The sequence below is a fragment of the Carcharodon carcharias genome, chromosome 10 (assembly GCF_017639515.1).
Source record: "Carcharodon carcharias isolate sCarCar2 chromosome 10, sCarCar2.pri, whole genome shotgun sequence".
In the NCBI taxonomy this organism is placed as follows: domain Eukaryota; kingdom Metazoa; phylum Chordata; class Chondrichthyes; order Lamniformes; family Lamnidae; genus Carcharodon; species Carcharodon carcharias.
In genome coordinates this window covers 28,202,388-28,310,364 of record NC_054476.1, presented here as the reverse complement: position 1 = coordinate 28,310,364, position 107,977 = coordinate 28,202,388, and the positions used below count along the sequence as shown (strand labels likewise).

Sequence of the window (107,977 nt, the reverse complement as noted above, 5' to 3'; positions counted from 1 at the left end):
CGACTCTCACGAGCACTGCGCAACATTACTGAGCGTTCACCTTGAGTTCCCCTCCAAGTGTAGCTCACCAGGTGCACGCCTTATATATGCTGTTGTGAAACACGTTGGTGTGCAATCACCCTGACGTGCTCATATGATCCAGCGTGGTGGGGTTGTTCCAGTGAGCTGGGCTTATAATGATATGCAGATATATTACAATGAAGTTCCCGATGTCCGATGGTGGGAGACATAGCCCACCAATGACGGACAGAGCAGATGATTGCAAACTTGTTTCACAATGTCATGGAACTGATTTTTGGCCTTCCCTGCCATATTGTCCACCATGATGCCCAATGCCAGTGGGCACAGAAAATTCCACCCACTGAATGGGTTCCCTCTCTCTCGCTCTTCCTCTGTCTCCATCCAACTGAGTTTTGAACCCAGTCTGCTGATTTTGATTACCCAGGTGCCACAGGGATTTTGCAAAGAAATAACCAAGCGCTGTTGTCTTCAGAAGAACAGATAAATTGTCCATCTGTAGCTTTAGTCCACTTCAAAGTCGAAAGCAGCAGAACCACTAGGTTCAGCCTAAGTCACCAACTACCCCTTTAATTCTACTGGACTCTAAATTACTTAATCTATCCTCTCTGCTCTGTAAGCTAAATTTAAGTTTTACATTGTTCAATCAGTTTTTAATATTCTACTTAGACTGGGTTAAGTACAATGAAAAGTATTCTCTCTTCCTGTTAAAAAACTCAAGATAACCTGTCTCTTCATCTCTTTTATGGTCATAGTAAACAGTTAAATACCCATGGAATTGGCAAGCAGATCTATTTTTTAAAAAAATGCCTATTGTGGTCAAGTGACGAGAGAGAAAAGAGGGGAGCCATTTGACCCCTCCTCACCTGATCATAACATAATATTTTAGAACAAGTGATTAACAGGTAGATTTTTAAAAGGATCTTAAAGGAGGAGAAAGGTGGAGAGATTTAGAGAGAGAATTACAGAGCTTAAGGTTTGTATGGCTGAAGGAAAATACCTCTAACGGTGTAGTGAAGGAAGTGGGAGTTGTACAAGAGGTGTGATTGGAGGAACATAGAGTTCTAAATGTTGTAGAGCTTGAGGTTACACGTAGGAAGGAGTGAGATCATGGAAAAATTCACTAATGAAGATGAGAAATATAAAATTGATGTGTTGGGTACACTGGAACTATTTGAAACTTCCAAAATGACATAACTTGGTGAGCAGTTAGCTGGCAGAATTTTCCCAGAATTGCGCTAAGTGCGGTAGCAGACAGGTAAAATGGAGTCCTACCGGCTGACAAAAATGGCAGGTTTTCACGCTGTATCGTCCCAAGCCCGCCTCATTATTTGTTCACTCCTGCGAAACACTCCATTTCCACGGCGGGCAGGCTCTCATTCACCCACCTGCCATCACCCCGCTGTTACATCATGCCAGCCGCCATCTTTCAAAGGCAGCTGCCAGCAAAGCGCTCATTGCCACCAGCGCACCACCTCTGCCCAGGAGACATGGCCAGCAAAGGAAAAAAGACTGCAGCCCACCGCTTCAACGATGGGTGCCTTGAGTAACTGTTGGATACCCTGGAGGTCCGCCGGGATGTGCCCTACCCCCGCTCCGGCCGCAGGATGGGCAGCAAAGTCACCAACCCAGCTTGGGAGGCTGTGGCAGCGGTGGTCAGCGTAAATGCCCTGCAGAGGAGGACAGCCACCTGGTGTTGCAAAAGGATGAATGATCTCCTCCCTTCCGCGAGGGTAAGTCACTCTTTTCATCACTCCCAACTCACACACTCACAAACCCTTCACACAGCCACAGAGTACCTCACTCACTGCCAATGCAAGGGACATCACCATTCACTCTTTCGCACACACCATCATTGACCTCATCCTATCCATTGGACCACTCACCACCCACACAGGTCAGGCATACTTATCATCTGGCCCGGCAGGTGTCCTGATACACTCTCCCCATCTCTATCCACATAGGACAAACTGGCTAACAACAGGAGGTAAAGGTCGCAAACAGGTGGAGGGATGCCAGAGATCAAAGTTCTGACAGAATTTGAAAACAGCCATCCAGCTGGTCGGTGATGACTGGGACCGGTTTTGTGTTGATGGTGAGGTTGGCGCTGCTCTACCAAGTGAGGACCCAGCAGTGCAACATCCATCAGACTACCATGTCATGAGTATTGTGTCCTTTCACAAGCCACTGCCATGCACTAATTATCTCCCCTTGCTGTCGCAGGCACAACTGCCAAACAGCTGACAGAGTCCATGACCCAGGGCCTCCAATCAAGCCCTGAAGAAGCCTTGGAAGAGGAATCTGAAGGCACTCTCCCTGAAGTCCCATCACAGCGCTCATCCACATCCCCCACCAGCACAGAGACACACCTCAGTGGGACCTAGCTTTACAGAAGCCTTGGGATCACAATTTAGTGAGCACTCCGCACTTTCTGATCCACAGCAGGCAGAGGCAGGGACTTCCCAGGTCCCCGGCACTCGGAGGAATGCTGGAGGCCAGAACGCTGCTGAGTCCAAGTCAGATGACAAACCCCTGGACTTGGTCTTGTCACAGTTACTGGAGCTGCAAAGGCAAGCTCGGGAACATCAGGAAGGGTTGTCCGCCGATTGCAAGGCACGATGGAGGAGTCTTCAGGCTGAGGTGATAGCACCAGCATTGCAATGTACTGAGGTCAACACAGCAGGATGGCAGCTGCCATGGAGACCTTGGTCCAGGACATCACTCCTGCATTGTTGCACAGGCTTAAATCCATCACTGATGCCATAGTTGGCCTTCAACAGTGTGCACATGAGAGGGGTGCTGGGCAGCTCGATCTCACTCTAGCTACCCCTTCCACTCACGAAGTCAGCCAGGGGTCCTTGGGCACCCATAGGGAGGAGACTCAGTAGGTGCAGGCTCCGGAGCCATCCGCCCAGGCGACTCTGGGAGTGACCAGCCCATCCAAAACCCATCTTCTTGTAACCTCCGCAGATTCAGCTTCACAGGCTGAGGATGGTGCCACTACCACACAGCAGGACCCCTAAAGCAAGGCCGGGGCCCTCCAAGTCTCAGCCCTCCAGAGGATGCCCGCCAAAGTCATCTCAGACAGGGTGTCACAGTCAGCAGGCTGCCTCCGCCTCTGCTGCAGATGTCCGGGGAGCACAAAGACATAGCAGAAGGGTTAGGAAAGTTAGGTAAAAGTAGTTGCAAAGCCTGGGTATGGGTGTTGATCACTTGTACATACTGTTCACAATTGTCAATAAACTCCTAAGAATGTCTCCCTGCCTGTGGCTCCTTGTTCTGATGAGCAATGTTCTTATCACTCAGATGTGAAACCTTTCTGCACAAGATAAAAGGCAGGTGTCTCAGCCCAAGGCCTCTTCCTTGTGCTCTGTGCAGCCTTCAGACCACAGTGATGGTTCAGCCTCACACTCCCTGGAAACATTACTGTTGTCTGCATCTCGGCAGTGCCAGCCATTGCTGCCAGGATGTAGTGGGCAGGTGCCACAGAGTTCTCTCATTCTGTGTGCTCTCAGCACCTTTAAGATGGGTCTGGCCTCCATCACACCAGCATCTGTGACCAGTGACGTTATGCACCAGCTCCTGAAAGGCTGAGGTGCTGAAGGCGGACACAGCATCAGATGTGTCAAAAGTTTAACGGCTGAGTCTCTGAGATGATCCTGATCATAGAGCTGCCCTCATTCAGACAGGAGTCACGCATGCTCAGAGGTTTTGTGAAGATCTATGGAGTATCCTCACTGCATGTTGTCATCATCCTCCTGCAATTGAGCGACTATTGGGCCTCCACTGCATCTCCATGACAGGGGCATTCTCACAAAGGGTATTGGTGCTGCGATAAGCCAGACTGGAGTCAAAGGTTCACAACTGCGATGTGAGGATCTGTGGGGACGTGTCGTCATCATCCTCCACAAACTTGGCAGCTTTGAGGGTCTCCTGAGCGTGCCTGCCTCATCTAGCCAGTGCGAAAGCCTCATCCCCGTCATTAACACCACCGAGGACCCCCTCACCCTCATCCTCATCAGCGTCCTCCTCATCAGAGGAGACGTGCAGTTCCTCCACCTCCTCCTCAGCCAGCTCCTCGTCCCGTTGCAGTGCCAGATTGTAAAGGGCGCAGCAGACGACGACGATGCGTGACACCCTCTGTGGACTGTATTGCAGGGCTCCACCAGACCGGTCCAGGCACCGGAACCTCATCTTCAGCAGCCCGATGGTCTGCTCCACCAAGTTGTGAGCTGCTGCATGAGTCTCATTATAGCATCGTTCTGCTGCAGTCTGAGTCCGCTGCATGGGTATCATCAGCCACAGCCTCTGCTGGCAGCTCTTGTCCTCAAGGAACCAACCCTGCAGCATCTGTGGACCCTTGAAGACTGCAGGGATCTGCGAGCGACCCAGGATGTAGGCATCGTGCACACTTCCTGGAAACTATGCGCATACCTGCAAGATGTGTTTCTGGTAATCGCATACCAGCTGCAAGTTCAGTTATTGGAAGCCCTTGCAGTTGATGAAATCCACCGAGTGTAGTGATGGAGGTCTGAATGCCACATGAGTGCAGTCAGTTGCACCCTACACCTGTGGGGATCCCGAGATCAGGGCAAATCCAATGGCCCTGGCATCCTGGCTGCCCCGGTCCTGGGTGAAATGCACTAAGTTGTGTGTCGTGGAGAAGATGGCATCCGTGACCTCATGGATGCTTTTGTGGGTGGTGGATTGTGAATTTCCACAAAGGTCACCTGTGGAGCCCTGAAAGGAGCCACTGGCATAGAAATTGAGCGCCGCAGTCACTTTCACAGCCACTGGCAATAGATGCCCTCCATGTCCCCTTGGCACCAATTCCTACAGTAAGTGGCAGATGTGAGCCGCCAAGTCCCTAGGCATGCGCAGTCATCAGTGACACTGGTTCTCGGTCATCTGCAGGAATGGCAGGCGGCGTCTATAGAACCCAGGTGCCGCTAGGTGCCGACCAGCCATGGCTCTCTGTCACTCCTGGGCAGCATGTGCAGGGGACCCCTGCTGCCCCATTCTTCATGAGGTTGCTGCTCCACTTGCCCCCAGACACTCAGCAGTCGCCTCTGAGGCTGCCCAGCACGCCCCCAGACAACCATCAACCCCCAGTAGTCACCTCCGGGGCCAGGCATCAGTTGCCCCCACCCCTCCAGCGCTCCTGAGGCGCTGCTGCTCACTCACCTCGGTTCACCAAAGTGAAGGCCGCCAAGTACACAATGCCTGCGTGCTGTTGTGAAACATGTTGGTGTGCTTTCCTGCCAACGTAGACGGACAATACGGCGGGGGTTCCAAGAGCCTGGCGGGATGGCCTTTCAATTATATGCTAATGTATTACAATTAGCTCCCCACCGATTGATGGCGGCAAACATGGCCCGCTGTTGGCAGGCTGAGCGGACGATCGCGACCTGCCCTCATGCCGCTTTGAAGCAGGTCTCACCATATTTTCTGCGCATTTCACCTATCATGCCCACCGCCAGCGGGCTCGGAAAATTCCACCTATAAACCATATAGCATAATCAAATATGTGAGGGTAGGGTGTTGTTGTTTCAGTTTGCTGGTAAATGTGGTTTTGTATAAACAGGCTATTTCCAAACTTAGTGAAGAAACTTTAAGTAATACATTTTGAAACTTTAAGTAATTATACAATTTTTAAAATATGGGCAAAGGAAATTCACCTTGAATGGTAACATTTAGAGTAGAGGGACCTTGCTGTTCATTGTCATGTGTGCTCTGCTTGAAGGCAGGTCTTTGGCACGTTATCTGCTGATGCTCCATCCTGAGCTGTTTTCTTGGCAGTTCTTTGTGATGGGTGGTTTGCCATTGCCTTTCACTCTCAGGGGCAGGGCAAGGAGGCAGGTCCCAAGTCTACCTCAGCCAGAATGAGAATCAAACCCATGCTAGCTACCTAGCCAACTGAACTAACCAGCCCCCATATCTTGATATTCACCAACATGGAAAGAAACAAACTTTGATTTTTCATCACCTGAAATGTTAATTTAGTTTCTGCCACCTGACTTGCTGTGTCTTTTCAACATTTTCTGTTCCTGTTTTATTTTTCCAGCCCCTTTCATAATATCTCAAAATGCTTCATGGTCAATGAAGTACTTTGTGAAGTGTAGTTACTGTTATTAGAAATTTGGCTGCTGCAATTCCTTATAACAAGATCTGACAGTTTTATATTTAAAATAAAGCAAAATAATTTTCAGTATTAGCTTGCACTGCCCCTCAAATCAAGTTACTGAAACCACAATCAATTGGGGTTGTGTTACTGATGGCTCTGCAACATCATTAATGGTAACTGGACCTCATTTGATTGTGGTGTGAGTAACTGACACTTTATGAGGTCATATATAATTTAGTGCTAATATAAATAATTGACAGGTGTATGTCCAACTGGACAGTGTAAAACGTAAATATAGAAAATCACCTTGATGTTATTTTAAGAAAAAAATGCTTTGATAGGTACCTGAAAGGCTTGAGAGTTTTGTGAAAAACTTGCAGCATTGGTGAGCTCTGTAAAAATTGTAATCATATAGGATTAAAATGGGTGGAATTTATTGAGCTTATTAAGTTTAGGATCCAGGGAGAAAGAAAAGCACAATAGTCCCTTCAACTATTAAATGATTCCCAAAGTTTTTGCTTCATTCACTAATGTGAAACAAACCATCCTCTCTATCACTGTTATTCGGAACTCTGCCATGGCAGGACACTCCCTGGAGAATAACAAAAATACTTTACAGTTGTCCTCAAAGCATCTATGAAGAGGTCAAACGTCCCCACCGACTCCTGGGAGGCCCTGACCAAAATGGAGGAGATTCATTTGAGAAGGCACTGAACACATCGAGAGACTTCATTGGAAGCATGCAGAGGCAAAGTTGAAGCATCAGAGAGAGCATAGAAACCTCCAAATAACTCATCTACCCAATTCTTCGAGAACCACCTGCCCTGCATTTGGCAGAGTATGCAGATCCTGCACTGGACTTATCAGTCATTGCAGAACCAATCAAACTGAACTGGAAGCAATTTGTCCTCATCCTGAGGGACTGCTTAAGCGAGTAGGATGCTACCACTGTTTAAAGAAAGAACTTGTACTTATTATCATTTCTCAAAAAAACCTTCCTAACTGCTTCACTTATAATGAAGGAGTTTGTAACTCTTTCAAGTACAAACATATTTCCATCTGTTCCTATTCAGATGAAGTTATGTTGTTTGCCATTGTGAGATTTGAACTCTTAGTCTTGGGGTTATAAACACAGTACCATAACCACTTAGCTATTTAGGCAACACAATAGCAAGATCCTGCAATTAGCAAATTAGATGATTGACCAGTTAATTAACATTTCAGGTTGATGACTGAGGACTGAACAAAATAATGCAAAAGCTTTTTCTAGTTCTGAATAGGTTTCTCTCTCTGTTGATGGTCTCAGGCCTGCTGAGTATTTCCAGCAATTTCTGTTTTCATTTCAGATTTCCAGCACTTTGTATTAATTTTTGATGGTGTTGGGTTGAAGAATATTGACCCTAATATAACCAAAGTCGGGTCTTTGTTTAACATCTCACTTGAAGAATATATCTCTGACATGGTACAGCTTTCTCTATATTATATTCCCATTTTACAACAGTGTTTACACTTCAAAACTACCTAATTGACTGTAGAGTCCTTTGGGACATCATGAGGTCTTGAAAGATGCTTCATAAATGCAAGTGTTTCAGTACTACCTTGACAGGTCACTGAGATTGTGTAAAAACAAAAAACTGCAGATGCTGGAAATCCAAAACAAAAACAAAAATACCTGGAAAACAGAACTAAGGAAAAATAGAAAAGGGGTGAAATATAAACTGGTTTAAGAGGGAGCGGGGTGGGACAAGAAGAGATGGATAGAGGGCCCTCTGTTGAAGAGTCATGCGGACTTGAAACGTTAACTGTGCTCCTCTCCACAGATGCTGCCAGACCTGCTTAGTTTTTCCAGGTATTTTTGCTTTTGTTCACTGAGATTGTGTACTCAATTTCCCATTTCAGTTGAAGTAGTATTTATCTCTTCTATACTGTTTCCTATCTCCTCAACAAAAACTCACCTTTGACCTCTATCCTTGTCAGCTTCAGCCCCATCTCCAACATTTCCTTTTCCCTCAAGTTCTTGAATGTGTTATTGCTTTCCAAATTGTGCTTACCTTTCCTGCAACTCCAATGTTTGAACCTGCTCAATCAGGTTTCAACCCAAACAGGACTGAAATGGCCCTAATCAAAGTCACAAATAAGAACATAAGAAATAGGAGCAGGAGTAGACCATCTGGCCCCTCCTGCCTGCTCTGGCAATCAGGACGATCATGGCTGATCTGCTACCTTAACTCCATTTTCCTGTCCACTTTCCATATCCCTTGATTTCCTGAGAGATCAAAAATCTATCAATCTCTGTCTTGATAAGAACATATCTTATCATAATATTGTGACTGTTACCATGCAATATCCCTCCTCATAGTTCTTGACTTTTTTGCAGCCTTTGACATAGTTGACCATGCCACCATCTTATGATGTTTCTTCTCCATTGCCAGATAATTGGGTTTGCCTAGCCTTGTTCTACTCTTTCTTATCAAGTCTCAGCCAGACAATCTCCTGCACTGATTTCTCTTCCCACTCTTGCAACATTCCCCCCTCAATGATCTATCCGTGGGACCCTCCTATTTCTCATCGACATTCTACTCTTCAATAACATCATCTGCAAATGTCAGGTTTCGCATGTATGTTGATTAAATCCAGCTTACCTCACCATCCCTTACAGCTTCTATGCTGTCAGGTTGCTTGTTTGATATCCATGTCCTGGATGAGCTGAAACTTCCTTCAATTAAATTTAGTCTTCGATCCTCACAACAACCATTCTCCCAGCTACCGATTCCCTCCCTATCGCTGGCCTCTGTCTAAGGCTGAACCAAACTGTCCACAACCTCCCCATCCTATTAGATCCTGAGCCAAGCATCTGACACCATAAATACCCTCTTTGTTACAAAGGCTGTGTGCCTCAGCCCATCTGCTGAAACTCTCAAGCATTTTGTTATCCCTAGACTTGATCGTTCAACGCTCTCCAGGCCAACCTCCACAATCCACAAACTTTGGCTCATATAAAGCTCTGTTGCCTCTATCCTAACTCACACCAAGTTCCCATCACCCTGTGCTTGTTGACCTACATGGTTTCTGGTCCAGCAACACTTTGGGCGGGATTTTTCACAGCCACCCGCCGCTGCGATCTTCCGGTCCCACCGCAAGTCAATGGACTTCTGGCTGTGGTGTCACCTCGCCCACGACCGGACTGCAAAATCCCGGCCTTTGATTTTAAAACCAAAATTACATCCTGTCCTCCATCCCTGACCTGTTGTACATTCTAACATCCTTATCCCATGATTGAAATCCAAAATTTCAGGCATCTTGGCCCTAAGCTGTCCAATTCCCTCCTTAAACTTTGCCACTGTCCTCCTCTAAGATGCTCCTTGTAAACTACCTCTTTGACCAATCTTTTGGTCACCTGTCTTAGCTCGGTGTCGTTTTTTTTGACTGATTATATTCCTATTTCTTATGTGAGGAACCTTGGGATATTTTTGTATGTTAAAGATGCTACATAAATGCAAGCTGTCACCTCTAAAGTTCTACTCTTATTAACATTATTCCTAGCATGTGGATCTCAAGTTTCTCTAGTCTTTCCTGTTAATGGTCAGGTTGGTCACAGTCCTTTTTTTCTCATAAACATTGTTCTGAACTCATGGGAGACCATGATCTTTTAAAAAGAAATTTGGACTCGTAGTTTTAATTGAAAGAAGCACGTCACAAGATTTCATATTTTAAACAAAAAGTTTTACTGTACAAGAATTAAACAAAGCTTGTAGGTAACACTATATGAAACAATATATTTGGAATCCCTTATTAGGATACCCAATAGGACACTCAATGTTCTATTTTTATTTCCACCCAGGAGTTCCCCTATACTTTACAGGATTTTAAGGGTTCCTTCACTTCTCCTGGAGCCAAAGGAAGATGTGCCACAGCTCTTTGGAACTCGCTTTGATTTCTTCGGTGTTCCTGCTATTCTCCGAATTATGAGATTTCTTGGGGTCCTTACACTAGTATTCGGCCAGGTGACCCTCCAATTCTCTTTTATCATCTCACGATTGTGGACACCTCAGCTCAAGCATGAGCTACACCGCTTTCTTACTCAATAACTCTAAAATCAGAATATCATTGTTTCTGATAGCCCTTTGCCACTTGACTCAGCTGCTTCCAAGCACCCCCTGCTGGCAGCTTTCTTGCTTTAAACATACTCAATGACTGAGCTTCCACAGGCCTCTGGGGTAAATAATTCCAAAGATTCATAAGCCTCTGAGTAAAAAAAATTCTCATCATCTCAGTCCTAAGTGGCTTCCCCCTTATTTTGAATTTGTGTTGCCTGGTTCTAGACTCCCCAACCAGGCAACATCTTACCTGCATCTACCATAAGACCATAAGACGTAGGGCCCATCGAGTCTGCCCTGCTATTCAATGAGATCATGGCTGATTTGATAATCCTCAATTCCACTTTCCTGCCTTTTCCCCATAACCCTTGATTCCCTTACTGATTAAAAATATGTCTATCTCAGCCTTGAATGTACTTAACAACCCAGCCTTTACAGCCCTCTGTGGTAAAGAATTCCACAAGTTAACTATTCTCTGAGATAAGAAATTCCTCCTCATCTCTGTCTTAAATGGGTGACCCTTTACTCTGAGATTATGCCCTCTGGTCCTAGACTCTCCCACAAGGGGAAACAACCTCTCAGCATCTACCCTGTCAAGCCGCTAAGAATCTTAAGTGTTTCAACAAGGTCGCCTCTCATTCTTCTAAACTCCAATGAGTACAGGCCCAACCTACTCAACCTCTCCTCATAAGAAAATCACTCCTTACCCAGTATCAACCAAGTGAACATTCTCTAGACCGCCTCCAATGCTTTCCTTAGATAAGGGGACCAAAACTGTTCAGAGTATTCTAGGTGTGGTCTAATTAGTGCCTTGTGTAGCTTTAGCAAGACTTCCTTATTTTTATATTCCATTCTCTTTGAAATAAAGCCAACATTCCATTTGCCTTCCTTATTACCTATTGAACTTGCATGCTAGCTTTTGTGATTCATGCACGAGGACCCCCAAATCCCTCTGTGCTGCAGCTTTCTGCAGTCTTTCCTCATTTAAATAATATTCAGCTCTTCTATTCTTCCTGCCAAAGTGCATAACCTCACAGTTTTCTCACATTATTTTCCATCTGCCAAGTTCGTGCTCGCTCATTTATCCTGTCTATATCCCTCTGCAGGCTTGTTATGTCATCCTCACCACTTGCCTTCCCATCAGTTTTAGTGTCATCCGCAAACTTGGCGATAGTACACTCATTTCCCTCATCCAAGTCATTAATATATATTGTAAATAATTGTGGATCCAGCACTAACTCCAGTGGCACACCACTCGTTACAGGTTGCCATCTTAAAAATGCCCCCCTTATCCCAACTCTCTGGCTACTGTTAGTTAGCTAATCCTCTATCCTTACCTACCCTATCCTCTACTCTGTCTACCCCTTTAAGTATTTTGTAGGTTTCAATGAGATCACCTCTCATTCTTCGAAAATCTAGAGAATACAGGCCCAGTTTCCCAAATCCCTCTTCATAGGACAGTCCTACCATCCCGGGAACAAGTCTGGTGAACTTTTGTTATATATTCCATCCATGGCAATAATATCCTTCCTAAGGTAAGGGGACCAAAACTGCACACACTACTCCAGTTGTAGTCTAACCAAGGTCTATACAATTGAAGCAAGACTTTGCTACTCCTGAACTCAAACCCTCTTGTGATAAAGGCTAACATTCCATTAGCCTTCCTAATTGCTTGCTGCCCCTGCATGTTAGCTTTCAGTGACTTATGGACAAGGCCACCCAGGTCCCTTGTATATCTACACTTTCTAATCTCTCACCATTTAAGAAATACTCTGCACATCTGTTTCTCCTTCCAAAGTGCATAACCTCGCATTTTCCACATTATATTCCATCTGCCATGTTCTTGCCCACTTACTGGCCGGGACTTTCCTACCCACCTTGGCAGTGCCCGCCACAGGGGATGCCGCGGGCCAGCCAAAAGTCCATTGATTTTGATGGGACCAGGTGATCTCAGTGGCAGGCGGGGCTGGCAAATCTTGGCCACTAAATCTCTTCAAATTCCCTTGAAACCACTCACAACACACAATCCCACCTAGCTGTGTTTCATCCACGCACTTGGAAATATTACATTTGATCCATACATCCAAATCATTGATATATATTGTGAGTAGCTGGGACCCAAGTATTGATCCTTTTAGCCTATTTCGATCCCTTCCCTTCACCCCACCCCACCCCCACTAGGGCTATCTGTACCTTGCTTGTCCTGCTTTCTACCCTTAATTAGCACATTCCTTAGATAATATCACCACCTTCAACACCTCTTTGTCCTTTTGTCTGTGACATATTTTGGCTATCTCCACCTCTATCCAACTCTACCTGTCCCACCCCCACCCCTTAAACCAGCTTATATTTCACCACTTTTCTATTTTTACTTAGTTCTGTTGAAGAGTCATATGGACTCAAAACGTTAACTGTGTTCCTCACCGCAGATGCTGCCAGACCTGCTGAGCTTTTTCAGGTATTTTTATTTTTATTATTGATCCTTGTGCTTTCTCAGCGTGCCAATGTGAGAACAACCCATTTATTCCTACTCTCTGTTTTCTGCCTGTTAACCAATCCTTAATCCATGCCAGTATATTACCTCCTATCCTATATGCTTTGCTAACCAACCTCCTGTGGGACCTCCTTAAAGTACAACTACATTACGTCCACCAACTTCCCTTTATCAATTCTGTCAGTAACATGCTCAAAAAACTCCAACATGTTCATCAAACATGAGTTCCCATTTAGAAACCCATGCTGACTATGCTCAATCAGATCATTATTATCTAAGCGTCCATTTGTCACATCCTTTATAACAAATTCCAGCCTTTTTCCTACGAATGATGTAAGGCTAACAGGCCTGTAGTTCCCCATTTTTGCTCTCTCTTCCTTCTTAAATAGTGGGGTGACAGTTGCTGCCATCCAATCTACTGGAACCATTCCAGAATCTATAGAATTTTGATGATCACCAGTGCATCCACTATCTCCATAGCTACAGCTTTCAACACTCTGGGATGTAGAATATCAGGTCCCTGAGACTTATCAACCTTCAATTGTATTAATTTCTCCAATACAACCTGCTTACTAATAGTAATTTCCATCATTTCCCCATTCACCCTAGTCCCTTGGTTCTTTAATTTTGGGAGATTTCTTATTTGCCTCAGTGAATACAGACACAAAGTAATAATTTAGCTTCCTTTTTACATACCTATAGAAGCTTTTATGGTCCATTTTTATGGGTTTTTTAGTTTACATTCATATTCTATTTTCCCTTTATCATTTTCTTAGTCCTCCCAGCTAGGACTGAGTGTGTTCAGTTGTTGGGCTCAAAATAGTATATTTTGAGCATGAGGTGAGTGGGAGAGGATAAAAGGCACGGATCGAGAGGCCTACCTGCAGTGAGACCAGCGGCAGAGTGATATCACGAACCACAACATGATGTGAGTGCAGGGAAAGCAGCTGATTGGTGAGTAGGATTGGTGAGTATATCTTTTTCTTAAAAATAGTATAAAATCAATACTGGTGTAAAAAAATTAATTACAATAAAACGTAAAGAGCAGGGGATTCTTCAAGTGTAAAGAGCGGGGATACTAGAGTAATTAATTAATGAATTAAATAAAATACAATAGTGATGACTGGATGGGTGATGTGTTGCTGCTGCAGCATGTGGGAGCTGCTGGATAGCAAGATGATCCAGAGCAAACACATCTGTGGTAAGTGTTTGCATCTCGAGGAACTTCAGATCCATCAGTAAGGAGCTGGAGTGCGAGCTGCAGACATTGCGCCACATCAGGGAGGGGGAAAAGTTACCTGGGCACTTTGCTTCAGGAGGTGGTCACACCCCTCGGATTAGGTAATTCAAATTTGGTCTGTGATCAGGACAGGAGGGTATGACTGCAGGTGAGGTAGGTATGGGAACTCAGGGGCTAGCATTTGAGGATCCTCGGCCCCTGCAATTGTCCAACAGTCATGAGGCTCTTGCAAGCTATGTGGATGAGAGTGGGAACCCCAGGGAAGATGAATGAACTGACCATGGCACCGTGGTACAGGGAGCCATTCAGGTGTGGGGAGGAAATAGGATTGTAGTAGTGGTAGGGGTCGGTATAATTAGGGGGACAGATACTGTTCTCTGCAGCCATGAGTGTGAGTTCTGAAGACTGTTGCCTGCAGCGTGCCAAGGTTAAGGACATCTCCTTAGAGCTGGAGAGGAACTTGGAGTGGGAGAGGAGGGATCCAGTTGTCGTCGCACACATTGGTACCAACAACATTTATAGGACTAAAATGGAGGTTCTGCTGGAAGAATTTGTATAGTTAGGAGCTAAATTAAAAAGCAGAACCTCCAAGGATCTTGTGATTACTACCTGAACCACGGGCAAACTGGCATAGGGTAAATAAACAAGGAGTTAAATGCGTGGCTCAAAGATTGGTGTGGGATGTAGATTGGGAAAATCAAATTGGCAGAGATAGCCACCTGCAAGAACTCAGAGTATATTCGGTAAAGTTTTCTAGAGCAATATGTTGTGGATCCATCCAGGGATCAGGCTATTTTCGATCTGGTAATGTGTAAGGATACAGGTTTAATAAGTGATCTCCGAGTAAATGATCCCCTAGGAAACAGTGACCATAACATGGGGCAGGATTTTCCTGTCGTCAGGCGGATGGAGCAGGCAGGCCTGAGAGTGGCCGGGAAACTCTCCACCGCCCACAATCAGCCCCCAACCGCGATTTCACGCTGGCTGGCTAATTAACAACCAGCCTGCGTGAAACATGCGCTGAGAACCTCAGTGCTGCCGGGGTGAGGGCAGGAGGAATACAAGTGCAGAAGTCTGCACATGCGTGGGATAGTGCACACTGAAAGCTCCCTGAAGGCAGGGAGCTGCCACAGGGAACTGAAGACTTGTAGAAACAGAAATAAAGATTTTAAAAATGAGAGAAACATGTCCCCCTCATATGACTCAGTTACATGAACAGGGGCATATTAAAAATGATGTTTAAAAATCTTAAAATTTTAAAAAATTACTGTTGGAAACCTCATCCTGCCTATGGATGAGGTTTCATAATAAAATCTAAAGACCGCCTGTCCGATTCGCCAGAAAAAATTATTTTATTTAATTGATTAAGGACCTTAATGGGCCTTTTAATTGTTGGCAGGCGTGTTGCCATCTCTCGAGCGTGCCCTTTGACCAAAATATCATGTGTGCGATCATTGCGCACTATTTCACACCCAATTGGGTCGGGTGTGCATTTAAGGAAATACTTCATGCCTCAATGCAAAGACTCCAATGAGGAAGAAGGATTCTAGGAAGGAGAAAAACCAACCATGGTTAACCAAGGAAGTTAAGGATAGTATCGAATTGAAAGCAAAACATACAGGCCAACATTTTCCCCTATCGGGAAGGGGTTGGTAGAGTGGGACCGGACGCGGGCCTCCGATCAGTGCCCCCGCTTGGGGGCATGCTGCCATTTTACAGCGTGACGACAGTGCCAGGAAGCGCTATGCGCTCCCTGTACGGGCAAGGGGGGATTCCCTCAGCCAGGAGTGCTGCCTCAGGGAGATCGTCTCCGATTTAAAACTTTAAATAAAGAGGGTTAAAAAATTTCCCTGCCATGTCCCCTCATGTGACATTGTTACATGAGTTGGGACATGTCCATAACTTTTATTGAAACCTTTTGTAAAAATTTAAAGACACTCATGAAACCTCAACCCGCCAGTGGATGAGGATTCATGCTTTTTCCGAGGACCGCCCTGGGCTCCCGGCCTGCCCACCGACCTTAAGGTTGAGCGGGCAGGTCCATCATTGAGGTTAATTAGTTTTTTAATGGCCTTAATAGGCTGATGACAGTTCGGCGGGCACGCAGCCGATTTGGCCGCACGCCCGCTGACCTGAAAATCTAAATGACGCGGGGTGACATCTGGACGCACGCCTGAAGTATACCTGCGTCATTTTACGCATCAGCGAGCGGGCCCCGCCCCCGCTGCCGACTGGAAAAACCTGCCCACAATGTGGCAAAGATTAGTGGTAAGCCAGAGGCTTGGGAAAGTTTTAAAAACCAACAAAGGATGGCCAAAAAAGTAATAAAGTGGTAGAAAATAAGCCCTGAGGGTAAACTAGCAAGTTGATATAAGGGGGTCATTTTCAGGATGGCAACCTGTAACAGGGATCAATGCCGGGGCCACAATTATTTACAATATATCTTAATGACTTGGATGAGGGAAATGAATGTACTATTGCCAAGTTTGTGGATGGCACAAAAATTGATGGGAAGGCAAGTGGTGAGGATGACCCACAGAATCTACAGAGGGATATAAACAGGTTAAGTGAGTGGGCAAAAACTTGGCAGATGCAAAATAATGTGGGAAAATGTGAGGTTATGCACTTTGGCAGGAAGATTAGAAGAGCTGAATATTATTTAAATAGAGAAGGACTGCAGGAAGCTGCAGCACAGAGGGATTTGGGAACCCTCATTTATGAATCACAAAAAGCTAGCATACAAGTTCAGCAGGTAATGGGGAAGGCAAATGGAATGTTGGTATTTATTTCAAAGAGAATGGAGTACACAAATTGGGAAGTCTAGCTAAAACTATACAAGGCACCAGTTAGACCACACCTAGAATACTCTGAACAGTTTTGGTCCCCTTAATTAAAGAAAGACATATTGGCATTGGAGGAAGTCCAGAGAATATTTGCTAGGTTGACCCTGGCTATGGAGTGATTTTCTTATGAGGAGAGGTTGAGTAGGTACTCATTGGAGTTGGGAAGAATGAGAGGCGACCTTATTGAAACATATAAGATTCTTAGGGGGAGCTTCACAGTGTAGATGCTGAGAGGTTGTTCCCCCTTATGGGAAAGTCTAGGACCAGAGGGCATAATCTCAGAGTAAGGGGTCACCCATTTAAGACAGAAATGTGGAGGAATTTCTTCCCTCAGAGGGTAGTGAATCTGTGGAATTCTTTACCGCAGAGGGCTGTTGAGGCTGGGTGGTTAAGTATATTCAAGGCTGAGATAGACAGATTTTTAATCAGTAAGGGAATCAAGGGTTACAGAGAAAAGGCAGCAACGTGGAATTGAGGATTATCAGGTCAGCCATGATCTCACTGAATGGCAGAGCAGACGCGATGGCCGAATGGCCTACTTCTGCTCCTTTGTCTTATGGCCTTATGGTCTTTGCAGTATTCTAAAATGCTCCCAATCCTCAAGTTTACTACTATTTCTGGCAACTTCATTTTAATCTTAAATAACTCTTAACTTCCTTTGTTAGCCACAGTTGACTGACTTTTCTTTTTGGGATTTTGTGCCTTGAAAGAATGTATAATTGCTGTAAACTATATCACAATTCTTTAAAGACTATCCATTGCCTGTGTACTGTCATACCTTTTAATGTATTTTCCCAATCCACCTCAACCAATTTGCCCCTCATACTTTCATAATTTCTTTTGTTCAAATCTAACAACCTGACTTCAGATTGAACTACCTCACTTTCAAAGATAATGTAAGTTTCTATCATATTATGGTCACTCATCCCTAAAGGTTCTTTTACAAGAAGATTATTAATTAGCCCTTTCTTGTTACATAAAACTAGATCCAAAATAGCCCGTTCTCTAGTCGGTTCCTCAATATACTGCTCCAGAAAACCATCCTTAACACACTCCAGAAACTTATCCTCCACAGCATTTGTGCTCAATAGATTTATCCAGTCTGCATGCAGATTGAAGTCACCCATGATTATTGTGACATGCTTCTCTAATCTCCTGATTAAACCATGCCCCAAACTACACTATTGTTTAGTGGTCTATAAACAAGACCTACCAATATTTGCTGCTCCATGCTGTTTCTTAGCTCCATCCAAACTGATTCTGCAATTTGTTCATTCAGTAGGCATAAACGGCTCATTTTCTGGTTGGTAGGATGTGACGAGTGGAGTGCAGATTTCCCTAAAGGACACTAGTGAACCAGATGGGTTTCTATAACAATCATTAGGCTTTTAATTCCAATTTTCTTTTCACTGAGTTTAAATTCTACAATGGCAGGATTTGAACTCAGTTCCCCAGAGCATTACTGGGTTTCTGGATTACTCATCCAGCAGCAATATCACTACGCTATCGCCTCCCCCAAAGAATGGGGGAGTTATCTTATGAGGAAAGGCTGGACAGGCTAGGCTTGTATCTGTTGGAGTTCAGAAGAGTAAGAGATGACTTGATTGAAACATATAAGATTCTGAGGGGACTTGACAGGGTGAATGTGGAAAGGATATTTTCTCTTGTGGGAGAATCGGGGTCACTGTTTCAAAATAGGAGGTCGCCCATTTAGGACAGAGATGAGGAAAAAAATTTTCTTCCAGATGGCTGAGTGATTTTGGAATTCTCTTCCTCAAAAGGTGTTTGAGGCAGAGTCTTTGAGTGTCTTTAAGGCAGAGGTAGATAGATTCTTGATACGCAAGGTGGTGAATGGTTATCAGGTAGGCAGGAATATGAGGTTAAAATCAGATCTTATTGAATGGTGAAGCAGGCTTGAGGGGCCGAATGGCCTACTCTTGCTCCTAATTCGTATGTTCATATATTCTTCTGATCTGAGATCCTTTAATGTAGTGATCCCAGCCCTTATTATCATCCTGTAGCCATGTTTCCTCTATTTGTGCCTTTAAATCATCTATTTTGTTGTAAATGCTGCGAACATTCAGGTAGAGCACCCTTCTTTGTCTTTTTAACATTATTCCACATTCTCAGCCCAGTTGATGCTTGCCTTCATTTTGCCTGCTTCTAATTTCACTTGCTATTTTTCTACTTCATGTTCCCAGCTTTACTTCCTTCCAATCTGAGCGAACCCTCAGGTTCCCAAACCCCTGACAAGCTAATTTAAACCCTTCCCAACAGCACTAACAAGTCTTCCTGCAAGGATATTATCCTGGTCCTGTTAAGACTTGGAACTGTATCGCTGTTCCTTCATTGTCACTGGGTCCAAATCCTGGAATTCCCTCCCAAACAGCACTGTGGGTGTACCTACACCACATGGACTGCAGCAGTTCAAGAAGGTGGTTCACCATCACCTACTCAAGGGCAACTAGGGATGGGCAATAAAAATGCTGGCCTAGCCAGTGACATCCATGTTCCATGAAAGAATGAAATAAGTTTATATGTGTGTACATATATATACGTTAATTACATATATATACGTTAATTATATATACGTCATCTTTATATTCGGTTTTTCACTGCCAAATTGGACGTTTTGATTGTTACTTTGATTTTGGAAAGGTTCGTCAATCTGATTCTCAATCCAGCAACAATATCCCGCTTCTGGTCTGTTTTACCAATGCACTGCTTGAATATTAAAACTCAAACAGAATGTGCTATATGTAATGCTGTTCTCACTGACAATTCCAAGAATTATATAGCTTGGCCTACCGGATTCACTGGATAAATAAATCCCAGTTTTAAACGTGAATCCTGGAATAGAGGCATTGGAAAACCCTCGAAACATATGTTGTTTCAAGGATGCTTGATTCTAAAGCCCTATTTACAATGCAATTCACATTCTAAAGCCAATCAAAAAGTTAAAATAAATTTGATTTATGTGGAGATGGCCTGTGGCATCATAGCAGTTACCCCACCCCATATCAGAACTGCGCCCATTCTTTCACAATTTAGAATTATTCCTTTTTAACTCCGTTTCCGCAGGAGATGAACACAACTTTCAAAATGTACTTGCATTCCACATGCTGACACATAAAGGTATCATATTTTAAATCGGTTAGCGTTTAAAGAGCATAACTAATTTGGGGAAGTGCAATGCAGTTTGCACAATGCCAACAGCTAAACACAAAGTGCCCACGAGCCGGCCGGCTCAAAGTTCCAATTGTAACGGGCCGACTTCCGGTTCCTTCGGCACGTACCACAGCCTCACCTGAAGGGGGGTAAAATGAGATTAAGATGTAACAAATGTGTATGAAGAAGGCACTGACTGAACGATTACAACAACCGAATAATATTTAAAGTTAATAATTATTTTGGCGGTTCGCATGAATGAGTTTTGTTTGTTTTGCTGCGGTTTTCAGTGGGACTTGGTCTGTGACACACCCCCCCTCCTTTCCTGAGCTGTGGGGTGGTAGACACGGCGTCGGCGCGGCGCGGGTCGGTCAGGCTGTTAGTCACAGTGAGAGGCGAGTGGCGGAGGGAGCGCATCTGGAGGCGAGTCCGGTAGGAGGGAGTGGAGTCAGCGGCCGAGCGGGGAGTCTGGCAGGAGGGAGCGGAGCCGGCGGAAGGGAGCGGCCAAGCGGAGCCGGGCTTGGGGTGTGTGTGTGTATCCGTCCTGGGCCGGATGGGAGCGGCAGCTCCATGGCGCAGCCGGGCTACGTGAAGTCGAGAGGTCGAATGTCGGTGGACAGGCTGCGCTCCTGGTGGGAGGTGCCGGCCATCGCTCACTTCTGCTCTCTGTTCCGGGCCGCCTTCGCGCTGCCCGACTTCGAGATCGAGGTGAGTGAGTCTTTCAACCGGGGCGGTGGAGGAAGAGAGAGTGTGTGGCCCCCCCTCTTCCATCTCACGATCCCTCACCCCCCTCGTCTCCCCCTCACCCCCCCCGTCTCCCTCCCCCTGTCTCCCCCTCACCTCCCCCCGCACCCCCCCGTCTCCCCCCTCAACCCCCCCGTCTCCCCCCTCAACGCCCCCGTCTCCCCCCTCAACGCCCCCGTCTCCCCCCTCAACGCCCCCGTCTCCCCCCTCAACGCCCCCGTCTCCCCCCTCAACGCCCCCGTCTCCCCCCTCAACGCCCCCGTCTCCCCCCTCAACGCCCCCGTCTCCCCCCTCAACGCCCCCGTCTCCCCCCTCAACGCCCCCGTCTCCCCCCTCAACCCCCCCTCGTCTCCCCCCTCAACCCCCCCTCGTCTCCCCCTCTCACCCCCCCGTCTCCCCCTCACCCCCCTCGTCTCCCCCTCACCCCCCTCGTCTCCCCCTCACCCCCCTCGTCTCCCCCCTCACCCCCTCACCCCCCCTCGTCTCCCCCCTCACCCCCCCTCGTCTCCCCCCTCACCCCCCTCGTCACCCCCCACACCCCCCCTCGTCTCCCCCCTACCCCCCCCTCTCCCCCCTCACCTCCCCCTCGTCTCTCCCCCTCACTCCCCCTCGTCGCTCTCACCCCTCACCCCCCCCTCGTCTCCCCCCTCTCGCCCCCTCGTCTCCCCCCTCACCCCCCCTCGTCTCCCCCCTCGCCCCCCCTCGTCTCCCCCCTCGCCCCCCCTCGTCTCCCCCCTCGCCCCCCTCGTCTCCCCCCTCGCCCCCCCTCGTCTCCCCCCTCCCCCCCTCCCCCCCTCGCCCCCCCTCGTCTCCCCCCTCGCCCCCCCTCGTCCCCCCCCCCCCCTCGCTCCCCCCTCACCCCCCTCACCACCCCTCGTCTCCCCCCTCACCCCCCCTCGTCTCCCCCCTCGCACCCCCCCCGTCTCCCCCCTCAACCCCCCCCCCCGTCTCCCCCTCAACCCCCCCCGTCTCCCCCTCAACCCCCCCTCACCCCCCCCTCGTCTCCCCCCTCACCCCCCCCTCGTCTCCCCCCTCACCCCCCCCCTCGTCTCCCCCCTCACCCCCCCCTCGTCTCCCCCCTCACCCCCCCTCGTCTCCCCCCTCACCCCCCCCTCGTCTCCCCCCTCACCCCCCCTCGTCTCCCCCCTCACCCCCCCCCTCGTCTCCCCCCTCAACCCCCCCCCTCGTCTCCCCCTCAACCCCCCCCCCCCCCCCCCCCCCGTCTCCCCCCTCAACACCCCTGGTCTCCCCTCTCGCCCCCCGACCCCCAGGTCTCCCCCTTCAACCCTCCCCTTGTCCCCTACCCCCAACCGCCCCCCCCAGGGTCGGGGGTCCTGTGTGTACTCGGTGACGGGTCGGTTAATGAGAAGGATTTGACGCCACTTTCACTTTCGCTCTTTCGAAGTCGGGAGAACCGGCCTTTCCTCGACGGTGCTGCCACCCGAGTCTCCGGGGTCCAGTCTGGGGTTAGGCGGGATCCCCGGCCTCGGCAATACTGGCTTCTACTCTGGGGATTTGGATGGGGGATTTTGCCCCGTGTGGCCTTAGGCTCGTGTTTCATTGTTTTCCTGGTAAAACTTAATTGTTGCCCCTCACCTTGGCTTTATTAAAACTTGCACTATTCGCCCCCTGGTTTGACTTTGTTTTCCACTTCAGCCTTCGGGTTTAGTTATTGTTTTCCCAGCCTTGTCTTCCCTATGGGTTTCGGTTTAATTGTTTTCTCCTTCTTACATTTAGGCCTATTTATCGTACTGTTCACACTTTAGGTTTGGGTTGGATTGTTGCCCCTCTCCCTCGAGTGTGTGGGGTTTCATTGTTGTCCCAACTTCTCATTGCTGGATTTACTGTTCCTCAAGCTTAATTTTGGTGCCAGTTTTAGTAGGTTACTATGAAACCCACTTAGTTTCATTAACTTAAATGGGCCAAACCATACCCAAGAGGATTGAAGTCACTAAACTGCTCCTTTTCGAGCCTATTTATATTTCTGTTTAAAGCTTCAGTATTGATCTAGACAAAAAGAAACTTGCATTTATAGCGCACTTTACATAACTGTCAGATGTCTCAAAATTGCTTTACAACCAATACTTTTTGAAGTGTAGCCTCTCTTGTAATGCAGGAAATGCATTTGCATGTAGCAAGATCCCACAAACAAGTGATAATGACCAGATTATTTGTTTTTGTGATGTTGATTGAAGGATAAATATTAGCCCAGACATCACACATAGCTCAGTTCTGTCGAAGGGTCATGAGGACTCGAAACGTCAACTCTTTTCTTCTCCGCCGATGCTGCCAGACCTGCTGAGTTTTTCCAGGTAATTCTGTTTTTGTTTTTATCACACATAGCTCCCCTGCTCTTCGTTGAAATAGTGGTATGGGATCTTTTACATTCACCTGAGGGCATACAGATCTCGGTTTAACATCTCATCTGAAAGATGTCAACTCTAACAGTGCAGCACTTAGTACTGCACTGGAGTGTTAGCCTTGATTATTTTTTGTGCTGAAACACAGGACCTTGTAGCTCAGAGGTGAGTGTACTACCAGCTGAGCCATGGTTGGCACTGGTTTTATTTACAATAGTTAGTGTCATGTTTAGATCATGCATGTTCGAGCTTAGGGATGGTATAGCTAATGTGAAAAATACACTTCATACAATTTGTTACGATTATTCCTTTTAGTTATCTTTGTTGACTATTGAGGCTCAGTGACTCATCTTTTAATCTAAAGCATGACGTTATTTGTTTCATAATGCTGTGTAGGCGAGCTGTGGGAAATGGTGAAAACTACCTTGAACCAGCAGAGGCAGTGACGCAGTAATCTTTCCTTTTAAGCAAGGTGTTGATGCGGAGTCTTATAGACATATCTGGCTATGAAAATTACTATTTCTTGGGCCTTGACCTAGAACCTGCTTCACTTTCTATTTTCAATGTGTTGCATTCAGCGTGACAGTGGATTCGAAAATTAGAAAAGGAAACTGAATAATTAAACTGGAAAGAGGAAGCAATTATTTAACTAAAAAAGTTATACTTTTGAGGTGCAAGAATTATAGAGTAATCATAACTGGAGACTTCAATTATCCAAATATAGACTGGGATAGGAATAGTACAAAGGGATGAGGGGCGAGAATTCCTGGAATGCGTTCAAGAACATTTTCTGCAGCAGTATGTTTCCAGTCCAATGAGAAGACTTGCACTTTTGGATCTGGTTCTGGGGAATGAATTGGCCCAAGTGGATCAAATATCAGTGTAAGAGCTTCTAGGGGACAGTTATCATTGTGTCGTGAAGTTTAGGTTGATCATGGAAAATGCCTTCCCCCAGGAGCTAATTGCATCTGGGCAACCTGGAAGTGCCTTAACAGACTTAGGACTGGTGTAGGTCATTCAAAGGTGTCACTAAGCAAATGGGGATATACAACCAGCCCGACAACTTGTGAATTTGGAACTGAGCCACAGACTATGCAACATCTCCTGCAGTGCCTATTGCTAGAGGAACCCTGCACTGTTGCAGATCTTGCCAAAATCAACAACAAGGTGCAAAAATGTGTCCAGTTCTGGCTGGGCCATGTATAGACTGACCATGGACACGATAAGAAGATGGAAAAGGACAGGGCACAATCCAGAGCAGGGGTAATTAATTGGGGGAAAGCCAACTTCGATGGGATGAGAATGCATCTGAGTCAAGTGAGTTGTAATCAAATGTTTGCAGAAAAGACAGTGGCCGAACAGTGGGCCACCAGAAAGAATATTGCAGAAAATGTCAAGGGGAAAGGTGGGACAAATAAATCCAGAGAGCCCTAGATGATGAGAGAGATAGGGGTAAAGATGAAAAGGAAGAAGTACATGTATGATAGATGTCAGGTAGAAAATACAGTGGAGAATCAGGCTGTATATAGAAGGACCAGAGGGGAAGTGAAGAAATTAATAAAAGCAAAGAGAGAGCATGAAAAGAGGCTGGCAGCAAACGTAAAGGGGAAACCCAAGGTCTTCTATAAGCATGTAAATAATAAAAGGGTGGTAAGAGTAGGGCCGATTAAGGACAAAAAAGGGGATTTGCATGTGGAGGCTGGAGAAATAGCACAGGTGTTGAACGAGTGCTTTGTATCTGTCTTTACAAAAGAAGAGGAGCCTACCCAGGCCAAGGTGGGAGAGGAGGTAACTGGTACACTGGTAGGACTTACAATTGAGTGGAAGGAGGTGTTGGAAAGGCTATCTTTACTTAAAATAAATAAGGTACCAGGACTGGATGAGATGCATCTGAAGGAAGTGAGAGTGGAAATTGCAGAGGCAATAGTGATAATCTTTGTCTTCCTTAGACACAGGGAGGTGCCAGGGGACTGGAGAATTGTGAATGTTACACCCTTGTTCAAAAAGGGGTGCAAGGATAAAGCTGGCAACAGCAGGCCAAAGATATAAAAACAAAAAAACTGCGGATGCTGGAAATCCAAAACAAAAACAAAAAAAGAATTACCTGGAAAAACTCAGCAGGTCTGGCAGCATCGGCGGAGAAGAAAAGAGTTGACGTTTTGAGTCCTCATGACCCTTCGACAGAACTTGAGTTCGAGTCCAAGAAAGAGTTGAAATATAAGCTGGTTTAAGGTGTGTGTGGGGGGGGGCGGAGAGAGAGAGAGAAGTGGAGTGGGGGTGTGGTTGTAGGGACAAACAAGCAGTGATAGAAGCAGATCATCAAAAGATGTCGACAACAATAGTATCAAAGAACACATAGGTATTAAAGTTGGTGATATTATCTAAACGAATGTGCTAATTAAGAATGGATGGTAGGGCACTCAAGGTATAGCTCTAGTGGGGGTGGGGAGAGCATAAAAGATTTTAAGATATTTAAAAATAATGGAAATAGGTGGGAAAAGAAAAATCTATATAATTTATTGGAAAAAAACAAAAGGAAGGGGGAAACAGAAAGGGGGTGGGGATGGGGGAGGGAGTTCACGACCTAAAGTTGTTGAATTCAATATTCAGTCCGGAAGGCTGTAAAGTGCCTAGTCGGAAGATGAGGTGTTGTTCCTCCAGTTTGCGTTGGGCTTCACTGGAACAATGCAGCAAGCCAAGGACAAACATGTGGGCAAGAGAGCAGGGTGGAGTGTTAAAATGGCAAGCGACAGGGAGGTTTGGGTCATTCTTGCGGACAGACCGTAGGTGTTCTGCAAAGCGGTCGCCCAGTTTACGTTTGGTCTCTCCAATGTAGAGGAGACCACATTGAGAGCAACGAATGCAATAGACTAAGTTGGGGGAAATGCAAGTGAAATGCTGCTTCACTTGAAAGGAGTGTTTGGGTCCTTGGGACGGTGAGGAGAGAGGAAGTGAAGGGGCAGGTGTTGCATCTTTTGCGTGGGCATGGTGTGGTGCCATAGGAGGGGGTTGAGGAGTAGGGGGTGATGGAGGAGTGGACCAGGGTGTCCCGGAGGGAGCGATCCCGACGGAATGCCGATAGGGGGGGTGAAGGGAAGATGTGTTTGGTGGTGGCATCATGCTGGAGTTGGCGGAAATGGCGGAGGATGATCCTTTGAATGCAGAGGCTGGTGGGGTGATAAGTGAGGACAAGGGGGACCCTATCATGTTTCTGGGAGGGAGGAGAAGGCGTGAGGGCGGATGCGCGGGAGATGGGCCGGACACGGTTGAGGGCCCTGTCAACGACCGTGGGTGGAAAACCTCGGTTAAGGAAGAAGGAGGACATGTCAGAGGAACTGTTTTTGAAGGTAGCATCATCGGAACAGATGCGACGGAGGCGAAGGAACTGAGAGAATGGGGTGGAGTCCTTACAGGAAGCGGGGTGTGAGGAGCTGTAGTCGAGATAGCTGTGGGAGTCGGTGGGTTTGTAATGGATATTGGTGGACAGTCTATCACCAGAGATTGAGACAGAGAGGTCAAGGAAGGGAAGGGAAGTGTCAGAGGTGGACCACGTGAAAATGATGAAGGGGTGGAGATTGGAAGCAAAATTAATAAATTTTTCCAAGTCCCGACGAGAGCATGAAGCGGCACCGAAGTAATCATCGATGTACCGGAGAAAGAGTTGTGGAAGGGGGCCGGAGTAGGCCAGTTAGTTTGACCTCAGTGCTAGGGAAACCTCTGGAAACTATTGTACAGAATAAAATGCAGGATAATTAAGGAAAGCGAGCATGGATTAATTAAGGGAAAGTTATATTTAATTAACTTGCTGGAATTTTTTGAGGAGGCAACAGAGAAGGTTGATAAGGGGAATGCTCTTGATGTGGTGTATATGGATTTTCAAAAAGCATTTGATACACAGCCACACAACAGACTTGTGAGCAAAATTCAGTCATGGAATAAAAGGGAAAAAGTAGGCACCTGGATAAGAAATTGGCTGAGTGACAGAAAACAGATTGAGTGATAAATTGTTGTTTTTCAGATTGAAAGGTTTGTAGTGGAGTTCCCCAGAGGTCAATGTTGGGACCCTTGCTCTTCCTGATATGTATTAATGACCTAGACTGTGGTGTGCAGGGCATGATTTCAAAATTTGCAGATGATACGAAGATTGGAAATATTGTCAAATGTGATAGGGTTAGTCTCTTCAAAAGGACATAGACAAAGTAATGGATTGGGCAGACAAGTGGCAGATGAAGCTCAATGCCGAGAAGTGTGAGGTGATTCATTTTGTCAGGAAACATATGGTGAGACAGTATAAAATAAAGGGAAAACCTCTAAAGGAGTTGCAGGAACAGAGAGACCTTGGTGTATACATAGATAGGTCATTGAAGAAGGCAGGGCATGTTGAGAGAACAGTTAATAAAGCATATAATACCTTAGGCTTTATTAATAGGGACCATTGAGTACAATAGTAAGGAGGCCATGTTGAACTTGTATAAAACACTAGTTAGGCCTCATCTGGAGCACTGCATCCAGTTCTGGGTGCCATACTTGAGGAAGGATGTGAAGACATTGGAGAGAGTACAGAGGAGATTCACAAGAATGATTCCAGGGATAAAGAACTGTAGCTATGAGGATAAATTGGAACAGTTGGGACTCTTTTCCTTGGAGAAAAAAAGACTGAGAGGAGACTTGCTAGAGATATTCAAGATCCTGATGGGTATAGACAGGGTAAATAGTGAGAAAATCAAGAGGACACATCAAGAACCAGAGGCCCAGATTCAAAATAATTGGCAAAAGGAGTAAATGTGATGTGAGGAAAAATATTTTCACCCAGAGGGTCGTTGGAGTCTGAAACTAGCTTCCTGAAAGGGTGGTGGAGGCAGGTTCGATTGAGATATTCAAAAGGGAATTGGATTGCTACCTGAAAAGAGAGAATGTGCAAGGTTATGGGGGTAAGGTAGGGGAGTGGGACTAAGTGGAATGCTCTTTCAGAGAGCAAGGGAAAACTCGATGGGCTGAATGACGACCACCTGCGCTGTAAAGATATTGTGATTGAGGATGCTATAAATAGCATGTGATGGTTTGAGCTTCTAGATGGTTTAGCTTGTACTGTTGGATTTTAAAAATGTTTTCATTCAAAATGAAATCAACCTTGCTGTATCCCCTGAGATAGGGTATCACAGTACAAATTGTAAATCATTTCCTTCTGGTGTTGTCATGTCTGTGATACCAGTTATCTGATTGTGCCCTGCTATACATCTCTACATGTGCCTGCACATAATCAAACATGTTAGTTACAATGCTGTTAGGTTCCGTTTATATAGAAAACTGTTTGCATGCATGTCGCACCTATCATGACCTTGGGTTGAATCCACTTTATAAAGCTGGTTGAGCCACTTTTTAAAGTGTAGTTGATGTCGTAATGTAGGAAACCTGGCAGTTGAATCATGCACAGCAAGATCCCACAAACAGCAATTTGATAATGACTGGGTATTCTCCTGCTCTTCAGAATGGTGCCATGGGATCTTCTGAGAGAGCAGATGGGGCCTCAGTTTAACATCTCATCCAAAAGATGCCATCTTAGACTGTGCTGCACCCAATCAGTGCTGCATGATGTTCTGCCCAAGTCTATAGACTGGGGCTTGTACCCACAACCTTCTGATTTGGGAGTGCTGTACCAGTGATCATGACGACTCCTTCCAGCTTGTGCCATTTTCTTGCTGAGTACAGCCAAACTTCTTCACCATGACTTTCATTGCTGATTCACTTGTTTGCTGACTCATCCCTGTATAGTAATTATGCTTCCCTGCAAATGTTAAGAGAAATCTTCATGAAGGTCACTTCTAAAGAGGAAATAACATGACTGCATGGCCAATTTACAGTTGGGGAGGGGGGTGTTGGTATCTGAAAAATTACTCAGTGACCTCATTACATGATCAAAACCAGTTCAGGAAACCATTGACCATAATTTACATTATTGAATAAGACACCACATTCTTCTAACAACTTGAATGTCGTAAAGTTTCCTGAACGCTTCACAGGAGTGTATTTAGACAAAATTGGACACTGGGACACATAAAAAGAAATTAGGACAGATGACCAAAAGTGTGGTCAAGGAGGTAGATTTTAAGGAAGAAAGAGAGGTAGAAAGACAGAGGTTTAGGGAGAGAATTCCAGTGCTTAGGGCCTTGACAACTGAAGGCATGGTCACCAGTGTGGTGGAGTAATTAAATTTGGGGATGCTCAAGAGGCCAGAATTGGAGGATTGTAAGGCTGGAGGAGTTTAGACATGGGGAGGGTGGAGAGCACAGAAGGATTTGAAAATGAGAAAATCAAGGCGTTTCTTAACTAGGAGTCAGAGCACAGACATAATAGGTGCTCGGCGTGAGTTAGGACATAGACTGTGGAACCTTGGATGATCTCAAGTTTATGGAGGGTAGAATCTGGAATGCCAGCCAGGACTCTGTAGGAATAGTTTAGAGGTAACAAAAGCATGAATGAAGATAATGTCGGTGGCCTTAGTGATGGTGCAGAGATATGGTCGGAAACTTGTCTCAGGCTCAAAGGTTGAGAAACATCTGGTTCCATTTCAGACAGTTGTCATGGAGAGTGATAATCCACCTACCTCTTGTATTCCATTGACCTCTGTTCCAGCCAGGAAATATTCCAGCTTTCCTTTGAAAAAATGCAGCAGATACTCTTCATACAGGAAGGCAATGGCTCCATAGCTCTGTTATCTTCTACAGAAACTGCCTAATGTCTAATCTGCTTTATTCAAAAAACTTATACACATGATTGCTGGTCCTCAATGTATCCAGAAATAATTGTTAATTTGAACACAGCTTAATCCTTTCATTGTTTGCATCAAACTGCCTGGAGTCTACATATTTAATATAAATAATCTGAGCATTTTAAACTTACCTAGGTAACTAAGATGCTTTATAATGGGTATCAGTTTTGTGAGCTGAATCATTTCCAAAACGTCTAATATCACCCACAATGTAATGTTCTATTCTCCAGCAGGATAAAGGAAGATGGGCAATTATTGTGTCACTAAAACTTTATAAACTGCTTCAGTTACAATAATTTAAAGTGGACTGGCTGTTTATAAGCCTTCATCAACAGAAAATCAGCAGCCCACCTTCATGCAGAATGTCCACTGCAAGGCTATGAAAATAAACACAATACTGATTAAAAAGCTGCTCTAATCACTCTTCCTATGAATTGACCATGTTACTTTTACTTTGTACCATAATATCATGAAAGGTTATCCTAGCCAGAGAGAGAGTGGTAGTTGGGCTTTTTATTTGCAGAAAACATATACGGTCCCTACTCTATTGCTGCCTAGTAAGCAGATGTCTGATCAGGATAATGAACCACAGAATAATCAAGTTTGTTTCTGAATCCCGGATTGTGTCACAGGACTAGATTCCGGTATAGAACTTCAAAATGGCTAGCTTCAAAAGTGTGCTTGGGCAAATTCTTGATGGTGCAGCACTTTAGTAAGGGGATAATCCTTTAAAAAGCATAATGTGGGATATGCAGGATAAATGCACACTTTAAGATAAAGAAGCATGCAATAAGTTTGACCTTAGGTCAACTAATAAATTAATCAGCCAAATGCAGGGAGAGGAACAATCTTTACAATTGCTATAGCTAGATTAAGAACGATGTGCAAAGATATTGAAAAGGTGGTCAGCGGTACAAAGAGGAACTTGGAGCAGGGTGCAGCTGTATTCACGATTACAGTAAGAAATTTTTTGTGAGGGCTGTCAGGAGAGATGTGAACCCCTAAGATACAAGCTATGCTGAAACCACGATAAGCATGAAATAATTAACAGATGTTAAATGATTTACTTTAAACAATATGAGAATAAGGCCTCAAATTGCAGTTACTTAAGTGGGATTAACAGGATTGCTTGATTTTAACCAATAATTTAAGACTATTAAGTATTGTCTAGAAGATTGAAATGTGATCTTTTTGAAACATATCAGATTTTGAGGTGACTTGACAGGGTGGATGCTGGAAGGATGTTTCCCCTTGTGGGAGACTAGAACTAGGGGTCACAGTTTAAAAATAAGGGGACTCCCATTTAAAAAGGAGATGACAAGAAATTTTTTCTGAGGGCTTTCTGAATCTTTGGAACTCTCTTCCCCAGAGCGGTGGAGGCAGGGCCAATGAATATTTTTAAGGCAGAGGTAGATAACCTTTGACTACCCTGTTAGTCAAGTGTCTATCAGGGGTAGGTGGAATGTGGAGTTGAGGTCACAAGCAGATCAGCCACTACCTTATTGAATGGTGGGGGGAGCATGCTCAAGGGGGCGAATGGCCTTCTCCTAATTCGTATGTTCTTATATGACCAGAGAGACGGTTTGTGTGGCAATAATGCTTACTGTGAGGGTGTTGATAAGCATTGGAAAGGCCCAAGTGGATTGGAAATGGGCTTAACTTGGTGCCCATTTTCAAAAAAGGTGACAAATAGCCCAATTTGAGCAATTTGCACAATAATTATTAAAATATTACTTACTAAACAACGGTTAGAATATGTTTAGATGTTGCCTGATTCACTTCATGGCTTTTTTAAGGAAGTGACATCCTGATGGACTTTTAAAAACCTGTAATGTTATATGCCTTCCAATATGCATTTGGTAACAATAGGTTACTAGTTAACTTAAAGCAGAGGGTGTTCAGGGTGCAACTTAGAATGTATGAGGAACTGGCTGAAGGGCCAAACACAATATTATATTTTATTAAAGGGGTTAGGTCAGAGTAGGGCAAATTTAAAAGCTGCATCCCACAGTTCAGTATTGAGATCCCTTTTGTTTGTGCATCACAGTGATGTGGAATTAGAAACTCAGAGCAAATTGGTCACATTTGTAAATTATGTAAAACTACAGTGGAGAGGGAGTGCTGATGCTGATGATTCAGCTCCAACCACAAAGTGAGTTAGACCAAATACATAAGTGGACAGAGCGGTGGCAGAGCAAATTTGATGACAAATCTAGAGTATGCCTTAGAGGAAGAAAAAATAAGCACTATAAATGCAGAATTACAAAAGCACAAAACAGCCTGAATAGTGTTAAAATAACTGGGTTGCAGTTGAAAGAAGTTTTAGGAATTTTGATGATATATGTATTGTGCAGCAGCAATCTACAATGTTAATAGGATGTGTGGAGCTATGTAGCCAAAACAGGATACAAATCAGAGGAACCTGTGTTCATTGTGTACAGTACTCTGATCTGACTACACTTCAAGTACAGTACCTATCGCTTACACTGGCTCTGTTTACCGTTGGCAGCGCCTATATGTTAATCATAAAAAATGCCACTTAAAATGTTTGAAGTGGCCTGGCTATTTCAGGCTGTTCAAGTAGCTGTTCGCAATTTGCAATTACCAGTCATTAAGTTACTCAACGCAAGAAGGGCTTTCCTCTTAAGCAATGTTCAACTCATTTTCCATCACTGAAAAAAAGGTTTCTGGAAGTTCAACATGAGGAAATTACTCCTGTCGCTGCAGTGAGTCCATCTTGTCAGTTTACTGAGGTTGCCACTTCCCAGCTCTATTTTAAAATTAAATACTGCATTAAAAATACAGAATAATTGAATATTAAGTACTAAATACTGAGGATGTATTTGAAAAATGACCTGAAGACAAATATGTTTTGATACTGTTTGCTGCGTCAATTCATTTTCACCTGTTTAATTTTGATAGTGGTGAGACAGTTCTGACTTCACCTCAGCTGTTACGCCAGCCATCATGTGAATCCCACAAATTGTACTTTCTCAAATGTGCTATTTATAAGCGGTGGGGACTGCGCTATTATTGGTCTGGTCACTGAGACGCAAGTTGGACATTTGGGTCCGGGAGACAGTTCAGAGCCACGTGGCTGGTTCCTCATGGCAGCGGATGGATGAAGTATGAAATCGGAGAGTATGAGGCTTTTCAGTCCTTAATGAAGGTGTCCAAGGGTTGACTTTGTAGAGGTAAATAAGATAATAAGAAATATAAGAAAAGATAGATTCAGAAAATGACACAAAACTAAACCATGAAAGTTAGGACAAGGGGCCACAGGTTAAAACTAGTACAGGTCAAATTTAGGAGTGATTATGATAAAATAGAATTATAGAATCATTAACAATCGTCCAGGTAGGCTAGCGGAGGCAAAATCTCTGGAATCACTTGAAAAAGAATTGGCTGCCATAATGGAAGAATGTAAGGCCTTTCCGAAAGGAGAAGCAAAGGTGGGCTGAATGGCTTTCATTTTTATTTTGTGGCGGATATAGGAACAATTTTGATGTGCCTACTGAGAGGATGCTTGGTGCTCAGGCTACTGGATGAAACAAAAATTACTATTTGGGCAAGGTACTGGAGCAACTGAGTCATTTTTCTGAGAAAATTCAGAAGAAAAGTGAAAATCCCCTGATCATGCAAGAACTTTGGAGTGCGAAGGTTGGGAACAAGATAAGGCTCCGAGTAAATCTTCAATATTGAAGCAAAACCTTTGCGAGGCTATAAAACACACAGGATTTATAGCCTATGTTAGCAGCTGAAGCTTTCATCACATGATTTATGATGTCATATGGATTCCTTGTTTATGTCACAGCCTTGAGCACACGCCCAACCACATTTATTTTTTATTGCAACCCTTTTGATTTCTGTACCTTTCTGGAGCCTTCTGAAGTACCCACAGTCATTGCTTGTTCTGTGTTTTGTTAATTTGTATAGCACTCCTCGGTGCCTGCCATTCTGCTTAATTTGCTTCAGCTTTTTCATAAAACCAATACACTGCTCACTGAGTCAGATGATACGTTATATTATAAGGAATGAGCAACAAATATTGGCCTTGCCAGTGATGCTCACATCCCATGAATGAATAAGAAAAAGGAAAATGAAATATTGCACTGCCTTATGCACCTGTTTTGCTAAGGTAACTTAGTATCTTTACACTTATAATGTTTGACACTGAATAAACCCTTGGTGAGCTTGTTAATTGCTATTGGGACTGTAGATCAGAAACCCTGGCTTTATTTGCTGAAACATTAGTTAAGAGGCTCTGGCAATTTTTGTCCATAGTCTTGCTATATATTCCAGTTATGACTATAATTTATATTTATGTTCTGATGATGCCTGTAAATAGGCGCAAGCTTTGCTGTTGTGGCTACTGAGACCATTTGACATTTTCAGTGAATCCCATCCTTATTACCTACCCATAGCTGCATGTTATTTGGTTTTTGTTATATTATTTGATAGTTACATGCAAGCAGTTAGAACTGAAAATATCTTGTCCACATAATGCAATCAAAATATTAAATATAATAGTTTGCCTTTAGAATTTCATTTATGGTAAATGAACTATTGTATGGGAAGGACTTCTTGCCCATGTATTAGGGGAAATGTGCCTAATATTTCACACTCGGTGCAGCAGTCTTTGTATTGTGCTACTAATTGAGCTCTGAGTTTTGCTGAACTGTGGAGATGCGTGTCTGATAGATTCCTTTGATCGCACGGCAATATAGTATTCATCTCAGTTGAATGTGGATGGAAATTTTATTCTATCATCATCTCTCAACTCAGTTACTTTCTCCATATTAAGATTCTTGTAATGAGTTTTTAAAGCACCTTAAAACAGTTTGATTTAGGATTTACTGTATATAGTCATACATGTATAAGTTAACCCACCCACTTTTCAGCCTAACAACCCTTCAAACAACAGATTCAGCTTTCAATTTGAGTTCTGCGGTAGCCATGTACAACAGTAACTTCTGTTTGGTCCCCCAATCCCCAGCTCCCCCATTCATTAGGAAGGCTTCTCTCTGATAATCTCCTTTTTAGGGACCTTTTATTAATCTTATTGTCCATATTGGCAATATCTGCTTTACATTGTAGCTGTCCTGAAACTGCTGTGGCACAATAATTAAAGTGCAATCATGGAGAATGATGTGTGGTCTCATGTGTCATAAGCACACCGTCATACTCTGCAATCGCTGGCAAATAGAGCTTGGTTGTACTTTTCAGTCTAAGGTAGAAGTGCAAAATTCAAGAGGCTTTTAAATGTATGCACTTTGGGTTTGGATTGCATATTTAATTCTATTTCACATTTTCATATTGTTGGAGTATTTTATATAAAATTTGTAGTTCATAATGTGAGGTACTTGAAGCTTAGGTATTTTCAACTGATATTTTGATTGGATATTTGTATCCTGTACTAGCAGCTCAAATTACACTATAAACGTGGAAGTCTATTGTGCATCAGTTTACTTCTCTATATTTATTCTCAGGATGTGGGTGACATTGGCAAGACCATATTTAATGTTCATCCCTGCTGGCTGTTCTTCAAAAAAGTTGTTTTTGAAACTTGGGCAGCTGGACTTTTGACTGAAACATGTATTGTGGACAAAAATCTTTCCTGGGCCAGATTGGGTAGGGCGAAGGGATCCCCATTTCTGAAGACATTACTGATCGGATGTATTTGTAATGACAATCTAGCAACTTTCATATCATAGGAAAATGATGGACAAGCAAAGATCACCGTGATGCAAGTAAATGGCATGACCCTTGTCGTCCCTATCAGCAACCACCCTGATTTCCTGAAAGAGATGAATTTTCCTGAACTCCAGGCAAATTCAGGAAAAATTCCTTTCCCAAGTTGTGATGGCGATCAAAATTAATTCATCACATGAAACACAGCCAGACTGCTGCCTACATTTTGTACATTATGGTTTCGCCCACAACTAGGAAATTGCCCAGATTTGTTTGGCATGTGACATGGTGAATCCGCATTCACTGCATAAGGTGACAGGTTTTTCCAAAGTTCAGTTACTCCGTAAAAAGAGAAACTCTGACATGTAACCTAGTTCTTTGTTACTTATACACTTGCCTCCTTCCTAATCTATCTAACTCCAAATAGTCTATCCATACAGACAAAATCTAGGCCTTTATTATTTTAAATACCTCAATTAAATCTCCCTGAAGTCTAAACTTTTCTAGCCATAGACGATCCAGCTTGCTAGGCTATCAATGGTAACTAAGTTTTTTTTAACCACATCAATAATTTGCATTCATAAAGCATCTTTTACTGTAATATATTAATGTAATAAAATGCTAAAATGCTAGACATCAATCTAGTGGAGCTGCATTGTGCCTTTTTCAGCAACTCTACCACCCACCACGTGGGGGGGGAGGGGAGTGGGTGGCAAAACTCAGCATTGTGTTCTAGAGGATATACAAAGATCATGTGACATGTCTTGTATTTGATTGTCCTAACAATACATTCTAACACACTATTTGCTTTTTCTATTGCCTAGAGGTATTGGTGAGTGTGTAGAGATTTATGTACTATAACACTTGGGTCTAATTTCAACTCAACAGTCAAGTTTGCAGCCCGGCAATGGTATACATATGTTTGTTGTTAGCTCTACTCATTTAAATATATTTGTATAACATCTGCCAGGTGGGGGTGTCCACTTTTCTGTCATATTTATATCAGATGGTAGTTGTTTGCTTTCATCTGAAGTTCTAACGGATATATAAATCTTTGTATCTTTTTGTGAACTGGCAGGCTCTTTCTCTTCATTCCCCCCTCCCCCCAATGCCTTCATCCAGACCAGTAGTTAAAACCCTAAATTATTTCTTATCCAACCCAAGTTCTGCCTGCCAGTTCTACTGGGCTGTGTTATATAAAGTAGCTTATTGTGACACCTTGTTAGAAGCATTTTACAAATTTAGTTACGCAAAGTGATCTGGGCTACCTACATCCGCCACCATTGTCAAAAGATTTGACCAGATTGGTAAGACATGGCATCCTAGAAGTTAATGTTGAGAGTTTCTAATAACACCTACTCTATTCTGGTAGTTATATATTTTATCTCAAATGATCCCTTTCAGCAACTTGCTTAAAAGCAAATTCAAATTAATGGATCTCCAGTTTTGTGACTTGTTGCCCTTTTTGAAAATAAACAAGTGCCTTGGAATGTTTTACGATGTTAAGGGCGCTATATGGATGCAAGCTGTTGCTGAAAATGCTGGAGACATTCAATAGGTCAGGTAGTACCTGTGGACAAAGGAAGTGTGTTAGTGCTTCTGATCGACTAAGTTTAGTTCCATAGTGTTTTGTTTTTGCCTTTTCTGAATATTAGTACCACTTGGGCCTCTGGTCAGTTCATAGGAATAATCCCAGACCAAAGTGAGATGAACACCATTCCCATTTCTTTGAACACTTGATGAATGCAGTGAAGATCAGTAGCCCGATCTGTTTTACAATAACCTAATTCTACCTAGGATTGTATCCATTTCCACTTCACACTTAAAGCATTATATGATGTCTTTAAAGGAGAAAGATAACCCAGGAGTTTAATTAGAGAAAAGCTGACACTGAATCGAAGAAGGCAATACGAGGGCAGGCAATGTCAATTAGATTTTAAAGGGAGTTCAAGAGCAGGGAGGCCTGGGGGAATGTGGTGGTGATGGCAAGTGGTTTTTGCACAAAATATCTGAAGGTGACAGGACCAATTGAGAAAGCTATTAAAGTACATGGAGTCATTGGTTTTATTAATAGAACCATAGAGTACAACAACAAGGAATGGTATACTAAATCTTTATAAATCACTGCTTAGCCTACAGGAGGGTATTACATTCAATTTTGGGCACCACAGTTTAGTAAGATGCCAAGGCCTTGGAGAAGACCCAGAGAAATTTACCAGAATCATACAAGGGATGAGGGACTTTATCTGGAGAAGCTAGGGTCATTCCCCTTAGAGCAAAGAAGGTTAAGAGGAAATTTGTTAAAGGTTCAAAATTCTGAATGGTTTTTGATGGGAGTAAGTAAGGAGAAATTGTTTTCAATAGTGGAATGTTCAGTAAACAAAGGACATGGTTAAGATGTTTGGCACTAGGGGTGATATGAAGAACATTTTTTTTACACATTGAGTTGTAATTGGGAATGCACTGCCTGAAAGGATGGTGGAAACTGATTAATTAGCAACTTTCAAAGGCGACTTGGATAAATACTGGAGGGGAAAATTATTTAGAGCTTTGGGGAAAGAACATGGGAGTGCTACTAATTGGATAGCTCTACCAAAGACAGGCACAGGCGTGTGGGTGCCAAATGGTCTCCTGTGTGCAGTATCATTTATGATTCTAGGTGCTTAAAAGTTTTATTGAGGTATGAAGTCACAGAGGGGAGACACAAACATCTAGGGAAGGAATTTCAGAGGCTGGGGCCTGGATGGCTAAAGGCATGACTCCCTTGTCTTCTCCAGTGACCTTTGGCTGCTTTGATAGCAGCTTTTGTTGCCTTCACCTGAGCTTGATACCTCCTGAGAACTAATTTATATTAGTCTAAAAGTCTGATTTATCCTTGCACATGTCCATTTAGCTGCTTTTATTTGTTTTACCATGGGCCCTTCTGACTGTAGTGATATAGGGAACTCCCTTATACATTAGGATGATTTTAAAGGCACTGAATTTTTCTACTGTGCTTGTGATATCCCCATTCAAGTGACCTGGTTCTAAAGTCCTCTGCCATCTTTGCAAATCTAGCTCTCTTGAGATATGAAATTAGCATATCATTTTCAGGAACTTTGGATTGGCCGACCAACTTACTAATGGCACTCATTTTGCTATAGCAATAACAGTGAGGCTATCAGTGATTAATGTTTATTAAAGTGTAAATTGAGCACCAACTTGCATCATGCCTATATGCATGGTTAAATTTGGAAATCGGGATTTTGCAGTCTGATTTGCCTTGCTCCACAAACTCCACTGCACTGGTATCTTGCAGAGAGATTCAAGGGAAACACATGATGGACAAGATGTTGCTGTGCTTATCCCTCAGATATCCAATAAACATGTCAAAAAAAGTTAGGACTTGCCCATTCAAGTGTAAGTGAATTTTTTTAAAACAGTGTGACAATTCTTTCTGGTCTTGAAATTTTACTTTTACAGTTGTGGAGCTGCATTCTTTTGGATTTTAGTTATTGCCAATTTTATAAAAATTATATTTTATTTTAAAATTTCTTTCTCTTATCCCTTACATCGCCACCATCCTTTCTCATCTTTCACTTCTTGTGTGTGATTTTTCATTGAATTAAATATTCTGACTTGCATTTCATGGTTTAGGACTCTGCATGTCTCAGTAAGAATTCTTTAACTTGATTGGTTGCAGAGACATGTTGATGGTTGCCCTGTCCACACAAGCCCCAGATCCCCTTTAGACAGCACCATGTTGTATTGGACTCCAAGTAACGAAGCTGCCTCAAAAGCCCACTAAAAGTCCGTGGGCTGCTGTTAATGCAATAAATGGCAGGTGCCATCCAGCATCCACTGACTTTATAATCCAGGTAATTATGGTCACTGTTTCCCAAGTGTCTACCCAGATGGAAATCTGGTACTGCAATTGAATCACTATTTAAAAACTATGCCAAGTGTCCAACTACCTGTAGTTTTCTGTGATATCTTTTGTTCGGAAACAATTATTTCTACAGAACATTTTTTATTCATTCATTCATGAGATGTGGGCTTAGCTGGCTGGGCCAGCATTTATTGCCCATCCCAAGTTGCCCTTGAGAAGGTGGTGGTGAGCTGCCTTCTTGAACCACTGCAGTCCATATGGTGTAGGTACACCCACAATGCTGTTAGGGAGAGAGTTCCAGGATTTTGACCCAGCGACAGTGAAGGAATGGTGGTGAGTGACTTGGAGGGGAACTTGCATGTGGTGGTGTTCCCATCTATCTGCTACCCTTGTCCTTCTAGATGGTAGTGGTCATGGGTTTGGAAGGTGCTGTCAAAGGAGCCTTGGTGAGTTCCTTCAGTATATCTTGTAGATGATACACACTGCTGCTCCTGTGTATTGGTGGTGGAGGGAGTGAATGTTTGAGGATGTGGTGCCAATAAAGTGGGGTGCTTTGTCTTGTGCGGCATCAAGCTTCTTGAGTGTTGTGGGAGCTGCACTCACCCAGGCAAGTGAGGAGTATTCCATCATGTTCCTGACTTGTGCCTTATAGATTGTGTACAGGCTCTCGGGAGTCAGGAGGTGAGTTGATCATTGCACAATTCCTAGCCTCTGACTTGCCCTTGTAGCCACAGTATTTATACAGCTAGTTCAGTTCATTTTCTGGTCAATGGTAACCCCTCAATGTTGATAGTGAAGGATTCAGTGATGGTAGTGCCATTGAATGTCAAGGGGCAATGGTTAGATTCTCTCTTGTTGAAGATGGTCATTGCCTGGCACGATTGTTACATGCCACTTGTCAGCCCAAGCCTGGATATTGTCCAGGTCTTGCTGCATTTAGACATGGACTGCTTCAGTATGCGGAGTCGCAAAAGATGCTGAACATTGTGCAATCGTCAGCGAACATCCCCACTTCTGACCTTATGGTGGAAGGAAGGTCATTAATGAAGCTACTGAGGACAGAGGAACTCCTGCAGTGATGTCCTGGAGCTGAGATGACTGACCTCCAATAACCACAACCATTTTCCTTTGTGCTAGCTATGACTCCAACTAGCGGAGAGTTTCCCCCCTGATTCCCATTGACTCCAGTTTTGCTGGGGCTCCTTGATGCCACACTTGGTCAGATGTGGCCTTGATGTCAGAGGCAGTCACTCTCACCACTCCTCGGGAGTTCAGCTCTTTTGTCCATGTTTGAACCAAGGCTGTAATTAGGTCAGGAGCTGAGTGGCCCTGGTTAACCCAAACTGGGCATCGGTGAGCAGGTTATTGCTAAGCAAGTTCTGCTTAATCGCTCTGTTGATGACCTTTTCTATTTCTTTTATTTCTGATCGTGAGTAGATTGATGGGGTGGTAATTGGCCGGTTTAGATTTGTCCTGCTTTTTGTATACAGGACATACCTGGGCAATTTTCCCACATAGCTGGGTAGATGTCAGTGTTTCAGCTGCACTGCAAGTGCTTGGCTAAGGGCGCAGCAGTTTTGGAGCACAAGTCTTCAGTACTAATGCCGGAATATTGTCAGGGCCCATATTCTTTGCACTATTCAATGCCTTCACCCATTTCTTGACATCACGTGAAGTGAATTGAAGTGGCTGAAGACTGGCATCCGTGCTGGTGACCTCCGGAGGAGGCCGAGATGGGTCATCCACTCGGCATTTCTGGTTGAAGATTGTAGCAAATGCTTCAGCCTTATCTTTTGCACTGATGTGCTGGGCTCCCCCATCATTGAGGATGGGGATATTTGTGGAGCCACCTCCTCCAGTGAGTTGTTTAATTGTCCACCACCAATCACGACTGGATGTGGCAGGACTACAGAGCTTAGATCTGATCCGTTGGTTGTGGGATCGCTTAGCTCTGTTGATCACTTGCTGCTTATGCTGTTCGGCACGCAAGTAGTCTTGTTATAGCTTCACCAAGTTGATAGCTCTTTTTTTAGGTACGCCTGGTGCTGCTCCTGGCATGCACTCTTCATTGAGCCAGGATCGATCCTGTGGCTTGATGGTAATGGTGGAGTGGGGGATATGCCGGGCCATGAGGTTACAGATTGTGTTCGAGTACAGTTCAGCTGCAGCTGATGGCTCACAGTGCCTCATGGATGCCCAGTCTTGAGTTGCTAGATCTGTTCGAAATTTACCCTATTTAGTACAATGGTAGTGCCACACAACACGATGGAGAGTACCCTCAGCGTGAAGGTGGAACTTTGTCTCCACAAAGACTGTGCAATGGTCACTCCTACCGTTACTGTCATGGGCAGATACATTTGCGGCAGGCAGGTTGGTGAGGATGAGATTAAGTATGTTTTTCCCTCTTGTTGGTTCCCTCACCACCTGCTGCTGACCCTTTCTAGCAGCTATGTCCTTTAGGGTTTGGTCAGCTCAGTTAGTATTGGTGTGCCAAGGCACTCTTGGTGATGAGAATGTGGAATTGTGTATATTCTGCACCCTATCCACCCTCAGTGCATCCTCCGTGGTATTCAACATGGAGGAGCACTGATTCATCAGCTGAGGGAGGGCGATACGTGGTAATCAGCAGGAGGTTTTCTTGCCCATGTTTGACCAGATGCCATGAGACTAGTCCTGGGTTTGGAAGGTGATGCCTAAGCTGCCTTGGTGAATTTCTGCATGAATCTCGTAGGTGGTATATATTGCTGCCACTGTTTGTCAGTGATTAAGGGAGTGAATGTTTGTGGAAGGGGTGCCTATCAAGTGGATTGCTTTGTCCTGGATGGTATCAAGTTTCTTGTGTTGTTTGAGCTGCATTCATCCAGGCCAGTGGAGAGTATCCCACCACACTCCTGACTTGTGCCTTGTAGATGGCGGACAGGCTTTGGGGAGTCAGGAGGTGAGTTACTCGCTGCAGGATTCCTAGCCTCTGACCTGCTCTTGTCATCACAGTATTTATTTGGCTGGTCCAATTCAGTTCCTGGTCAATGGTACCCCCCAGGATGTTTATATTGGGGGAATTCAGTGATGGCAATGCCATTGAATGTCAAGGGGCGATTGTTAGATTCTCTCTTGTTGGAGATGGTCATTGTCTGGCACTTGTGTGGTGTGAATGTTACTTTCCACTTGTCAGCTCAAATCTGGATATTGTCCAGGTCTTGCTGCATTTGGACATGTACTCCTTCAGTATCTGAAGAGTTGCGAACAGTGGTGAACATTGCACAATCAGTGAACATCCCCACTTCTGACCTTATGATGGGAGGAAGGTCATTGATAAAGCAGCAAAGATGTTTGGGCCTAGGACTCTACCCTGCTGTTCTGCCTTCAATACCAAATGAGTCACTATTCGGCTAATGAATAGCTTGGAAATTAAAATTGCCCCTTTGCATAGACATTACCTAATTTATATCCCTTTGTGTTTGGATGCTCACACATGGCCAGATTTTATTGAATGTGATCCGATGATTTGACATGGGATTTGAGCTCGCAGACTGTGGATTATGAGTCAGTGCTACAACCGTTTTACCAGTGGTTACTTTTTTAGTTGGAAGGACCCTTTGTGATTAGGCTTAAATAACCATGGACACTCTCATCTAAATTAAAATACTGTTTAATTCTCATAATTTGAAAGTGTTGTAATTCACTTTATATGGCAATTCCTCTCAACAGACCCTCAGAGACCTGCGGACTCCAGTTTTTGAACAACTGTGCTATACTATCACATCCTATATAGAGGTGACTTTAATGGTGACCTTGTGATGACTTCAGTAGCTCGGTAGCAGTGGAATGTATACGGGTCAAGTGTCCTTGGGTTAGCAGACATGTTTGTTTTGCCAAACAAAACAAACCATTAAGGTGGGGCTTCTGCAACAATATTCAGTTGCCAGTGGTTATGTAGTCCACTGTAATGTCACTCAGAATTATATATTTTAAAAATGTCAAACTATTTAGAACAATTATGCTTTATGTTGGATGCCTGAGTCAGCAGTCTTTCACTGTTTCCAATACAGATTGTATATCTTATCTATTTTTTATTTTCAGAATTTTGATCACTATAAGGATTCTGAGGATTTTGCTGTATTATAATTAATAAATAAGAGTGAAACATCTTGAAGACTTAGAGAGAGGAGGGATAGTGAATGTTGGTTTGTAGATTTTTTTCTAAATCTGTAATACACAGTGGTGAGCAGTGGTCTATGGGGAAAGAAAATCAGAGGGCAATGTTGGAATTATGCTGCAAATGCAGTTCTGATACCATTGTTCTTTCATTTTGCCCTTGGAGAGATGTGTAGGGAATTTTCCAGAATGATGCCCAAGATGTAGAATTTGTTGAATGGAAATACTAGAGAATATGGAATTGTCCTTAGAGCAGATTTAATAGAGTTGCACAAAATTAGGGGTCGGGGGGAGGTGGAGTTTGGAAAAAAGGACTGATTTGCATTTATATAACACCTTTCATGACCTCAGGGTGCCCCAAGGTACTTTTCAAACAATGAAATGCTTTTTGGAGTGTAGTCACTGGAGGAAACATGACACCCATTGGATACACTAGGGAGAGTAAACAAGGAGAAACCAGTTTCACTGGGTGTGTTGAGAGATTTAAGATAATTGACCAAAGTACGAGAGGGGAGATGAGAAATTGCAATGCAGTGAATTATGATCTAAAATTCACTGTCTGCAAGGGTGGAGGATTCAATAGTCGTTTTCAAAATAGAATTGGATATATGTATGGAAAAGAAAAAATTGCATGGCTATTGGGAAAGAACAGGAGAATTGAACTAAACGAATAGATCTTTAATGGCCTCCTTCTGTAGGATTCTGAGTATTTAAAATAGGTATTAGTGACTAGTGGTTTATGGAAATCGAAATGCTGTTCAGGCTGCGTAACTTAGAAGTGCTCCAGATTCTAGTTGATGACGAGGTTTCAGCTGTTTGACGACATTTTCCGCAAAATACCTAACCCCGGAGTCTATTAAACTTAAACAGCTTGTAATTGGTAATATTTCTAAATAGCTTGAAATTGGGCTAGTTTGCAATGCCATTTTGATTTTCCGTGCTGCTGAGAACGCTGGGGTTGCAATCCATCTGTGTTTAGTTGGAATCTGCAGGTTAAGATTCTGTATCTATGCTTGGTTGCATTTGGGATTAAATATATTTTGTATCATCTTTATGTTTTACAAATTTTTGGAGGGGGAGGCCATATGTTTATACTTACGTGATGCAGGTACTACTTGTGGGACATATAAATCACTAGTATGGAGACTACATGTAAGAAAGTAGTTCATGTGAGTAGGAGCTTGACGAAGGGTGACAGCAGTATTCTCTATGGGGCTGTGTTTTGAGTGAACAGATGCCACAGGTGGTATAAAAAATACTGTAACGTTACTTCTATGATCTCTCAAGCGAAATGGCCATATAATTAACTGTGTAAATACACCCAGATGAACAATTATTTTTGCCCTACCAAACTGAAACTTTAAAGAAGGGATTTTGAGCCACACAACTTTAAGTTGAATATTCTGTAGTTAACTGTCATTGGTGATTCCAAATTAAATTGCATGTCTACGGTGCCTGTCCTTTTAAAGAAAATACTCTTGATCTGATAGGGTATGGCTTAAATGCATATGAAATACTGTAAGATTGCACAACATTACAGCAATCATAGTCAAAATTTAAAATAAAAATATTTTAACTGTGTTAATTCACTGATAAATGTGCTAGTAAGAATAGGTCTGTTCTATTTGCCAATGAAGCCTGCAGATTAATCTAGTATTTTTAGCACTATGTGTGCTGATGTCGTTGCCTCAATCCTGTTAGAAAAACAAAATACTGAGAATGCTGGAAATCTAAAATAGAAACAGAATATGCTAGAAATACTCAGCAGGTCTGGCAGCATCTCTGGACGTAGAAACAGAGTTTGTTTCCGGTCTGTGATCTTTCATCAAAACTGGGCAAAGTTAGAAATTTAATTGGTATATAGCGAGTGAGAGGGGGGGATAATGGGAGTAAGAGCAAAATGAAAGTTCTTTGATAGGGTGAAGGGCTGGAGCAATTAAATAACATAAGGTTTCATGGTGCAATGCCAAAGGGAGTGGTAATCAGATAAGTAAAGAAACAAGAGTGTCTAGAGGAGGTGTGAATGACAAGATTCTGAAGCTGCCTTCCGATAGCAAAGTCAAGAAAATAAGAGGGAAACAAAAGGGGAAATCAAACCAGCAAAGAAAAACAAAAGAAAATGGGAGTGGAGGTTATGATCTAAAATTGTTGAATTCAATGTTGAGTCCATGAAGATGTAAAGTTGAATTTACTGTTTGTATGGGAAGAATGTCGCGTGCATTTAAACTTATGCTTATTCACCACTGGAATACACTGGGCTAGTACTTTTACTTAGGAGGAAAGCAGTTCACAAAATTCAATAGAGCTTTTATGTTAAGCTTTTAGTTCAGAGTTGACGTTTCAAGTCTTCATGACCCTTCATCAGTTCTGTTGAAGGGTCATGAGGACTCGAAACGTCAACTCTTTTCTTCTCCGCCGATGCTGCCAGACCTGCTGAGTTTTTGCAGGTAATTCTGTTTTTGTTTTGGATTTCCAGCATCCGCAGTTTTTTGTTTTTATTTTAGTTCAGACACTGCTTTGGAGTGTTTATGCTAGAGATCAAATTAAATGGCTGGTCTAGGATGGAGCATGGGAGTTTTCATGTTATTTCCCCACTGTTCCTACTATTGCTTTTGACATGATTACATTCAGCGCAGATGGAGATTATTTGCTGGTGTCAAATGGGCCCTTTGTACCAACCCAGAACACTGAGCTGCTATGACAAAACTTGTGCCTTGGCAAGCTTTTCAGTTACCTGGCAACATAGATGCTAACAGATGGTGCCACTGACATTCATTTGGTGTCTTTCACGTCTCACTTGGCATGGAGGGTGACAGTGATCTTTTTACATTCTTATTTTAAAAACTGGAGTTATGATCAAAGATTTAATTCATATCTCTTTCATGAACTGGCACATGAAATATTTACGGAAAAGGTCAACATACAGGCTAACCACTGAAATAATTTATATTTCCCAGAAACTCAAAAGTGAAAGTATGGAACCTAAAAAAAAAAGGCAAAATTGTGGTTGGGAGGAGGGAAAAGATGAATTTCAGGCCAGCAGCTCAGTGTGACGGAGATATTCATGTAGGGACTACTGCAAACTTGAAGCTTAAAAATAGAGGGAGAGGAAGCAATCTACTTGAATTATCACGTTAGCTGAAAGTAATTTTTATTTTTCTCTTTGGTCTGCTTTTCTTTGGTGGATTATGCCCTACCACCATCTGTAAGCTTCAAGTTATTTTTACATAGAGACCACTCAATGATATGTAGAGATGTCAGCCAGAAAAGCTAGCCATTCTTTCCCCAATTTTAAATTTCATGGTTTTCACAAAAACACAATTTAAGTTGTGAAATGCCATTATTCTGCTGAGTGCACTGTGCACTTGCCTTTATATAAATGTTCCATGTACTGTACCAACTTGTAAATGGGAATGTAAAATAAAATGGATTTACTGCGTAATGTTTGCTAGTGAATCCAGGCTGACCTGTTCCTTGTTCCTAAGTGCATGCACACAATTCCAAAATTGATTATTCATTGGTACAATTAACATATTAGATATCTGGATATTCCCTTAGCACTGTGGTTATTAGATGAGGGGCATTAATTTGTCAGGGGCAGTTTATTCCGATTCAGACACACCTTGCTCATTCCCATCATTACCTTATGTTCGTAGGCCAGGAGAATCTAGCAGATCAGTGGAATTAGATTAGGTAGCTCGTGGAGAAAAGCACTAATGCAGAGTTGACAGCCTGAATTGTCTGTAACATTGTGTGATTAGGGTGGCTGAGATGGCACCATTCTCTCTGAATGTATTGTAGAGCTGTATTGTATTAGGTTTGCATACAGCTCCTAATTGCTATGAAATCTACAATATGCTTACTCAGGAATTTCAATTCTATTATTTTCAGTAAACCTGCTGTTACAAGTTTTGGGCCTGCCTCAGATGGTTGTGTAGCCACTCACATTAAAGACCTCTATTAGGGCTATTTAAAAAAAAATCCTGTTCAAGCTTTCCTGATAGCTCTAATCTTTCAGTCCTGGTACCATCCTTGTAAATCTTCTGCACTTTCTCCAGTAGCTGTGTCCTGTAGAGTTAATTCTATTAAAAGTATATTCTCATACTGGTTGACTTAACTCCTCTGAAAGCTGTTGCCTGTGAGCATGTTATACATGGGAATCTCTAGAATTCAAATGCAGACACAAGGTGTACAAAGCTGTCTGAGCCACAGGACATTTGACACGGCATTAGCTTTAAGTATCTTAAAGTATTGTTATTATGGAACTGAAGAACAAATTACATGTCTTGACCACTTTGCTTTAAACCTAGGGAAACTGCACAGGTTGAATGGGATGAACTAACTTGGGCAAGCTTTGACCTGTAGAGATTGTCTAGAAAGTTGATGAGTAACTGTCATAACAGATAATAAAGATGCAAAGTGAATACCTAACTGCTGTTTTAGCTATCCACAAATATTGATTATATTTGAGTCATTTTGGGGTGCAGAAATCTGGTTTCTGAAAACTGAAGGTGGCAATAAAAACAGATCTTAACTCTTCTCTCCTTGCTGCAGGGGAACGGGAAAGAAATTGGGAGAGTAAGACAAGATGTTCAAATTGTGTTTATATTTGGACCACTAGTCCTATTACCCGAAATATTTTTGAATTTAGTCATGGCTAAAATTGACTTGTGATAAATAGTGTTGGTGACTGTAATTTTTAATTGATGCTCATATTTTGCTTTTCCAGGAATTTGAAGATGCATTGCTGGTCGATAACTGGGATTTCTTAGAGGACTTGGTTTCCAAACTGCTTCGAGGATGTTATCAGCGCAAAGATATTAGGTCAGTATGGGTAGAGTGGAGTATTTTTATTAATTTTTAAACATCTTCATTTGTTCACTTGTACTTCATGTTGAAATAATAGAGTTAATTGTGGCAAGTTTGGTAGGAATGAGGTGTTAGGGTTGAAGGCTATCCATACTGATCTACAATGGTGTGTTGGCTCTGATGTTTGTATCCTAGTAGTTGGCCAGGTAGGATTAGAAATCTTGCAATTTAATAAACTTGATTCGTTAAAGTTTGAAGAAAACAATCCAGTAATCTGAACATAAATTCTGTACATCAGAGAAGATGATATAATTGGAATAACATGAGAGAGCTTGTTCTCTCAAATTAAATTGTATTATGCAGTCTCCAAATTCAGACTTTCTGTTAACTGACTTCACACCTGTTTTGGTGCAGTCTTTGAAGGAATGTAACATTAAAATGGGATGAATGGAAATTAAAACAGGATTCCTGCAGTGCGTCACTCTAACTTGGGCTTTTATCATCAGATTACCTTAGTGTGGTAGAACTATTTACTGTGTTATAGCATAAATATTTAATTTCCTTGGCGCATGGAACTGTATTGGGTGAGAAAAGTTTCAGCCATAATGTCACTAAGCACTCCATATTTCTTCATTACAGTGAGTGATAATGTAGAAGGCTATATTAAGAATGATGTGAAGTGCCTGTACTAATGCTTTTTTTGGCTTATATTTGTTGAACTATCTCGGTATCCACTTTTTGACCTTGTTTCCCATTGTAGTGGAAGTAAAACTTTTTTTGATTTTTTGCAGATTTAATGGAGTATCGCAATTAATTGCAACTCTTAAGTTCCCACTGAAAGGAAAGTGAAGGAAGTGCATTATAAACTATGCTACAATATAAAAGAGCTTATTCCAAGCGATGCTCATACTATGCAACTAAACTCAGTGCCATAATTATATATCTGCATCAAAACCTGTTCTTGTTTATAATGAGTCCATTTATGGTTACGTGGCGTTTTCACAGTTGTCCTATGAAATCTGAACATGATAGCCCAGAAATTGTTATGAGATAATTGCCTTAATGCGCTTGAAGTTCCTCTCTCTGCTATTTTAATTGAGCTGTTAACTTGCTTAACATGGATGGGTTATTATCTCTGCTAAAATGGTAGTAAGGGGAATTTCACGGTTGTGCATTTATATCTCTGTTCCCACTGCTTGGTTCCAAGGCCAGCTTAATTGGGGGTGTCTCCCTTGTCTGTATTTTTAACTTTACTGTGATGTTACCTGAATTGTTTCCGCTAATAAGCATTGGTAGTCGTACAGTTCATGTTTGTTTCACTCGGCAGGGGTTTCACAGAGGTAGATTTGAGTTCTAGTTGAAGCTGTGTTGTGAAAGGACTTAATTTTTTCCATGTATTTCGACTCCCATTTCATACTTGTGAAGCAAGAATCTCTCCAGTCTGTTTAGAATGACCTTGGTGGATGTGACCTGACCTCTTTTCCCCCTTGATATTTCCTGCCTCCCATAGGATAATGGCCGCTCTGAGGCCAGCTCCTCCTTGAACACTCTCTGCATCCTAATTTACCCATTGTGGGAAACTGATAATTGAGCTTTGTCTGTACTGGATTAGGGTATTAGGTAAATTGCCTCACCTCTGGTAAAACAATTATTCCATCTATGGCATCATTTTAAAAAAAATTGAGATAACAGCTAACTGGAGTGGTGCAGAAACTGATTTCCTGTGTGTAATCGGACTCTTGTCATGGGAAACTAGGACAAGAATTAAAACTGACCTTGAATAGACAGCAGACCCACACAGTCACAGTTTCTGAAACTTCCACTGTGTTCTGCTGAAAATCAAAAATGAAACAGTGTAGATGGAAGCAGAAAATCACCCGAGATGTTGATGGGATAAATGAACAGGCAAAACAGGCAAATGTGATGTCAGCCTCTTTGGACCTAAAAAGGGTAGAATGGGTACTTTCTAAATGGTGAAAAACTAGAAACAGTGATTGTCCAAAAGGATTGGAGTTTCAGCTGTGTAGATCATTAAATTGTTGTGAACAGGTACAGAAAATAATCAAAAAGGCGAACGAGTGCTGGCGTTTATACCTAGTGGGCTAGAATGCAAATGGGTAGAAAAGGCTTCAGGTATACAAGGCTCTGATTAGACCTGGAGTACAGTAAAGTCCTGCCTTTCGCAACTTCCTTGTTCGTGTTTTCATTTACCTGAACTTTGTACACTGCATTGTCCATCGTGTGAGCAATGTTCGCTTTCCCATATTTGAAATGTCCAAATCTCTGCACCGCTTCTTTGACAAGTAGATCTTTGAGCATAGCTCGAGTGTGGAATTGGCTAATTTATCCTAAGATATCAGTTTCATCATGAATTAATTTCGCACAAGATCTTTGAAAGCCAAAGTAGATGCACTCTAGCAAATTTAACACTGTTACAGTTGACCTCTGGAGTATTGAAACATCTGTAAGGAACTCTGATGGATTGGGATGCTATGTTAAAATGGAGGATGCAGCAAATAATTCTTGGGGTCAGTTACTCACAGAGCACACTTACTGACATATTTGAGTTTATTCAGCTGGCCTTAGAAATCAGCTTTCCTGCTCCACACCATTAACCAGTAATCCTGGTAGAAGTGCATGAGCTGGAACCTATCTAATTGAGTCCCATTCAAAAGTGTGTCCCTCATTTAAGATTTTGCCATTTGCTAGATTTCGTGGAAAAGTAACCCCTGTGAAAGGTGGGACTTTACTGCACTGTGAGCAGTTGTGGACACCACACCTTAGGAAGCATATATTGGCTGTGGAGGGAGTGCAATGTACATTTACCAGAATGGACTCCAAGGGATAAATTATGTGGAGAGATTACACAAGTTAGTGTTGTAGTCCTTGGAATTTATACGGTTAAGTGGTGATTTGATTGAAGTTTTCGAGATATTTTCAAGATGGGGAATAGACAGGGCAGATAGAAGCTATTTCTGCTAGTTGGGAGTCTAGAGCATAGTCTAAAAATTAGGGCTGTACCTTTCAGAAATGAAATTGGGAAACACTTCTACACAAAAAGGATGTGGGACTGTCTTCCACAAATGGTAATTGATGCTAGATAAATTGTTAATTTTAAAGTAGATTGATAGAATTTTGTTAACTGGGCTATTAAAGGATATGGAGTTAGTTGCAGATCAGCCAAATCTCACAATGCAGGAACAGACTCAAAGCCAAATGGCCTACGCCTGCTCATTTGCTTTTTTGCACTTATTTGGTTGAGGGTGTTCCATTTTGGGTTCTTAACTGGAAAGGATTACACCTGAATGCCAAGCGCCAACATTTTGAATCCAACAACAACTAGCATTTATATTACACCTTTAACGTTGTAATGCATCTCAAGGCATTTCACAGGAGCATTGTCAAACAAATATGACTCTAAGCCATATGAAATATTAGGGCAAATACCAAAGGTTTTACTGAAGAGGTAGGGTTTAAGGAATGTTTTAAGGCAGGAGAGCAAGGCAGAGATACTGGGCAAGGGAATCCCAGAGCTTCATACCTAGCCAGCTGAAGGCATAGCCACCAATGGTGGAGCAGTGAAAATCGAGGAACATAGAGGTCTCTGAGGGCTGGAGGAGGTTACAGAGTTGGGAGAAGCAACCCTGTGAAACAATTCAAAAGTAAGGATGAAGATTTTAAAAATAGATTGGCTCCCGATCCAGCAACATATGCAGGTCAATGAGCTCAGTCTAATCCGGTCTAAGCTGTTGCAGGATATTTACCTTTTTAATCCTGTAGTTGCAGCCGTGTAATACAAACATGTATAAAACTGCTATGTTTCTTGCAGCCAGATTTCAGCTGTCTTGAGTGACATGACCACCAGTTTTTGAGGTTGGTCATGATCTCTACAGAAGTGATTAACATGACAGACAAAAAACTGAAAAAGCCCCAAGAGTTTTATAAAGGGGAATTGCCTTTAAATTTGTTTTTTTTTATGGTTAACATAGAATTAAAATATATCTTACACTGTTATGTCGTGTTTTAACTTGGTCTTACTGAGAGAACTGGGTGAGTTGTTGTTGTTGTTGTGCTTGGTTATGTGATGTGGTTGAAATAACAAGATCAGTGAACTGATTGCTCCAAGCACTTCCTGTGCAGATGTCAATGTTGAGTTCATTATTTAATCAAAACACCCTGGTTTTGATTCTAAACGCTTTGTCCACTGTTACTTCAATGTATTGAGGTTTTGGATATAAAACTTAAATATCTGTACAATTGGTACATAGAAGATCTTCTCCAGTGCATCAATTCCAATTTGAAACTTGGGCTCTCAAATTCTGTTTAGCCTGATGCCTCTAGTGTATTTTCCATTCACTATCAGTACTGAGCATGTAATCCTGTGTCTCCACAATAACATCAAGCAACTCTATAGAAATTCAAGCAATGTCATTACGATTGCACAATTTTTTGACCGAAATTGCTACACAAACTCTCGGCACAACATTTATTAAGTCCTATTGTTACTTGACGCTTGGAGAATGGGAACCAGCACAGACAAAACACTTTGCTGATATTCTGAGTTGAATGCAAGAATTGCCCACTTATGAGTACTTTGTTTGTCTCATCAGCATAGAGAATTTCCACATGTACCTTGAGGACATTATACGGCATCGATGGGAACTTGAAGAGGGGAAGGATAACCCACTGCAGGGAATACATTTTAGGGCTCTTTCTTCCCGAGTAATTGTGGATATTTTACACAAACTCTGTGATTACCGCCTGGATGCTACAGATGTATTTGACCTTCTAAAGGTGAGGGGTTTTTATTTATTTTTAATCTCCTTACTTACATTATGGTACAGACTTGTTAACTATGTACATTAGAGAGGAATAGTGTTGCATTTTTAAAATAAAATATTGACATTGTATAAAAGGATAAGTTTAGTGTGCCACCATACAGAATCCAAGGTTATTTGCACTACAGACTCAGTCTGTGCAATGCAGTTTCTGCTAGCTGCAAAATTTGTGTTGGGTAAATTTGAATTTGCTGCCCAGGCCAACTCCAAGGTAAAACACACTGTCCCTCAAAATCTTGTACTTTGCTCCATTATTTAGTCATGCTGTAACTCCAGATTTAGGCTGCATTAACACTGCAACGTCCTTAAGTTGAAGTTATAATTGCAGACTTTTATTTTTAAAACTCTGCCCTTAATATAAAAGCACAAGAAAAATGTAGGGACATCTGTCTGGATTATTGAATTTTTGTTTTAACTCACTCTGCACAGGACTCAACTTCATCTTGAACTCCATCAATGTTTATAATTTCACTACCTTACCTAGTAAATTATTCCAAAATTACTACCCTTTGATTTTTTTTTCTGATTTATTTTCAAGTACTTTTCTCTTAATTTAGTTTAAATGTACAATTGATGTCTTATTGTTCCACTGACCTTACGGATGAAATAATATTTTGCATCCATGCCATTTTATACTTTAATATAGTTTGATAAGGTTGTCCTTCAGCCCCTACTTCTCCAGACATTAAGTTTCGCTAATCCTAGAATCATGGAATGAAACAGTTGAGAAGGAGGCCATTTGGCCCATTGTAGCTGTGCTGACTAGCTCCTTGGTAGAACTATCCAAATAACCCTTTTCCCCTGCTCTTTCCCAAAACCCGGTAAATTATTTATTTTGAAGTATTTATCCAATTCCCTTTTGAGTGTTACTATTGAATTTGTTACCACCCATCCGGCGTTGCATTCCAGATCACAAAAACTCAGTGCAAAAGAAAATGTTTTCCTCGTATTGCCTCTGGTTCTTAAAAATGTTTTCTGGCTGACGATCCTTCACAGAATCTCTCAGTGCAGAAGAGGCCCTTTGGCCCACCGAGTCTGCACTGACACGTGAGAAACACCTGACCGACCTACCTAATCCCATTTACCAGCACTTGGCCCATAGCCTTGAATGTTATGATGTGGCAAGTGCTCATCCAGGTACTTTTTAAAGGATGCGAGGCAACCTGCCTCCACCACCCTCCCGGGCAGCACATTCCAGACTGTCACCACCCTCTGGGTAAAAAAGCTTTTCCTCACATTCCCCCTAAACCTCCTGCCCCTCACCTTGAACTTGTGTCCCCTTGTGACTGACCCTTCAACTAAGGGGAACAGCTGCTGCCTATCCATCCTGTCCATGCCCCTCATAATTTTGCACACCTTGATCAGGGCGCCCCTCAGTCTTCTCTGCTCCAGCGAAAACAACCCAAGTCTATCCAACCTCTCTTCATAACTTAAATGTTTCACCCCCGGCAACATTCTGGTGAATCTCCTCTGCACCCCCTCCAGTGCAATTACATCCTTCCTATAATGTGGCAACCAGAACTGCACACAGTACTCCAGCTTGGGCCTCACCAAGGTTCTATGCAACTCCAACATGACCTCCTTACTTTTGTAATCTGTGCCTCAATTGATAAAGGCAAGTGTCCCATATGCCTTTTTCACCACCCCACTAACATGCCCCTCCGCCTTCAGAGACCTATGGACACAAACGCCAAGGTCCCTTTGTTCCTCAGGACTTCCTAGTGTCATGCCATTCATTGAATACTTCCTTGTCAAATTACACCTTCCAAAGTGTATCACCTTACACTTTTCAGGGTTAAATTCCATCTGCCACTTATCTGCCCATTTGACCATCCCGTCTATATCTTCCTGTAACCCAAGATGCTCAACCTCACTGTTAATCACCTGGCTAATCTTTGTGTGATCCGCAAACTTACTAATCCTACCCCCCACATAGTCGTCTATGTCGTTTATATAAATGACAAATAATAGGGGACCCAGCACAGATCCCTGTAGTACGCCACTGGACACTGGCTTCCAGTCACTAAAGCAGCCTTCTGTCATCACCCTCTATCTCCTACAACTAAGCCAATTTTGAATCCACCATATCAAATTACCCTGTTTCCATTGTGCATTTACCTTCTTTATAAGCCTCCCATGTGGGACCTTGTCAAAGGCTTTGCCACTGGAAATAATCTCTCCTTATTTATTCCATCAAATTTGAAAAGCTCAGTCAAATCTTGCTTTAACCTTAAAGTCCTCTAAGGAGGACAAGCCCAGCTTATCCAGTCTCTCCATTTAACATAACACCCTCATCTCTGGTACTGTTTCAGTTAATCTCTTTTGCACCCTCTCTAAGGACTTGATATCTCTCATAAAGTGTTGTTCCCAAAATTGAACACTGCTCCAGTGAACCAATATTTTGTAGAGGTTTACAATAACTTTTTTGTTTTTGTACACTGTCTCTATTAATAAAGCCTAGCATTCCACATGCATTTTTAACAACCCTGACAAAACCACTACAAAGCCAACAAAATGGAATGAAACCAGACGGACCACCCGGCTTCGACCTAGGCACCAGAAATGACAACAGCAAACCCAGACCTGTCAACCCTGCCAAGTCCTTCCCACTAACATCTGACGGTTTGTGCCAAAATTGGGAGAGCTGTCTCATAGACTAGTCAAGCAACAGCTTGACATAGTCATACTCTCGGAACTATACCTTATAAATCATGTCCCAGACACCACCATCACTATCCCTGGGTATGTTCTGTCCCACTGGCAGGGAGATCCTGCAGTCATGGCAGCACAGTGGTATACAGTCAGGAGGGAGTTGCCTTGGGAGTCCTCAACATCAGCTTTGGCCCCCTTAAAGTTTCAAGGCATCAGGTCAAACATGGACAAGGAAACCTCCTGCTGATTACCAAGTACCATCTCCCCCTCAACTGATTAATCGGTGCTCTTCCACGTTGAACACCACTTAGAGGAAGCACTGAGAGTGGCAAGGGCACAAAATGTACTCTGGGTGGGGGATTTCACTGTCCATCACCAAGAGTGGCTCAGTCGCATCACCACAGGCTGAGCTGGCTGAGTCCTAGAGGACATAGCTGCGACTGGGTCTGTGGCAGGCAGTGAGGAAACTAACAAGAGAAAGAAGTACTTAACCTCATCCTCACCAACCTGCCTGCTGCAGGTGCATCTGTTCATGACAGTATTGGTAGGAGTGACCACTCCATCTTCACATTGAGAATACCCTCCATGGTGTGGTGTGGCACTACCACTATGCTAAATGGGATAGATTTCAAAAATATCCAGGAACTCGAGACTCGAAACCATGAGGTGCTGTGGGCCATCGGCAGCAACAGAACTGTACTCGAACATAATCTGCCTGGCATATCCCCCACTCTACCAATGCCACCAAGCCTCGTCCTTAGCCCAACCATCTTTAGCTGCTTCGTCAATGATGTTCCTTCCATCATACAGTCAGAAGTGGGGATGTTCGCTGATGATTGCACAATGTTCAGCACCATTCGTGACTCCTCAGATACTGAAGCAGTCCATGTCCAAATGCAACAAGACCTGGAAATATCAAGGCTTGGACTGACATAGCAAGTAACATTCGCGCCACAATTGTCAGGCAATGACCATATCTAATAAGAGAGAATTTAACCATCGCCCTTTGGCGTTCAATGGCATTACCATCACTGAATCCTCCAAGATCAACATCGCAGGGGTTATCATTGACCAGAAACTGACTGGACTAGCAATATAAATACAGTGGCTACAAGAGCAGGTCAGAGGCTAGCAACCATGTGATGAGTAACTCACCTCCTGTCTCCCCAGAACCTGTCCACCATCTACAAGGCATGTCAGGAGTGTAATGGAATACTCCCCACTTGCCTGGATGAGTGCAGCTCCCACAAAACTCAAGAAGCTTGACACCATTCAGGACAATGCAGCCTGTTTGACTGGATCACATCCACAAACATTCACTCCCTCCACCACCGACGCACAGTAGTAGCAGCATGTACCATCTCAGATGCCCTGCAAGGCTCCCTGGGCAACACCTTCCAAACCCACGACCACTACCTTCTAGAAGGAGAAGGGCAGCACGTAAATGGGAACACCATCTGGAAGTCCCCTCCACATGACTCACCATCCTGACTTGGAAATATATCGCCGTTCCTTCACTGTCGCAGGGTCAAAATCCTGGAACTCCCTTCCGAACAGTACTGTGGATGTACCTACAGCACAGGGACTGCTGCAGTTCAAGAAGTCAACTCCACCACCACCTTCTCTAGCACAACTACAGATGGGCAATAAATGTTGGCCCAGCCAGCGAAGCCCACATCCCGCGAATGAATTTTTAAAAAGCCAGAGTGCAGGAGGGCATGCCAGGAGCAGCAGGCATACCTAAAAATGAAGTTTCAACCTGATGAAGATACAACCCAGGACTAGTGTGCCAAATAGCATAAGCAGCAACCAATAAACAGAGCTTAGCGATTCCACAACCGACTCATCAGATCTAAGCTCTGCAGTCCTGTCACATCCAGTTGTGAATGGTGGTGGACAATTTAACAGCTCACTGGAGAAGGAGGCTCCACAGATATCCCCGTCCTCAATGATGGAGGAGCTGAGCACATCAGTGCAAAAGATAAGGCTGAAGCATTCACAACAATCTTCCGCCAGAAGTACCGAGTAGGTGATCCATCTTAGCCTCCTCCAGAATTTTCCTGGATCACAGATGCCAGTCTTCAGCCAATTTGATTCACTCTGCGTGATATCAAGAAACGGCTGAGGGCACAGGATACTGCAAAGGTTATGGGCTCCTGACAATATTTAGGCAACAGTACTGAAGACGTTTGCTCCAGAACTTACCCATGTTCCAGTACAGCTATGACACTGGCATCCACCCAGCAATGTGGAAAATTGCTCAGATATGCCCTCTACACAAAAAGCAGGACAAATCCAACCCGGCAATTACCGCCCCATCAGTCTACTCTTGATCCTCAATAAATTGATGGAAATAGTCATCAACAGCGCTATCAAGCAGCACTTGTTTAGCAATTTCCTGCTCCTTGAAGCTCAGTTTGGGTTTCATCGGGGTCACTCAGCTTCTGACCTGATTACAGCCTTGGTTCAAACATGGACAAAGGAGCTGAACTCCAGAGGTGAGGTGAGATTGACTGCTCTTGGCATCAAGGCAGCATTTGACTGAGTGTGGCATTAAGGAGCCCTAGAAAAACTGGAGTCAATGGGAATTGGGGAAAACACTCCGCTGGTTGAGTCATAGCTAGTACAAAGCAAGCTGGTTGCAGTTGTTGGAGGTCAATCATCTCAGTTCCAGGACATCACTGCAGGAGTCCCTCAGGGTACTGTCCCAGGCCCAACCATCTTCAGCTGCTTCATCAATGACCCTCCTCCAATCAGAAGGTCAGAAGTGGGGATTTTTGCTGATGACTGCACAATGTTCACCATTCGCGACTCCTCAGATACTGAAGCAGTCCATGTCCAAATGCAGCAAGACCTGGACAATATCAAGGCTGGGCTGACAAGTGGCAACATTTGCATCACACCAGTGCCAGGCAATGACCATCTCCAACAAGAGAGAATATAACCATTGCCCCTTGACATTCAGTGGCATTAACTTGCTGAATCCCCCACGATCAACACCTTGGGGGTTACCATTGACTGAAAACTGAACTGGATTAGCCACATAAATACTGTGGCTACAAGAGTAGGATAGGGGCTACGAATCCTGCAGTGAGTAACTCTCTGCCTTACTTCCCAGAGTCTGTCCACCTTCTACAAGGTACAAGTCAGCAGTGTGATGGAACACTCTCCACTTGCCTGGATGAGTGCAGTTCCAATAACACTTAAGAAGCTTGATACCGTCTGGGGCAAAGCAGCCTGCTTGATTGGCACCCCTTGCATAAACATTCACTCCACCACCAATGACAGTGTGTACCATCTACAAGATGCATTGCAGAAACTCACCAAGGCTCCTTAAGCAACATCTTCCAAACCCATGACTGCCACCATCTAGAAGGACAGGGGCAGCTGATACATGGGAACACCACCACCTGGAAGTTCCACTCCAAGCCACTCACCATCCTGACTTGGAAACATATCGCCGTTCCTTCACTGTCACTGGGTCAAAATCCTAGAACTCCCTTCCTAACAGTACTGAGGGTGTATCTACACAACATGGACTGCAGTGGTTCAAAGAGACAGCTCACCACCACCTTCTCAAGGGCAACTAGGGATAGGCAATAAATGCTGGCCCAGTCAGCGATGCCCACATCCCGTGAATGAATAAAAAGAAAGTCTTTCTGCTCTTGCACCCCATTTAAAATTGTGCAATTTAGTTTGTATTGTCTCTCCCTTCTTCCTGCCAAAAGCTGTCACTTCCAACTTCTCTGTAGAGAGTTTGCACAGATACAATGAGCCAAATGGCCTTCTAGGCTGTAACCATTCTGTGTTAAATTTCATCTCTGTTTTTTTGTGTATTTCATCAGTCTATGCCCCACTGAAGTTTAGTATTCTGTGCATTTTGTTACATTTGAGTTTCATGTTATCTGTAAATTTTGAAATTATGCCCTGTACACCCAAGCCAAGGTCATGAATAAAGATCAAAAAAGAGCGGTGGCCCCAATGCCATCATCTCAGGAACACCATTCTCTACTTCCTTCTAGTCTGAAAAACAACTGTTCATTGATGATCTTTGCTTTCTATCTCTGCCAATTTTGTATGCATGCAGCCACTGTTTCTTTAATCCCAAAGGATTGCAAGCAAATTTAAAGTTCATTACTAGATATTTTGTCAAACACCTTTTCAAACTACAAATCAACAACATCAAACATACTTACCCTCATTAACCTTCTCTATCAACTCAATGAAATTAGTCAGACATGAAAACCTTTTAACACATTTGTGCTGACTTTCTTTGATTCACCAAATTTTTCCAAATGCTAGTTAATTTTATGTTGGATTATTGCCTCAAGATTTTCCTGCCACTGACATAACACTAACTGAACTATAGTTACTTGGCTTATCCTGATCTCTTCTTTAAATAGGGGTGTAACATTTCTCCAGTCCTCTGGCATGACTCACATTATCAAAGGAAGATCTTACATAATCACCCTTACTTAGGATTATTCTGTTCTTCTTCCCACACCCATTCCACTGTGCATGTGGCTTTTTGGAAATGTGGTAACCAGAACTGCACATGTTTTCCCAAGTGATGCCTGATTAGTGAACCATAAAGTTTCAATAGAACATAGACAGCACTGTTCCTGGCTATGCAGATTAGCAATCTATTTGCTTTTACTCACTTCTCCATATTGTCTTGACATTGAAAGTCATGAAATTCTTTGTGTTCCACCGTCCCTATCAAGGCCTCCCATAATTCTTTTTCTTTCATTGTTTTTCCCTTTATTTTCCAGTGTGCAGTATTTTGTGTTTGTGTGTTTGTATAAACAGTACAATGGGCACTAAATCCCAGTATTATTCAATTCAAATTATTGACAATGTCTGTTGAGCAAACGTATTTGCAACATGCTGTGGCTTTCTTTGATGTATAATTTGTTAAGTTTTGGTTACAGAGCACAGTGAGGATCTGGGAGTATGCCCTCTGTTTAAAAACTAAATACCATTAAAATTGGTTAAATGCTAAGCCAGTTAGCTACTGGTTTAAAGAGAACTTTTGCAATCATTTTGACACAAGACAAGATTGTATCTGAGATATATTTTCCCACTGCGCATGATTCACAAAAGAAACATACTACATTGAAATCTTAATCTGGAGTAAGATTGTTAATTGATCTATTTAGATTTTGGTCTGATGGGGTGGAGGGAACATCTGACTCGTCCTGCTCGAAGTACATCTTGCCAATTAGGAGGTGCCTGTGTATGGACTGGGAGTGTTGAAGGGAGGGAGCAAGGTGCTACCTGTAAAGACAGAATAGAACACTTAAATCAGTGGTGACCACTGCAAATACCAACATGGTCCGGTGATCCCAGTCTTAAATGTTAAAAGGCAGCACCAGTTGAGTAAAATTGTGCCATTATTGTAGAAAACACTTGTTAGTACACAGCGGGCTAATGTACCGCTAGCTGGGCGACAAATGGATTCATTTTGATTGGGATAATTTCACAATCGTTCAGCCCATTGCTCCTGTGACAGCTCTCCACTTATGAGCTATCCATTTAATCTCATGCCCTTCCCTGTACCCTTTCAATTTTTTCTGTTTCAAATATTATATCCACTTCACTTATAAAAGTTGATATGGATTCTGTTTCCACCACACCTTCTGGTAGGATACTCAATTCTAATAGTCCTTGGTGTAAAATAATTCTACCTTTGTTTTGAACTATTACCTTAAATTTATGTCATTGACTTGCTGACCGGTGAAAATAGTTTTCCTTTTCACACTACCACCACCCCACAGTTCTGAAGACCTCTTAACCATCTTCTGTTCTCATGAAAGGTTTCATGTTCTTAGTTTCCAGTTTTTGAGAGATGGTAAGAAGTTGGATTATTGACCAATTTTGCTTAGATCCAAATTCATTAAGCCAGTTTTATATCTTTTTAAAAAGCTGCAGAAAGTGCACTCAGTTTCCAATGAACCTTTCTATATCTACTTTCTTTCCGCATTTCACCTATTTTGTGAATGATTTACATTCATCTTTCAGTAACATTTCTAGTCGATGATTATAGAAGCAGAACAAAACTCATTGGCTTGAGGTACAGCATTACAGAGAATTTTGAATCCAAGTGTTGATATATAATGATTTGTTTCAGGGCCTTGAAGCAGACAGCTTAAGAGTAGAGCCCCTCGGAGAAGACAGCATTGGGGCACGCTACTGGTATTTCTATGGCACCAGGCTGTACAAAGAACTGCCTCCGCCGATGCCACCAAAGGAGATACCAAAACATAAGGCATCGAAGAATGATAAGTAATGTAAATTCTGTACTGTAAATGAAGGTTAAAGCTTTTTGAGCACAAGGCTGGTTCTAAACTGCTGTGCATAGATGAACAATGTTAAGGTTTTGAAATTGTTCTGTGTATAATTTTGTTTCACAGTCTACATGATTCAGGAGTATGGCTTGAATGGCTACTCTCCCACTGATTTTCTTTCCCTCTCTCTTGATGAATAACATCCAACCTTCAATCACCTTTGTTTTATTTATCTCTCTTTTCTTTCTTGCTCGTCAATCTCTTGTCCATTGCACATAGGAAATCATGACCAGGTTTTCAGGTCGACCCAGGTTGTCGGGCAGGAAGGGGGAATCCTTGGATCAGGGTGCACAGGTGTAATTCAACACCCATTTCGAAATCAAATTTTCTTTCCTTAACATTACCATTCATATTCATAAAAATTCCCATCTCTGCATTTTTAATTGAAAACTTTCCATGTAATCTTGTCACTCTAATTATACCCTCCTGCCGCTATAAACGTGGAAATGGGAATTTATGATGGAAAATATTGATGCTTGTTTAGCTGCAAGATTTTATTATTAGTTGGTCTCCTGTGCTATTGAACACAATTTCTTGTGATCAATTTGAATTTTTCAGACCGAGATTTTAGAGGTTGGGTTAATAGAACCAATGGCAGTGGATGGTGGGTGTGGCTGCTGGGGTGGGCAGGAATGGAGAGGAAGTGACATAGGAACGGAAGAGAGAGTAAAGATAAGGTGATAGGGAGAGGAACAGAAGACTGTCATGATTGGGTGGAGGAAGGGGGCATGTAGCAAGCGGTGAGATGGGTTGAAAGAGGAAATTCAGAATGGACTCCTCCCAACTAACTCAAAACCTCCTTACCTCATTCAGTTATTCCTTCTGCAGTCTTCATTCTCCAGAAACCCTTGTTTGGTGTTAAGTAAACTCTAATTTACCTTGTCTACTCATTTGCTCTTTTTGATCATGATGGTATCCAGGTCATAGCTTTCATCTGGGGGAAAAAAAATCTCCCCACTTCACCACCTCCCCAAGCTGCTCGTTTTAAAACATGTATTTTCCAGTTCACTATCACAAATATAGCAATTTAAACCAGTCTTGTGATAAACTATAAAACATGCATTAACTGAGGCAATTCAAGAATCAAGAGGTATAGGAAATTATATATGTTTGGAAGTGGTTTTACATTTTAATTTTAATAAATTCAATCCCAACAAAAATTATAGAGAATCAGTTAGTTGTAGTTCTCAAAATGCTCAGGTGCAGACCTACTGTCTAGTAACAGTATAAGATTCACTAGTTAGCTCATAACTGTCAAAATAAAAATTCTAGAGCATTGGCTGAAGACATTGGACACATCTGTCCTGTCTAATACCAGCCTTTGTAGGCAACAAGTTGACCTGGTTGCCCAAAGTTGCCACACATGTGGAATCGGCCTGGAACTGGTGTTAATTTGACATAATGAAGATGTTAGTCCCTATTCCTACTTCTGCATCATTCACTTCCAAGCACAAAATGTACTTAATGTTTTGTACACCAAAAGTGAGTGTTATATTTGTAGATGTGTGTAACAGCTTGAGTCACGAATACAGTATAGTATGCTCACTGTAGAAAGCAAGCATTGTGAAATGCAAAGTGTTTCAAATCTGTTGTCAAAACTTTTGCCTCCTAGGAAAAGAAAGAAACTTAAAGAAGAAGGAAAAATTAAAAATTCCAAAGTCTTACATAAAAATATTACAATAAAGAGCAAAGATGAGAAACAAAAGGAAAAGTGGAAACTTCGTTATAGTTTATCCAAAACAAGGTAGGGTAGAACATCTAATCAAGCATTTCTTTGAAATATAGCATCAATAATGTGCTACAGGCCAGGATTTCTAAAAGAGCAAAGTGTGCTTAATGTGATGTGCTTTTGTTTTGTTATACACCTAGTATTGATTAAAAGGGAAATCATTATGATGACTTTTTAAAACTTACTTTGTTCAAATTCTCCCACTTTAATTACATTGGCACAAAGTTACCACAATTATAAGCAGGTGCTTGCTTTCCTTCATATTCAACTAAATGAATTCTCTTCTCTTCAAATTGTTCAAATATTGAGTTGTTTGGTTGCAAAGTATGCCAGTATAATTTTACCAAGTGCTGTGTAGGATGAGTTTCAGGCTCATGACTTCCTATGTAATAGATTACTGATTTAATTTTGTCAAAGGATGGCCCCATGTGGAAAGGAAACCTTTCCCTTCTCCCTGCCTCCCCAAGCAAGAATGGGGAACTAAGGAATATTGACAGAGGTCTATGCAAATTTGTGTCACCTTGTCCTTTTGTCCAAGAGACTGGTGCATGGCACAGGAAGGTTAAAGGTAAAATACCAAGTGTTTCACTGATAGGTTTAATAATTGTGTCACTGTTACCATACTGTAAAATATATTTTTGATGAGTGGTTACAAATTTTAAATGTTCAATTACCCTATTTTAACAGTGGTAAGTTTGAGAATGTTGAAAAGGGAAGTGGAACGCATTATGAAACCTCCGATGAAGAGACTAATGTGCAGAAGGAAAATGATGCTGCAGGGTATAATGGTAAGCACATGAGGGTATAGCAAGTATAGGTATAACTTATTAACTGATTAATGGAACTTAGTTCAGTAAATTGAGAATTATATGCAGGTTAAAATTGGAGGTTCAAAGGTTTTGTCATACTGCAACTTCATCAGGTACAGATACAATTAGCATTTCTCAAAACACAATATACAACATCTGTTGACTCTAGGGAGAAAGTCTTCCTAAGAAGTAGAATTTAAATTGTAATGTCACAAAGGTTCTTCATTTGTGATCCCACTTTATAAGGATGAAAAATTGTTGGAGCATTACCCATCAGTTGTCAGTAACTTCCTTCAGAATTTCAGTGAACTTTGCAGTGAGCACCTTCTGAATTTAGGTGGTGACCATCCTTTTTTTCACAGGAATAAAATGTGGTGTTTAGTAAGCTAACTGATATTGATGACACTTTGACCAACCTTATTTGTAATATGCTACTTTTTGGAAAGGGACCTGATGGCAAGAATAATCTGTCCAAGTTTCCATATAAATTTGTACAGTAATTTGTTGCTTCAGCAACTTAAAATACTTCAAAAGGTGTGACCAACTTGCATCAAACTTTTAGTACCATAATGTCCATGAGACCATAAAATAGTTGTGTGCCAATAACAAATCATTAGTCACATCAGTGGCTTAACGCTTGTCAATGGTACCTATCATTAAAGTTTTTGTATTGATTCTGTCACTTCTACTTTAATGGGAGTTGACTCTCACTGCCCTATATCTACTTGTATAATATCGGGATTCGGAGTGCTAACCATGGAAACCATTTGTGGCCTGGACCAGATCTGTCTTTTGGATCTGCATTTCTTTAACCTTTTCAAAGGTGGACTCAGTTAGCGTTAAATGAGAGTTGGTTTGGATCATTAAGTACCTTTATTACCAGAAGGTGAAGGTACACTGAAGCAGGTATAATCAGAATCACTTAGTTCAATCAGTAATATGGGTCTGCATGTAAGGATATAAAAACAACAAAAAATGTGACTTTAACGGGGCACCTTACTGAATAAACCCTCCGTGTTCTGCCCTGCAAACCAGGGTCGGAAATCTGCTGTGTCTTGTAGCCTTTTTCAGCCTGCACAGAATCCTGTTCTGAAAACAGTGTGTGTGTGAGTTTATCGATTGGGGGGTGGAGTAGGCCACAGATTATTTTATGTCTGGGGCTCCATGGCCAGATTTTTTTTAAAAAAAGGCTTTCAGTCTGGCTTTAGCCTGCAGGCCATTTATTAGATACCCTGATCTTTATTAGATATATGAAATGTTACACAAGGCACATTTTTACAGCAGCTTAGCTCCACAGATTTTGTTCACCCTTTGTACAGTGTTTTGCAATGAACATTAAGGGGATAAATCTTATCTTTACGTTAACCCTTCAGAATTTATAGTAAAGTTCAGGAGGTAGGAAAAGATGGATTTGATTTATTTAAAAAAGCTATTCCATTTTACATTGTTTTGAATGATTTGTGATATTATCTGTGTGACACCACTTTGCTTTTTCTTCAAGGTGGTGGGGAGTGAGGTGATGTAGGCATTAGCAGAAATTGAATGAGTTTTGTCCTGTGGTTTCTGATGCTGAGGGATCTAATGATCACAGCGTTTCATAATAGCCATCACTGCAGCTAATGCTAACTCCCTTTTTGTTTAATTTCTGGCACTAGCTTCTCCAGTGAAGATGCGCCTGGAAGAATGGAGTACTTGGTCTCTTGTATGTCGCACTTTGGAAGAATGGCAGAATCTAGCCAACGGTTTTGGAGAGAGCCAATGTTCAAAAGAGCGGAAGCTATACAAAATTTTGACTGAGAACTTCATTCCTGAAATCAGCAATCTGATTGTGCAGAAGGTCAGTTATGAAGTTAGCCCTGTTTCAAACAGTAAATTGTTACTGTTAGTAAGTTCATTTCACATTAGCTGAGCTAGGGGTGGGGGTGATGGGACGGTCTCAGGGCAGTCAAGTGGCAAGTCAGCAAGACAAGTTTTTTTTTTAAAAAAAGGGCCTTTCTGATAGTGCGCCTAAACAAAAATATGCACCTTTCTTTTTACTTTGCTGCCAGCTGCATAATGTGAATTACAGGTGCTAGCTGTCAAAGACTAAAAGGCAACTTAAGTCTTATACATAGTGTATATAAAATATCAACAAATCACATGAATCTAGGCAACCTGATCAGTTTACTGTACCCGTGTAACTTGATTAACTACTAGGCTTATCTTTCTATACTCACAAAAGTTAGCTCATTTTGCCAGCTTGCAAGTTTGGATTTAGTGTTTTTAAAAAAACACAATTTTTTGTTGTTTTACTTATGCAAGGCACTGCACACAGGGAGCTGAGACCAAAGCCTTCATTCAAAATGTAATTAGAAGGTAGGAATTAACTGGTCTATGGTACCTAGATGTAATTCAATCCCCAAGGTAATTCAAAAGCCCTTTTAAGTTTATAGCTGGACTGTAAAAATTGGTGAACAGAAGGGTTGAAGTGATAGAGTTGGAGCAGAGGAATTTCTACAGTAGACTGAGAAGCTGAGGGATACAACACTGGGGCAGTATAGTGCCACCAGCAGTGGTGGTATGTAATTGCAATATGGCTAGCCTACATCAGCGGTCTCCATTCTAATTCATAATGGAACATGTCAACAGGATTTAATCTGCCATGTGTATATGTTTTAAAAAAAACCCAACAGATAGTGATCCCACTCTGTTTCCTGTGCCCTCCCTGTTGAGATATTGCTTTTTTGTGACACTGGAATAGTCTTGTAATTATCATGTGTTGTTACATAAGTTTTCTCCTATTCTCAGGAGAAACAGTTACAGAAGAAATATTCAGAAATTGTTCCTCGAAGAGCGTCTGATCGTCTCCTTGTGAAACGTACTCAGCAGGAAGAACTGGTAAGTGATCTTTATTTTTTCTCACCATCCTCTTGAAACAAATGGCCAAGAAAGTGGGCAAAGCAACTCTCCCATGCCTGTATGAAGGTCATTATCATTCGTTAGAGCATGTGAGAGAGTGCCTGGAATAATCAACTCCCTAATTTTCCTTCTCAGCCGCCACCAGTTCCCTGAGCTTGTGCTTATGTCCTTTCCCAAAGGAGTTTGGTTGTAATCAGGAGCTTGCTACACCCTATCTGCTCACTGCTTAAATCTTTAGAAGTTCATGACCATGTGCTGCCCTAGGAAATAATGTTTGACTGGTAGGGATGTCAGTCATATACTGGTACTGGTGTCAAGTTTACTGTGTCCAGATATTCCTAATGTTGCACATTGTAAGCACTAGCATTGTGCATAGAGGGCATAGGAAGTGCACTACCCCCCTCAGTAAAGCAAGCAACTAATCTAATCTAGGTTAAAAATGTTGCTTCTAACCTAGAAAACTCCTCTAATAGAAGGTTTTCTAAATCGGTCCGATATTGTGTGTTTTTTGACCCAAGACTTCTCTGATTTTCCAGTTTTCTTCTCTTTTGAAGCAGAGGCAGGCTGTATTTGGTAGACTGGGGGAAAAGAGAATGAAAGATGGGTACTACCTTGCAGCACAGGGGCTGTATACACCACAAGAAATTAAGCATATTGAGGAAGAAGGAAAAATTCTTGCCCGACAAGGTAAGCATTTACACCTAGGTGATTTCCACGTGGTCATTTGTTTTGATTAAGTGTTGTAAAAAATTTGGAATGTTCCTTTGTAGGCCATGGTAGGTCCATTTTTCCATCCAGAACTAAGACTTAAAAAATCTAAGGTAACAAAATTCACTGTGCTCCAACATAACACAAACATGCAGCATATTGACACATTTTAAAAGTGCACTCTTAACATAATTTCCAAGTCTCATTTTAGAATAAATAGGTGAATAAATTCACACACAAAACACATTCTATATGAAGTTCAACCAGTTTACAGTATGTTCAGATGACTCTTCTGTTAGTTTCTTTTCATGTCTTTTGGTTGATTTTAGCACCTTGGAGCCATTCCTGTGGGTGAGCTTTCACTTCCTACAACCTGTCTTTCTCTGCCTAATATCGAGTTAATTTGTAGTTGGTCAAGAGGGCCTAACAAAAGACTCTTGTATTTTAGCAGCTGATTATGCATTATCAAGTCCATACCCTGGACTTGATTTTTACTGAACTGCAGAAGGTACAAAATAAACATTTCCCTAAACGATGGCTTAGGCTATAAGCTGCCAAATGGATTTATTAAACAATAACTAGGTAATTTAGCAGGACTAATGACACACACTAAATTTGCAGACTTACAAAGAATTGAAAATAATGAATAATCATGTCTGCAAAATTTCAGCTTAAAACGGCTGTTACAGCAGTCCCTGAATATTACCCTTTTCTTGCCAGCCATCAGTCTCTGGCTTACCTACAGTAGTTCCTCACTTAACATTGTAGTTGCATTCTTTAAAAGTGTGACATCAAGTACAACAACGTTAAGCGAATCAGATTTTCTCATTACAACTAATACGAACATATGACTTAGGAGCAGGAATAGGTCATTCAGGCCCTTGAGCCTGCTCTGCCATTTGATAAAGATCATGACTGATCTGATTGTGACCTCCACTTTCCTGTCTTGCCCCATATGCTTTGACTCTCTTATCAGCCAAGAATCAATTTAAAGAAGTCTTAAAAATATTCAATGATCCTGCCTCCACCACTCTCTGGGGAAGAGAATTCCACAGACTAACGACACTCTGCGGGGGAAAAAAAATTCTTCTCCTCTTAAATGAGACACCTCTTATTTTTAAACTGTGTCACCCAGTTCTAGTCTCTCCCGCAAGCGGAAACATCCTTTCAGCATCCACCCTGTCAAGCCCCCTCAGGATTTTATGTGTTTCAATAAAATCACCTCTCGTTCTTCTAAACTCAGTGGATATAGGCCCAGCCTGTCCAACCTTTCCCCATAAGATAGCCCCTTCATCCGAATCAGTCAACTGAACCTTCTCTGCACAGTTTCTAATGCAATTATGTCCTTTCTTGAATAAGGAGACCTATACTGAGTATTCTAGATGTGGTCTCACCAATGCCCTGCTCAACTGTACTAAAACTTCCCTACTTATATATTTAATTCCCATTGTAATAAACAACAACATTCCATTTGCCTTCCTAATCATTTGCTGTACCTGCATACTAACTTGTGGTCCCTCTGCATCGCAGAGTTCCCCAGTGTCTCTCCATTTAAATAATATACAAATAACAATGTACAAACTGTAGACTGGTTCTTTTGGGCATTTTTCCTCAATAAAAATATACTGTAAGTTGAAATACTGTACATGCCTAAATTTCTGCATTTTATAATGAAATAGCTTTTTAAAATAAAATAAATGTATTAATTTAAAAGGAATATAAATTTAACAAGGTTGCACTCACCAGCCATCTGGTTTCGAGTGACCTGGCTCCATCTAACGGCAGAAGATGGTGCCAGTGCTGAAGCAGTATGAGGCTCTCGTGGTGATGGCAGCAGAGACCAGGGGTTTCAGCAGTAAAGGCGAGTGGGAGCAAGGGCAGAGGAGCAGCTAGAGTTCCCAGGCAGTGGTGGTTGACACCAGGGACTTCAATGGTGAGAGTGGGTGGGAGGAGGAAAACACGAGCAGAGAAGTCAGCTGAAAGGTTGTGCTGACTGTAGGGCACAGGTCAGTGGGTGTTCTTTCCGGCAGTGACTTGTGGTAGGATCCGTTGGCTGCACCTTGGTTGTGTGTGACAGCAAGCAGTGAACCAATGAAAACCATGAGAATGGTGTTATAGTGAACTTTACAACTTTATAAAGAAACATGACTGAGTCGAATGTATATCTCCCTGGTTCCACTTATGGCAAGAGGGGCTGAGGTTGCTGTTTAAAATTTGACTGGTTAAAGGAAATTTATATATGCACCTCCTAACTGCAATTAGGGTTTATCATAAACTTATTCACACTTAATGCTTGTATTTGATTTGATTGATTGGGTAGTTTGGTTATTCACTTAGCTGGTGTAGTTACAACACCGGTTCCAGGATATTAATGTCTTAACATACTGAGGCAGCCTTTGTGAGTAAAGTTGGGTGTTAATCCGGATTTCTTCACTAAAAGTTCAAATTTGGTTTTAAAAATCTGGAACCAAAAAGCTAGCATCAGTAAAATTGATCCTGAAGCTTAGAGGATTTTTAAAACCACTGGAGCTTTTTCCTTTTTTCTTCCTCGCTAAAAGCATGAGAGGGAGGTGATGGAGAAGAGGCGACAAGCAGACACCGAGGAAGCGACCGCCGTCCTGAGGAAGCAGCTGAGCCGCCGACACACGAAGCTTCCTGAAGCTTAGAGTCTCAAAATCCCAACTGGCTTACTAATTAATGTTCTGTCAGGGAAGGAAACCTGCAATCCTTAACCACTCTAGTCCGTATGTAGCCCCAATCCCATACCAACATGGTTGAGTCTTGATTGCTCTCTAATTTATTCTCATTAACCACTAAGTTGTAGTAAACTACTGCAGAACTGTCACACTGATTCAAGAAGTAGGTCCCCTCACCACCACCTTGGGGCAACAAGGGATGGGCAATAAATGTGTCCTTGCCAATGTTGCTCATATCTGAGAATAAATTATTTTGTAAAATAAATGCTCTTGTGCTCTTCATGTTCATTTTTTTTTGGATTAGGACATAGGTGAAGGTGTGGAATCTAGCATGCACTTCAGAGCAGTTTACTTGTTGCCCTGTAAAATTGTAACTGGTTTTTACAACTGCTAACTGTTAGTGATCCCTGTTAGTTGGCTAAATACAATTAATCCGAAGGCAAACTATTTAAATCCCCTGTTCATTCACTAGATGGGTTAGGAGACTTAACAAACTCTTAAGTAGCAAACACCACAAAAAAAAATCCAATTAAATTATTTTTTAAAAATGCAAAGCAATCTGGAGTTGTCATACTACAGAACAAGCTCAAAATGATTTCTTACTTTTTTAACTTCCATTTTCTTCCTTCACTGAGGTCCCTGTACAATGATCACAAAAACATACATGGCATAAATGCACAACAAAGTACACTGTTCTGGGTGGAAAATCACTAAGCTCACTCATTAAGTTAATTCTGTTAGAAATATCTTTCAGAAATTTTCCTTACAGCACCTTTGTGTGTACATGTGTGTTGTGTATATCACATTTTCACTGTGCTGAAACTACAATATCCAGACTGCACTAAAATAACTCACATCACAGACATTAGGTTGCTGTTGAAATCTAAATAAACAGCACCGTGTAACAAAGGCTATCTCCTCAAAAGATTTTCAATTTCAAGATTCTCACTGATCTCTTTCCCATAAGCTATGCTGACTCCCTAATACAATATTTATCTTTATTACAAAGGTAAAACAAAATAACTCATCTGAGACGAGGTTTTTGGGAGAAAAGAACAAAGTTTTGTAAACTGGTCGATGAATAGTGCGACTTATTTTGTCTGTAAAGCCCCCTATCTTTCAGTCTCAATAAGGTGTGTGATAATTTAACCTTTGTTCCTTAATGCTCCTATGAAGTGCCTTGGTATGTTTATTATGTTAAAGGTGCTGTATAAATCTAAATTGTTGCAATTTGGACTAAGCGTGTTGGTATGTTTGTAAATGTGTAGATAGCATTATATGAGAGGCAGTCAGAGCAGACTTTTATCTCTATTGGGAAGCCTTATTTTTCATACACATATGGATGAGTTATGTTTCACTTGGGTTGTAGCGGGGAGAATTGTGTTTATGAAAGCAGTTCGGCATATATTTGGTGCCACAGTTTTCTCTTTTTCCCTTAATTGTGTCAGTGAAAGTGTTCCACAGTTTAAATGACAATTTCCCTCCCCATAGGAGGGAAAAGTTCCAAATGCTCATAGTTACTGTACATCGTGCCTTGGCTTGTTCCTGTTGATGACACAGATATTCTAGTTAATTGTCAGCGGTTCCAACTTGCACTGTTATGGTGAAGGTGCAGTGCTTTCTAATCATGGAACTCTTGCTCTCAGTGACATAACTAAGAATAATTGGTATCTGGTGTTTGCATTTCTTGAATGAAGAACATAAAAAAGTCCATTCATTATTCCTTATGAATATCATCCAAAAAAAGGCTATTTGGTGTCATGAAGAGATTAATGTCTGTATGCTAATGGAAATTATTTTTAAATTGGAATTGTAGTGGGGGTCTGTGTCTATAGTTGTGTCTGTGTGTGGCTTAATTGGATTAAAGCCAGCTAGGGTGCTTTGATGTATAATAAAAACAAAAAACTGCGGATGCTGGAAATCCAAAACAAAAACAGAATTACCTGGAAAAACTCAGCAGGTCTGGTAGCATCGGCAGAGAAGAAAAGAGTAGATATTTTGAGTCCTTATGACCCTTCAACAGAACTGAGTGAATATTAGGAGAGAGGTGAAATATAAGCTGGTTTAAGGTGGGGGGTATAGTAGTTTGAGATGTTAATTAGATAAACATAAGACTAGAAGGTAAAGAATACATTTGCATTTGTTGAATAAACCATTCAAAAGAATGGGTAAAATCTTGCACTAAGCAGGGAGACACCAGGCAATTTGTTTATATTACTAATAAATTTGGTGCTATGAAAAGGGTTTTATTAGAAGACCTGAAGTTCAAAAGACCTAGTGATGCAATGGAAAATTTACATTCAAAGGGAAAGCTAGGTATATAAAGAAAGGAGTTTGTGTATGTGTAAGTTAGAGGCATTTAAGACCTAACCAACCTTATACGCCACCAACCAACTTGCAAAGGAACCCCATTTGGAATTTGTATGGTCAAATGTGTATTTAAAGTCTATGGGTTACTGTTTCCTTAGTGGAGATTTACCTGGTGATGATTAATTTGGGGATTTGCTAAAAAGTTATTATAGTAGTAATTTGTATCCATATGTATGTGTTTAATTTTTTGTAAAATTAATAAAAGTTTAATTTAGTTTTATACAAAAACCACGAGACTCGGTGGTCTTATTCCTACTGAATTCAAAGTCTGCACCTCTAAATTACAAATTGCAAAAATGGATTGTGACAGTTGTTTCAAGTTTCCCTCTGGGATTTGAACAACTCAGCTTTTACCATCAGCTGTATCATAATAATTGTGGGCTCTTAGGATATATTTGAAATTCCATGATTGGTTTGGAACTGGTGAATCTTAAGGCTATGAGTACAAGAAGCACTTTGAATTCAGGAGTTGTGGAGTTTTTATTTAGAAGCAATGAGACTGCAAAAATGGCTGTATCCATGGCTAAATCTTTTTTGGAAGTGGAAGATATAATTCTGAGTCACAAAAAGTAACCAAGAGTAAGTTAACAGAGTTGGCGGATAATTTACAATTGGGGTTACCTGCGGGTGCTAGGAAATCAGACATAATTGAAGTGATAGCACAGCATTTAAAATTGGAAGGTATACCTGAGAGACAGTATTCCAAAGGGTGGCTCATTGGATTGGGCTCAAATTCAGTTGCTAATGAAAGCGATTGAATTGCAAGAAAAGGAAAGGGAACAGGCAGAAAGGCAGGGAAGAGAAAGAAAACCAGAAAGGGAATTAGAAATTGTGAAGATCGAGAGGGAGGAAAGAATCCCAGCTGAAAATGTTAGCAGTTAAAGAGACGCCAGGAGGTGAGGAAGAACTTATCTCTAGAGTAGAACCTAGCAGGGAGATGTTTAAATTTGTGCAAAAATGGATTATGGCAGTTGTTCAAGTTTCCCTCTGGGATTTAAACAACTCAGCCTTTACCAACTGCTGTGTCATAACAATTGGGGGTTCTTGGCGTGATAATATTTGTAATTCCTTGATTGGTTTGGGCTGGAACTGGTGAATCTTAAGGTTACGAGTATGAGAAGCACTTTGAATTCAGGAGTTGGTGAGGTTTTTTCTTATACGTGGTGAGGTTTTTTCTTATACGTGGTGAGGTTTTTTCTTATACGTGGTGAGGTTTTTTCTTATACGTGGTGAGGTTTTTTCTTATACGTGGTGAGGTTTTTTCTTATACTTGGTGAGACTGCAAGATGGTTTTGGCAATTGCTGAGGCGTGTCTGGGAGTAGAAGATATAACTGGGTTATAAAACACATCCAAGAATAAGTTAAGAGTTGGCGGATAAATTACAATTGGGGTTACCTGTGGGGGCTAGGAAATCAGATATAAAGGTATAGCACAGCATCTACAGTTGGAAGTGCTACCTGACACTAGTGAGTCATAGCTGGAGGTGGTGAGGCTTCAGTTACAAATGGAAACACTTGAACAAGCGGAGGAACTGAAAAAACTTGAATTAGAAGCAAAGGAAAGAAACAGGACATTCCAAAGAGAGCAGGCAGAAAGGCAGGAGAGAGAAAGAAAACAGGAAAAGGAGTTAGAAATTGCGAAGATAGGGGAGGAGGAAAGAGAACAAGAGATAGAGAATTTCAACTGAAAATGTTGGAAGTTAAAAAAGAGACGCCAAGAGGCGAGGAAGGACTTATCTCCAGAGTAGAACCCAGTAGAGAGATGTTTAGATTTGCACAAGCTATTCCAAAGTTTGAGGAAGAAGATATTGAAGCATCCTTTATTTCATTTGAGAAGATAGCTAAACAGATGAAATGGCCGCAGGAAAACTGGATGTTGTTGTTACAGTCTAAGTTGGTGGATAGAGCGCATGAGGTATATGCTTTTCTATCAGAGTAGTATTGGTAAAATATGATGTGGTGAAAAAGGCTATTTTGAGTGCATTTGAGTTAGTTCCTGAGGCGTACAGGCAGAAATTTAGGAATATGAGAAAACAGCCTGGGCAAACTTATATTGAGTTTGAGAGACTAAAACAAAGTAATTTTGACCAGTGGATACGAGCATTAAAAATAGAGACAACATATGCAGCTCTCAGGGAAGTAATTCTTTTGGAAGAATTTAAAGACTCAAACCCTCATTAGTGAGAATTCGTGGAGGAACAGAGGGTTGATTCTGCAAGGCAAGCAGCAGAGATAGCTGATGATTGAGTTAGTTCATAGAGCTAAACCTTTTCTCGTCACCCTTTTAAATTGGAAAAGGATAGAAAGTGGTAAGATGAAAGGAAGGTGGGTAGCCAAGGAAGAGGAGGAGTAGCTGGAAATTGCCAGGAAGTTTTTTCTCAATAAAAAGGAAGGTGCTGAAGGTAGAAGTGAGGTGTTTTCATTGTGATAAAGTCATTGTGTTGGAAATTGCAGGGAAAATCTTTTGGAATTATTGGGGTGCAGAAAAGCTCTAGAAGTAAAAGTACTGTGGGTTCTGAGGTTAAGGCACAGGAGAAACCAGTGATTGGTGTACAAGTAAAACAGGGAGAATCAGTGACAGGTAAAGAAGTAGAAATGTGTTCACAGTTTACCCAAGAGAATTCTGAGGAGCAGGTTGCAGAAATTTTTAAAGGTTTTTTGTGTGAAGGGAAAATCTTTCTATGTGTACAAAGTGGAGTAGGGGTAAAGATGTTAAAATTTTAAGAGACACGGGCTAGTCAATCCTTAGTGTTGTGGGATAGTGATACTTGTTGTTCAGAGGGAGTGTTGTAGGAGCAGGTGAATAAGGGGTGTTCATGGAGATGCTAAATCTATTCCATTGTGGAAGATAAATTTAAAGAGTAAATGGAAAGCTGGCAAAGTTATTGTTGGAGCAGTGGAAAAGTTGTCCATTGCAGGGGTTCAGTTTATTCTGGGTAATGATATAGCTGGATCACAAATGTGGGTGATGTCTGGTGGTTGAGCAACCTGGAGAAGTGTTTTCAACGGAGGTGTTACAGAAGGAGCATCCTGAATTGTTTCCTGGTTGTGTGATACAGATATCAAAAGCTCATCAGGAAGAACAAGATAAATAAGGAGGACAGGTAGTCCAATTAGCAGGGACTATGTTTGATAACATTGTTCAAGAAGAGACAGGAGAGGACAGTTCAGCTTAAGTGTTTAACTCAAGGCAGTTAATTAAGTTGCAGCAGGAGAATTTGCAATTAAAAGTTATATCAGGCAGCTTACTCAGAAACAGAAGCAAAAGGCATTCTAATTTGTTATTACCTTCAGGGCGATATTTTAATGAGAAAATGGAGGCCGGATCATGTTTCAGCAAATGAAAGCTGGAGGGAGGTACATCAGATTGTTCTCTCATTAGGGTATGGAAACGAGATTCTGAGGATTGCTCATGGAATTCCAATGGGGAGACATTTAGGAATTAGAAAGACACAGGCAAAAGTACAGAAACATTTTTATTGGCCAGGATTGCATAGGGTTGTAGTCAAATTCTGTAGAACATGTCACACATGTCAGGTTATAGGAAAACCACAAGTAGTGATTAAGCTGGCATTTTTAATCCCAATACCATCATTTGAAGAACCTTTTACTAGGGTCATGATTGATTGTGTAGGGCCTCTCTTAAAAGTGGAAATCAGCACTTAATGACAATAATGGATGTGTCTATCAGGTTTCCTGAAGCAATAACTTTAAGAAATAGTACAGCTAAGATGATTGTGGAAGAGTTAACTAATATTTTTTTAACAAGATATGGCTTACCTAAGGATCAAGGTTCAAATTGTATGTCACATCTGTTTAAGGAAGTAATGAACAGTTTGGGGATAAAACAATTTAGGTCAGCTTATCATCCAGAGTCACAAAGGGCTTTGGAAAGATGGCATCAAACTTTAAAAACTATGATGAGATCGTCCTGTCAGGATTATCCACAGGATTGGGATAGAGGAATTCCTTTCTTGTTATTTGCTATTAGAGACGCTCCTAATGAATCGACTGGTTTTAGGCCTTTTGAACTAGTTTATGGTCATGAAGTCAGGGGACCACTGAAATTGATTTATGAGAAATTGGTGGGTCAAAATCCAGAAACTTCTCTCTTGGATTATGTATCAAACTTCAGAGAGAGATTGGACAGTGTGTGAGAGTTGGCTAGGGTACATTTAAAGACATCACAGCAAGTGATGAAAGGGAAGGTAGATAAGAAAACTAAAACTTGCAGTTTTGTTTCTGGAGAGAAAGTGCTACTTCTGTTATCAGTACTGAATGACTCATTAAAGGCAAGGTTTAATGGACTTTACAGGATCGAAAAAAAATTGAGTGAAGTAAATTATTTAATAAATACTCCAAATAGAAGAAAGAAGCAGAGGGTGTTTCATGTAAATATGATTTAAAAATACAGGGAAGAGGAACAAAAGGAGATATTAGTGATGGTGGATGATGAGAAAGAGGTGCAGGACTCTGAAATTGATTTTCCTATAATCAAATTGGATAATGAAGGGGTACTTGAGTTACCCTCTAGACAGCGTCAGTGATTTGGAAAAGCTATTGCAGTCACAAAAACCTATTTGTGGGAATAAGTTGGGGAGGAAGGATTTAGCAATACATGATGTGTCTGTACAACTTTATTTTCAATAAGGCAACATCCTCATAAATTAAATCTGGCAAAGTTATCACCAGTGCAGAAAGAAATTGATTTCATGCTTCAAAATGATATTGAGTCTAGTTACAGTAACTGGAGTTCGCCCATTGTACTGGTACTGAAACCGGATGGAACACACAGACTGTGTGTGGACTATCAAAAGGTGAATGTGGTGACGAAAGCAGATTCCTCCCCGATATCATGGTTGGAAGATTGCATTGAGAAAGTGGGACATTCAAAATTTATCATAAAGATTGACTTGCTAAAAGGATATTAACAAGTACCGTTATCGGAGAGAGCAAAAGGCAATGTCGGCTTTTGTGACATCAAGCGGACTACGTCAGTTTAAAGTCTTGCCGTTTGGTATGAAGAACGCAAATAAAAGTAATTGCAGGTCTAGCAATTGTGCTATTTATTTTGATTTTATAGTTCTAAGTCAGACGTGGGAGGAGCATTTACAGCATCTGGATGAATTACTTAATCGAATACAAGATGATGACATTGGAATTGAAAAACCGATAGGGTATTTTGCAACAAAGTTGAATGCACAACAGAGAGGATATTCAACAATCGAAAAGGAGATGTTAGGTTTGGTGTTAGCATTGCAGCATTTTGACATCTATGTGGCAAGCAATTTGTCAAAAATAATTGTTTATACAGATCACAATCCTTTAAAGTTTTTGGACAAATTTCAAGACAAAGGTGCAAGACTTTTCAGGTGGAGCCTATTATTACAACCATTTAATCTACAGATATACATGTTGCTGGTAGAGAAAATCTGTTTGCAGATGCGTTATCAAGAGTTTGAAGCTTAAAGAGAAAATTGGACATTTAAAAAAAAAACCTGGACACTGGATTGAAATTATTTCTGTTGGTACCAAGGACTTGTGTATATATATTATGTTAATGTATGCATCTGGTAATGTAAGAGTGTAATAAGAATAGGAGGTGGTGTGAGATGGGTTATTAAAAAAGTGAAGCTGTCTTTTAAAATTATGACGGTTCATTTTTCAATAGGGAGGGGATGTCATGAAGAGATTAATACCTGCACTGTTGTTGGAAATTATTTTAAAATGGGAATTGTAAAAGGGTCTGTGGCTTGATTGGATTAAAGCAGCTAGTCTGGGTGCTTTGATGTATAGGAGTTTGAGATGTTAATTAGGTAAATGTAAGGATAGAAGGTAAAGAATACATTTGCATTTGTTGAATAAACCATTCAAAAGAATGGGTGAAATCTTGCACCTAGCTGGGAGACACCAAGCAATGAGTTTATATTACTAATAGAATTAGTGCTATGAAAGGGGTTTTATTGTTAGAGCTGAAGTTCAAAAAACCTAATGATACAATGGAAAATTTACATTCAAAGCGAAAGCTAGGTATATAAAGAAAGGAGTTTGTGTGTGTGTGTAAGGTAGAGGCATTTAAGACCTAACCAACCTGTATGCCTCCAACCAACTTGCAAAGGAACCTCATTTGGAATTTGTAAGGTCAAATGTGCTTTGCCTGGTGTCTATTTAAAGTCTGGGTTACTGATGCCTTACTGGAGATTTACCTGGGGATGATTAATTTGGGGAGTTGTTAAAAAGTTATTATAGTAATTTGTAGCCATGTGTATGCGTTTAATTTGTTGTAAAATTAATAAATGTTTAATTTAGTTTTATATAAAATCCATGAGACTCGGTCTTATTCCTACTGCATTCAAAGTCTGCATCTTGAAATTACAAATTGCAAAAATGGATTATGACAGTTGTTTCAGGTTTCCCTCTGGGATATGAACGTCTCAGCCTTTGCCATTCACTGTGTCATAATATTGGTTATTCTCACATTGTTTGGGATCTTGCTTTGTGCAGGTTGACTGCTACATTCCCTACATTACATAAGTGACTATACTTCAAAAGGTATTTCATTGACTGTAAAGCCCTTAGGGGCATCCTGAAGTTGTGAAAGCTGCTATAGAGATGCCAGCGTATTGTATTGTCTCTTCCTAAAATTCACATCCTTGTTTTCAAATTCTGCCATAGTCTCACTCCTCCCAATCTCTGTAACCCCCTCCAGCCCTCTGAGAACCCCCATAATTTTCAGTGCTCCACTGTCGGCAGCCATGCCTTCAGCTGCCTGGATTCTATGGCATTCTGTTCCTAACCTGTCTACCTTTAATCCAAGATTCTTAAAACCTGTCTCTTCCACTGAGCTTTTGGTCACCTGTCTAATATTTCTTTGTGGCTTGATGTTAAATTTTGTTTTATAATGCTCCTTGTTAAGCACCTTGAGACATTTTACTATGTTAAAGGTGCTATATAAATGCAAGTTATTGTTGCATGGCATTCAAATGGCAACTATTACTAGCAGGTTTGCTTTGTTTCTTTCTCTGCCCAAAATAGAACGAGCAAGGCGTCGTCAACTACGAGAAGAGAAACAAATGTCTTATGTGAAAAGCACCCTGAAGAGAAAGCGTAATCCAAAAGCACATTCTCCAGCCAAATATGAGGAAGCTGATAAGAGAAAGCCTGAAGTGTAAGAAGTTTTCAGCTCTGCACTACATAGCTGACAATTGTACATGCGATCTGTTGACATTTTAATTTAGTATCATTCTAACTTTATGCATTTCTTCTTGAGTTTTTTTGTTTCCTCTAACAGTTCATTGGTGGCTTAGTGAGTAAGTTCAATCTTTTTGTGATGCTGTCTGATGCATCCCTGGGCTGTGCTGATTTAGCTGATCTCAGCCAGCCCCCATGAGATATGGGAGGGAAAGATCAGTTGGGCTTGCTGCTCCTGATTTCTTTCCAGCTTAGATGGTCACCACCATCTCTGAAAATAGCCACGTGGATGCAAGATACTGACAGGCTGGTACTAACTCTAAAGTTATACTCTAATGGGAGTTCATATCTTCATGAGAGAAGGGAAGTAAATTGAAAGCACCAAGAAAATGACTAGGATATAAACAATTCCTTGTGACTTTCACACATGGTAAGCCTCTGATCTCTGTCCCCGTGCGAGATGTTTCCTCACAAGGAGGAAAAACTTGGATGTTCCCATAGGCCCCTACTTGCAAAGCAACAGTCTACCATAGAAGCACCTGCTTTCCCTGTCAATTGGGAAGTTTGGCAAAGGGGAGAATTGCTGTATATTTGTTCGTTAACTCAATGAATATTGCAGTAGTTTGATTTGAATCTTCGTAATACCATAATTTTTCTCTCTCAATTTGTTAATGCAGACTTTATTTATTTTCAGGCATTATACAGATGATGAAGAGTATGTTTCTATGTACAAAGGTTTGTATGTTTTATAAACACTCTTATAGCTATAATATCTATTGACTTAATTACTTCAGGACAAATTTGTCTAAGTTTCTACAGCAACCGAAGATTTTTACTATATCTACTTGAACAGTTAATATCTTTGCATTGTGGAAGCAGAGCCTTCCACTTCACTCAGGACCTTGTTTGAATCCCAGTTGTGACTGACATTTGTATTCAGGCTTTTTCCCAAAGCGATAGATACATTTAAGGGGAAACTTAATGAAGGGGAAAGGAATAGGAGATAAAAGCCAATAGGAATAGACTGGGAGGAGGCTTGTGTGGAGCATAAATGCCAACGTGGATCAGTTTGGCCAGATGACCTGTTTCTTTGGTGTACATTTGATATAATGTTCATGTTTGCATAGATATGCAGCCAACTTTCACTCAATTTTGCAATATTTGCTTTAACCAATGTACATTTTGTTTCTTGCAGTGCTGGATACTGTAAAAGGTCACAAGGATTCTTGGCCCTTTAATGAACCAGTGGATGAATCCTATGCACCGGGTTACCACAAAATCATTGAGGTACATCAGATTAAAAGATTTGTTTTTAAGCAGCAATGAGATTAGCTTTGTTTTCTGTTCCATAAATGTAATTTTGTTTGGAGTATAACTCGTTAGCATGTGCATCTAGCACTGCCTAGAGTATCAGGGCAGCAGTGTGAATTTTACTGAAGATTATGGCAGTCAAAACAAAAGTTTAAAACTGACATGGTATTATACACAAGAATGGTACTGACTGTCTCAAATATACGCAGTAGTATTTGGATTACAAGAATTTAAAAAGAATGTACTGATTGAATTGAATGCTAGGGGTCATTTTTTTTTCATTGTTTTCATTCGCTCAATTTCAGTAACTCAAGTCTGCTGTGAATTTTATGTGGTCCAGTCAGTTTCAATTAACTTTTTTTTGCAAAGCTTAATAGACTGTAGAATGTAATGTTTCACAGAATTGTTACAGAACAGGAGGAGGCCATTTGGCCTGTCATGTCTGCACCAGCTCTCTGAGCAATTCACCTAGTGCCATTCCTCCACCCTTCTCCCTGTAACCTGCGCATTCTTCCTTTTTGGATAATAATCCAATTCTCTCAAATGCCTCAATTGAACCTGCATCTATCTCACACTCAGGCAGCGCATTCCAGATCTTAACTACTTCCTGCGGAAAGAAGTTTCTCCTTATCTCTCCATTGCTTCTTTTGTCAATTAATTTAAATCTGTGCCCCCTCATTTTGCATCCTTCCATCTGTGGGAACAGTTTTTTCCCTATCTACTCTGCCCAAAACCCTCATTATTTTGAATACCCCTATCAAATCTCCTCTCAACCTTCTCCAAGGAAAACTCTCCCAACTTCTCCAATCTGTCCGTGTAACTGAAGTTCCCCATCCTTGAAACTATTCTTCTGAATCTTTTCTGCACTCTCTCCAATGCCTTCACATCTTTCCTAAAATATGGCAACCAGAGCTGGACTCAACACTGCAGTTGAGTCCGAACCAGTGTTTTATACAAGTTTAACATAACCCCCTTACAGAACATATGAATTAGGAACTGGAGTTGGCCACTCAGCCCCTCAAGCCTGCTGCGACATTAAATAAGATCATGGTTGATTTGGTTGTAACCTCAATTCCACATTCACACCTACCCCCGATAACCTTTCACTCCCTTGCTTATCAAGAATCTATCTACCTCAGCCTGAAAAATATTCAAAAACTCTGCTTCCATCGTCTTTTGAGGAAGAGTTCCAAAGACTCATGACCCTCAGAAAAAATTTCTCCTCATCTGTCTTAAATGAGTGACCCCTTATTTTTATTGTGTCCCATAATTCTAGATTCTCCCACAAGAGGAAACATCCTTTGCACATCTACACTGTCAAGACTCCTCCTTGATTTTGTAACTAAATGAAACAGAGTACAGGTGTTAAAGTACAAGTATACAATGATAACATACTAACTAAGACAATGAAATACAATCTGGCAAAGTTTAACACCAACAGCGTTCTGATGTGATTAACCTCATATGGCCTTGAGTGGTCCAGTTCCCATTCAACAATATTCTAGTGTCTGAAAAAGATTTGCTGACAAAGCTTTTTGCTTTTGTTTAAATTCAAACCAGGCAGTTGGCAGTTAACTGTTCCTTGGTGCATTCTCCACCTCTGCAAATCAGAGTCCACTTTCCAACCAATCAACAGTCTCTTCTCGTGCAGTATAAATTGTAGTTGGTATTCTTGCATATCTGTCTTGAGGAGTGCAAGACAAAAAACTTTGACAGCATGTCTTTTTTTTTAATCCAGCAATACTCAAGTTCTGTGCTACAAATGACTATTCTAGTATCTAATGCTTTATGTGCAGCCGATATACTTAAATCCTAATTTGCAGCCGGTTTGGACCTGCATGTCAATCAATTTCAATGCTGTCAAGCAGCCATGCAAATTCTGCCACATAGAAATACATAGTTACACTTCCAATGTAATCAGCCTATGAACATGAAATACTAAATGGAGATATGATATGTCTTGTTACGTGGTATTCATCAAGAGCACACCTAATTATACAAGGTTTAGACAATATTTTAGCTTAAGGACCGCTGATACAACAATGTTCAATTTAAAGCCTCATTCCACAGCCTGCAAAAATGCTTTTCTTACCTTTATTAGCAAGTAATGTATACTGAAAAATACCACCCTAAACAATCATGTACAACCTACCAATCTTAAGTTAGAGACTTGTATCCTTCAAGAGAAGCCAGCTGAGGATTGAAGAAGTTATCTCTGTTCAGAATAATTTGTTTAATTTAACATGTATATGAGCACTTAACTGTAAGACAGGCTTTGGTCTACTCTTCAACATGTTCTCCGTGTTGTTGGCTGAGGGAAACTGTTGGCCAACACACCAGGTGCTTGGCCCCAGCTTGCTGATGACACAAAACTTGGTGGGAATGTGAGTGGTGAGGAGGATGTTAAGAGGCTTCAAGGCAATTTAGACAAGTGAGTGAGTGGGCAAATATATGACAGATGCACTATAACGTGGATAAGTATGATGTTATCCATTTTAATAGGAAAAACAATGGCAGAGTATTATTTAAATGGTGATAGATTGAGACATGTTGATGTACAAAGGGACCTGGGTGTCCTTGTACAATAATCACTGAAAGCAAGCATGCAAGTTCAACAAGCAGTTAAGGCAAATTGTATGTTGGTCTTCATTGCAAGAGGACTTGAGTACAGGAGCAAGGATGTCTTACTGCAGCTACACAGGGCCTTGGTGAGACCACACCTGGAGAATTGTGTGTTTTAGTCTCCTTACATAAAGGATATACTTGCTATAGAGGGAATGCAGTGAAGGTTCACCAGACTTATTCCTGGAATGGCAGGATTGTGTATAAGGAGAGATTGGGTCAACTAGGCCTGTATTCACGAGTCTAGAAGAATCAGGGCGGGGATCTCATTGAAACATAAAATTCAGACTGGGCTGGACAGACTGGATGCAGGGATGGTTTCCTCTGGCTGGGTAGGTTCTAGGACAAGGGGCTACAGTCTCGGTACAGGGTAGGCCACTTTGGACTGAGATGAGAAACTTCTTCACTCAGCGGGTGGTGAACCTGTGGAATTTTCTACCACAGAAGGCTGTGGTGACCAAGTCACTGAATATATTTAAGATGGAAATAGATTTCTAGACTCTGAAGACGTCAAAATATATGGGGAGAGAGCAGGAGTACGGCGTTGCGATAGAGGATCAACCATGATCATCTTGTATGGTGGAGCAGGCTCAAAGGGCCGAAGGACCTACTCCTATTTTGTATGTTTCTGTTATGGATATCAGCCAACACTGCTGCTATTATCCAAATGTCATAAATTGATTTCTTCAGGTAAGTTAGGCATTCCACCCTTTAGTATTCACCTGCTGACAAAAAGTAGAAGGGCTGCTAGGGATGAAACAAGAATTTTCGCATCAGTGGCTGCCACCCAGTGATGAGGGAATGCTTGGTTTTTTGGATGAGATGTTAAATCATGGCATCCCATCTGCTGTCTCAGATAAATGTAAAAGAAACAATGACACTATTTGAAGAACAGGGCATTTCTGCCAGTGTCCTGGTCAACGTATAGCCTTCAATCAACAGTTGAAACAGATGCCTTGCTGTGCCCAAATTGACTGCTGCTTTTCCTATGTTACACCAGTGACTATACTTCAACAGTTCTTCATTGGCTGCAAAGTGCTTTGGAATGTTCTGAGGCACAAGTTCTTCCTATCTTTGCAAAGAGCACTTTCTTTATTAGTATCTTTCACTTGTAGGTCTGTGAAGGTTCAAAATTTTAAAAAGTATACTGTTAACTGAAAAGTATACAAGTTTGGCTTTTCAATTAAATAAGAAAACTCAAACATTGGCCTGAATTTTTGTTGGGATTGCAGAGTCAGGACATCTCCCGGCTCAGATTTTCATTCCAGGGTGTTGGGGTTCCTTGGGAGTCAGGCTGGGCAACCCTGGAACGAATGCTGAGGATGTCTGGTGTGGTGGTGGGCTAGGCAGAAGGCCTGCTTCAGTGCGCCGGCACTGTATCAAAGTTCTTAAAAATAAAGCAAAAACATAACACAGCCCTCCACCTCACACCCCTTGCACCCCCTCCACACATTCCCTATGCCCCCATCCATGCCACCTTATACCCCTACCCACATCCCCACCCCTCATACCATGCCAAGCTATGTCCCTTTCCCCACTCCATGTCACCTCATATCCTCCTATGCCAACTTAATGTAACTCATGCTGACCCACGCCTCAACAGCCTGACTGCTATGCTTGCTAAATTTATTTGACCAGGGAGGAGAAATTCAATGCAATATCTGGCTTTCTTTTATTTTTAAAGTGGTGGAATTTAAATTGGAACTGTGGAATAATTTAGAAATGGCCAATTAGTTGCAAGTTTTGTCTTAATATCAATTTTGGAGTGCTTGCGGAGATAACATCAGAACAAACTGCTGAAAAATATCTAAGCAAGATAGTGTAATATGTACAGGAAATTCATAATAACATTACGGAGACCGGTTCCCCCCCCTATGCATGTTTAGATCCTGCTTTGCTTTATGTATTGGGCCTAGAGATTTTACATTGTATTTCTAGGTATTTGAATAACTACTAATAATACAGTTTTAATAAATGACAGTTTAATGATTTCTTCCAAAAACTCAAATTTTATTCGACTAGTATACGGTCTGACTCCCTTTTAAGTATGTGATCCCTGAGTTCAGTAATTTTTTGTGGGAAAATGGCCTTACCTCTAGTCTCCCCTCATTGATATTTATACAAAGATATGCAAAATAACATTAATTGGTTAAGCAATGCCTTACTACTAGTGTAAATTAATGAATGCACATTTTATTTTAATGGAAATATGGTGGCAAGTAATAATTGGCCAAATTTAGCCGGTTAAAAGCATATATCTCTGACAAAGCGCTCTAGCACCATGATACTCATTGCCCTGCAATGCTTATTTCTATTTATTCCTTCTGCTTTCTAAAGGAACCAATGGATCTCTCAACTATTGAAAATAAACTAACCGAAAAGAAATACTGTAGCAGATGGGACTTTGAATCCGATTTCAGGCTTATGTTTGACAACTGTGAACAATACAATGGGAAAGGAAATGGTTAGTTTGATATTCGATCATCTAAAATGGTTGTATTAAATTCCTAATAACCTGAGAAAGTATCTACTTCTACTTTCCTTTCCTTTACATCAAGTGCCTCTGAACAAGATTGATGCTGTAATGCTGTGAAATGATGCATGTTAAATCCTGGCACTGGTCAATACTTAGCCTGATCTTAGCCATTAGTGGATGAAAAGGTCAGTGACCTACTTCCTTGTGTCCTTGACCAAACATTGCTTGTGGTCTGGGATCCATCACCTTGGCTTCAGAGGTGCAGGGCATGGGGAAATTGTTTTGAGACTATAAGTACTTCACCAGAGGAGAGACATCCCCTCGGAAGTTAAAAAGAGGTTTCAACTCTAAATTTTCTATATAGCAGTATTACACTTGCTGTGTAACCCTGATCATTCCCAATGTTTTTCAGGGACTTTAGAGATTCGCAGTCTATCCAATATTAGCGGACAGACTGCTGCCATTGTCTCAAAGCGTAAACAACTTGTACCTTCTTCCCAGGTCTCCTTTAATCTCTAACAATTCAACCATCCGAGCTTACTGTCAGGCAGATTTCAGAACAGGTCATATGACTCCCTTCATTTTACTCTAAATTAAAGACAGTCCCAAAATATCATAACTGTATGAACTTCATAATTGTAACAGTTATATTACACAGAATGGGACACAGGGAATGCATTGATTTTGACTTTGCCTAAGGAACAAGTTAATGCAAGTATTGAAAGATTGCCTTTCAATATATATAGAAAATTACTTTTTGACCTGGTATAATGAAAAAAATGTACTAGATTGTTATATACAAAGATTTCTACTTCGGGCTAAAAGCAGAAATGACTAGTCATTCTACATGCTTAAAGTTTTGATAGTATGACATTGGGTTCTATTAGTGGATGAGGAATTTGACTATTTCAGTTGTACTTTGAAGATTTTGATTTTAAGTGACTCACTTCCAACTTATAATTTCCAATCATAATTTTCTCATATTTAGAGTACACCCTGATGGCCCAAGCTGTGGAGCGATGCTTCACCAAAGCAATGGCCAAGTACTTTCCCAAGGATGAAGTGGACAGCGATGATGATTTCCAAGCTAAAATTATGTGGGAGAAGAAAGACAAGCAGAGAAGTAAATCCTGTTACTTGGCTAAGGATGAAACTGAGATACTGACTGAAGGAACTGATCATGTTCTTGGAATGGAAAAAGTCAATGCTTTTGTGAACAGTCATTCAGCCAGCAATGACCCGCAGATGATTGCTGATCTTAAGAAGGGAGATGTTCAGCAACAGCTTTGCAACAAGCTACCTTTGCCAAGTCAAACGCAAACTATGGAAGAAAAGGCAAGAGCATTTTCTGGCTGATGACTTTTCTTTAGTAATATTATATTGTGCTGCCTTTATCCCACTTATTTCTTCCCTAAGCTGTCCTATTCAGTGAGACAAAACAAGTGGTTCATGTGCTGATCAACAATACACTTGGTGATTGATTCCTCACAAACCTGTCAGTTGTGAGGGGAGGGAGGGTGGGGACCTGGGTAGAAATGAAGATGGCCCATCAACCCCATCTTAGGGCAGTTAATAAACAAAGATGGTGGCTTGTCAGCTTTGTCCACATCCCAGTAACAAAATATACTTACAGAAAAAAAGAGGCAGGTTCCTATATTTCTCTTTCTCCGAAATGCCATTTCTTCCACCCAGCTTGAGCGCTATTTTGTGCAGTGTTAATTTCAGTTTTCCAGCTGGAAGCTGACCAGGCCCACTATTATGGAAATTAAATTCAAGTGACAGGAAATACAGGACTTCATAAAATCATAAAACCCTGCAGCACAGAAGGAAGCCATTTACCCCGTCATACCCAGGCCAGCAGTTTAAAAAGGACTATCCATTTAGTTCCACTCCCAGCCTTTTCCCCATACCTTTGCAACTTAGTCCTCTTTCAGTATATGTCCAGTTGCCCTTTGAAAGCTACTATTGGACCTAATTCCACAACACTTTAGGTATTGCCTTTCAGATCTTAATCATCTCTGGTTTGATTGAACTGAAGACCTGTACTCAGTTTATTTTGTATGCATTCTTGACACTAGACATATTCTAATGCTATTGACACCAGGCTAGGATTTTGCTATCGTAGTAATGTCACAACTGTCAGCGTTCGCTGTCCATCACTCCACTGAAACTGACAGCAACTTTGGGACTTCAACGTGTGCAGATATAAATCCAAAAGTTGCTGACAGTAATTCTACACTTCTCCAGAGGGATGGGGATATCTTCTCAATGGAAAACCTATGAATTGAAGAACTTTCACTCTTACACTGTTAGCCTCGCTGTAAAAGCCCTTGAAGAAATTGAACCTTGTTGAATGAAGAGTATCTGGGGTTTAAGTGGTGCATCAATTTCATAATCACTGCTAAACACCCTTGAAGCTGATTTTATATTTATGGAATGCCAAATTTTGGAAATCCATGCCGCGGGTATCACTAGGTCTTTGTGAGTAGCCTTCTTTCTGATCAGTGGAGAACGCTGTTGCCTCACCGCTGACCACAAAATCCAGTCCATATTTTAAGCGCAGTCATATTGTTGTTGAGAGTTGAATTGCTGAATATTTTCCCACTTGCTTCACTTTTTATTTTCCCCTTCCTTCTTTATTCTTTATCACTTAATTGGTACACCTGGGCAGTCTGGACTGTCAGATGTACTTCCACAACCATGTTCAGTGTTGCTTTATATTCAGCTGCTGAGTGTGTAGATTCTTACGCTACTTTTTTTATCCTCCTTCCTCATCATCCCTCTCCCAAGCCCAGTATCTGGTCTCAGGCTGTGCTTAGTGTTTCAAACAAAATGAGCAAATTAGTATCTGATCACAGCATGGATGTTGCCGTTGGCTGACGATGGAACACAGGACTTCCAATTTTTGTCATGGTGCAGTATCAAAAACATCATTTAATCTTTGAGTCATTGCACAAGGCAATGTGAACTGCCATCAGTAAGAGTAAACGTTAGATGATTGTGCCAACCTAGATTTATGGAGAAAATAATTAACTTCTACTTAGTTTGAACTATATTTTTTAAGTAAAAAGCCAGAATGATTGGAAATGGCACATCCTGGGAAGTTGGATAATGCTAAGGACCAGACAAACGCTAAATCTAATAATTTTGTCACTCAATTCCTAGGCCAGTAAAATAAATTGTCTTGGGTTGGGGGGATGGTGGCATGTGCTAAACCTAAGCTTGTCAATTATTAGATTGTGCTGAAATCACATAGCGGATATTGTGGAAAATTGTCTAATGACTGAACAAAACCATGAAAGGGAGTGCAGATTTTGCTGTACTTTAGCTTCTGCTCACTTGTGCTTGATTTGATTCTATACCTATATCTAAAAATCACATCATTTTTTCGACATATAGCAAAATTCAACCAATGGCCCACATCGAAGTTCTGAAGTCATTAATCAGCCTCAGGCTCCTAAGGTACCAGGACAGAATGTTATGGAACCAATACGGAAACGGTTTCAGCAGCAGTATCGGATGCAGGTATCCTGAGGCATATCAATATCTTGGTTACTGTTGGTCTACGGTGGCTTTTAAAAAAATGTACTTATTCTGTAATGTAGCATCTATCCATTTGAAACTTAATAAATCTTAAGCTAAGTCAAAACTGCCAACGTGCCACCAAATTGTTTTGTCATCTTGTTGCTATCTTGTGTGAAAGCAAGTAAATGGAGTTATTACAATGCAAAGATATTTTTTTAATTGACTATTTAAAATGTATCAAAATGAAAGCACTGGTAAGTGGAATACTGGTATAGGAGACAACATTTTTAGCTGGGTGACAGTGAGTTAGTTGCCCACTATTATTTCACTCTGGGGTTTCATGTTTAGTTTATTTCAGTTTTATTTAGATGAAGCCTCTTCTCTCTGTTGGCTGTTGGGGTTGAGAAAATCTCAACCAAGTTTCTCTGTGCCATTAATTTAGCAATAATTAATAATCTCAATTGAGAGGTTGTAATGCAGGCTGTTGTGGTAAATGGAAAAATTCATGTGTTCATGGCAAAGGTGCTTTTCTGATGTTGGTATTGAGGCAGAATATTTGGAGTTTAACTTTGAATCTGTTTCCTGCTATAACTAACCTGGAAGATGTAAAGTGTTTCATTCCTGGGAGCTGACATCCCTCGCATTCATGATGATGAGAATGAGAACTTGACAGCAAGCAAGCTATAGAAATTTTTGCTATAAAGAAGAATCGGGAGCCTGAAAAATAAGGAAATATTGAATTAGTATTGGATCTTGTTATAATCAAGAGCGAGCTCTGTATTTTTCTCACTGAGCTGTATTATTTCAGACTGTGCTCCTGAATAAGGGTGCTTGTGAGGCTGTATTGACCATAACTTGTTCTTGAGCTTTCTGCATTGCAGATCTGAGCTAACCATTAGTTTAATAATGGCCTGGGATGGGTTTTTTTAAGTAAGCTTTTTGGAGTAATGCAAAGTATATGAATTATAAAGAGGTATTTTAAATACTGCAAATATAATGAAGAGCCGATCCTAAGTAGTCTGAAATCATAAAATATCCAAGGCTGAAATTTTTGAAGGAGTTGGAAGTCTCGCCACTGGGGCCAAAAGCAGGAGGAAACACTGCTCGGGACATTGGGACCCCGGAGTGACATTTTGCTGGTGGCGGCCTGCCTCAAAGAGCTGCTGGCCCAATCAGACGGCAGTTTCCTTGTGCAGCAGTGGGCTGCCCTGACATGGGTGAAATGCCCACAGAGGCAAGAGATGGCAATTAACCTCATGGTCATGCTGTTAAGATTCTCACTGTTGGTAATATGCCATGATGTCTTCTCCCACCATATTGCCAGTCCGCCTGCCTCCGAAGAGCTGGGGAAAATGCTTAGCCCCAAATGTTTTCATGGTGATCGATAGTAATATTTACAGTTAATTTTGCTTCAAAAGTGCTATTTAATTTAATCGGCATAAAGGAGAACAGTGCTGACATGCTAACAGCATCAAAGTGCTTCCCCTTTGGTGTGCCCCAGGCCGTTCATGCTTCATGGACTTTCCTACAGAATTAGGATGAGTTGAAGGTTGTCTCTTTAGAACCTAGGAGACAAGTTTTTCATCCAAGCAATGTTCTCCACTGACATTCGGGAGTGGGGTGTTCTGCAGTTTTTCCTGTGTTCCTAAATAAAATTTGTTGATGACTGAAGTAGAAGGTAATACTGGCCCTGATCGTTTGCCTATGCAGAATCACAGAATAGTTACAGCACAAAGGGCAACCATTCGGACCATTGTGTCTGTGCTGGCTCTCCGAAGGATCAGTGCCATACCCGGCCACCTCCCCATAACCCTGCATATTCTTCCTTTTCAGATAATCCAATTCCCTCTTAAATGCCTCAATTGAACCTACCTGCACCACACTCTCAAGCAGTGCATTCCAGATCCCAATCACTCGGTGTGTAGAATAAGGTTTTCCTCATGTCTCCTTTGCTTCTTTTGCCAATTACCTTTAATTTGTGCCCTCTTGTTCTTCATCCCTCCACCAATAGTTTGTCCCTATCTACTCTGTCCAGACCCCTCCTGATTTTGTACACCTCTATCAAATCTCTTCTCGAACTTCTCTTTCTGAGGAAAACATTCCTAACCTCTCTAACCTCCTAACCTCTCTAACCTATCTATGTAACTGAAGTTCATCACCCCTGAAACCATTTCTGTGAATCTTTTCTGCACTGTCCCTGATGCTTTCACATCTTTCCTAAAATGTGACGCCCAGAATCTAACACACTAATCCAGTTGAGCCCGAATCAGTGTTTTATGCAAGTTTCACATAACTTCCTTACACTTGTACTCTATGCCCCATGTTGTATGCAACATCCTGAGAATTACCATTGACCAGAAACCGAACTGGACTAGCCATATAAATACTGTGGATACAAGAGCAGGTCAGAGGCTGGGAATTCTGCAGCGACTAACTCGGCACCTGACTCCCCAAAGTCTATTCATCTACAAGGCACAAGTTCAGGAGTGTGATGGAATATTCTCCACTTGCCTGGGTGAGTGCAGCTCCAATAACACTCAAGAAGCTTGGCACCATCCAGGACAAAGCAGTTTGCTTGATTGGCACCCCATTCAGCATTCACTCCCTCCACCACCGACGCACTGTGGCAGTAATGTGTACCATCGACAAGATGCACTGCAGCGACTCACCAAGGTTCCTTTGACTGCACGTTCCAAATCAGTATCATCTAGAAGGACAAGGGCAGCAGATGCATGGGAACACCACCACCAGTAAGTTGGAACTTTATCACCATTCCTTCATTGTTGCTAGGTCAAAATCCTGGAACTCCATTCCTAATAGCACTGCAGCACCTACACCACATAAACTGCAGCAGTTTGAGAAGGTGGCTCACCAACACCTTCTCAAGGGCAGATAGGGACGGGCAATTAATGCTGGCCTTGCTAGCAATGTCCATGTCCCGTGAAATAATTTTAAAAATGCTTTGCTAACCACTCTTTCAACCTGTCATACCACTTTCAAAAACTTGTGCACATATACACCCAGGTCCCCCCTGCTGTACCCTTTTTGGAAGGGATTACTCTGTCTGATAGCAACAGAACTGATAAAGAAATCCATGAGACAACCTTTGAACTGGTCTTTACTCTGTAACCTTTGAAGAATTTTGTGTCCTGAAATTAGTTATATTTATTTTCTATTTCATAAACTCTCTTTTTCCTTTTTAGCAACAAATGTTGATGAATGGATCAATGACACCTGCTTCAGCTGGATCTAGTTCTGCAAGTTTACAAACAGCCAGTCTTTCATCCAGTGGTCATGGAAATGCACCTCCTCACACTGGCATGCCTACTGTTCCTTCTGATGTCCAAGTACCAATACATTCCCCTGTCTCTAGACCAAATAGATCTACTAATCTGAGTCTTCCACAGACTGAGACAGAAATTCCCAATTCCCCTTCATCTACTGCTGTAACAACGATGCATGGAAACATAGAAACAGCTGTACCGCCAAATACACAAAGTGGTGATTGTCACGTGACAGATTTAAATCAGGCTAATGGACCAGAATGGCCTGGATACTTGTACCATTCCGGTCACCACCTTCAACACAAACTAGGAGAAGAAAAGTCTAATTCTGTGCCACCTCGGGGAGTGTCAGTGGAGCATACAAGTCCTGTTGTGCAGAACCATCTGTCAGCAGCAAACAGCTCAATAACTGGAACTGGAGGTCCTGTTAAAAACGAGACTTTACCCAACACATGTAGAACGCCTGTGAAAAACAGTGAACCATATCCAAGTCAGCCTCTCATGCAAATTTCAGATTATAACACGCATAAATCTCCCTGCAGTCCTCTTGATCAAACGTCTCAAAGACCACTTGCCAAAGGTAATATATTTTAGTACCATAGACTGTTGTAAGAATTGACTTTATAACTAAACATTTTGTCTGATTTTTATTTTTTATATCTTCACATTAAAATGTGAAATTTCTTTGGCCACTTAATATTTCCAAATCTGTGCTGCCCCTCATGAAATACAGCAAATTCATTAGGGTTACAGCAAAATGTAAAAAATTGAAGCCACGTAGAAGGGGAAAGACTGGCTTCAGTTACATTCTGCCTAATCTCCCACTCTGACCTTTGTTAAATTGGAGAGCAGTTCCTGGGGCAGAATAAATTGTACCGAGAGTGCCCTCTTGGTGTTGTTACAAGTTTCATTACAGCTGAGACTCTATCCAACTTTAGTGGAAAACCCAGCAGATCACTGTAAAGTTGAACTGAGTAGGAGAATGTAACTTCTAATTCTCTTGTTCAGACTTCCCAGTGACTGAAAGATGCAATCTAGCAGGAAATGTAAATTTAGCGTTTCTTTAGCACTAATTTGTACATTTGACAGTTGCAGTACCTAATGAAAACTTGTATGTGATATTTCCTATTTTGAAGCCTGCATGCTCTCCTCAAAAACAGTTCCTCGAAAAAAAGGCTGCCACCTTTAGCTTCTTAAAGCATACCCAGTCACTCTTAAGTTTCATACCTCAACTGCCAAAAACAAAAACTCAAAGATCAATCTATGATTTACTAAGGAATTTAAGGATAATGTTAAATTAAAAGAGGCTTATAATGTTGCAAGAATAGTCATAATCCTGAGGATTGGGAGTGTTTTAGAAACCAGCAGAAGGCCACCAAAAGTTGATGAGGGAAAATATAGAACATGAGAGTAAATTATCCAGAAATATTATAAACAGATTGTAAGAGCTTTTACAGGTATATATAATGGAGAATAGCTAATGTAATAACATAAACATTGGTCCCTTAGAGACAGAGATGTGAGAAATTATCTAAGATGATATGAACAAATTTTTTTGTCTGTCTTCACAGTAGAAGACATTAACTTGCATACCAGAAATAGGGGTAATCCAGGGTCTTATAAAAGTGGGAAACTTAAAGTAATTAATATTAGAGAAAAAGTATTAGAGAAACTTGAGGCTAAAATTCAGTAAATCCCCAGGACCTAATGGCCTATATCTTAGGGCTCTAAAAGAGGTAGCTGTCGGGATAGTAGATGCACTAGTTCTAATTTTTCAAAACTCCCTAGATTTTCTGGAAAGCTCCAAGCAAAATAGGAATTAGCAAATGTAACGTTGCTGTTTGAGAAAGGAGGAAGAGAGAAAACAAGGAACTACAGGCCAGTTAGCCTGATGTCAGTTGCTGGGAAAACATTGGGATTTATAATTAAGGAAGACTTGACAGTGCATTTAGAAAATCATGGTATGATTAAACAAAGTCAGCATAGTTTTACAGAAGGGAAAATGTGTTTGACAGAAGAGTTTTTTGAGGATATAGCTAGCTGTTATAGTACAGCTAGTAATTTCCTCAAATTGTACAGTTAAGTCAGTATCAGATACACTTTAAGTTATTATATTGGGCAGTGCACTGCCTGAAGGATGGTGGAAGCAGATTCAATCAAAAAGGAATTTGATAAATACTTGAAAGGGGAAAAAAAATAGAGCTGTGGGATAGAGCAGGGGAGTGGGACTGATTGTCTACAGAAGCTCATTCAAAGAGCTGGCAGAGGTATGATTGGCCTAGTGGCCTCTTCTCTGCTGTAAGGTTAATCGAAAGCAGGTATACCAGGAAGCATTTCACACAGTGTTGTATGTAATTTGAACCTTGTCAGTGATATGTAAAATTAATATGTCTGCTCCGAAGAAACAGATATTGTACCAAATGCATTACTTGGGCTAGGGTTTATGTTCCCCACTGGTGGGTTTGAAGGCGGCTGGTGGAGGGGAGGGGACTGGTGCTTGTAAAATCCATCCTTTCCATAGCCTACCTGCCTATCACTGACCAGTATGAAATGTTATTGGGGTGTTGGATGCATTGTGCACCTTGCCTGCCCTTGGGCCTATTGAGGCCCTTAAGAGACCAATTAATGGTGCTCCTGTCGTTATTTTACCGAGGGCAGGGGGAGGCTCATGCAGTGGGGTAGCCCAGCAGCTTTAGTTGCGTGGGCTGGTGTCAGGCAAGTGGGGGGGGGGTGGGGGGAAGACCACCTCTCTGTGTCCACATGTCCATAAGATCCCCACTCCTAACCCTATAATCACATTTTCCCCTTTACGCTCCACCCCCAGCCTGTCAAACCCAGACTCCATCCCCTTCACTGGGGCATGCCAGCCTGACCCCAGCGAAATCCCCCTCACCTACCCTCGTGTCTGGCTCCAGTGACAATCTCAATTGGTGAATGCCTGTCAATCCCAGCAGTGACCACTGCTCCTGCCTGGCACGGCTGAAACTAAATCCCATATCCAGCCTATTAATTGTCTTTTGGCCATTAAATGACAGGATTCTTCCTGTGGAAAGGCTCCCCACTGACTTTTTAGGTGGGGACTACAGCACCCCTTTAAAACCTAGCCCTCAGTGTTTAAAAATTACACATCTGACCTGGAGGTTGTGAACCTCCATATATGTATTACATTTTCCCATGAACCATGAGCACTGTTTAAAGAGTGTGATTTTCAGGATTAGAAAACTTAAAACATAGTTTATAAATACAGCATAGTCTGGGATCTGTTGTGAATCTCAACAGAACATTTTTGTAAACTCTTCATACATTGCACTGTGGACCTTCCAGGGTTACAATTACAGGAGAAAGGTAATCTACTTTTACTGTAGGTCGGATACATTCCAGCTGGGTGTAAATTAAATGTTATGAATTTATACACCACGATTTTGTTTTGGTTCAGCTGTTCGAACAAGTTTAAATTTTGCATTCCTAGCAGCATCTTTTTCTTCCTTGGCTGCAATCATCTATTCAATCGTTTATTTGACTTCCTTGATTTAGCAAGAAAAATCCTGTACTAATTCTTTTGTGTTTAAATCTCTGCAGGTGCATCTCTAGAGCAAGCTGCTTACAGCAAATTGTTTTCTACGGATCAGCATCATTTGGTGAGCAAGGAGCCTGCTTCTAATAAAGTAACCCCTCTAAGTACCTCAGCAGCTGCTAATCTACTTCATCAAGACACTACAGGAAAAAATGCAGAATCAGAGAGATTTGGTGGGAATATAGAACTTAAGGAACAGAAATTATTTCACAGCAATGCAGTTGGAGAAAAAGACTCAGAAGATTGCAGATTAAGGGAGGGGCAGAATTTGGTGCTGTCAAATAGTTTAACCATCGGTGAAAAGCATAGCATGAAAGATCCCAAATCAATGGAAAATCTGAGACTAAAATTAGCAAACAGTGCAGAAGCTTATTCAGATTTTCCTAACGGTAGTGGTGAAACTGTTGGTGGCATTCAACAGAGGAACCCTGCTGTACTTGTCGCTCGCCCTGACACAAGGCATCAATTTGGGCCAGTGTCGGCTTACATGCACTATTTGGGATGTAATCCCGAGAACCTGGCATCAGCTCATTCGTTTGTCCAGCACCCCCCTCATCTTATGGTAGCTCACCCGATGCAGGGGCAGGCTTCTCATTTTTACCAGCATCCGATGGAGCAGCAAATCTCCTCTCGCATGAACAATCTTGGCTATCATCCGCAGCAGTCAATTCAGTCCGCTGTAATGTCTGATCGGGGTTACCTTACGGGGCAACCTGGTTTGTATAGCCAATCACCGCTCATGTTCTTAAGAGAGGGCACTGGGCAATTGCAGGCAAATCTGAGGGAAAGAACTGATATGTATTCTGAGCAACGAATACCAGAAAGAGATGAATGCAAACCTTTACATGAAGCTTCAATAAAGAAGCAGAAAAGCGAGGTATCAGAGAGAAGAGTAGCTGCTTCCAAGATAGAAAGCAATGGTGAAAGAGCTAGTAAACTTGGCAGAGAGCAAGACTATTTAGATCTTGATGGCCAAACTTCAACTAAAAGGCAAAAAGTTATTCATCCAGTTTCTGCAGCTTATAGTACTAGTCAAATGACCAGTGGAATTTATTCACATCAAATTCCACACCCTGCACTTTATGCTAATGCTCCATCCCAGAATGTACAGAGACTGCCTTATGGCCAGCCATACAATCCACAACTACTGCGTGTACGTTCAGTGATAACTTCAACTTCCAACCACATGATACCCCATCAAGTGATGAATCACGGTCCTTTCGGAATGCAGTTGTTTAGCCATTCAAATGTGAAACCCAGCCCATACCCTGGAACTGTAATTGTACAGAGACCACAGTTCGATACAAGTGGGGATCTCTACATGGTAAGAAAGTAAGTATAATTTATGATTCCTTTCAGCCATAATATGGAGCATTATTAAAATTGGAATGGAGTACTTTGCAACTATACAGAGCTGTGGTTACACCACACTTAGAATACTGTGAGCAGTCCTGGGCACCAAAACTTAGGAAGGGTATATTGGCCTTGGAGAGGGTGCAATTTATGTTTACCAGAATGATATCTAGACTCAAGGGTTAAATTACAAGGCAAGATTACATAAACTAGGGGTGTAGTCCTTGGAATTTAAATGGTTGTGTGGTGATTTGATCAAAGCTTAAGGTGTTAAGGGGAACAGATAGAGAAACTATTTCTGCTGGTTGGAGAGTCTAGGACTAGGGAGCAGACTGAAAGTTAGGGCCAGAAGTGAAATTAGGCAACACTTCTACACGTAAAGGGTGGTAATGCTAGCTCAATTATTACTTTTAAATATGAGAATAATAGATTTTTGTTAACCAAAGGTATTAAGGGATATTGGGCAAGGTTAGATTGCAGATTAGCCATGATCTCATTAAATGGCAGAGCAAGCTCAGGCGGCTAAATGGCCCACTCCCATTTTTATGTTCCTCAGAATAATTTCTTGAAAGTAAATGTTTTGTTGATAATTGTATTTGTTAGAAATTGCTTCATTTTGCTGACTCATAGTTAAGGATGTCACGCAAAGGCCTGCAAAGATTAGTTGATTTAATCTGGCTGATATATCGCTGTGGCAACAAACTTGATGTGCTTTTATCATGTGCTACACTTGATTTCTTGTGTACTTTGTTGCTGTGACCTAACTTTCCATAAGGTGATTTAACTTCAGCCAGATGTATTCACATTCATGCAATATAAAACTTGCCACAGGAATTGCACTATCCTATACAATGGAATTATGAGATTCCTTGTTCCCTTCACTTGGTAAATAAAGAGGGAATAGTATTTAAGAAAATAATAGAACTAGTTATTTTTTTAACTCTCCAGAAACTTTGGTTGTCAGTTCAGGCATCTGTCCCTTTGGTGATGGTGTGTTACAGATCACTCGGAGTTAGAGTTGCTGTGGCAACATGCGTTTTTACATGAATGTTTTAATCTGTAGCTATGAATAATGATAGTGATGGTTGAGGCTCCGACTTTCTTTCCATCACATGGCTGATCAGGAGTCTCTCCAGCCCTTACCCACCTGCCTTTGGCATGTATTTGAAGGATTTACAGGTTGATAACCTGTTTAGCCATGTTATGAACGCAGCCTCCTTGGCCATCAAGTCCTGGGGTGGGACTCGAACTCCAAGCTTCTGGCTCAGAGGCAGGGATGCTACCCACTGTGTCACAAAACCTCCATACCTGCCTCTTTAGGTAATTGCTACGTTAAGGGCCATTTCTGTCAATTGAATTAGTCTTGAGGTTTTTCTAATATTCAGCCATTCACTAAGAGACATCGAGGACTGATGAGGTGCCTTGCGCCTCAGATGTTCTGACTCTCCATATAAGCAACACCTGATTGCTATCTCCAGATGATGTTCAGTGCTGGGGACCAACGTCCTACATTGTATGGTGTTGCAGGCTAATATGCAAAAAAAGTTAACATTAACAAATGTACCATTTAAACTCCAGTCTATAGAGTTAAGTAAGTATTCACATTCAGTTTTACTATGTTGAGCTGAATGAGCCATCTTCCCCATTAATGCAGTAAGAATAAGGGAAAGGAGTTGAGTTCATCCAGCTCTTCAACCATAACCTGGCTCCTCAACATATGCTCCAGAAATATTACTACTCTGGGAATAGAGAATCTTCCTTGGTCCACTGTTAATTCTAAGTTCTTTGCTGAAAAGAGTATTTTAATTATCCTTAGCTTGAATTGAGTAATTTTAATAAACCAGCCAGGTGGTTTGTTTTGCATCATTTCAATTTGAATTAATGGATAATTCAGGTTAAGAGGAATAGATTTGTATTGCCATATACAGAGCTCTGTGCAAACACAGTGGAATTTTTTTGATACAGAAATTTCCCAGACTATAGTTTGGACATGTACAGAGTAATTAATGTGCTTCATGTGTGGCCAAGTATTTCTCATGCTTTAGCTGATACAAAATAGAAATGTCACATTTCACTGCAGTGTTACCTCTCCCTTTTGCCCCCTGTGCCTATGACTCATACAGTCTTTTATAAGGACTCTGACATGTAAGACCATGTATTATTCTGCTAATGGGCAGCAGTGTGTAACTTTGCTTGTTCCTTTAAGGCAAGTTCTGATATAGCATCCTGATGTTACAGATGATGGATGGTTATGGGGATATCCTTGTTATAAGGCATTTTCTATTGTTGGGAAGTTTATCGATAGGAATGATTGGCTTTTGCTCTCATTTTAATTTTTATTATTTTCTGTGACCCTGAATTTGGCAATTACAGATACTGCTAAATGCAATATATAATATACACTAGCTTTGTTTTAAATTTAATTTTTTTATTCTTTCATGGGATGTGGGTGTCGCTGGCTAGGCCAGCATTTATTGTCTAACCCTGATTGCCCTTGAGAAGGTGGTGGTGAGATGCCTCCTTGAACTGCTGCACCTTGAACAGGTGGTATAGGTACTTTTAGGGAGGGAGTTCCAGGATCTTGACCCAGCGACAGTGAAGGAATGGCGATAAAGTTCCACGTCATGATGGTGTGTGGAGGGCAACTTGTACCTGGTGGTGTTGCCATGTATCTGTTGCCCTTGTCCTTCTGGGTGGTAAGGAGAAAGGTTAGCAGAGAGAGAGAAATTTCACAACAATCCTCCGAAATGGCGTGCTTTTGGTAAATTCATTAAGATTTGAGATTAAATATTAATATTCACTGGTTTGAATGGTTATATTTATGAATATTTATATTCACCAAAAAAACATCAAATTACACCTAAAAATATTGAAATTGTAGGGCAGGAGTTGTTCATTTTGTCATAGCACCTAGTTCTTCAGCTGGAGTGATTTATTCTAATCCCATGTGCCTATTCTTTTCCCCATATCTGTTCCAAACAACCAAAGTATTGCTGAAGGTGAAAACATAAAGAAAGTTGTCTGCATAGTTTGTCTTTCTTATGCTTTCTGTAAAGAAATTGAAAAACATTTGAAACAAAGATATTCTACTATTTGTTTAGCCTGCTGCCTGAAAATCCAGTTCTCAAACAGATGGGGAGAAAGGATCCTGATGCAATGCCACAGCCTCAAGATAAAGCAGCGCCCACTCCTTGTATGAACCAGGTGTGTTTCAGATATTTCTTGCAGATAAACCTTGTCAGAATCATTTGTTCTGAAACGTTTTGTGTGACAACACATAAACAGATAATTCAACCATCCAGCCTGCACCAGTGTTTCTCTCCCGGAGAGACAAAACTTTAATCCCATGTCAGCTTGACCAAGTGGGAGCACTCACTTCTCAGTCAGGAGGTTGTGGGTTCAAGCCCCACTACCAGAGTTGACCATATAATCAAGACTGAAGTTTAGTAGAAGACTCTAGGAGTTTTGCATTGCTGTGCTTTCTTTTGGATGAGACATTAGACCATGATCCTGTCCATAGGCTGGAGGGAAGAGATCCTGTGGTAGTATTTTAAGCAGAATGGTGAAGTTTTGCTGGTATCTGGGAAACATTCTCTCAGTCCACACCATCAAGATAGATTAACATTCATGTTGTTGTTATTGCCTACACTGGCTGCCTCTTTTGCCTACACCCTCTTTTGCTGCAGTTTACGCACAATATTTCAAAATAAATGTTCATCACTTCAATAGTAATTCATAAGCTATGAAAAATTTTGGGCGATCCCATTCATATGAAAGACACTAAAAATGCAAGTTAATTATTTCTTTCTCACTTTCAATTTGTATGAATGAACAATATATCACAATGTAGCACACAGCAAGCACATGAAGTCCTGTTATCTCACAACTGCTAGATCTGTTACTTAAATTTCTACATAATGTAGCACTATGTGCTAGACTACCAATGTATGATCCAATGAGTTTGTACCTGAGCTTTCCTTGCCCGTGACATTGTGATCTGGTTCTTATTGCTGCAGGGAACTTGAGGGGAGAGAAAAGAATTGGAGAGTCTCCTAACCCTCAATTTTTAAAAATTTAATCAAGGGGTATGGGCCTCGCTGGCTGGGCCAGCATTTATTGCCCATCCCTAGTTGCTCTTGAGAAGGTGGTGGTGAGCTACCTCTTGAACCGCTACAGTCCATGTGGTGTAAGTACACTCAGTGCTGTTAGGAAGGGAGTTCCAGGATTTTGACCCAGTAACAGTGAAGGAATGGCGATGTATTTCCAAGTCAGGATGGTGTGTGGCTTGGAGGGAAACCTGCAGGTGGTGGTGTTCCCATCTATTTGCTATCCTTGTCCTTCACTTGCGTCGACCAATTAACAGCAGCTGGTATTGATGGGGCAAATGGTGGAGACCATGCGGAGACACAGTCATTGATATACCATATAAACCCGTGGATGGGGGTGAAAAAACCTGTAAGCAACCAGGAATTGCAATTTCAACTAGCATATTTAACGTTTAATATCTTGAAGATTATTTAAACAATTGCTCGACTAACCTGCTATGAATTTTAATGTCAATTATAATGTTGAATGGGTGAGGTGGAGCCATGGAACCCATGGAATACTTGTCAGGTTGCAAAAAATCTTTTACAGTAACCAGAATTAGGAGCGTTTATCAGTGCCCTTCTCTTCATTTTTCTGATTGCAGCTAGCCTGTTTTCAGGTTTCTGCCTTTGTCACTCTTGCTCCCGTGCATTTGGAGGGACACAATATTATGATGACTTTATTGATTTCTCATCTTTGTGCAGAAATGTTTAGCCTCCAGTCAGCCTCATCCCTGTTGCTGCACTAATTAAACAGACAATGATACTGAATCTCATAAGTTGGTGTTACACTGAGCTATAAAATTTTAGATCTGTACTAACATAGTTTTTACAAAAATTTTCACTGCTCAGTGTTTCCTGGTGCCCCAAAATCTGCAACTATTTACTCTCGAGCTACAACAAGAGTATTGTATAACGTGTCACGTAACATTAAGTGACACCCCATTGTTTTCAAACTGTCATATAAAGTTTAGGTTGCAGCATACCTACTGATGCAATGCTTTTAGAATCTTGAGTCCATTCACTGATTTAATAGGTATTTTAGCCAAACTTTCTACCCAGGTAGTTTAATAAAAGTAGATGCGTAATATAAAAAAGTAAGCATCTGGGTAAAGAAATTTTGACACTGAAATGTTCTGACCATTCTGATACTATTCAATGTCATTCACATGATAAAACTATTTTACAATAATTTTTGTCTGTATTATTTACAAATATCTAACATTCATGAAATGTGATTTTTTTTTTTAATTCCCTCTCCCCACAGCCCTGAACAAACACCTTGGCACAGCAAGTGGATGTGGCTCAGGAAACTCATTTTAAGCACTGAAAATACTGTTGTAGTATTACAGCTGATTAACTGTGAATTGTAGTCAAGGACCATTTCTCTAGTGGGAGCTTAAACTCAGGTTTATATAGTGTGAATAGAGAATTTTCAATAATAAGAATTTGAAATAAAGTTAACAATTTGTTACACATTTATTTTGACCTAAAAATGTTTTGTAAATTGCCTTAAAGAGACTATGTAAATTATATATAGAGGTTGCGTCACCTTGCTTGCAAATTTTGGAAAATCATAAGAGGAAAAAAATAACCAGAACTTTTAATTTATTAATTGTATATGCTGTTCATTCTGACAATTAAAGGTGTGGTTGCCACTGGAAAGCAAAATGAGGATAAAAGTGTGCTTAAGCACACTGTGACATTGGCAAACTGCTGCTAAACTGTGACATTATGTTTTTTTCTTGTGTTTACTTTTTAGTGTATGGATTCAAAAAAGGTTTACAATTAGTGTTGTACTCACTGTACTTTATTACCTTGTCTGCTGTGAAGCTGCATTTGGAATGCTTTTTGCAGAGAAGACCTTTTTAAAAGGTGGCCTTTCATTCTCAATTTGCCTAGCTAGGAATATTAATGGATTGTAGAGGTATATGAATTCTATTTTGTTATTTATGTATTAAATGTTCAAAAAAATCTGAGGAGTACATACAGCTAATGTCAAAACTGATGTTTTGTAAACTTTAGTGTAGAATACTGCTGTCTGTCTCTGTACCAGCTGCACTGTTTAAATGGCTCTTCTCAGGAATAAATAAAACTATTTGTGTATTCCACCTATTATACATGGCTTTTTAAAAAACTGCATTATTCACTATAAATAACTGAGGTACGATGAGATTTATGAGGGAAATATTCTATTTGGTGTTTAAAAAGACACTCAGTTTATAATAAGGCAATGACCGGGCATTACTGTGGACCCACAGGGCCTTGGACTCAGCAGGCTACATATCAGAAAAGTGCATCTGTTTTGTCCACAATTTTCTGACAATGTGTGGAAATTAGCAAGCACCATGCACTTCATTTCCACTAAGTAGCATTGCTGCATTTGAGGCACTGCCCATGGCAGTAAATTCCATCCAATATCTAATATTGGTATTCTGTGGCTGTTTTAAAACCTCTGCATACTTTGGACAAGAGCACATCTGCATCCCCAAGTAGAAGAGTAAATCACGAGCCAGTTTTACAGGCATCCTATCCAGTCTTTTCTGTTTATACGTTTCTTCCTGGATGCTATCAAATTGTGTGAATGATCGCACATAGGATTGTTTTGCCTCCATGTGAAATCGTATGCCTGTGTGGTATATTGCAAGTACATATATGAAACAAATGTAGCTCAAAAAATCTTCTCAAAAGTCTAGAACTTTGTGCTGTAGCAAAAGCTGTTGAATGAAAGGTTTGAGTGAAGAAGTTTGAAGAATTGTATACTTTAGCGATTGGGTTTGATTTTACCATCTAGAGTATATGTAGAAGATTTCTGCCACTGCCAGGACCCTTGAGATCAAGATGGGGGAGTGGATCTGCATTTACTTTTTTGCTGGTAAATGATGTGTATTGCATGTGGGTATGGCTAATGCCAGTTCTGTATATGCCATGCTGCCTGCTGAAATTCTGAGTGGGGAAGATGTATGAGTCTTTAAAGGTCTATGGCCAGTGTCAAATGAAATTACAAACAGGATTAGGCCCTCTAATCTGTTCCACCATTCAACAGAAATGGCGGATCTGTATCTTGACTCCATTTGCCTGCCTTAGCTCCATATCCTTTTATCCCCTTGTCTAGGAAAATGCTATTGATCTCCGATTTAACATCAATAACTGAGCTAGCATTTGCTGGTTCCTGATAATGCTCCACACTTCTACCACCCTTTGCAAGAAAAGTGTTTCCTAAACATTTCTCCAGAATGGTCTGGCTCTGGTTCTAAGTTTGCGTTCCTTTGTCCTAGACTCTCACATTATTGGAAAAGGTTTCTCTTTCTACTTCAACAATTCCTTTCAAAATCGTAAAAACTTCAATCAAATCACTTTAGCCTTCCACATTCCAGGAAATTCAAGCCTAGTTTATGTAATTGCTCCACATAATCTTTAACCATTGGATCTCTAGTAATATTCTAGTGGATCTACACTGCCTTCCTTCCAAGGCATATATATCTTTTCTAAAGTGCAGTGCCCAGAACGGTACACAGTACTCCAGATGTGATCTATCCAATACTTCATGTAGCTATAGTAAATCTTCCCTTTTATATTCTAGCCCTCTCGTTATAAAAACTGCGGAACCTTTTTGATTATATTTTTTGTACCTTACTACTACATAGGCTATAGTACCTTTCACCAGAACTCATGGGCAGGATTTTCCCCTTGGGTGGGCAGGCCCGGGAGCGGCTGCAAAACGGTCTGCCGGCTGCAATGGGGCCCGCCCGCCCGCTATTTCAAGCTGACTGGCCAATTAACAGCCAGCCAGCGTGAAACGCTTGCCAAGAGCCTCAGCGCTGTTGGGGCGGGGGTGGGGGCTGGAAGAGCGTGAGCACCGAAGTTTGTGCATGTGCAGGGGGTGCACTCTCAAAGCTCCCTGAAGGCATGCAGCTGCCTCAGGGAGCTGGAGACTTTAAAAATGAAAAATGAAGGTTTCACAAATAACATAAGCATGTCCCGGACATGTTCCTGTGGATGAGGTTTCACAAAAATGCAAAGGTCACCTGGCCTATTTGCCTGCCCGCCGAACGTAAGGTTGGGTGGGCAGGAAAGAATTCTACTTAATTAGCTGCTTAAGGACCTTAATAGGCCTCTTATTTGGCAGGCACGCTGCTGACCCACCAACTATTTCACGCGTGTGCGCCCCCACACTCAGCTGAAAATCCTGGCCCTAATACACTATTGACCTGAAACATTAACTCTGCTTCACTCCATGTTTTCTGCCTGACCTGAGTATTTCCAGGATTTTGTTTTTACTTCAGATTGTGTTTTGCTTTATTCTGAGCATATTAGGAGGTATAGTTAGAAAACAACTCAGTATGTAGTCACTTCAGTTACAGAAGTGCAGCATACAGCGTAGAGTACTCTATGTTGCTTTCATGGACCTCACCAAGGTCTTCGACCTTGTCAGCAGAGAGGTACTCTCTAAACTGCTGGAAATAGGCTGCCCTCCTTGATGTCACCACTACTTTCCACAAAAAGCTGCACAGTTTTGTCAGATACAGTAGAGCATCATTAGAGGCTTTCAAGATCAGCATGGTAAAGCAGGGCTGCGTCAGGTGCCAACTTTCTTTAATACAGTTTTCTCCATGCTGTGATTGTATGCTTCGGTGACTCAAATGAGGGTGTACCCTTCCATGCCAGAGCTGATGGCAAGCTGTTCAACTTGGCAAGACTGTGCACCAAGAGCAAAGTGCATAAAGACCTAGTCTGGGAGTTGCTGTTTGTTGTTGACGCTGCGGTAGGATTCCATACTTAAGTTCATGTGCGACAGATTGTAGATCGCTTCTTCGGGGTGTGCAAGGAGTTTGGACTGACAATCAGGGTCAGGAAGACCAAAGTAATGGGCCAGGATGTAGTGACTCCATCTTCCATTAACATTGACTCACCCTTGAGGTCGTTGACAGCTTCACATATCTTGGATCAACAATTACCTGCGACCTGTTGCTGGATGCCAAAATAACACCAGATTTGCTAAGACTACAGCTGTCATGTCAAACCTAAGAAGTCAAGTGTGGACCAACAGCAAACTAACTGAAAATACAAAGCTCTGTCTGTACAAGGCTTGTGTTCTCAGCACCCTCCTTTACAGTAGTTAGGCACGG

The 107,977-nt window shown here is 41.5% G+C and overlaps 1 protein-coding gene across 2 annotated transcripts; it reads left to right on the top strand.

Annotated features, from left to right (window-relative positions):
- The first annotated feature begins 20,374 nt into the window (after positions 1 to 20,374).
- Positions 20,375 to 104,959, top strand: LOC121283534 (cat eye syndrome critical region protein 2 homolog). Of its 2 annotated transcripts, none has more exons than XM_041198217.1 (19): positions 20,375 to 20,692; positions 48,301 to 48,395; positions 52,991 to 53,174; positions 62,001 to 62,155; positions 63,830 to 63,961; positions 64,634 to 64,734; positions 66,411 to 66,592; positions 67,543 to 67,632; positions 68,208 to 68,340; positions 80,463 to 80,595; positions 81,313 to 81,353; positions 81,814 to 81,905; positions 86,889 to 87,015; positions 88,016 to 88,362; positions 90,427 to 90,552; positions 93,756 to 94,416; positions 97,416 to 98,742; positions 101,865 to 101,967; positions 104,116 to 104,959. In XM_041198217.1, exons 1-19 carry the CDS (start codon positions 20,555 to 20,557, stop codon positions 104,119 to 104,121), a joined length of 4,173 nt encoding a protein of 1,390 aa, XP_041054151.1. In that variant the 5' UTR covers positions 20,375 to 20,554; the 3' UTR covers positions 104,122 to 104,959. The 2 variants fall into 2 exon arrangements, with proteins under 2 accessions (XP_041054151.1, XP_041054150.1); XM_041198216.1 differs by having other exon boundaries at positions 68,190 to 68,340.
- The last annotated feature ends 3,018 nt before the right edge of the window (positions 104,960 to 107,977 follow it).

Bases quoted from the DNA above. Each gene is read 5' to 3' on its own strand.
- LOC121283534 (XM_041198216.1), top strand. From the start codon at position 20,555: ATGGCGCAGCCGGGCTACGTGAAGTCGAGAGGTCGAATGTCGGTGGAC. The intron at 67,633-68,189 runs GTAAGTGATCTT...CTGATTTTCCAG, and splicing joins GTACTCAGCAGGAAGAACTG to TTTTCTTCTCTTTTGAAGCA. The intron at 88,363-90,426 runs GCAAGAGCATTT...TTCGACATATAG, and splicing joins CGCAAACTATGGAAGAAAAG to CAAAATTCAACCAATGGCCC.